General features: G+C 40.4%; 2 protein-coding genes across 7 annotated transcripts; both read left to right on the forward strand.

Moving 5' to 3' along the window:
* The first annotated feature begins 6722 nt into the window (after positions 1 to 6722).
* HBS1L (HBS1 like translational GTPase) lies at positions 6723 to 69266 on the forward strand. Of its 4 annotated transcripts, none has more exons than XM_074580669.1 (18): positions 6723 to 6884; positions 11020 to 11085; positions 13042 to 13179; positions 15474 to 15668; positions 16294 to 16470; positions 43134 to 43242; positions 50550 to 50806; positions 51284 to 51449; positions 53701 to 53818; positions 56502 to 56648; positions 57321 to 57395; positions 58163 to 58280; positions 58468 to 58536; positions 61773 to 61877; positions 63935 to 64025; positions 65629 to 65737; positions 66347 to 66447; positions 67357 to 67507. In XM_074580669.1, exons 1-18 carry the CDS (start codon positions 6842 to 6844, stop codon positions 67505 to 67507), a joined length of 2235 nt encoding a protein of 744 aa, XP_074436770.1. In that variant the 5' UTR covers positions 6723 to 6841. The 4 variants fall into 4 exon arrangements, with proteins under 4 accessions (XP_074436770.1, XP_074436767.1, XP_074436768.1 ...); XM_074580666.1 differs by lacking the exon at positions 16294 to 16470 and adding an exon at positions 68608 to 69266 and having other exon boundaries at positions 6725 to 6884; positions 67357 to 67501; XM_074580667.1 differs by lacking the exon at positions 16294 to 16470 and having other exon boundaries at positions 6725 to 6884.
* A 2716-nt stretch (positions 69267 to 71982) lies between these two features.
* ALDH8A1 (aldehyde dehydrogenase 8 family member A1) lies at positions 71983 to 89759 on the forward strand. Of its 3 annotated transcripts, none has more exons than XR_012586222.1 (10): positions 71983 to 72315; positions 76759 to 76906; positions 77295 to 77450; positions 79088 to 79237; positions 79898 to 80154; positions 80946 to 81107; positions 82546 to 83225; positions 84741 to 85618; positions 86138 to 86354; positions 89434 to 89759. XR_012586222.1 is itself a non-coding variant. In XM_074580670.1 (7 exons), exons 1-7 carry the CDS (start codon positions 72178 to 72180, stop codon positions 82996 to 82998), a joined length of 1464 nt encoding a protein of 487 aa, XP_074436771.1. In that variant the 5' UTR covers positions 71983 to 72177; the 3' UTR covers positions 82999 to 83592. The 3 variants fall into 3 exon arrangements, 1 of the variants encoding a protein (XP_074436771.1); XR_012586221.1 differs by having other exon boundaries at positions 84744 to 85618; XM_074580670.1 differs by lacking the exons at positions 84741 to 85618; positions 86138 to 86354; positions 89434 to 89759 and having other exon boundaries at positions 82546 to 83592.
* The last annotated feature ends 54420 nt before the right edge of the window (positions 89760 to 144179 follow it).

The raw sequence follows: 144179 nt of genomic DNA on the forward strand, positions 1-144179 counted from the left end.
CTCAGTAGCCCTGCCATCCTAGCCATCAGGATGCCTGTAGTTCGCCCCTTCTGCATCACACAAAAGGAGACCGAACCTCAGGCTGCCTGCAGACTGCAGGTGGCCTTGCAACGCGGATGCATGGCAATGCTCCACGCTCCCCGGTACGGAGGGGCAGCAGACTGTGTGCACCACCGCTAAGGCTGTACTCAAAATGAGCCCAGCGAACACCACCTAGCTGAGATTTCCCTTTCAGGATATCCCACGACTTGTGCAGACCCCATGTGTGAGTCTGCACTTCAAATAACATGGATACATAGTCACCGAGTTTGCCACAGCCTCAGCCCCAAGGGATATCAAACAGTAATTCTTCTGGATGTCTTCTGGAACTCGCAATTTATTCTTCTGCTGGAAATCTTTGTTGTCTTTTCCAAGTGTTCAGCAATTCCTCCCCCCACCCCCTACCCTGGACAGTTGGTTTTTTTAAGGTCAGTAACCAGAAAAGGCAAAAAATAAGTCTCTGAAAGACCAGCATACGGAGTTTTCTTGACCACATATTCAGTCTGTTCTGCCCAGCATATATAGTGGGGTTTGCCAAAGGCAGGTCCCAAAAATTTAAAAGTGTAGGATGCAGAAAACAAAATCAGAGTAATTGTAAGATAATGGTTAGAGTTTAACAAGCTGCCTTCCCAACAAACCAACTCTAATTATGCCTTCCACAAGCTTACACGTGTCAGCATTTGTTTTTAATTTAAGGTCTATATGAAGGGCTCAGTAGTGGAATGCCCCACTCGAATTTGTATCACGAATGACTTTATCCAGAAAAGTGAGGGACTTCTCAAACTGTATTTGCCTGGCTTTGATTTGCACTTCTGGATGCTTGTGGAATGTTTCTTAAAAATATTTTTCAGAATCTGTGGTGTTTTCTTTTCTACTGAGGCAATAGAACATGATCCCGCTGTTACTGGAAGCTTAACTGCATCCCTGTGTTCAATAAATATACCTCACCGCAGACATATTGGTGAAGACACAGTTTATGGTAGCAGCCAGGAACCATGACAGACTTTTTAAAGTGCCTGCTTCATTGATGTGTACGATCATATACAACAGAATGCTGCCACTATGTATGTATGTGAGTCATTATAACATGCTGTAGCACAGACACGTGCATCACATTCAACTGAGTCATAATGACAGCCTTCTGTTTTGTCTCTTCCTTATGTCTGTAGCTCCCATTAATTTCTCCTGTCAGTCACCTGTAACAATTAAAAGTAGACTGAATCACTAACTTGAAGATTTCCATACCTTGCAGAACTTTTATATAGATTTTAAATATTTACTGTGATCATGTTTAAGTATTCTTTCTTGTCATCTACGCAGGTATCTAAACGGTTTGAATCCTACTAAGTTTTTGGCCTCAATCATTTCTTCTGGCAGTGAATTTTGAAGTCTAATTCTGTGCTAAATGAAAATTGTTTACTTTTATCAGTTTAAAATTTGCCTTCTTTCAATCTCAAGGAATTTCCTCTTTTACTATGAGGGGAAAAACAATGGCTATTTATGAGCCATTCCCTAGTATACACTTTCGTCACGTCCCATTTTATACATCTCCTCTGTAAGACAAACTCTTAATCCTTTAAATCTTTCTTTGTGTAAGAAATTTCACATGCCCCTGCGGATTCTCATGACTTATCCCACTCTGTATCAACAGTATACTTCAGAGACCTGCAAGAAGTGAATGCCGATCTCTGCTGTAATCATCTCTTATTTTTTAAAATTTGCATTCAGTAGTAAAAACAATTGATCAGGGCTTTTCAGTCTGTGCTTAACAGCAGGTATAGCTACCATGCTCTCGGCAACCGTGCTTGAATTCAAACTCCTGCTCTCGCAGCCCCTGTGGTTCAAGGCGGTTCCCCTCCTTGCCGAGGCTGTTGGGTCACTGCAGACGAGAAGCAGTCTGAGATCCAGCAGGAAGGCTGTAGGATGACAGGGGAAATTGGGATTACACCCAAAGTGTTTCAGGAAGTACAGACATAGCTAAAGTCACTGAAATATTTTATTCCTTATTGTAATAGTAACTTTACATATGTGTGAGGAATACAAATGGCTCATGTTAAACCATCCAAATAGGCAACTTTTCCAGATCAGATTGCCATTACATTACCTATTCAACTAACTTAGCTAGATCCTGTTGAAATTGTATAAGGTCTTGACTAACATAAATCACTAACTCATATGCGAAACTTGTTGTTCTGCAGACTGATCCATTCTCAAAGAAATAATAAATATATTTAACAAGCTCATTCATACTGTGGAAAATTGGAGACACTTGCTATTTACCATATGTACAAAATGATCATTTATTAATACTCTTCACTTTCTGACTCCTAAATCAGCTTCTGATCTAGATGGTGTCACTTTAAACAAAACCAGACATGTATTTATTGGCTGCAGTTCTTTTGATCCAGTCAGATCATTTATCAGCTGGAAAAGTGCTTAGTGACATTGATAATATCTGTATTTTAAAACATAACACCCACACTGCATAGTGTGGTATAACATCTGGAATTATGCTGTTTTTTCCCCACACCATATCTTACTTAACTTTGGTTTAAAAGGAAACAGTATCAAAATAGACTGGAAGTTTTTTAACTAAGAACTTTAAAACTACCAAAAAGCTGGGTAACTTCAAGAAGAAATAACACCATTCAAAAGACATTCTGCTTAGCTAAAAGAAGTTACTGAATATTTTATTGTTTCACACTGTTGCAAAAAGCCCTAGTAGTGCTGGGGCTGGGAGTGCCCAGGTGACTGCTGAAAAAAACAGGATTACCAGTGATGCTGTCAACTGGTTAAGACCGGTGGTTTTAGTTCACTTCTTAATGAATACACCTTGAAGTAATATACAATCTCATCGGGCAGGAAGGAAATGAACGCTCATAGTGTTTACCAGAAGTGACCTGGTTAGTCATTCCTCAGTCCGAGCTGCTGGAGCCAGACTGATGACGTTCTCTGATGGTGCCTTAATCACTGATGAAGGATTAATGTTTAGTTATAGACTGCTTTGCTGTCAGATGAACACCTTTCATGAAACTTGCATTCACTTACAAATAACACTACTTGAGCTATAGCTAGGGCTTAAGGACTAAAGCTTATTATTTCTTGAACACCTTTCCCTAAAATATTTACATAGGTCTTAGAGTTAAGAAAAGCAATGATCACTGTGTATTTATGATTCTCTGAAGACACTGCTGTAATATGAAATAATTGCGCTTCTGTATTAAGTTGTTGTTCTTGGTTGTTTTTTTTTTTCCTCAGGTCTTCATATGATATAACCTACTACACTTGAAGAAAAATAGCAGCCTTCCAAGTCCACTGTTAATGCCATGGAAAGACTACATAGTGTATCATCTCCTATGCTGGGCTTAGATCATCTTTATATTTTTACAACTATTATTTATTTTCCTTTTTTAAACGCTATTTTTGAAATCTTGAAAACAATGTTACATTTGAATATCAAGCAAATGAAATGGCTGATACTCCAGAGGGCCGTGCTGCCATCCAGCGTGACCTGGACAGGCTGGAGAGCTGGGCAGAGAAGAACCTAATGAGGTTCAACAAAAGCAAGTGCAAGGTCCTGCACCTGGGGAGGAAGAATGCTAAGCACCAGTATAGGTTAGGGGTGGACCTGCCGGGAAGTAGTTCTGAGGAGAAGGACCTGGGGGTCCTGGTATACAGTAAATTATCCATGAGCCAGCAGTGTGCCCTTGTTGCCATAAAGGCCAATGGAATCCTGGGCTGCATAGGGAAGAGTGTGGCCAGTAGGTCGAAGGAGGTCATTCTCCCCCTCTACTCTGCACTGGTGAGGCCACAACTGGAATACTGTGTCCAGTTTTGGGCTCCCCAGTTCAAGAGGGACAGGGAAATGCTGGAACGAGTCCAGTGAAGGGCAACTAAGATGATTGAGGGGCTGGAGCACCTCCCTTATGAGGAAAGGCTGAGAGAGCTGGGACTCTTTAGCCTGGAGAAGGAGGGGAGACCTTATTATGGCATACAAGTATCTAAAGGGTGGGTTGAAGGAGGATGGTGCCAGACTCTTTTCAGTGGTTCCCAGTGACAGGACGAGGGGCAATGGGCACAAGTTGGAACATAGGAAGTTCCGTTCAAATACACGGAAAAACTTCTTTACAGTGAGGGTGACAGAGCACTGGAACAGGCTGCCCAGGGAGGTTGTGGAGTCCCCTTCTCTGGAGATTTTCAAGACTTGCCTGGATGCAGCCCTGAGGGATGTGCTCTAGGCAATCCTGCTTTAGCAGGGGAGTTGGACTAGATGATCTCTAGAGGTCCCTTCCAACTCTGAAGATTCTGTGATTCTGTGTGAAATGTGGGTCCTATCCGTGGAGGCCACAGTCACTGAAAATCAAGAGTGATAACATAAGAAACGTGAATGTAAAATTCAACCATGAAAAAATGATTATTTGATAAACAACTGGTGATTTGTGTAAAAAGCACGAATAGGAAGGATAAAAGAAACATCTTTGCAATAGGATGGTCAGGCGTGAAATGAGAAATGTCACTACTTGAAAGAAAAAAATGCTAAATTTACATGATTAAGATTTACTGGAGTTTTTAACATTTTCAAAATGGGATCTAAGTAATTTTGGAGGCTGGAAAGAGTGACATTTCCAAGGTAAAGCTGTTGAAGGCAGACTGGCAGGACACTGTGAGGGTTGTAGTGCTACAGTGTTTTAAGTTACTTCAATAAAGGCTCAGCACATGCTGGAATCAGGTTTTGAATTTAGAAGTGTGTCGGCCTGGCTTTGTAATATTAAATCATAATGTATGATAGCAATTCTTCACTTTTGTGTCTTTCACCCATATCAAGAGATTGGGACAGATAAGGATCAACACAACTTCTGTCAAACCTCTGCTGTAGAGAACATTTGGGTCACTAAAGGTCAACAGGACACCAGTATGAATTAGAAATCTTTGTTTCCAATTCTATTTTAATCTTAGCACCATATGAAAGACTTTATACAGATCCTAAGTTTGTACAGCTGCATGTGCTATTCTGTACAAATTAGTTAGAAGTATGCAAATAACATAAGGAAACAATCTGCACATTTGCATACAATTTGTATACGAACACAAACTTTGGTTTATGTTTAACACACCCTGCCTCCAGTGGTGACCAGGAAGGATGTGGAGTCACCGATAGTGTTAGTTTCAGCATGTGGGCCAGGATGAGACAATAGTTAGGTGGCAGTTACAAAACCAAGGGTATGTGTGTTTGTAGGGATGTGTGGCTATGTGGTGGGATATCAGAGGACACCTGGGCCATGCAGGTGGCTGGAAGAGGCTTGATTTCTGCTGTTGTCAAGACCAGATAAAGATGGTAAATAAAGTCTTAAAGGTCTTGAAAATGGAGACATCTGACTTGAAACATATTGATGGGGTCACCAGCCTAGCAGCTCCTGAGCATGTAGATGAATGCAGGTACCTGAGGAACTGCTGGGCTGGAGAATGTAGAAGCAGACGAGTCTGGAAGAGCTGGAGCTCAGCAGGGAGCACTGGTAGGGCCTGTGAACAGGAGTGTCTCTCCCACCTCCCTCTGACACCAAAGCTTATGGTCTTCTCTGCTTCCCCTTCTCTCTCTGACCCAGCAAGAGAAGCAGCTGTAGGGACATTCTTTGATTACCTGATCCCTTGGCACTGCAATAGTACTTGCAGGCTGACACTCTTTTAGATGGTGCCTCCAGTGCCAACAATGGGCCAACAAAGTCAAATCAAGACCTCCATGGAGCCTAACACTTCGACATTTTACGCTTAGCGCTGCCAATAAGAATGCTAATTAATACAGTTCACATTTACCTACACGCAGTTCATTTAATCCCAGCCCCTAGTCAGTCATTTGATTGTAACGGCTAATGGTTACCAACAAGCCAGGTCAATTTGAGCTGTTTCAGATCCAGAATTGAAAAAAACCTTTTAGTTCATGTCAAAGCCTTTCAAACTCTGTGCCTGTGGTTGTACACAAATACAGAAATGGTATCTTAAGATGAGTGTTTCAATGAGTGTACCCTTCAGTGAACTTATGCCAACCCAGAACACTACATTGTCATTGATTACATTGTAATTTTAAATATGCTTGCTTACACCTGTGTAGTTATGGCTGCAGGAGTTTCGCATATTTTAAGTCTGGGGGGTCAATAATGATATAAAAATGCGGGTTACGCCTCAAATGCCAAGACTGCACTCGATGGCAGCATGGGACCCGTGCCAGGCTTGGTAGCAGGGTGGTTGGACGCCAGCACTCAAATGTCGGCCGCAGCACGGCGAGGACGGGGGTGTTTCCCTGCCTGGGGCGGGTGAGGTGTAAAGGCGTTGCCCCAGGTGGGCCTGCCCTGCTCCCCACGGGGCTGAGCACGACGACTCCGCAGACCCCCCCAGAGCGCGGCGCCCCAGCGGCTGTTCCCTCACCGTCTCTGAGGCGGCCGAGGGCGCGGTGAGGGGCGCAGGCCCCGCAGCGGCCGACCCCCTCAGCCGGGTCGGGCGGACCGGCCGGCGCGAAACCAGCGCCCGCCGCTGACGTGGCCAACGGCCCAGCGCCGGGGCGGAGCGCGAGCGGCCTCGGCAGCCCGCCCCCCTTCGCCCCGCGCCACCTGGCCGAGCAGGAAGCTGCCGGGCGGAGGCGGGAGAGGCCGCGCATGCGCGGGAGCGCGAGGCGGGCGGAAGGGCCCCCGGCGCGCCTGCGCGGAGGGGGAATTCCGTCAGGCCCTGCCGGACACCAACATGGCGCCCTAGGTCCGCCGCGCCAGAACCACCGCGGGCCAGCAAGGCGGCAGCCGCCGCCGCTGCCATCATGTCCCGGCACAGGAACGTCCGAGGGTATAACTACGACGAAGGTAGTGGCGAGCAGGAGCCGGCGGCAGAGCTGTGGGGGCCGCCCTGGGGGCCGGCCCCTTCGCGCCTTCCTCCCTCCCCCCAGGCCCGCACACCTTCCCCCGGCAGGCCCTTCCGCCCGGCGGAGGGGGGGGGGGGGGGTGATCAGCGGCGTCTGCGGGAAGGAGCGGCGGGGCCGGGGCGGGTGGCGGGCAGGGAGGGCGGGAGGGCGCGGGGGGCTGTCAAGGCTCTGGGCGGGGAGAAGCAGCCGCCGGCCCCGCCTCTTCGCTGGGGGTTGGACGAGGCGCCGTGCGAGGCCTCGCCTCTCCCTCCTTCCCTCCTTCCCTCCCTCCCCCTCCCCGCGTTTCCCGCCCGAGCGGCGGGAGGGGCCCGCGTGGCCGCGCTGCCGCTGACCATCATGGCCGCCGCCTGCGCTACCGGGGGAGCCCCGCCGGGGGAGCGCGGCCCCGGCAGGCTTTGCCTGCCTTGCCTTAAGCTGCCGGAGTTGACTGCTTCTCCGGCGGGTGGGAGTGGCTTGAAAAACCAGCCTCAGTACAGCCCACCCCGCCCATCTCTGCTCTTGTGAAAGTTAAACGTTTGTGTTCCCGGCCTCACTCTTGCAAATTGTTGCTGATGTTCAGCCTTAATGATAAAGAGGCAACAGTCTTTTCTTGGAGTTGAGCATCTTAAGGAAGAACCTGTTTTTCAGACACCTTGCTGTAGTATTTTACTTAAGCTTGCATGAAACCCAATGCTTCCGTTAGGAACGTAATGAAAGTTCAACAAGGGCAAATATAGGGTGCTGCACCTAGGGAGGAATAACCCCATATACTGGTATAGGTTAGGGGCAAACCTGTTGGGAAGCAGCTCTGCAGAAAGAGACCTGGGAGTCCTGATGGACAACAAGTTGGCCATGAGGCAGCAATGTGCCCTTGTGGCCAAGAAGGCCAATGGTCTCCTGTGCTGGCCAGCAGGTCGAGGGAGGCCATCCTCCCCCTATACTCTGGCCTGGTGAGGCTGCATTTGGCGTACTGTGTCCAGTTCTGAATGTCTCAGTTCAAGAAGGACAGGGAACTACTGGAGAAAGTCCAGCGGAGGGCTACAAAGATGGTGAAGGGAATGGAGCACCTCTCTTATGAGGAAAGGCCGAGAGACCTGAGTCTGTTTAGCCTGGAGAAGAGAAGACTGAGAGGGGATCTTATTAACGTTTATAAATATCTAAAGGGTGGGTGTCAAGAGGGGTGCCAGGCTCTTTTCAGTGGTGCCCAGCAACAGGACAGGGGCCGATGGGCACAAACTGGAACACCGGAAATTCCATCTCAACATGAGGAGGAACTTCTTTACTTTGAGAGTGACAGAGCACAGGAACAGGCTTCCCAGAGAGCTGGTGGAGTCTCCAACTCTGGAGATATTCAAAACCCACCTGGATGCATTCCTGTGCAACCTGCTGTAGGTGAACCTTGGCAGGAGGGTTGGACTAGATGATCTCCAAAGGTCCTTCCAACCCCTACCATCCTGGGATTCTGTGAATGAAGGAGCTCTTGTGTAAGAGCTTGGCTCGCAGTGCTGCAGCTTTTTTTGTGCCCTGTCCCATTAATTTAGGCAAACTGCAATTCGCAACCTTTATTCTCAGTGGTTTTGTTTGTGTTGGCCTGGGCTGTGGAAATATGGACACACTTCCAATTGATACTAGTATTTCAAAGAACCCTTTGGTATGGGAGCAGCTATTTCATTGCCTCACTTTGTCAGATTATATACAAAAATTGCACAAAATACTTCTGCCTGCCTCTGGGCTTTTGCTGTTGAGTGGACGGATGCAATGTGTGTATGTATTATAGTAGCAAATTGGGGTTTGCACTGTGAGCTTGCAATTTTTGGGGAAGTCATGTAAATCCATGTGAGCCATGACATCCATGTGGCCTACCTTGCAGGTTTTACTAGTGCAAATTTACCTAATATAGGCAAAATCTTAGATTGGATTGGGGATTTTACTGCTTGATTCTTTCATCCTCTAGAGATTTCCTTCATCACAGATTGGTTGAAATGTTGATTTCAGCTGAAACTGTGTCATCTGTGAAGTCGGGTGCCCAATCTGTAGAATTCCTTTCACTGTTTGTACACTCTTAATGAAGTTGCTGAGATACTTAGTAATTTGCTGTAGCCATATGAGGCTTAAGTTGCTATTGCTATTTGAAACTTCACTGTTGCATTACACATCAGGTTTCATGACAAGTGTGTATATGTGTGGTCTTTATGCTTACACTGTATACTACTTTTGTAGTGGCATACAATCATTTCTGTCCCAAATGAAGTACACTTTTGCGTCTTCTTTTTTTTATGTAACCTAATGCCATGTGTTCTTTTTATGCCACTTACTATTCTGTAATGCTTTGTCTGTCCCCATTATTTGTCTCCTTTCTAAAGTAAATATTTGCAGGTTTTTTTGTCTCCTTTTGTAGGAAGGCTTCTGAGGCCTTAGGTCCGTTATTGAGGCCTTTATTTGACCATATTCTTTTTCTGCTCTCTCCTTTTTGAGGTATTGTAATCAGAACTCAATGTGATACTCCAGCTGAGATTGTGTTGGTGATACAGCTGTTGGTACTGCGGAATGCTTCTGTGGCTTCTACTCTGTTCTCTGTAACTTCTGTCATTTTTAAATAATTATTTTTATGGTCAATACAAGCTGAGCCATTATCACTGAGGTGTCTTTACTTAGTCTAGAAATTAAACCAGTATGGGATATACAAGCCATTCAAGTAACACACCTTGATTTCACTCACTATGAACTGTGAATGTTAACCATTCACAGAAGTTATCTCGGAGTTCTCCTTGACATTGTCCAAATATTGGCCAAACTACAAAAATGTTCTTACCTTAAAAAAAAAAAAAATGTATAGCTCTTCTCTAGACTTTTTACAGATGAATTGGTCCTAGCATGGAACCAGGAGACAGTGTGTCCTTTTCATCGTGGTCAAAAAGTAGATAACTATATGCTCTGTTTTTTAAGACAAACAATCAAAATGAGCCTATAATATGATTTCTTTGTCCCATGATACTTAATTTCAAAAATAGCTTCCTGGGTCTTTCACTGAACTTTTCATACACTTATGCCAGCCCTTTTAGCTACTGCTTTTGGTTGGCTTTTTTTTTTTTTTAATTACAGTGGATTATAGAATTAAGTTTATTTTGATTTTCTTGTTCCATGTTGAGAGATAAATGAACCTTTCATCCCCCAAATTCTGAGGCTTTTATAGATGGATACAGTGTTTGTAATGTCCCAGGTCTGTAGGTTGATATCAGAGTGCAAATTCTTTTTAGCTGTTAGCTACTCTTTTCTCTCATTCTTTTGAAACAACAAACAATACATGTAATTTGTGAAACTGATAAGTGTATGCTTAACATCTTTAAAAATATTTAATTACTTTTTTCATATATTTCATTGTTACTTAGTGAAAATTACAAATTTATTTTCAAGATTTATATAATACTAGGATTTTTTTCTGAGGGAGGGGTAATTTACTTTCTCTCTGTGTTCCCCAGTAACTGATTCCTGATACCTTTTTTTAATGGGGAAAATATATGGCTGTGTTTAAGTAACTGTGTAAGATTCTTCCTTTTTGGCTGAAATAATTTTGCATATTCAAAAGGAATTGTGAATTGTGGTTTTGCCTTCCTGAACTTGAGCTGAAAGTTACATGGCCATGAGGATAGACCAGAGAAAAAAGCCGAGAAGTTGATAGGTGTGGAGTAGAAATGCTGATGCTGAGTTGTTGGAGTGGAGATTGTAATTCAACTGCCTGTGATTAAGACCTGAGAGGTCAAGCAGAAATATGAAGCGAAGTGCCATGGGTAAAGATTTGTGGAACTATATAAAGTTGGGTTTTGACTATGAGGGCAATCTTCCAAGGAAGATGCTGAAGGAGGACATGTGATGCGTGGCAGCTCCTGAAAATTTTTGGCTTTCCTAATGAATAGAATATTAAATGTTAAAATTCTATTATTGTAGCTTAGATTTTCTTACCTGGTTAAATAACAGTACTTAACTGCACTTCTGCAATGCTAGAGATGTGTAATTTCTTAAAATCTTGTGTAAAAACTACTCTTTGAATTATAATGTCAAGTATTGTACAGACTGATTTTACTGTTTCTGCTTCATAGATTTTGAAGATGATGATGTGTATGGCCAATCAGTAGAAGATGATTATTGCATTTCTCCTTCAACAGGTTAGTTCAAATGATTACATGTAAGCATTATCCAGTGATTCCTACTCTGATATTTATTTCTAGAATAAAACAATATTTAAAAGCTAGTGAAACTTTTGAAAAGTGCCTAGTGTCCATAATCCTGTTAAAGTCAGTTAGGTAGTGTTAGGCATTATTGTACTGTTGGAAGTCACTTTAGACAACTGTGCACATCTTCAGTCCTACAAGTATATTATCTTGGATGGTCGGAATGTACTTGATAATGTAAAAATCTGGGAAAGTGTTGATAGTCTTGAAACATTTGCTGTCTTTGAAAAGTGTTAGTAGGATCTAGCTGGGCTGAACAGTTGTGATTCTGCACCTGATAGTTGATGACTTTTACAGAACTTTGAGTAAATGTGGGGTAGGCAGTCTTATTGTGGGATGCAGCGCTGGTCCTCGCTGGCTTCTGTTCTCATGCAAGATCACGCGGAGATAATAAGGCTTCCAGCATCATAGTGTTGCAAAGTAGGTGTGAAATAGTGATGCTGTGTGCTCAGGTAAGACATAATTGGAGTGGCTCAGCCCATCTGAATTCAACCCCTCTGTAGAACCATTAGGTTGTGTTCTCCAGTCAAATCTCTGGCAAGACTATCAGTTTAGGGTTTCCCCAGATTTGGTGGCAGTGTTTCTAGAGCTGAGTAGGCCCTGAAAACAGTAGGGATGATGTTGATGTGAAGCTGTGCTACTGCTACTAGGCTGGGTCTAAATCCACCATGACTGTGATGTAGTCTGTGAGCTCTGGCCACAGGTACCTGAGTTAATTAGGTCTTTAAAAATCTGTTCCTCTGTCATCCTGTTGATTTTAGATAAGTGAACCTAGGTGTGTATTTTTATTATTTGTAGTCACATTCCCTGATTTAAATTCAGATTGTCTTGCATTCAATTTCTGAGTTTAATAGTGAGAATTTATCAGACCTTTTCTAAGAATTAAGGTAGCCTTGTATTTTGTGATGAAAATGTGCAGTGTTTACTTTTTAATTAAATGTAAATTGCTACATTGCAAAACTAATTCTTGTTTGTGCACAGTAATTTTCCTAAGAATTCTTTTTATGTAAGCTTCATTTATAAAATAATCTGGTCTGGATTGGATAGCAATCTTTTAACAGTTGCTTCAGTTATGGTGTTTGAATATGAAATGGTATGCATTTGGGAAGCAGTTGCTAAGGCTATACTACTTCTGGATATACATATGCTTTCAGTATGTATTTCAGAGCTGTGGAGAATATTACATAACACAAGGAAATTTGTTTATATTATACTTTGTACATTTCTAAGAGTATGTAATAACTGGGGCTCATGTTCAGCAAGAAGTTTTATCTATGTATGACTTAACATGTTGCTAAATCAGAGTGGAATTATGCACTTGTTTAAAGTTTTGTGTGAATGTACATTTTAACTTATGGGCTGTATTTCTAATGAAATTCCAAGAAGAGAAGAATGTGTTTGATTCCATTAAACTGTTATCAGTAGTTTGACAGTGCCATATTGTAAAAGCAATGTTATTTTCATTATTTTTTTTTTTACTTGTAACTGAGGTAAAAAAAATAATTGTGGAGTAAGGTTCTGAAGACATTAGGTGATAGATGGTAATTTGATATAGAAAATACTGTTTTTCAAACCTGGCATATATTCTTTTGTTTGAATACTGAACTATTGAATTATTGAATTACATGAATACAAGGATATTACCCAGCCTGTTGTTTCACTGTGATGATGACTTATTTATATTCTAGCATGAATTGGTGTATGCTCTGTATAGTCTTCAGCTAGTAGTCATTATACAGTAGTGTCCCATACCTGCACCCCTTACCTCCCCTTGGAAACCACTGCAACAGGTCAGTGTCCTAACATTTTTTCCCTTTAGAGGTTTTGTACTTAAAGGAGGAAAAAAAATTGACTTTTTTTTTTTAATACTTTGTTTTTTACCTAATGCAGCAGCTCAGTTTATCTACTCCAGACGAGACAAACCAGCAACATTTGCTGAGCCACTAGAAGAAGAATATGGCTATGAAAGTACAGATGATACTGCTGATTGTTTTACATCCAACCATCAGTTGACTGAAGTTGACAGAGGTAATTATAGAAAATAAATAATTCTCAAAACAGGCTCTTTTATGAATTAAGGACTTAATAAAATAGTCTTGAATTAATGTTTGTTACTTGACTGACACTGCTGACAGTTTTGTAATATTCTTGTAGAAAATACTCTTCATGAGCTTAGCTTCAGTGGTGATTCTTCAAGTTAGTAGCTACCTTTTGTACACTACTTGTAACTTTGTTGCATACATTGAAATATGTTCTTAGTTTCTTGGGAGAAATAATGAGATTTGATACGAAATTCAGGCATAAGAACAGCTTTACTGGCTCAGGCCAAGCATCCATGTAGCTCAAGGTCTTGACTCCGCAAATGGATGCTGAGGGAAGAGTATTAGAAACAAAGTACTTGTAGAATGATCTTTTGCTTGTATTCCATTCCAAATTATGGCAATTAGCAGTATTTGAGAGGTTTTCAAAGCCACGCATTTCCTTGAAACAGTGGCCAATATCTTTAGATACCTGTATCTTCTACAGTCTTTTCTTACTCTGTTTTGAATTCATTAGAGTTTGGTTTCCATTCAGTCCTGCAGCTCCGAATTCCACATTACGAGCCAAGTTCTGAGCTGAGTGGCTGGAGAAAAAAATACTTGCTTTTGTTTTTTTAAACTTGCTGCCTGATAGCTTAATGACATGCTTTTTGAAAAGGATTCACAAGTCTCTTTCCTAAGTGTTAATAGTTAGCTTAGTTTTGGAAATAATCAGTGTTATTTTTAAAAGGTTCATAAGCTCAGAGTAAAGTGTGCTGATGAATGAATAGACAATAAAATGTATGAATGAAATTTGCTATTTAAATCAAGTTGCAGAAAGTTCAGTAACAATAGATAAAATAGAAACAATCTAGATTCCATGTCAGGTAAATTGGTGGAAGCTATACTAATGCCTAGACATATGAGTAAATATGATAAATTGGGGTGTAATGTGCATATTTTTATATCAGGAAATAATGCTGTAGAGGGCAATTTGAAAGAATCAGCCTCTATGTGGATACGGGTGATCTAGACAATATGGTACCCTGGGTTTTCAGAATGCTTTTGACAGCCTCAATCAGTTAAGAACTGATTTTGGAACAAGAACAAAAGTAATATTCTGGATTAAAAAAGATGGAAAAGAAACCTAGAAAGAACCATTTCTACTGTGATAACAGCAGCAGTCCCACAAGACCTGTTACGTTTGGTGTAGTGTGCAGCGTTGGCCATGAATACAAAATTATTGATTGCAGTCAATCTGGCTACAGCGAGTTTGGCAAGATTGTCCTTGCTGAGTGCCGGATAATAAAGTAGCCAACCAGCACACTGTGCAGGGCTCTAACAGTACTTGTTTTGCAGAGCAAATGTCTAGGAAACGTCGACTTGCTATTTGGATTACAGGTCAAGGGTGCTGATTTAAGTAACCTCGAGGAAGTTGGTGTTCTGTGGTGTTGGGTTCCCTTAGCGAAGTTCTTTAAACATCACCATCTTTGAGGAGGCGTTCAAATAAAGAATCTGAGAGTTGTCTTCCTGTTGTTCAGTTCCTGTTTTCTAAAGTCTGAACTGGCAGAAACTGTGATACTCAGGAAGATTTTCTTCTGTTCTCTTGTGTTTGTGTGTCTCATCAGCACACTACTTCCAGTGAGTGGCACCCTGGTGAATTTTCAGTCTCTTGTGCGGCAAGTCAAGACTTAAGAAACTTATCTTCGTTAAGGCTTCCACTACTTGGAGAAATATGCTCCAAAGAAAATTGTTTTTATCTGTCAAAAAATGTATTATGGTTTTAGGAAAGGTAAAGACTGCAGGTATTTTCAAACCTGGCGTGTTGATCCAGAGTTTTCAATTTTTAAGGCCTGAGGCCTCCAAAAATGCTGTTTTACTTTGGGTTTTAAGTATAGCATCTATAAACACTTAAAATGTGGTGTGCAATGGGATTCCACGTTGACTTACTAAATTACTTTGGATAATTTTAAGGTGATTATTTGTATTTCTTCTCTGCAGTGAAGATAGTTAATTTTACAACATCAGAGTATTTCAATACTGAGACTTTATAGTCTCTAAATAGTATTTAGTGATATGTTCCTTATAGCAATATATGAAATTAGTCAAATATTCTGCAGGGTTTGGGGGGAAAAGTTTATCATGACAGTAAGTGAGATCGAAATTAATTTCTAATGGTTTTATCTCTTACTGAGATATTTTTCTCCTGTTTTTGTTAATCAGATGTGTGGTGCTAGTGAGTAGGCCACTTAACACTTTTTTTTTTTTTTGGTGCAGTTTATAACAGTAATATGTCTCTTTTAGCCCGTCTTAATTCATGCCTTGATCAAATGAGAGAAGTTTTGGCAGAGTCTGTACCAGAGCAAACAATGGTGCAAGCAGTACTGGATAGTAAATTTGATGTACAGAAGGCTTTGGATCTTGTGCTTTCACAAGGCAGTAAGCAAAATGTGAAGACCAAGAATGAGGATGCTGTGATTGTAGGAAAGACGACAAAAGGTATATTTCTATTTAATTGTTTACATTCATTTTAATTGTTTACATTCAAGATGATTCATTTCTATGTACAGTTTAATTTTGGCTTTACAAGCTGTGAAAATGCTTGTTATTGCATTAGTCATTTATTAGAAAATTAAAAAAGGACAACTTACTCTTCTATTTCTGTGTTCTAAAAACATTTAAAGGAAACAGTATCTTTTCCTGAGCTAGAAGTCAAAATAAAACCTTAGTGTCAGCTTAAATTCAAACTGCAACCATCTACAGTTCACCGTACATTTCTGATTTATTGTATATGACTTAACTGAATGAATACATGTCCTGAAAGTTGGACATCTTTAAGTTTTATGCACTTCCATTATTTGTTTGGTGAACTGACATCTCCCATCCCCAATACCTCCCTTTCGTGGGTAGGCATTCTTTGCTGATTCTTAAAATTGCTTAGGTATTTCAGTAGATACCTGTAATTTATTGTAGAACATTGCATATCTTTGGATAACACTTAGTAATTAAATGCCTTTTCATGTTTCTTCTTGATTTTTTTTGTTGCTGCTGTCAACTTTAAAAAAATTGGATATTTCGTTGTGACTGCACTTCATCTGAAAATTACTGGCTATTGTAAGGTAAGGAGACTTACTTTGTTGTCCAGAAATGTGTATTGACACAGACAGTTTCTCTTGTGCAGTAGAAAATGTTGCTGACAACACCAGCAAACCTCAGTTTGGAAACTTGACAGCCAAAAGTGGTTCAGCTTGTTACTCTTTAATTACAAATGACAAAATGCTCCTTAATGCTGAAAAATCCAGTATACCTTCATCTGAAAGGAAAGGATTGAAATCCTCTTCACTTGTTCTGTCATCTTTCAGTGATGATTTGTGTAAAGGATCGTTTTGTGAACCTGTAAATAAACAGGCAGAGAATCAACTACCAGAAAGTGCTAATGCAGTAAGTTTGATTCCTGACAGTGAAGATGTTTACTCTAGCATAGGAAGTAACCCATCTGGAAATTCTTCCTTTAAGAGGTTGGAATGCAAGGAAACACAGGACTTGAAATCCCTGCTGATGCAGAATGTGGTTTGTGATTCTCTGAGTCCTGAAGACAGCATTCCTCTTGTTTCCTCGAATACTTCTGATTGTAATAGTAATGCAAATTTTTACAATCCTCCATGTTTAACAAGTGCTTTAGGAAAATTGGCTCTTGATAATGAAGTCAGTCACACTGTAAATAGAAAGAATGAACTTCTTGAGAATTTTTCTTCATTTGTGCAAAGTAGAAAACAAGAAAGTCCTTCTTCAGGCTTGGCTGCTTTACCAGTATTAAGGTCTGGAAGTACATCATTGGCTGACTTACTTCAGGAGCACCAGGCAAGCAGTGCTAGCCCCTGTTATTCTTTGGCTGATCTTTGTACCCAGTCAACAACAAGTCTCACTGATATGAAGTTGGGAACCACACCGTTATCACAACTAGTAAGTCAGCCCCAAACTTCAGGTGGGATGCCAGAGCTAACAGGATCTTTGTCTTCTCTAGCTCTCTCTAACGTTTCTCCACTAAAGGAGGTTGAGAATTTATCACTCTCGGATTTAATAGCAGAGACTATTGAAATAGATGATAAAACTCAACAAAGGACGGACTTCCCCATGCTCAATGTAACTGAATCGAGGCCCTCTAAAAGAACCAACATTGATTTAAGTGTCCTTGTAAAAAATGCAGATGTATCTGCAGAACAAAATGTGGTAGGACAGTCAAATATCTTAAGCCCTGAAACAAAACTTTTAAAAGAAAAACAAGGAAAATGTTCTGGTTTTGCCAAAACAAATAAAAAACCCAAAAGAGGGCTTACTCCTAAAAGGCAGGATTTGTCCCTTTCGTGGATGAAGGCACTGCATGCAAGACCTTCAGCTTTTGCTTTAACCTTGTGTCTCCGTTATCCTCCAAAAGGTTATAAGCGGCGCACAGTTGGTATACATAAAGCTTTCTTATACAGTAGACAAGTACAAGACGTAACACCCAAGGAAACTGATCCTATAATAGCCATAACACCATTTGACTTCAAATCAGCATCTCCTGATGATATTGTGAAAGCTAACCAAAAAAAAGCTTTTACAAGAGAGTAGCGGGGGGAAAAAAAAAAAGAAATCAGCGTTTGTATCTTGGTATATTAAAAACAATTTTAATTACATAGGACCTATTTATAATCCAGAATTGCATTTTTCTATTTTTTTTAATTTACATATTACAGTTCTTACGGTTTGGTAGCAAATTTGTACGTGAACTTTTAAGCTGTTGCACTGAATATCTTTATTTTTGCCTAATTTTCACTGACGATTTAACATTTTTAACTTTTGCAAAGTCTTGAACTTTAGTATATAGATATTGCATGTCCAGAATTCTATAAACACCATTAGACTTCTTGAAACATCTCTCTGGGTGTTGAAGCTACAGTTCATTGGGAAGAACAGTGGATTATTATTTTGTAAAGTAATTTAGTTTTGCTATATGGTGTATAGTTTGGGAGCAGGAACCTCCGTTTACATTATGACTGTTTAATTAATAATGTTCTTAAAGTTAGATTTTCTGATAAGGTATGTTATTAAACTGCCAGTCTTGTAACTGATATTTCCAGTCAATGTCATTATTTTCTTCTATCTTTGTACTGATTGCAATATTACAACAGAAATACACTTAGTTTTTAAAAGCCGCACTAATCTCAGGTTTTGACAGTTTTAGTTGTGGTAGGACATGTATAGTTTTTGATAGGACCAAATTTGTAGGGGAGCAAGCAATTAAAATTGTGCGGCCCCCCTGCTCCCCTCCAGTCAGCTGTCAAAATGTGATGTTCAGAGTTTTAAACCAGCTATTTTGTAGGTGTGGACATGATGTATGTATTTCACGAGAAGTTTCACTAGGATTCTATGGCTTATTCTCAAGTTCTTCAGAGAAGTATTGGAATAACAATTCTTTCAACTTTAGCATGAAAGTCTTTGCTCAATGGAAAAAAAAAAAATCAGGCAAAGCGTAAGTGCTGTTTGTGTCTGCCTCTTGTCTGTTTTGAAGAAAGCTTCCTTTAGTAATGGAAATATATTCTCTGCAGCCATTGATGTTACTTTGAATCGTTAGATGGAAGATCAGAATCAGGACATTCTGGACTTATTTTTTTAGCACCAGATTCTGGTGCCTCTGTTAGTCAAATTAGTAACTGCACGTGTATTTCAGCTTTCCTTTTAGTACACATTACTACTTTTAATGTATTTGCAGTGTCAATGTTAGTATTTTAGATTCTGAACAGCAATAAGTGCAATAAAGGTGCTGCTGCAACTAGAAAAATATATTTGTACATATACTGCCATACACTTACTCATGCTAAACTTGGCAGCTAACATGGAATAGTAGATATAATTTTCATCTAATTTTAATGGAATTTTTGTTGAGCATGTTACATCAAAAAGGAGACAGAAACTTTAGATTTATTCCTGACTTCAGGTTGCACTACAATTTTGTTTCTAAATAAAGATAAAACATGTTCCAGTGCTCTCAGGTACAAATCTCACGTTCTGTATATTTTGCTTGTTTGTCTAGTTGATGGTGTTGTCATTTAGGACTATGAGCAGTGTGACCTCTGACCTTTTGAATGAAAGTAATGTTTCTTACCCTTACTAATAAAAGTTTTGTATAATGACAGTGCTGTAGTGTTTATGTTCTAGTTGACATCTTAATCTAGCCACCTGTATCCTTACCTATTTTGAGTGCCTTAAAGCATTGAAGTGTAAATAATACCATCCAGCGTACATACTATGATCTGATAAGTTCATGAGCAGGGGTATACTTGATTTATTTCCTCAGAAGATTTCCTGTAAAAGTCTGGCTGATGCTGATTATATACTGGTTATGTTATTAATCAGTCTTAATAGCAAATTCTGCTTTTTGAACAATATGAAATGCTTTTTAGTGATCAGTTTCTCTGTAGTTTGTCCAACTGTTAACTGCCAGCTGCTTAAAAGTCCAAGTCTGTTTTTCCCACCGAGGCAAAATGTCTTATTTGGAGAGTTTAAAGTTCACTTTTTCCAAAACCGTGTGTACTCTTAAAGTAGAGAAATTCTGATGTTTAAAAGTGAAATATTAGTGCAAAGCTTGGCATCGTTGTGCCTGGTTTATTGTTAGGTGGTTTTACATTCTTATTTTCCAAATACTCTTGAGGCCCTAACAAAGGCCTCAATGTAGGTAGAGACTTCTAATACATGCATGTTCTTTAAATTTTCATTTAATAGCTTTGTTTTTCCCTCTAAATCTTTTCTCTTATTCTTGTTGAACCTCTCTGGTCTGTTTTCTTATTGCCCTGGCTGCTCTTCTTTGCATAAAACTTCTTAGCATTTTTAATAATTTTAGAGCCTGAACTGAATGTACACCTAAATGTATGTCCTATGGATTCCATTGGAAAGTACGTACAAGTAGTAGGTGGCAGTGTGTAGTACTTGGAGCTTGGTTTTCCCGTGGGTTTCATGCAGATTAAAGTTTGAACAAGTGACTGAAGCCAAAGGACATCAGCATTATACATTTATTGCGGATCTCACTGGGGGATTGATACCTTAGTAAACAATTTTGGTTCTTGTTGGGTAGCTATATTTTCATATATAAATACTTTTTCATTTGCATTTGTCTCAGTGTTGTTAGTGATCCGGAAGAAGCAATACATGCTGTTCAGTGTATAAGGAGTAGGGGAGGGATTTTTCTTCATTTTGCAATCCTGAATCCTGAAGTGAGCCTTGAATTAATACAAACCTGCAGGCTGAACACTGCAGAGGTGCCTAAGAGGTGGATAAACCTGAATTACAATTAATTTTCAGTAGAGATTATTTATTTCTATGCTTGGAAATTTTTACAGTTTTATTTTTATAAACAAAAGATAATGTGTTACTATATTTGCTTTTTAAATGAAACAGATATTTTAATAGCTTCCTTAACTAGTCATTAATTTCCTTATTGAGAACTGGGTTTGTGTCATTAGTGAAAGGTTTAATTGTCTTAGAATATGATATTATGGTATATGGCATTTTTGTATAAGAAGTCTGTGTTTGGACTTTGCATTGAGGTATTTCTGCCTAATGAATGTTAGAATTCTTGTTAACAAAACTGTCTATTTTATGCTCAACACAGTGAGCTTATTTTATTGATGTATGTATAAAACTCTCTCCCTCCACCCCCCCACCCGTTTTGCAGCGAGTGTGTATCTTTGTCTAATGCAGGTAATTGTTATTTCTTTTGGAATTCACGCATTAACATTGCAAAGTACTTGTGTCTGTGTTTGCATATGGACATAAAAAAGATAATATTAAACCACATAGACATACTACTTTTTTGGTATTCAGACTGTATACTCCTAAGGTATTTTGACATAATTTTTAAGTAGCTGCTGAATAATTTCATATAAAATTGCCTTGTGGACATTGCTTTATCTACCTAAATAAAATGCATATTCTTAAAGGACTGACTTAATTACAATTTCTTATTAACTTACGTGATAGAAACAGAGTTGTGATTGAATGTTCTGTAATGATTCTACCTATTGTGGAAACAGGCTCCAGTTCTTGTCTAGATTTGCATGGGCATACTTCTTTCCATGGAATATTCCTTTGGAGAAAGTAAGGCAAAAACTGGCATCTGCTAGTCTGTCTTCAGATACCATATTGAGGCTCCAGTTTGTTTTTGGTTAGAAATGGGTTTATAAAGTTTTGGGGGTTTTAGATAATTTTGATAGCATTTATAAACCTTATTTGGATCTTAAATAGGAAAGGATATCAGTGAAATAAGAAAAAAGCAACTGTCTGAAGTTAGCTTTCAAGCTCATTCTTATAGTAGAAATTAGAGCTACTACAGTCGATTTCTTAAAAATCAACATTCTTAACGTGTCTCTAAATACCTCTTCCATTTTTCTCTTTTAGGTTTCCTTTTTCTAGCTGACTTCTATCTGAATTTGTTTTGGGAAACCAGGGCAAATTGAAAGTCAAAGTATAAGAAGGGCAGGAAAATAACAACACCCATTGGGATATAAAAAATGATTGATGCTTTGTACTCTTTGGGATGTGGTTTAACATAATTATATTTAGCTGTATTTTAATTACAACAGAAAATGCTTTTGTTTTGAGAAAAATATAGAATGTTAGGAAGATAAGCTTCAGATTTAAAAAACCCAATGTGATTAAAATGTCACATACCTGGTTTTTACTTTTCATTCAGATATAACTATATGAGTAATTTCTCATTGACAATTCTCAGGATCTTAAGCTTCAGAGGCAGCAAGCTACTTGATTTTCTGGAACTGTTGCACAATAATATTTCAAAATCTCATTTCTAAGAGACTAAGTGGTGGTGCAGTGAGGTAGTTCTTACAATTTTGTGTTTTGCCCTATTTCCTCTAATCACATTGTTCAAATACATTTTTCAGTAATCAACAATTTTGAAAATCCATACTCATGCAAAAAGTTATAGAGCAACTACTACAGAAATGAAGAGGTATACAAAGTATTTGTATGAAGGTAGGATATAGGTTGTCTTTATGAAACGCATATAGTTTATTGCAGTACCTTTGTACAAGGGCAGTATTTTAGGGTTATAGATATAATTATTCACATCTCTTTCAACTCTGAGGTGCTCAGCTTTTCAAAGTTCTTAAAGCGTTTTTGTATTAAATGTTGATTATGAATTGTGGTTGGTAGGAAAAAAAAACAAAACAAAAATCCCATTGTAATTTATGCAGTAAAAATAAACTTCTTGAAGTTCTCAAAGGGGATGCTTCTCTGCTTTTTTGTTTCTTTGGAAACTGAGTTGAATTTTTATGGGTAACTTAAAGCTTTTCTTTTGGTTTGTGTGAAGTGTAGACAGCTGATAAACTCTTAAGTAGATTTAATGTTCAATTCACTATGTCCAAACTGCTATTCAGTTGATGAGGAAATGTCGTGAGTCCAAGTTATCTATACTTCTGTGTGTGCCAATGGTTTTGACCTTGGAGGATTTTTTGTGGGGAAGTAAGAGAAACTTCTTTTGTGAAACCATTGTGTTGCATTTGCACTAGAAAACAATGCGAAGGAACAAAAATCAAAGCCAATGATGATTTATTTATTTATTTTTTGAAGCTAGGTGTTTTGGTCTTCCCAAATTGCTGTCTTAAAGCAGTTCAGTGGGAACAGGTCTCTCGTTTAGTATTGCTGTACTATATAGCCAGTTGCTCCTTTATGCAGACTGTTTGTTGAAGTATACGTTTTTACCAAAAGAAAAAGCTAATTGCAGGTTGTGATTTTGGATGATTGCTGAGATGAATGATTCTTATGAAATGGTTCCCGGGTTTCTGGTGCCTGTGTCTTCATGGAAGTTTTCTTTATCTGGTTTGTGGACACGTTCTGTTGCATACTTTGAAAGGCCCATTAAAAACAATTGTCAGTGACTCCTAAGGTATGTCAGTGGTTTGTTGGTCAAGTAATTGATTTGGATGCTTAGTGTTGGTAGGATTCCTTTAGAAAATAACCCATTGCCCTTCTCTACAACTTTCTGGAAATAAAATGACTAGATGACTAGAACCCGTAAAATGGTTGTAGACTGCAGAGATTAAAATGATACATTTTCAAAAAACTCACGAACAATTTGTTAAGGATTACAGACTTATGAAGACATAATGAAAATTGTCTTACTCTTTTTGTAATGAGAATATGGAGATTTTAGGGAAAAGTTGCTTGTGAAGTATTTATTCATCATCATGTCAACATATGGAGGTAATAACTGATGGAGATGGATATTATTTTAGTATTTCTATTGGCTATTTTGAGTCTTTTTGTCCATAAAATCAAAGAATGAAATCTTAATATAAATTTCTTTTTAACTGGTGACATAGTTTCTTGACATGTGCAGCATTTCTCAGGCATCCTCCGCTTGATCTCAGCTGTGGGTATTAGTGATGTTAGGAGACTGCAATTTGAAATGCACTAATGTAGTAAGTTTGCTCTCACTATAGTCAAGAGAAGCAAATAATTTTGTTTGACATTGATATTTATGGGTTCTCTGAGAAACCTTTCTTAAAATTCAAATTTCTAAAAGATGTTTATGTAAAAATGGTACCCTCTTAGTCAAAAGGATCTGCATTCTGTGCATATTCATTTCATTTCTGCTTGCTTTTTTCTAGCTAAACTGCATTTTCATTTCTTTTTGCCTGTGTTAGTATTGCAGAACAAATACAGATACTGGTGAGTGAGCTACATTCTATTCCATTTCAGGCACCATTAACGGAATTGTTAACCGCTTTATGACACGTAAGATTTTTGGTTTTAGTGATGTACCAGCAAGAAGGAGGTCAGATGTCTGTAAATGTGCAGTCCTTGCAGGAAATTAAAACTACTGTGAACTGAGCATGTTTAGTTTGACTGTTGTTGGGGTAGCAAGGAATCTAGTCTTTTTTTAATGAAGTCATTCTTGTAGTTGAGCTGTCTTTGTAGGGCCACTGGCTATTCTCAGGAACAGCACTAAGAACAGGGCCTTTATAAGGCTATGTGTATAAATATTTAATAAGAAACAAGCTTCACAGTAATGAGTCAAAATTGAAAGTAAGGCACAGGAAGTTGAAAAGCCTTACTCATGATATGCCAGATAATCTAGGAATAAAGCGCAGGTCTCAAGCTCAAGTCTAGTTTTCTAAATGTTGGACTATACTGCTTTGCTTGCAGCTGTTAATAAAGTGGGTATTTCTTCACTGGCATTTATTTTTGATTTATGATTTTTTTTTAATACTGCATGTATTTAGGTTTTTGACGTAGTTATTAAGGCGGTGTGGGTAGTTTCAAGAATACAAGCCACAAGTAAAATTAGTAGGTGCTTAGCTTGCACTTTTTTAATGTTTATCTTTCAATTTTCTAGAATTCTTTTTTTGCATCTCCAGTATAAATAGCTTCCTTCATTTTTGCTTTATACCAGTAACAAATAAACAGAAGTCCCACAAATGTTACCACAACGTGACTTAATGTAATTAGCTTTTTATTTTCTCTTGTTGAATGCAGCAAGGTTTGGTTTTGCTTCAGAATGATGGGCGTTTCTCAGTCCCTGGACAGACACTTATTCATCTTCTGTCTTTTTATGCTACAGATGGACACTGTGATAGCAGTTGCTTCCTAATGCAAAGTGTCAGAATGCAGATTATTATGCTTTAACAGATAACTTTTATCACTTCTGCTTTGTGGTTAATGGACTAGTGAAGTTGGGAGTCTTAAATGATGAAAACCCCCAAACTGATACTTTGGATTTTATTTATAGGGAGAATTCCAAAGAAATCTTGGAGGAGCAAACATTCTGAAGTTTAATGGTGACATACTGTATATTTTCATTAGCTTAGACTCCCTCAAGTTTTACTTCCATTTATCATACTGGGCTCTAATGCTTTGATTTCACACATTTGAAAATCAAGTATTTATACCCGGGTAGCTCAGAAGAAATTTTTGTCCCCAACTTCCCAGAACGGTTCTCAAAACGCCCGCTATAGTGATGAGAGCCCATTGTACTCGATGATACTCCGTTACAGCATGTATTCAGTCTGTGACAATGTGTTCTTTACTGAATGGAAATATTTGAAATCTGACATGACTGATGGTATAGTTATATCTTAAATCATGGAAAGTAATGAGAATTTAAGACTTCCGTGTTTTGTGTAAGAAAAATATATACACAGACTTTGAGAAGTTACTGAATCTTGACACTGAGGTACTGTGTGGGTTTTAGAAAGGAAGTGGCTTATTTCAGGGAAAAATGTGTCACCAGCATTGAAAAGCTTTTAAAAATCCTTTGAGATACCTTTTTGAGATTCTCCTCATACATACTGTACACCTACACTGGAAAAAGTGACACTCCAGGCTTTTTCTGAGTTTTCTTTTATGGTCCTTTAACACTAGTTTGGTTTACTTTTTTTCGGACAAAGTGTAAATCAATACAAAGTCAATCATTTTCATAGTTGACTATATCATGTATGAAAGTTGGGTGTTTTGCTTGGAAGCTAAGAGAGCTTAGATAAAACTAAAAATGATTGTGTCCTTCTTAGAACTTTGGGATTCCGAAAGAACCGGAGATCCTGGGGAAACAATAGCTCCACTTGTTCTTACAGTGGCCTTCTTTCTCAGTCCCTTCAGGTCATGGTAAAGATGAACCATCAGTTGGTTTTGTCTGTGTCTGTAGAAGGTAAAGTGAAGAATTTAATAGGTTTGCAGATGTGATTGCTGGAGTGCCAGGAAGATATGGTTGGAGTAACATTTTTTTTAAAAATTCTGTAAAGTTTTAAGGATGAATGATTGCTGCTGTAGTGCTCTTTTGTGTATGAATTCAAATGTTTTAAGTCCTGCCTGAAGTTTACCCTTGAGTACTCAGAGATGGTAGTATTTCGCAGTTGTAAAGCAATGCATTTGAGCTCTAGAAACTAGGAAGACATCTAAACATTAGAAGTATAGGCATATCAAATCCAAAATTGTGGGAACAAAAGAAACCATTTCAAATATATGAGTTACTGATGAAAAGGAGCTTGAACACTAATAGGAAACACATGTAAAAAATAAAAAATGAAGTTCAAAGGTAAAAGCCAGGAAGACGTAAACATGCAAGCTTAAAACACAAAATTACTTTACAATGTCTGTTTATGCTAGTTGTCTTTCACTATAAATACTATTGTTCCTTCCCTGTAAAATTTGCATTATCAATACCTACCTTATCTCTGTATTGTCTTCTGTATGTGTTTTTGCAGTATCATACTTTTTTTTTTTTATTCTATGTGATTCAATATGGTTATAAAACATATTAGTTGCATAGTCTAGTCCACTGTGCCACATACATACCAACAGAAATGCCACCCACCCACTACTTGCGTGTCTCTGTTTGCACCTGAATGAGTTTGTTTTTGGGTAACAAAATATTATCTGTTTTTCATTATCTCAGCCTCTGTATTCTTTCATAAAACTGGCATTTTGGTCTTCAGAGTGGACAGATACAAATGCTTAATGTACCAGGTTCCTCCCTGGTATTATACTTGTGACACTTGAAATGGCCATTAAACTTAAAACTCATGAGTTTACTGTCAGAATCCCTGGTAGATTCATGCTTAAAATGCCAAAAGCTTGGAAATTAGGTAACTTTAATATGGAAAATACCTGTGTCTGCAGAAGCTGTGATGCCAGTTGGCAGAGACATGGAAGAGCTTTGAGTGGTTGTTGCTTCAGTTCTTCTTCCGTATTTTTACTGCATATAAAAGCTCAGCCTAAACGGAAATTTTATATCTAATGAATTCCAAAATATGAGCTGCAGTTGTTTTTGGTACTCCTTGTTTGAATCCTTGTTACACTTTTTGTGGTTTTAGAATCACATTTTCCTATTTTTAAGGTTTTCCTCTTCCCTATTGCTGACCCACATAAACAGGAAAATGACTAACTTTGCTTGTCAACTAGGCAAGATGGTGAAACTGCATTATACACCAAGTGCTACTGAATGCTTAAGTTGAAAAAAGGAGGAAAAGTGCCACTTGAAAAATGTTTACTTAAAATCTTTAAGGCACAACTGTGATTTGAGTTGTATGCTTTTAACGCTATTTTTCTGATAACGTATGTATATGAACAAACTATTGTGAGGTTGTGGACGCTATCTGCGTGCGTGCAGGTACTGCTGTAAATGTGAATGTCTAACTACTCTTTCACTGCATCAAGGAAGAGGAAAACATTAAGCAATGAACTTGATTCCATGCAAGTTCCTCTCTAAAGTCACGATAGAGTGAAATGCACTGCTTCAGACTGGCAAATGAACGTTTCCTGGCATTCATCTGCATCTGATAAATCTTGCAAAGCTTATTTAAAACTGTAGGTTATATTTTACTATAGTCAGTTTTTCTTCTAAACACAGCTACGCAGCTTTTTATAAACCAGTTCTTGTCTCTGAATGATTCTGGCAATGAAGAATAGAGCCTCCAGTGCTGTTTCACATCACGTCTATATATAGGTTGCTATTTTCCAAATATAGGTCTCCCTATTCAGATTGTGGCGATGTTCGGTCTCTGTTTTTTTTGGTTTTTTTTGGACTTAAACAAGTTCATCTTTGATAACTCTGGAATTCAGATATATGGTGCCACACTTTGGGTGGTGCCAGAGGAGTTCATAAGAAAATGTGGAGTAAAGAAATTTTCAGAGCAATAATATACATAAACAATGCAAGTGTAGATAAATAATGCAGATAATGTAAAATATGCTCCAATTAAAAAGGGAAAACTTAACTATGTTGGTGAATAAATTTCTTATGCTGAATGGTGGGGCAATTTTATAAACTTTTCCTAATTTTTTTTTCCTAGGTTTTATTTTTTTAAATATATTTTCTGCTTCTGAAGCGTATGTTGCTATGTATCTCAAACAACCTTTCTTACTTCGGCTTAGCCAGTATCTGCACTTCTTGCAATGGTTCCCCTGATAAATCCAATTAGGACTTTTTTGTCTGAGTTTCTGAAAGCCCTTCTGTCAGCTTAATCATCTAATTAATGTTGGATTCTCTATATCCCTAATAACGTCCATTGTTACTAGTAGCATCCATAATGCGTTTCTTATGGAATTATGTCTTTCTGGTGTATAATCTGGTGTAGCTAAGTGTTTGTACAAACAGTGTGGTGTACGCTGGTGGTCCAGGAAAACTGTCTTCGTGTCTTTTCAGATAGCTTAAGATTTGTGTTTAAAATAGTAGTAATAGATGTGTGAACTCGTTGGCCTTTTTTTTTCTGCTAATCCGTTGTTTTTAATACTGCAAAGTTCTGGACTGTGGATAAATTCAGTACGCTTGATCAGCCTACTGCATTGATGCAGCTTGAGTTTTGTTTTGCAAGTTAGATTGAGAGATCTTTAGCAGTTTCACACATAGGTTTCAAAGATTCTTTGTAAATGTGTTGCCACTAACACATTTAAATAACAAAGAATGCTAAAGCTTTTCTTTCTCCCTATTCTTTGTATTTTTTAATAGCCGTTGCTTCCTCTGCATTTTGCCCTACCTCAAATGTACTCTGTTATATGAACAGGGCAAGATAGCAGTGTGGCAAAGTAATTCTGTTAGTTTAGGAAATGAGCAGGGTGCCTTCAATTAGGCAGCAAAAGTAGATGTTGAGGCCTGTTGATCTTACAGAGAAGACAAACAGACAATTTGACAGAAACAAACTAGGGAATTATGTGGCAGTAAAGCATGCCTTAGTAGTTTCAAACTGCTTTATGTAACAGCTTGCATCTCAAACTGTGCTTTGAGAATGTGGTTATCCTCTCCTGTGGATGTATTTAGTTATTATTTGCCTTTTGTTAAAGACAGCTGCTGTTGAATAGGTTTGTTTGTGATCTGTTGAACTTTCATCTGTGTAGCGTTGAGGACAAAACTGAAATTGTACTCTTTTTTTTCCAAATGGCAGGAGTTGCTCAAGTTTAGGAGGCACATACAGAAAAAAGTCCTTTACAGCACAGGAATACCTGGAAGGTGTACCAGCAAGAGCTTCTAGTGGTAATGTAGCTAGCTATATCAGAAAAGCTGAGTTTTGAATCCCAGTAGTAATGTAGAATAAAATTCTGGTTCTCTAGAATAATTATGACCCGTCAAGGTGTCTTCCAGTAGAGAGCAGTCACATCTGGAATAACGCATCTTCTTATACCCCACTGCTATGGACATGCTACCAAAAACCAGTAGATGAGAACGTGACCAGACTTTAAGCCTCATTTCCCTTTGTTTCTCTTCTGATGTTCCACCATGAGTGGAAAATTGCATTAAGGAGAGGAGTAAGACTCTGGATTATGGTGGGAAGATATCTGATTTTAAATGGTACCTTATATAAAAAGTAGGGAGAGGACACTGGTAAATAGCATATTGTAAAATGTAATCTTTAGTATTGAATTGGTAGGTTGTGAGCATATTGTAGAAACGTCTTGTTTGATGATGCACCTACAGCCTTTGGTGTCATGATGTAAGAACACACTGAAAACAAAATTCAGCTAAAAGGAATCTTATGTGTTTTCTCCTGGTGTTATTTTTTTAAATTGATGATGAATGTCTACAGAATACTTAAACTGTCCCATCTAATCAGAAATAATTTAGAAATCTCATTTCTTTTTAATTATCTTAGGTTGAATTGGCTGTAAGAAAAAGTGTTAAAACTTTAAGTGGCACTTCTGAAATTTCTATTGAAGAATTGTGATCCTGCAGTTACATTTTTTTAAAAAGCTACTTAATATTTTGTAGTTGAGGAATAATGGAAAATTGAACTAATGACATAAAACATCACCCCTTAATCTGAAACATTGGAAGGGTTAAGGAGGGGAAGAGCAGGTACTCGATCAACATTAGTCTCTAATTTGGAGGAAAATAAACAAAGGAAAAACAACACCTTGTTAATTATTTGGCTTGGGTTTGATAAGCGTATGTGTTTTGCTTCATTATTTTACATTTAGTCCTAGTAAAACAAGTACTATAAAAGGTGTATGTTCACTCAGCAAATTTCCTTTGAACAGATTGTGTGAAATGTTTAACTTTTACCTCATTTACATGTGCAAAGGAGAACAATGCATTATAATGCCTTTTGTTTCCAATTTGTCCTTTCTTAACATTTATTCTTTCTGATACATTACAAACGGTAAAAATCTAAACATGTTTAACAGTTTTCTCTTCAAAGTAATTGTTCCGGTGACGTTTACATGTATGTATTAAATTGTTTTAAGATTCACAGCTTTTTAAAATAAACTCAGTTAATGTATCATTTAACTTTTTACAAGGTTATGCATTGCCAGTAGCTTCATAAGTTTTGGGTATTAAGAGGCTTGTTGGAATAGCAAAAGAGGTAGGATTTTGAAGTTACAGTATTTTTGAGCTATACTGTTTTGTAAAACTGTAAAATATACTCCATCTTTTAATACAGCTCTTTTGTAATCAGGGGCTTATGAGCTGCTAGGTCTGGAAATTTTATGTATTTTGGGCTTGTCAGCTATCAGAGGTACCTTTTGCATCATTCCATCAGTTGTATTCTTAGTTCGTGTGAGCAGACATCTTGGTTTTTTTCTTCAAGTATTTTATTTATAATAGTCAACTACTTATCTTAAGTAAAGGCATCCACGTCCACAGCTGCAAATACTTGCTCTGAAAAAAATTCCCATTGTCTTGGGGGTACACAGGCAGACGCTGTTCTGCTAGACTGCCACTCTTAAAAAGTGAGAGCACCTATTATGTGTATCATGTTAGTTCCTATTTCACTGCTTATTCTTGTTCCTTCAGAATTTTTTTTTCCACTCAGAGTAAAAGGCGTTGCTTATTCACTGAGACCTCCCATAGAACGCAGTTGTTTCTGCAAAGCAGGCAAGCTTGTAGAATGTTAGTCTTGTGTTTTGCTGGTTTCATCTTCATCGCAGCCTGCCTTCCAGCATCATTATTTCCATTCTGATGAATACAGACAGCTTTTTCCTTGTCACTTTCCTCAATTTATTAAAATCACTTATAGTCAAGAAACTCAAGCACTAAACATCATTCTGTGACAATTCGGAAAACGACTGTGTCTACTTTCTTTGATCAAAATAATATCTTTTAATGATTTTTATTTTGGGATTTGTAGTGGCACAACAGTTTTCACCACGTTACAGGGGTTTTTTGTCGACAATGAATTTTTGTTTGTGTACTTGCACCTAATACAGAGTTGCTGTACTTTTTGGCACATTTTTTTTTATAAGATTATTTATGGTTCATGTAGAAGAAGTTATGTAAGTTTATTCATCTTTGTACCTTAGTATCTTTTTCTTCAATGGGAGCACAGCAATGTCCTGAAGCAGTTGTTGTTGAGTTCCAGTCTCCACTATGGTTATGGACTGTAGAATCTAACTAGCATTTAAGTATTTGTACCAAAAATGCAAGATAGGTCTGCTTTGAGTTCCGTATATGAACAAATACTGAACATACCACACAAAGATGGTTGTTTCTCAACTGAGGCTCACACCCAAAGTAGATTAGTAGTCTATAGTGAAAGATTTTTTAATTGAAAGATTTTAGCTTGCCAAACTGTAAAGAAAAAAAAACCACCAAAACCCAAAAAAACGTCAAGAGTCTGAACATTTACTGTGCTGTAAATGATATGTATATCATTTATAGTTTCTGTTGGTTATAGTAAGGACTTTGTGCCTAGTTTTACCAGATACCAGAGAAGTGTCCTTACTACTAGCTTGGGAAGAGGTCTCCATCTCTATTGAGTAGGAGGTGGTGAGCATGGCGAGCATGATCAAGAAATCAGTTTGTCACGATGCAAAGTAAAAACCCTTGAAATGTGAGCTGTTCCACATAATGTGCTTCCATCTTTTCAGTCCCATTCCTGTTGGCAATCCCATACCACCATTCCTACTGTTCTTTACCTTTAATGAAATTCTAACGCATACCATTATTTCCTTTCATCTTCATTTATAGTTTTCAAAATCAGAGTCTTTGGCTGACTTTTTGTAAAATATGTAAATAGTGTATGTCTCTCTTTTGTCTTTTTAAGGAAAAAAAAAATCACGAATAAAAGGGGACATCTCTGAGGATTTGCTATTTAATGACCATAACCTTGCACACAGAAATGCAAAAGTCAATGTCAGTCAGTGAGTCTGTCTCCCTTGTACTCATGAACAATTTCAATTTTTTGTTATTAAATGCATTTGTGTTTCAATTTACAGTAAGGAGAGTGTGTGTGTATACATAGTGTTTTCAATAATTGCTGTACTGCTGGACCTTGATTATGTTTTTTTTCTTTTAAACTGTACTCAATCTGTTGAACATTTTTGATTCTTTGAAATCATGTCTTATGTAAGTCCCTAAACTGTTTTTTTCAATAGCTGATAAATTCTTGATATAATACTAGGTGGTTATTTTGGTCCTCTGAGGCCACAAATCTTCCACTCTGAAATGTGCCCTATGCACACTGCAATTTGCACTGCCATCCCTGAAATCATGGAGGGCCATCAAGTAATTGTATTTTTCTTATACAGGGCTAACTTTGTAGAGAAATAAAAAAGTGAATGCGTGGACAAGTAAAAACTTGCAAATTTGACTGACTTTCAAGAAAAAAAATCTATTAATTCACCCATAGATATGTGAGCTCTCTGGCCCAGTCAGTGTCTAGTGTGGTTGTATTGTCACCATCAGAGTGGGAGAGCTGAAAATTCAGAGAACCTAAATTAAATTAAATAGGGCTTTAGCTAAGCTTACCTTGAAGTTCTCATGACACTAAGAGTTTGCAAAATACAATTTTCTAGAACTTATAAATACTGAGATACTTGCAGCTTCAACATACTTAATTGTGCACAACTAGTAAATGTATTTTTCCTTCTGCAACTTTAAAAGGCTGTCTCATTAAGTTTTTGGAGAAAATGTGCAGAATGGTCATGAAAGAGTTGAACAGATATAAGGTGATTTTACTTTTAATGTACTATCAACTTGCTAGTATGCTTTTTTTGTTCACTATTCTTCTTACATTTAAACTTCTGTTTCATACTGGAGTAATTTTGGTGCATAAATAGATGTTGTGGATCAGGAAAGCTTTCTTTTGTAGAATGCTTGCACTCCTGCAATGCAGTCAAAAGGAATGTACTTGCATAGGTAACGTTGATGTATAAAAGGCGTAACGTCGATGTATAAAAGGCGTGATGTTGTTTCTGAATTACCTGGATGATGTGCAGGCAAATAGCACCATCCTCTGGCATTATAATACTAGTTAAGAACTAAACCTGAAATTGCTGTCTGTTATTTTTGGAAATTCAATATAATTGTAATAGAATGTACATATTGTACTTTCAGTTTTACGTACTCATTTTGGGCCAGGGTTTTAACAGAAATTCTGGTAATTTGCATGGACTCTGTGTATTCTGTTCAATTAAGTTACTGGCTAAAGGGGGTATCTTTTTAGGGTTATCCTGCCCATAGTGCTGACTCTGCTTTTTACATGACCATTTATGGTAGGAAGTTGCACTTCAGAAATATCCGACTGAGCTTTTTCTAAATCTCAGTGAAAGACAATTCACAGTCATTTAAGAAAAATTCGTTGAATTAGAAAACACCACCAACGACTTACGGTTGTGCATGTGTGGGGGAGTAAAGGTGCTGTTACAGAACAACTGCAAATGTCTAATAAATTATTTTTACAGCAGATCGTAACTTCAGTTACGGATTGAGAAGGGGCATTGTTGGCATTGCTAGAGTGCAAAGCAATACACCTCCCCCAAATAAGGTTTCGGTAGTTACAGGATGAGTTGTACTGAGTTACGATGATGTGAAGGACTGGATTTTAGTCCATTTAACTGTAAGCAGTAGGCATGAGAAATACCACAGGGACATTCTTTTCAAAAACTTGACGGATGAGAAAGTCGCTGTTTTGATTGTTGCGAATTCCTATTGGACCTCTGCAATTTTACGTATCAGAAACATCAAACGGAGGCAGCTGATGTTTGTGTAATCTCTAGAAGAAAACAGACACACACACACACACATATACCAGTCTGCCTTTCTGTACAGCAGATCTCCGTTCTTTTACACGGGGCTTAGTATTGGCTTAGTGAAACTGGAAATCTTGAGTTTTACTCCAGTACCTTTCTTTCCCCTAATATATTAATTGTGAACGTAAACCAGACCAATTACCTGTGTTTCTGGAAAGACCATACCAATGGTCTACATATAAAGCTTAACTATGCCTTCCTTTGTTGACATGTGTTGCTTAAACATAACTTCTTACAGATAAATGCTGATTAGAATGTTGTGTTGAGCATCCAGGTACTGAGACATACAAGTTTAATTTGCTAAAACACTGAATGCTCCCAGTTGTAACAGAGGTCAGTAAAAAGTTTTATATAAAAACATATTTTACCATTCTCTGAGACATTAGGTTTCTGTGGGACATCAGATTCTTTTAATTCTAAATTAAATGAACACCATTCAATGGAATGGTTGCAATAGAGAATCACAGAGAAAAAATAGCTTATTTTTTATTATAGCTTATTTATATAGGCTATAATATAGCTATTAAAAGGTAACATTAATTTTATGCTGTTTGAGTATTTGAATACATGTGATTTGAATAAGTTCTGATGGCCAGAAGAGTTCAATGGGAAGGTATTTGTTTTTGGTAAGAAGAGCAAAAGTTTGCAGCAGTAGCGGACTGCTGTATTCCGTATCATTTGGCTTCAGTTGACGAAGAAGTGTTGATGGCAAGAGAGATGGTGAGACTCCAGAAATTTTGGCTAAGTTCCAGGCAGGAAAGAAAATGTGTTATTGCCTTGTTACAACACATTCCACCCCATCCACTTCAACCTGATCTAATGTCAATGTCTCTGTCCTTGTCATGCTCTAATTTATTTAGTCATGTTGAGATTTTTTTTATTTCCATTTGTGCCCTAAACACATTTCCTCCTGTCGTTCCAAGTTTTTCACTGCAATACCATTTTTCCACTTTATCATTCCCAATTCCTTATCTAGCCATTCCTAGTTTCCTACCTATTTTCCAGTCATTGGCCATGATTATTTTCCACGTTCACTTTTTTCCATCCATAGCTGTGTTCATTTTCAGTTCTGATCCTCTTCTGCTTTCTTGGTTCATGTTTAGCTCTGCGTGTAACTTGTCACTGAGTATGTGGCCTCTTACTTTCTCACTCTCCTTACACACAGTTTTTCCCCAAGTTAGGTTGTTAACTAATGTTGTCAATCTTTTTGTGGTCACTGTAGTTTTCATTTCATCATCTCTGCTTTATTGATTTTCATTCTTGTAGTCCTTGTCTATCCTTGATAATCTGCTTGCTTGAGAGTCTTGCAGCTTGCCAGTGCTCACTGTTGGTTTTCTCTCTTGCCCCCAAGTTTTGTTTACTTTATGATTATCTGAGGCAGATTCACGCCTCCGGTTTACTGATGTGGTAGGAAACTACGGAGACCACAGGAGACGTAGGATTTGCTTTCAGGTGACACAACCAAGTCCAGCCTGGTCAAATACAGCCACAGCAGCTACATATTGAATGTTGATGAAGTATTTTGGGGGTTTAGTTGTTGAAACTTAAGCCATAAGAGCTTGTGCAAACTGTTTTCCAAGGCCAAATTGAGTGGATTTTCAGGTGAAAAGATCACTGGAAGGATTTCATTTATGCAGGTAATTTTTTCTTCAGGTGCCGTTTTTGAAAATAAACCATTCTGTCTGATCTTTTCTCTTCCAGTTTCCCTGTTCTCTCTGTCTGGAAGGAAAAAAAATGTCAGCCCCAGGCAGGTACCTCACTTGAACAAATTAATTTTTGGACTAAAGAGTTCAACTTGCTGAAAGTCACAAGCATTGAAATTAAGCCCGAGCAATGAGAAGTGCCAGCTGACTATAACAGGCGAGGCTGCCAGCCCTTCTCACTGTGCCTGCTGCACATCCAGTTGTTCCCGCTGCATGTAGTGAAGCAAACTGTTTCTGGAACTTCAGTTTTGGGGTAACAAGTTGTGCTATTTGTTTGTTGTGGGCCACAGGGGACTGGCCCATCTTGGACATACTCAGAAATACCACTCAATAGCCTGCTGTATCCCTCCTCTCTCCTGCTGTATCAAACCTTAAAAACAAAACAAAAAAGTTCTTGTAGTTAGGTGCAAGTAGACATTTTTATTTTCAGCATTTTTCAGTGAAAATGCCTACTCCCGGTTTCATGAAAAAAAGAAAAAAGTCATGTTCACCATCTGAAACTTTGCAGAGAAGGTAATAGTTATAACAACAAGACGAAGCTACCTGGAAAACCCCTGACTGTGGTTTCTATTAGGAAATAACCTCTCTTTTAAAAAGAAAAATTCTGTGTTCTTGTTTGGAGAATTGTTTTCAGTAGTGTCTTTAGAATGGCTGTGTCTCAGCACTGGTGCTGTGGATGTTCAGTAGCATCCATTTGTATATTGTGGTTCGTAGTAGTATAATGTCGTGCATTTTCCTGAAAGCGAGCACTTTGAGCTGGTATAATTTAAATACTAAAGTAACATTTTATTTAGAATTTTTTTCACATGTCATTTTTATTAGAGCTAGGTGGTGTTTCTTTGCTATCGGAGGTGTTCCTTGGAGGGCTGCTGATGCTTCTGGGATCATAGAAGTGGGAGAGACTTTCCTAAATAATTTTTCCTTTCCCAGTTATCCTATATTGCTTTATACATTTGCATAAGAGAGGATTTCTGTATGTTGAACCTCTGACATGTGCAGCAGACTTTGTCACTGCTGTTACATCCAAAGAAATGTAAATGATGGGCTACGGTGATGAGTGCGCAGCAAATTATATGCAGGCACAATGTTTTAAAGGTTTAAATTTAGGAAATCTGGGATGTTCTAAGTTCAGTAGTCGTGTTATGTACCGGTAGGACATGGTTGAGAATCCCGGACTTCTGATACTATTCCCAGCACTATGATGTGTTGATAATGCTAATACTCAGTAGCACTGCCACTGAACATCCCAGGGTGCTCTGTGGCAAACTTAACTGTGCTGCAAGTTGCTGCCATGTCCTACAGCATTTTGTAGATTTTATGACTGTCAAATAAGTCAGTTGAATTATTTAAAAAAAATAAGTATTTTCAGTAGTGTATCTCTTTAATTTGACAAATGTTTATATCTCCTTGTGTTATTGTTTTTCCTATTTGCTGTGAAATTTGAAGGCAGAAAAATACAGTTCTACTATTTTTAAGGCAAATTAAAGTTTTTAATGAAAGGCTAGAAGTTGGTGAGGTTTATGGCACAAATAGAACGATTATAAACAGTTTGAAATTTGTTAACCGGGATACGTTACAGTCAAAATTTTGAAATAGCTGATTACAATGATGGATGGATGTATGTATTAGATGTTAATATGAACCCACATATGTGTGGGCAAACAGGTGATACATGCTTCTCAGCACAAAATTGTATGTAATCAGACTGGCATCTCTGCACCTGGTTGTCTCATGTAGTCTATATTTGTAATATTTTCACAATTGTAGGGCCTTAAAATTAGTTTTAAATCATAGCACAGCATATAGGAAGGGAATTATCTTTATTGAGGCCTCAGTTATTAAATCTGCTTTTCAGGCTGAAGTGTGTCTTGCCTGTGCTTCTGTTGTTACTAATACACTCAATAGTTGCACTGCCAGTAGTCTATGCAAAAATATTTTTATTTTTTTAATAAGTGAGTCACAAAATGTACTTGGAACAAGCTCATGATTTGGTGCACAAAACCAGTGCACTGTCTTTTTTTTTTTTTTTCTTTCTTTTATGCAGTTGGTAGCTGTTGCTGTATAATTAGTAGACAAAGGTTAAGTGGCTTGCTTGTGGTTATATAGAAAGTCTGCAGCAGAGTAAGGGATGCAAACTGTATCTTCTAGATCAGAAGGCATGGTGTTAGATGTGTATTTTTCCATGGTAGTGTTGGTTTAGACAGCGCTAGGAGGACCTGCTTAAGTAAATAAATTCTGTTTATTAAGTGTCAATAGCTTTTAGGTTTCCCAGCTGCATTCAAAATTGAAATAATGCGCAGCCTTCTTCTTTAAGTGCTCATACCACTTCTGAAAATAAAAGAATAAATATAAACCAAGTAACAATTTCAAGAGCATGTAAATGACTTGAAGCTTTAAAGAAAAAGAAACTGCAATCTGGCTACAGTTAATTAGCACATAATTCCCTTGGAGGTGCATTCCTTTGCCAGTGCTTATACACTGCTAGTAGTTGTTCTGTGTGTAGACATGGATTTATTTAAATGGGATTGCCATCTGAAAAAGCACAGACTAAAGACATGCCTCACATACTGACATTCTGCCTTTATTGTTTTTCAAGCTGAATTCAGGCATATTGAATATTCTGGTTCATCATATCAGAAGCCGGATCTCTGTGCCATGGTGTAGTTGAGCTTAAAGTTTCAGTGCAATTATACAACTTGATGAGGGGAAGACAGATTGAGAGGAGAAGCCTCTGTGTATAGGAATTGAAAACAGTGGCATTTTGTTTCTGTTGTTGAAAAGGTACGGCTGTTTGAACAAAGCCAGTGTGGATTTAAATACCCAGTGCTAGTATACTTTTCTCCAAATAAGCCGATATCCCTGCTTCCCTGGGTATCAACATGTCTTTCTTGAGATGGTGGTTGTTTAACAGACTCCTGTTGTTTTTGTGCACCTCTAAACTGCCTGGGAACAGAGACAGTCAACTCTTCCAAGTACTGAAAAATAACTTCCATACCTCCGACAGAATTAGAGAAAAGACCAATTTTTATCTTCCTGTTACTTTCAAAGTAAGTATATAAACAAACAAAAACTGAAAAAATAACTTCTCACGCCTGTTATGTATGATAAAGAATCCAAAATAATCTTTTGATTTGTTTGTCTAAATCTTTCACAGGTACTCCTTACAACCATTTTTACAAAGGAAATCCAAAATCTAGGGAGTTGCTTACAGTAAAGGAAGATGGTTGACTATATCCGTACACTTCTGCTATTCCAGCTTGAACAGGCAGAGAGACCGTTTTCATTTTTAAAGACTGTCCCTATATTTTACTTGCTTCCTGCGTATATATGTGCCTATGTCGTCTTCATCAGTCTGCAAACACTTTATTGTGCCATCAGATTTTGGGGTTGTACTTTTAATAATTTTGAAGTTACAGCAGGTGTCATTAGTAATACTTTTTGACTAAATCAAAAGGGTTTTAAGGCAGAAGACCAAGTGTCAGTCACAGGAAGGGTAAGAGCAAAGAGAAGAATAATAAAGGAAAGAGAACTTTCACTGTCAAGTTGTCACGCATTGCCATAGTTGTACTGGAGTAATGTCAGTGCAGGTGTGTCTGTTCCCTTTGGTATCGGGCTCGTCCTAATTTAATACTAAGACAAGATGCATGAGTGCATGTCTTGTTTTGTAATAGTGTTTGACTCGTAGCTACAGTCTAGGTAACCTGATGTCAGTGCAGTCTAAATACCAAAGATCCGTCTGAAAACTACTTTGCTTAAAATAGGTTGGAAGTTTTGGTTTTTAAACATTCTGAATTGTGAGACGTCTCATGCTGACAAGCCTTTACGTTTTTATAATTTATGAATTTATACTTTGTATTTTCGTGGAAGGAAAATTTCTTTTAATTTTCCTAGTGTTAAGTTACTGAATTGCCAAAATTTTTGTGGAGTGTCCTCTTCAGTAAAATCTCTTGCTCTGCAATTTGACACCATTGGCCAATCGATGCATTTCCTTACATGTGATCGACCCTTACTTTTGCTTTTTGCAATGCTGGACTAAGTGAAATGTAGCAAGGAGGTACTGGGGTTTCCTTAAGAGTTTATGAAAGGTGTATCTGTGTTTGGTTTTATTTTTATGTATATGCTTGATTTAGGAAATGTATTGTCATCACATTGCTTAGGTATGTGTTTAAGAATGCCCAAATGGCAGTAGGCCTGAAGAACTTGATGAAGCCTTTCTCGGCAAAAGATTACATATTCTATACATCCTTCCCTTCAGAGGTTAATTTTCCTCATAGCTGCTCTTGTCCTAATCAGATTTGGATTACTGCTCCTACACTTTTCCAGGTTTGTAGTGCACGTCAGTTGCCATAGGATACTCTGCTTGTTGATTAAGAAGTGTTTTAAGAATTATATCAGCATTGTGCCTTGACTTCCTTTTAGTTCTAAGGTGCAGTTTAAGGATTTGCATACGATCTGTTAAGTGCTGAATAGCTGTTGCTTTGCCTGCTAAAGCAGATAAGAATTTATCATGCAGTTTTCTTCTGTGCCCTATAGATTAGATAGTAAAGTATACTCCTTTCCCGGCCTTGTGTCCTTCGTAATGAAGCCCATAATTATTAATCTTTAATGGTACCTGCAGTGCACAAAAGACAGACTTGTTCCTTATCTCAAATGCGCTGCTTGATTTTATTGTACTTGATTATAAAACATTGAGGTCAGAAAATTATATTTGACGCTTCTATCAGTAGTGTTACTAATAATTCTTGCATTGTCTTTGCATCTGTTTGAATGCTACCATTCCAGGATTATCTTCTGTGGTTTGGTTTGCCTTTATATGATCCTGGTCTGCTTCCTTGCTTCACCTATGCTGAAATATTAATGCTTTACAAAAATAAATAAACAAAATAAACACCCAAACTGTCAATGCTGTGGATGGACAATAACTTTACTTTCTCTTGCTCTTTGTAATTTTATTTCTGTATCTTCTTTCAACTTCTAGTGTTTCCTAATTTCTAGCTTTAAATTTCTGTGTTTTCTGTGTCAAATACTTGATTCGTTAAATGTATTTTGTCTGCTTGTACATTTAACTTTGGATCGGTGTCAAACACCCCAACAGTATTTGTACAGAGTGAAGCTTAATTTCTAAATTGATGGGAGAAGATGTATTTTTTAAAACCTTTGGCTTTTGATTTTGGATCAAACGTAGCAAATGTTGCTAGTAGGTTGCAAGTTATTTTCAAGTTCTATGATATGAATTGTTATCTTGGTTTCTTTCAACTAAGCTCATTTCAATTTCATTGTGTTTTTTGTAATTATTAGTTCCTAGCAGCCAGATTTCAAACATGGTGTTTTCTGAGAATTAACTGCAATTCAGCTTTCAAATGACAGGTAAAGCATTCATGTTTAACTGGCAGTTGAAAGTGATGGCTACTTGAAACTTATTAGAATTGACGTGGAAAAAAACATACCAAGTTTGCAACAAAAGTAATGTAATTTTTACTGTAACTCAAGATATTGACTACTTACTAAAAAAATGCTGTAGGTGACCTATGTAGGAGCTTGAAGATGAAGCAAAATCTTTGTGCTTAATTAGTAGTCCTTGTCCAGTGATCTGAGAATTTTATATTCTGAATCTTTACTATTTGTTTGTCAGTTACATAATTTGTGCATTTGGCAATCCATGATTTCTGCTGTTGCCTTTATTTCTCTTACTGTTTTTCATGATTTACAGTGTACTTGGTATGCAACTATTAATAATACATATACAGACTACCTCTTCCAGAGACTTCCAGGTGACACATAAATAAAATGAGTATCAACAGATAAGGCAGATGAGGGAGATGAAGACCAAGTCATCAGTTAAATAAGATTGTCTCAATCTATAGTGTGATTGTTTAGAAAAAGTTGTGCAAAAGCGTTTTTGGTATGCCGTCTATGATAGACACATCTGTGGCATTCTGTTTCCTTAACTGAAATCTTCATCAGCCTTGATTGCAACTTATGTATAACCTGCAAAGCATTATGAGTCTGTGATCTTAAAGGTATAGCCATCATACTTTAGAACGCAATAAAGAGTTAACCTTAATGAGTAGGACCAAGTGACTCCAACAGTTCATCTTACAGTAGTAACCTAAAATACTTAAAAGATTAACCTGTGATTCAATATAAGTATTCACTTGACTCTATCTGAATTGTTCTATTACTGGAAGAGTAGAGGCATTTTTCTAGTTTTCAGATGTATCTGTATGTCAAGATTGTTTAAAACTTGCAGCTTAATTCTGAATTCAGGCTATTGTCTTGCTTTCCTGTGTGTATAACACAGAATCATAGAATGGTTTGGGTTGGAAGGGACATTAAAGATCATCTTGTTCCAACCCCACTTCAGAACACAAGGTATGGCTGCTGTCACTCACACTGTAAAGCTGGAAGTCTTTTTTTTCTTGAAGGGAGAAGGGATCCTAACATACTAAAGATGAAGCTGTGGAAAGAAAAGAGCTAATTTACTACTTTTATTCAAATTCCCCCTCCCCAGAGTAAATAATTTTTTTTTTTTTACAGCTTGACAAGAAACTAATAGCACTGTAGTGCTACTAGTTATGAAACTGTAGTTTCACAAAATTAAGAATGAACCTTACTGTAACTGTGTTTTCATTTAAGTTATGGTAAAAATTGATACCTTTAAAGTAATTAAGTTACTCAGTTCTGGTAATTATTTCTAAATAACCTTTATATTAGCTAGCTTTTGGGTATTGCTTGGCTGCTTCGCTGTAATTCAACACGAGACAGCTGTTTCCAGGTTTCAGGGAAGACCTGGTAGCCCACACATAGTTTGTGCTGCTGCTAGCAGTACCTGAAGTAGACATATTTTTTTACCTTACATTAGCCTTGAGGCTCAACAATGTTAAGGCAAAAAAAAACCCACCCTCTAAATAAGAATTAACCTAATCAGCTCATGAGCAGCTGCAAAGTGTTTCTTCATCCTTATATTGCATTAAATGCTTCTGGCATCCTGCATCAAAGTTCTTGAATGGTGTAGGTGTCATGAATGCTTGGAGATACAGATGAGATTTTCACAATAAATATAACTGTTTGTAGATTATTTTGAATAAATATGTAACATATGCATGTAAGATACTGATATTTGAGAATTCATCATCACAGCCTGGTATCTTTGGATTGAAGAGAAGTAATGTAATTTGTTAAATTATATATATAACACCTGTTAGTCACAACGTTAAATTCAGACTTACTTTTTGTCTATTACTAGGAAAAACAAGGGATTCCCAGTCAGCCAGAATGGAATCTGAAATTGTGCCAAAGGTTACCAAAATGACAGTGTCTGGAAAGAAACAATCTATGGGATTTGAAGTTCCATGGTAAGCCAAGCCCTCATACATCAAGGTACATCAGCAGCTCTTCTTTCAGACTGATGCACCTGTAGCGAGTTTTCTTCTTCTTTTTTTCTATTTTTTACAGCAGTTTTAGTGTCACTCTCCAGAACTAACCATCTCAGCTTCTTATTTGACTCAGAATTACTTTCAGAAGATTGTACCTCACGTTTTGAGTTTAACAAATCCTTTCACTATGAATAGTGCAGAGATATCAGCTAGTCAGATTATTTAAACATCCGCTTCATAGAATACTGAACTTTCTTGGGGTTCGTTTATTTTAAATTTAGTTCTCTAAGTGGAATTATGAAATCAATAAATCTTAACTGTAATTGCGTGTTCTTCAAAGGAAGTAATACACTTAAGAATAATTTGAAAACAATCACTTATGGCTAAAGTTTTGCCTTCCTCTGCAGCTTTTATTAACTTTAACAGGTGTCCAGGGTACAACTGTTGTAGAGAAGAAATCGGTCCTCCTTATGCTTAGGGTGGTTAAGCAGTAGTTCTAATTTTATCCTGACTTGGAACTGTTGGGGGGATGTCTCATGAGAGCATGAAAACAGACATCTGGATCAGAGTCTACATACAACAGTAGCCAGCAGTGAACACTTAAAGAAATATATAAGGACACAGGGTATCTGTGTTGGGAATACTGTCTGTGAGATGTCATTACATGTAGCATTCTGTGGCTCCCCACCATATTTTTTTTTTATTAATTAGGCTATTTCTATTAAGAATGATTAATGGATTTTTCTTACTTGGATGTGCTTATTGTTTTTGAACCCAATCTTTTAATAGCTACCTAGTCTGTGTCAAGAAATTCCATAGTTCATCCTCAGGAAAAAAAAATTTCAAGTTTGAACGGTGCCAGCGTGGCCACCGTATCCCACAGTGTTTCTAGTTCTGATGTTGGAAGCGTTTTTGGGAGTAAGAGGGCAGCATGGTCTTTATTTTACAGTATCTCGTGCATGTTTGATAACTGAGTGGAAAACAAGCAGTTGCATCTACTTCGTCTCTTAAGCACATTTACTATAAGGTGTGAAGCTGATGTTGTTATTCCCTTTCTGCTGCTAAATGCCATTGCTAAGAGACATCGCTTTCATTCAGCTACTTAGATGCAATAAGCTCCAAATGAAAAATTTCTGGGCCTTTCAAAAGCCTCTTTCTGTGGTGTTTGGGATTTGCAACATATAAAAGGGAATATAATTTTTTCTTCCCCTTGCCTCTACTTATCTGTGACTCTGGGTGTGACAACTGGACTCGATCATGAAATTCCTGTCAACGTCATGGCAGCTTCATCGCTGGTGTTTCTACTATACCTCTTAAAAGTTGGAGTTTTTTGTGGGGACTTTTATGGATTAAATTAACTTGGATAAAATTTTATAAAAAGAAAGGCATCTTAAGTGAGTGAAAAAGATCTGCCAACTAGTCCTGGATAGTAGTGATTGAATTTTTTAGCTGTGATAATGACTTTTTAAAAATCTTTGTTTATAAAAGAGAGAAAATAGAATTTTGTATCTCTGATACTTATTTAGCAACTGCCACACTTTGTGTATGTGTGCCTATTCCATAGGGAAGGAGGAGATAAGAAGAATGCTTCTTCATCTGTAGATGGGAGTAATTCCTGGATAGGCTAGTGATGACTTGGTCTCTGAGGAAAGATGGTTGGTTCTAACATGGTTCTCAGCCACTCTGCTTCTCCTCAGGGACCCTGAAATAGTTTGTATCATGCTTGCTTCCAGTTTAGTGACATACTATTTTTTTGTGATAGAAAAAAATTAGCCTTCAGGACCTGTGTGGTAATCCCTTTAGATAAATCCTCAATATTGTGAAGATGCTTTTTAATTCCCCTCACTTATTTAGTGGTACTGCTGAAATACTAATTGAGAACAAGCCTCTTTTGCTGTAGAAATTGAATGCACATTAGGCATTTAGCTTTAAGTGGGAGAAATAGGTAAGAAGTGGAGTGGTTTTTAAAAGAGCATGAGATGTGGAGTACAGCCAATCAATGAATATGGAAGAAAGCATAATTTAAATTATAAAGTTATCTGCATGTCTAAAGACCCCTGTGTCAAGGGGTCTGTGATGGCCTCCTTTCTTCTTTCCTCTACAGGCCGCTGTGGAGGCACTGCCAAGGCAATAGGACCTTGACATGAAGAACGGGGGAGGAGGTATATTTCTCCCTCTCTGCTGTAGGACAGAGGCATTTGCTCTCCTCATTCTTTTCCTAACAGTTGGAGCTTGACTGGCTCCTTTCCACAGTCTCTCCACAGTCTGTGCTATGGAGACCATAGTCTCCATATTGTGGTGAGCTGAAGCACCAGCATTGTCTTGCCAGCTTGTAATGTCTTTGTGCACATCTGTTTCTAAACTTGAAAAGCAAAGCAAAACATGAACCCCTGCCTCAACTCCATGAGTATCAGAGTTGTTTTTTTCTTCTACAGTTATCTTCTGGATTATTGACAGCATAAGGATGAGTTGTCAGGGAACAGATTGAATCTGTGTTTATTAACGCCTAAGAAAGGCTTGTTCTTTTGACTCTTTTCACACCCTTTTTATGTTACATTTTAATGTTGCATTGATAAATGTACTGGAGAGGGTTTATAATAATACAGGTTTCTAAATACATAGTTTATATCACTGACCAAAAGCACAGTGTTCTAAATTATTCATAGCAGTTTGGATTCCACTACCCCGTAATTGTGCCCCCTACTCTCACTCCCAAATATTTTTATAGCGTTGGTGCAGACACCATTAGAAGATGATTGTATAGTATGTATAGTACTGATTGTATAATATGAACTAGTTTTTGTTCTCACCTTTTATGGGATCTTAAAGGTAATTTATGGACCATGTTTTTAAAACCAGTGGCCTAGCATTAGCAAAAATAATCATTCTTTGACTAGCTATTCAGTCTTTATGATTTAATCTTATTATGAGGTATGACCTCATAATAATAAATGAATCTTATTTAAGATGGATGGATTATTAGAAGTCATGAATTGCTTTGAGCATTGATTTTTGCTGTGTATTCTTAGTGGGATTGTCTACAGAAAATGGAGTTTGCTCACTTCTGACAAACTGTTTTTCTGATGCTCTAGCAAAACTATTTACCAGGCTTTTTCTTCCTGTTAAGTCTTGAAGGAAGGCAGAAGAAGTTGTGAGCAAAAAAGGGTGATTATTTTAACCAGCCTGACCAATATTGCATAATTAATAATTTTGAAAGGGGAAATAAATGTAGACGTTCCTGTAATGACTGTAAGTACTCCGAAAGAGTCGGTTGTATAAAAATAATTCACTAAGCATCCAGACTAGAAGACTGAAAATAATGTTTAAAAGATAAATTATGCAGAGTTAATCTTCAACAGATAAGCTTTCGGGTTCTTCTTTGAATGCATGGTAGTGTGAGCCTTTCAACATTTCTGTGAGATTGAGTGTCTTCTAACATGTCTTATAACAACATATGTTGTATTTCTTCATTTTCCCCAGAAAACAGTGATGTAACCATAACATTTTACTCTGTTAGCTCTTACGGTCCTTGTTGGCAAAACAACATAGGAAGTTTCTGGCCTGTCAGTTTTAGTTTTGACTAAATGTTGGTCCTTGCCAGGCTTTTGTCTGCTGATTTCCTAACAAAAAACTGCGGTAAGCTTTTCTGACATTTGTGCCTGAATTGCTGGCGGTCGAGCTTCCTTGAGCACATGACCTCAGTGCACGTACAAGGTGCTTAATGGTTCTGTCCTTTAAAAGAAGTCAAGAGTTGCTTAATCAATGGCTCCATGTTAGTGGCTAGCAGTGATGTGTCAGGCAGGCACAAATGTTGGCAAACTGAGACAGCTATTGGTAGTTCCATCAAGTTCTCATACAAAGATGCAAGCAATTGGTTAGGAAGACACTTTCTCCAAATGCAAGTTTTTCTTGATATGGTGGTTCAACATAACTCAGACAAAGTTGGAAGTTTGCTATTGAAGAGGCTTGCTAATGCAATTGACTCGTTTATACCCTCAACTGCCTGCACTGGAAACATACTAGGTACTAGTATGCTATCCTGTGTGCTCTGTCTTCTGGCAGAAATTTTCAATTCAATAATTTTGAAAAATCTCAGTGGGAAAGGCTTACTGAAAAGCACTTTCAATGTCATCAATTTTTTTCATTGACTGTTAGAGATGAAGCTCCTTAGCATTTTTCTGAGCTGTAATCAAACTTCTAGTAAACTACTCATCTGGTTGCCATGAGGGTTGACTAATTGTGCCAGGGTCTTATTGCTGCATCTCTCTCCATCTGCTTCCATGAGACTGGAATTTTACGCTTCATCTGCCCATCTTCCTGTTTAGGTACCTAGCAATAAACTCACTCTCCCTTCCCTTGACATTGGTCAGCAAAAAGCTGAATTACCTCATCAGAGGTGCTCTGTAAGTAGATCATTTGCTCTATCCATTCTGATGTTTCTCCTCTGAAATTACAAGTCATGGTTTATCATGCCACAGGTTGTTTTCAGGTTTCCAAAACATGGTAATACCTGAAACCTGTAAAACTCTAAATGGAGCAGTGTACTGACTGTCCAAATATTGCACCTTTGAAAAAGTAGCAAGGTCTAATGTTTTGATGGCTGAGTCATGCTTTAGTCGTTATTTCACTTGTATCTAGCACCACTTCTTTGCACCATCCAAATAAAAACTATTTGGCACCCCTAAGCAGTGGCAGTCACAATACAAGCTACTTAGAGTTGAGAGAGTAGTTACTTTATCTGGCAATAACCATGATTCTTTCAGGTGCTGTAATTCTACACTCAGCATCCATCCTGTTTTTTGGAATCTTTACTGACATAGACTTTGGCCTGCAAGAAGATCTGAGCACCTGGGTTTAGAAAAAAAAATCATTACCTACCTAAAAAAAGTAGAATTTAGAAGCTTACAAATAACCTGTCTTTGAAAATACATTTTTGTCTTTTAATAGACTTCATGTGACAGTCTTTGAATTTATTTTGGAAAGCTTTCCAAAAACATGATAATTATGTTTTTGGGTCACATTACTTGCAGCTTCATCTAAATATCTTCCTTTTAATTTTTTTTATTTTTAAGAATTTAATTTGGGAAGAAACGCAGACGTTGGAAAGGAGAGAAAGCTATTGCCAACTGAAAAGGCTGTTTTGATATGGCTTCTTATACAAATATGTTTCTCCAGAACTTCAAATATTAGAATTTCAAAGAAGAACACTTGATACCAATGTAAAATACCATATTTGCATTACAGTGTGACCTTTGCATATTGGCACTAGTCATAATACTACAGTGTGAAATTACTAGATGTTACGCTGACACTGAACTGAAATTTATCTGAAAAAAGGGAGACTCTTAATCTTGATGAAAGATGTCTAATGCAAATTAATTGTAAATATATGAGGCTCTCTTAATACGATTCAGGCAAAAACGAACTCATGTATTTGATACCATGCAGATGATATGAAATACGTTACTAAAATATCACGGAATCACGGAATCTTCAGAGTTGGAAGGGACCTCTAGAGATCATCTAGTCCAACTCCCCTGCTAGAGCAGGATTGCCTAAAGCAATACGTAGAAAGCTTTGTCACCACAGTTCTCTGCATAATTGCCTTCTATCAACTTGATTGTTTTCAGTCAACTTTTGTGAAGTAAAATGTCCCTGAAGAGACATTGGAGAGAATAATTGTTGTGGCATTCCAAAGTAGATTTTCAGCTTGAACTTAATGTACTATTTAGGGAATTTTAAAAAATAGAGCCTTCTGTTCATCTTTTTACAAATGTACTTATATTTCCCAGTAAAAGAAAGCACAAATAACTCTAGTGACTATTTTTTCTGTGGAATAGTTCATGTGTAATCACCTTTCTTCATAGCTACATCTAAAGCAATGATGACCCACTAATTTTTGGAATTTAGGGGATCAAGTGTATTTTCTTATACAGGGTATTCAGCTTGTCAAGATACGATGTTATATACTGGAGTTTGTCTAAAACTGTACTTGGTGATACAGTACAGCTGGTTTCGTAGTGTCAAATCTAAAATGCCATGATGTGTTACCTAAGGCAGTAGTTTGATATAAACTTGTCCTTCACCTTCAAGTGGTTTAGAATATTTTGATAGGATAAGTTCTTGTGAGTAGACTTTATACAGAATTGTATATTCATTATGCAGAAGCGCAGGTACCATCTGTTCCCCTGCCACCAGCATGGCTGGCATAAACTAAGTTCTTTGCTTAACTAATTTGAGAAATGTGCTTGTGTATCCAGCCTTGGTGCAAGACCCTGGCCTTGGGTTGGGGATCTGTAGCCAAAAAAATTGAGCGGTCGCATTTCTGCTTTGGGGTTTCACAGTCAAGAGGAAAACTTGGCTTTGGGCCCTATGAAAAAGGTGTGAAAATCAATGTCTGCTGCAGTACTGATTGCATAGGTGGGTTCTGAAATGAGGGGAAAAAGGGAGATCTATAAAATGTCCCATATTGCTTAGTGCTATAATGAGAGGCTAATTTTGCATTCAGTCCGACCATTTTCTAGGTTTAATTTTTTAGATCGTAACTCTTGAACTGCCTTGTTCAGTAGACTAACATGCTTGGACTATATTGTTTCCCAAGATATATGCAACGGAAAGGGACTAATACAATGCAAATACTCCTACGCAGACAGAAAATGAGAAGTAATGTCAAATAAAAGCAGAGATGTCATGATGTGGGATTCTGAAGTACCAAAATAAGTAGTTTTGTATAGAAGGTGAAAAGAGGAAAACTGGGAAGTTAATTGTGGTATGTAAACAGAAAGTGGAGAGTGAAAAATTAACACTGGATGTGGAGGCACTTGAGTGTCTGCCCTTCATGCTGAATTGCTGTTCTCAAGATAGAACATTGCGATGTTGAGCTGTAATACTTGTAGCGTATGTGGAAGCTGTTTTAGAATCGATGCTTCAAAGTTGACGTGGGCTCTTACTTCAGAGACGACCAGATCTCTGTAGTTGTTCTGCAAAACTGCCCTTTCCCTCCCTGTTAAAAGAAGTGGCTGTGGGAAGCTTTTGTTTATCTGTTTCATGTATTTTAAAAGATTATTTCTTATCTTGCTTTTGTACACAGTGCTTTTCAGACAAGATGTTCAGAGCCGGTATCTGTGCAGTTTGTATCCAGCCGCTTATCATTTCCACCTTAATGGCCTTATCACATACTCTTTGTCTGGGGCTTGCATGATAGCGAAGGGAAAACGCAATTGCTTTCCTATGTTTCTATGGCTTCTTTGTCATTTGCATTCCTTGTGTTTTCTTTTTTCCCCTAGTGTGATTGCTGAAGAAAATGGCCATGCTAACACACCTCAGAAGGGACCGTTAACTGAAGATGCCAGTGTAGCTTCTGGGGTACTTGAGGCAGTCTCAAAATCTACTCTTTCATCCCAAGTGGCACAGGTTTCAGAAGAGCAGAATATGGTGCCTACTCCAGTAAAAAAGTCAAGCAAGGCAAAACCACAAATAGATGTGAAAGCAGAGTTGGAGAAGAGACAAGGAGGAAAGCAACTGCTTAATTTGGTGGTAATAGGTAATAGTGTTAAATGACATTTTTGACAAACATAGAAATTAAAAACTGTGTTGATTGAATCTGTCTGTGATCCAGAAGCAAAACCTGTCCTCTCACCAGGGAAGGGAAATCTCATACTGTTTCCAGTCGCATCTGCTTGACCATTATTCTTTGGAGGGAGTACATTCAGATGTCCTTGACTAGGACAGTGAGGTTGACTTAGCTTCCTTTTGACAGCAGAGTAAAATGCACTTTGGTTTGGTTTCGTTCTTGCAGTGTGTTCTTTTTAGTATGAGTTTGGAGGTGCTATATGGCTGTCATGCTAACTGACTGCTTCAATAAACCGTCTCTCTGTACCTCTGTCTTACAGGACTGTGAAATTCTGTGGATTGCATAAGCATTATCAGTGCATGTGATTTTCATATGTTTTAGTATATTTCTTCTTGTACTATATTTAAAAAGCGTAAATTAATAACATTGATATATTTCTTTCCATAGGACATGTTGATGCAGGTAAAAGTACTTTAATGGGTCATCTACTCTACCTTCTGGGAAATGTGAACAAAAGAACTATGCACAAATATGAACAGGAATCTAAGAAGGCTGGCAAAGCTTCGTTTGCCTATGCATGGGTCTTGGATGAAACTGGTGAAGAAAGAGAAAGGTAGAAATATCTTTTAAAGAGAATTACCTTTTTGTCCTGAAAGAGCAGTATTTGTTAGGAAATATCAATCTACTAATAACACTTTCCTAGAAATATTCTAAATGTTCAAAGATACTCAGTACTTACTAGCAAATACTTTTCGTTGGCTGTATGAGTACATGTTATCCAAAGAAAAATAAATAATATCCTTGTTTGGTTATAAGAAATGTGAAAGAAAAGTGGAGTATTTCTTCACATATTTCCATGCTGTGGAGTGCAGGGTAGGACTACATACAATGCGGAATGCTTCTAATAGCCAAATTAGTTCATTTAAAGCTGCCTTAACTGGTTTATGGCTGCCAAATTTCTCTCAGTTTGGTTATCACTGTATGGGAAAGGTCTAGGTTAAATTTTTCTACAAGGTGTTTTTCTACAATTTTTCTGAAAGGGTGTCACAGTTATAAACTAAGCACTGAAATGCCAGTTCATCACATGTGACTTACATTACATTGAATATAGAATCTATAAATTGATTACATTAATAAATTATATTTGTATTCTTTATAAACTGCCTTTACTTTATTAACTTGAAATACAAAATTTAAAATTAAATTTTATCATATTGAAAAAGTGTGTAATAGGGAAGCAGTGAAGCTAATTTAAAAAAAGTAATCTAAGAACACTAAATGGGATACTAAAGACATGATAGTCTGTTCACAAAATAATAAAAAAAAAGCATTTTCTTCTGTGTTTATATTTTTACAATCACTTGTCACCCATGGTTTCATAGCATATAAGCTCTTCTGGTTGGAAAGATAACCTTCACAATGTAAACTGATGCTGAAGAACATACAGTAAGGGAGTCCCTATCGAGTGTATAGCTCTTGTTGTTTTTAAAGGTGGATACGCTTTTGCAGTGTCCCTGTATATAGCTAAACTTTTGCCTTTGTGAGTCCTTTCATTTGCAAAGTGCAGACACAAACCTGAGTGGGGGTATGTGTGTTGGGGGGTGCAGGTTCAGGGAAGAGGGGGAACAGTCTTGACGTGACCAAACACAAATTTTAAAGGTAACTTTACGTCAGTTAGGGCTGATGATACTGTAGTGGTTGTGTTGTCATGGATATATAGTCTAAGGATGTAAAAGAGGAAAAGCTGGTGGGGGAAAGGTCTTTTTCTTAATCCACGTAGATGTTGCTGGGTGTAAAACAGACAAACTTTGAAGATCAGTTCCTTTCACAGATCTGTAATAGAACGATTAAACACCATATTAAGTATGTTATTTAATTATACAAGCTACCTTTGTTAGGTTGTAATTTACATGTAAAACCAGAAATAGAGACAAGTATTTATTGCCTGTGAAGAGTAAAATGTTAACAGAAAGTAAAGTTTGTGGAATAATTGTCATGAGCCTTAAAAGTGATATCCCGTGGTCTAGGATTTTTTTTAGTATCAAACAGTTGTGCATTTAGGTACCAGACTTCTCTTCAGAAGATAAATTGTAATTATAAAGGGAAAAGTTGTCTGAATTGGTATTTTTAATTGATTCTGTTTTCTCTTTACTTTGAGTTTTGTGTTTTTAAAGAAAAACTTTCTGGAGCCATCTGTAAATGTTAAGAGTTTTGGCGGGGGGTGTGTTATTTTATTGTTGGGTTTTTTTTTTTGTCACTGGAGGTAGCTGTGCTAATGTGAGAAGTTTTGTCCCTTGAAAGTACCTGTCTGTCTTCATCATCTATAAAGGGAGATGCAGATGACTAACCCAGATACAGACGTGTGCATGATAGGCTTTTGCATGTGATCAGATGCATCCTATCCTATGCGCTGTGCAGAACGTGTGGTTTAGTGAGGTGTGGTACCCGAGTCAAAGCACTGTGGTTCCTCCTTCATACTCAGTAGTTCTGCATGTGGATCTTTGCAAATGTATACCTGTATTCCTGTAGTCCACTACCTTCCATTTTTTTATTCGTGGCTATGTTTCTGTTACTCTATGATGCCCTTTTCTGAAGAGCAAAGTATTAAAAGTAGAACCAGTAATGATTTAAATATGCAGCACAATTTTCATGTTCTCACTGTGCTTGTTGGTTCATAGTCTATGGGTGCATGGAGTTAGAACTGGGAATTCTGGCTGTTTCTTTCTATTTTTTTGTGCAGGCTAAATCAAATGAAAGGTATGAAGTGTATGATTTCATGATTGTGTTTTTAATAGCTTACTTTATTTCTCTATGAAGCTTTCAAAGCAGTTCTAATGGTGTGCTGCATGTATGCTTTGCTTAAGGGGAGTGACGATGGATGTGGGTATGACCAAATTTGAGACAAAGACTAAAGTAATTACACTGATGGATGCTCCAGGCCACAAAGACTTCATTCCAAATATGATCACAGGAGCTGCACAGGTAGAGATGGTCTAAAACTCTTTTTTCAATAGCATTATTATTTATAACTTTTTCTTAAATTGGTTTTCTTCTGCTTTTAAAATCTAAGATGAAATGGAATCATTGATGGTGCGAAGATATCTTTGAGGTTTTTGTGAGTCTTCTAAACTTAAAAAAGAATGTGTTTGTTTAACGGCAGTTGCTTTTATTTTTTTTTTTTGGACGTTAACTTTTTGGAGGAGAGTTTTATTAGGGAAGTAATTTGAATACTGAGTTGCAGTTTGATAAAATCAGAGGCGAGCTTTGAAAGCTATTCAAATGTGGCGTATGTCTACTCAACAACAAGTTCTGTGAAAGTGGTCTCGGAGGTAAAGATTTTAAGTGGTTTTAAGCTTAAAGAAAAAAGATCTGGAGAGGTCAGACAAATGCCATTCTTCTGTTTAACAGTGTATTTTATATGAGATGAGAAAACATAACATAGATAGCCAAGTTTATGCAGAATGCATATGTGTTGTCAAGAGGATGCTTGCAGAGACTACGTGCCACTTGCTTTAGGAAGAGTGAGTAAAGTCAAAAGTATTGGGCACTTCCCATCGAATTCAGTATGGCACTTGCCATTCTCATAGACATTAGTTATTTAATTTATGGAAATAATAAACCAGAGGAGGAGAAGAATAACATGTGGTTGCATGAAAATAAAACACGTGAAATTTTTTCACTTAAAGGCACCCTTTTTAAACAGTAGAATTAACTCTCCAAAGTTGAGGTGTAATCAAACATATATTTTTTTCCGAAGCTAAACTACTGTGTAGAGGTTTTTTGCTTTGTGTCTGTCATTATGGTCTGAAATGTTTTATCTTAAGATATCAGTAAGGATGCGTATTGTTAGTATGATTTTACAGATAGAGAGCTATACTGTAGGAAGACTGGTTTGCCCAAATTCTGCTTTAGCTCTGAAGCAGAGTCTGGGTAAGAATTCAGACTGTGTGACCCAGTGGTTAGGCTGAAGAAGAGTCAGAAGTTGGCAAAGTATTGTGTAGAGCTTGTACAGTCATCTATATTGTGGAGCATATGTTGTAGGTAGTTCAGGAGTTTTAAAATTAGAAATGGATCTTTTGTTTCATAACAGTGGAAAATGTTGACTCAGCCGTGCCATTTTCTTTACAACCTTAATTTAAATTGGTTTGTCTTTTGGGGGAAAAGTAATACAGGCAGAAGTGTTAAGAGAAGACTTGCAGATCCACCAGCAGTTGTATTGTTTCAGCAGAAGATGGGGCTGGCCAAATAAGACTTGGTATCTCTGTGTTCCCTCAGCTCTCAGGATGGTGAGGGGCTAGTCTATTCTGAAGCCTGTTAAGGAATCACCGAAACTTTGCAAGTTTCTGTTGCCTACTAGAGTGGGCTCAGCGCTGATGCAATGGGTGGAAGAAAGCAAACATGGAAAGGGCTCTGATGCCTTTTTATCATGGAGAATTCTGTTAGGAGGTGAATCCCCAACTGCTGTTATGCAAAATGCAAATTAGCCTTATCAGGGCCAGGATCTAGCCTTTGATACATATGGTTAATTCACGTAAGTCCCGAGGTATGGGTTTTATAATTTAGAAAATACAGGAGGTCCTTTTTTTTTGAGGGAGAAATTCACCGCAATACACTTCTGAGGCTGAGAGCTGTGGGGAAATTCATCCCTCAGCCTTTTCCCGTTCTCACACTTGCATTGTCTCTGTATGAGCTGTGGGGATTTCACGCCTAGGACAAGGCGAGGGGAATTCAGAGCCAGGACAACGTGCTGTCACTGATCCTTCCCCTGGCATCCTAAAGCATAAGCATGCACAGAAAGGGAGAAAAGTACATTTTTTTTTTTTTTTCTCCTCTTTCCATGATGTCCATCTTATCAGTCCTATAAAATCATCTTACACCTGCCTCTTGACAGCAGCACCTTTATTCTTCATGTCCATTGCCGTTGCTTGGTAAATGATGACAGTCTAACTGGCTGTTACTTACCAAAGCAGGAGAAGTGGAAGAAATATTAGCAGCATTTAAGGCTAACAGCAAAATCTGTTTTTTTTTTTTCCCTGTACTTAGATGCTGACTTTTATGCAGTGCTGTAGACTGTGTAATACCTGTTTGCTCCTAATGCTCTGGCAGAGAATTTGCCTAGATGATAAAATAGGCTACTTCGTCTTTTTCACCTTGTGATTTTGGCATGCTCCAGTATGTTGGGTGGACTGTGAAGCAACAAGATCCAACATGCAGTCACCCGGTTGTCCCAGTTGTAGAGTGAGGCGATTGATCTGTAAGTTTTGCAGCTTCTCACTATGAAGGTGTCCAGACTGAGGCAGGGAGAACTGGACATTGTGCTTGTACCCGTTCTTAGGCTTCTGGAGCACAGGCCTCTTTTGTTTAGCTGAGGTCTGTGTGGCACATCCATAGTGGGTAGTTTGAAGAGGATGGGTTTCCTAAAACCAAGAGTTGGCATGTGTTTTACAGGAAATGGTGGTTTATGGCATGAGATGACATGATGCTGTAATATCACCCCGAAGTGGGCATGACACAGAGAGGACTGAGAAGTTTCAATTATATTTGAAGCACATCAGGATTCCTCCTGTGTAAAGTACATTTTGTGTGAAGTGTTGCTGATTGACATATTCACTGAGATTATTTCCACTTCTTAACCACTTTTCATTGTATTTTTTTTTTAATCTAGGCTGATGTGGCTATTCTGGTTGTGGATGCTAGCAGAGGAGAGTTTGAAGCAGGGTTTGAGACGGGTGGACAAACTCGAGAACATGGATTATTAGTGCGCTCTCTTGGAGTGACACAGCTAGCTGTTGCAGTCAATAAAATGGACCAGGTACATCCTTACTTTTTTTTCATTTAATTGAAGGGCTTCCATCTAGGATTGTGGACCCTAAGTTTAAGGATCAATGTTGTGAAACTAATAACGAAGTATTGTTTGTTTCTTTGATTCTCAGCTCTGTCTCTTGTGTTTGGACTTTACAATACTTTATTATTTTTTTAATGAGTGTATTTTCAAAGCACACAGAAGGATAGTTTTAGTGCTAAAATTAGTAGGGATCCCTCTTGTACTTGTGAAAAATCTCACATAAGCAGTTAACCCAGTGGCATGTGCAAGGGTATCTTGGTGGTCATTCAGGTCAAGACCCCAGAAGCTTTATTTAAACCTGTAGGGTGTGTTAAATATTAGTAGTTGTATTTTAGATTATTACCATGTTGTATATATTCTTGCTGAATCTGAATTTTATGTAAACTTAGAAAAAAGGTGCTGTTCAAGGACAAATCAAACTAAAGGGGCTTGGAAGTTAAGTGGTGTGTTATTTGCTGTCAGTAATGTGTATACTCTTATGTATTTAACTATGAATCCACCTGGAAATCTCATAAATTCCTTAGGGGCTGTGTGTGAAGAACACCTACTGGTACTACAGAGTTGATGACACGCAGCTGCATGTTCGAGTCATGGTTAAAAATCTACAATTTTATTATCATAATCTGTTTTCTATTTTAGGTCAATTGGCAACAGGAAAGATTTCAGGAAATTACGAGTAAGCTCGGCCAGTTTCTTAAACAAGCTGGCTTTAAGGTAATGTCAATTTTGGAGACCTTTGTTGCTTTGTTCTGGCATTTGGGTAGGATGAGCTTTTCTTACAGTCAGGTTGTTTTGTGTCACTTTCCTGCTAATACTATGTGCACACAGTATATAGCAGGTTCCTTTTCTTACTGGTAGGGGGTACATTGAACCCTGGATAAGGTTAGTCAGTTCTTTGATACTCTTTCTGCCATCATCTTTGTTTAGGTCTGTTGCATCTTTGGGCCACGCACCTCATTTGTAGTTTCCAAAGCAGAACAGACCAAGGACCGTCTGTCTTAATGTTCAGGATTACATAAATGACAATAGAGTTTTATACTAGAGCACGTGTCAGTGTGGATTATGAACTTATAAGAGCACACTCCATTTGCCATTCTCAACTGTTCTTCTCGCCTTTCCTTGCTTCTGACTACTATCCATTCGGACTCACTGTGGCCTTCCTGAAGTCCCTACGCGTAAACCAGCAATTCAAACTGGAGTTCTGCCTGTCAGAGATGGAATTGGAGTCTGTTAACTGAACTCAGTTTCTAGTTGTTAGTGTTGCTGTGGTAATGTTTAAATATCTCCAACTCTATCAGGCAAGAGGTAAACAGAAAGGAAATGGATCCATTGACTAATCTTGCCTTCTCCAGGGGAAATACGAATATGCCAACTGTTCTTTTTTAGCTTAGATGCGTAACATTGAAAAAATGCACCTCTTGCTTCTTCTAGAAGATCCTGTTATTAATGTATGCTTAATTTCTGTTTGTTTTCTTAATTAGGAATCAGATGTGGCTTATATTCCAACAAGTGGCCTTGGTGGTGAAAATTTGGTCACAAGGGGTCAGTCAAGTGACCTCACGCAGTGGTATAAAGGAAAGTGTTTGTTAGAACAAATTGGTGAGTGCAGTTTTCCTCGTTTAAAAACTGATGTATCTTAGTCCTGTGTATGTCAAAACTTATATTTTGGGGGAAATGTGGACAAAGTCTTTGGAATGCAATATAATTGATTTATCCCTAAGTGAGAAGTTGTTGAGATAGTTATTGAATACAGAAATTCTAAAAGGTCTTACCAATTTATTTGCAGATTCCTTCAAGCCACCACAGAGATCAGTGGATAAACCATTTAGGTTGTGTGTTGCTGATGTTTTTAAAGGTTGGTTGTTTTTATAATATTTTCACCATCATTTCATGGATATTTAACACAAGTGTTGAAAAATGATGTAAAAATAACACTTAAAGTAGGAGCTTTATGTCTATCAGTAGCCTATCAGGAATAGTAAGTTTTCAAGCACTGTTTTTTGTCAACTTTTAGATAGTACCGCTGAGGAGAAACACACTGGAAGAGAAACTGAGGACAAAAATCTGCATGACCAGCTAATTAGTGATGTAATGAGTTGATGGTTCCGTGGGACAGAATTTGGGAGTTTCTCTTTCCCAAACTGGTTCTTGTTGCTTCAGTGAATGTTTCTCAGACTTTTTTACGAGTGTGACTTTTCAGCTCTTTTACCTTCCACTCCCAGATTTTTAAAAAGTGTGCCTCGTTCCTTTAACGTTCTTTGTTGTAGTTGTAAATAATGATAAAATCCTTCACTTTGATATAAAAATTTGAAGGGGGGGAGGTAGAAGAAAAGGGCGGTGATGGCGAGACTGTTGTAACCAGCCAAGGATTTAATGAAAGGCAGCTAGCTCTTCCCTAGCACTAATAGAGATATGGACAGCAAGTAACTATAACCAGTTCTTATTCCCATTGTATGGAGAAAATAGACTGCCTTGAGCCCTTACGGTTTTCATGGTAAACATGATTTTTTAGGGTTTTTTTTCAGTTAAATGTACTTGCAGTTTACAAGTAATTTAGAAGAAATAAGGTTTGTAACACTCATCTCCTTTCAAACGTTCCATAAGTCCCTTGAGAAATGTTGCAAACTAAATGACAGCATGATTTGAAATGTTGTAAATATTTGTAATCAAATATTATTATTGAAATTCATATTTTAAAAGAAATTTTACTTTATATGTAGGGTCTTTATAGGGGAAGTACAAACAAACCAGATCAAAATACTGATTGTAATTTGAAAAATCAGTTTTGTGCAATTTTCATGTGGGTCTTTGAGAAAACATGAGATGCTGTACGTGCCCTGGTTTAGCTGACTTAAGGCTCTGAAGCCATTATGTTCAATACTGAAACCTTGCATGAGAATTTACCACTAGTTTTGTTATCTAGGCTGTCACTGTTTTTTTTTTTTTTTTTTTAATTTTGTGAGCTGTGGGAAAGTGTGTTGGGATTATTGATTGAGATCTTTCAAAATATTATCACAGCTTTTTTTGTCACAATAATCATTTTTGCATTGAGCTAGGTTTCACAAAATTAACAATTTTGACTAAACCTGTTCTGTGGAAAAGTCTGATTTTTTGCCAAAGCATGCAAAAAGATAATGACTTTGGAAAGGACTCAATTTACATATACAGGGCTTTTCACTAAATGTGGCCTTTTAGGTGTTTTTTAGGCTATTTTTTTCTTACCTTGTGATCTCAAAACTTAATTAACTTGGATGCCACCAGAGGAAGTAGCTGCAGGTACAAGTACGTGAAGCAACAGTTGTTCTCGGCTCTATTCCAGTGCCTGTGCATGCTCAGGAGGAGCAGTCCATAGAAGTGTGTAAAAAGTGAGAGTGATGAGTGTACTCCTACGTAGTTTGGAAAACCCCTTTCTTTATTAAGGTTACCCACACGTATGATTCATCTACCTCAGCCTGATTTTAGCTGTTGTCCTCCATGGCCCTCCTGATGTTCTCTCCAGGCAAACTATCTCCTGATCAAAGAGGTCCCTGTAAATTCCTTCACCACTGCATCAGTCCCCACTTATCATATTATAATTCTAATTCTGTCTAGGGTATGACATGACCTGACTTTAGAAAAGCCTCGTCCAGCAGCCAAGTCCTGAGGACAAAGAACATGTCCTGGCAGAACCTGAGTACCGTGATACACAGAAATCAGGCCATTTTTTATGCCCTCATTCTGTCCCCCACTATCCATTTTGTACTCGCATTCATTTCATGGGGAGCTGAAGAAGCTTGACACTTTACAGGAAGCAATCGGCATGGGAGAGGGCGAAGCTTCAACCACCACGCTGGTTTACCAAACCAGAGCTGGTGATAATGTGAAAAAGAGAAATGGTTCTTGATTGTGCTTTGGGGGTGGTTGGGAACCTTGAACCAGTTCACATTTATGGTTGCCTACAAGTGCTTGCTGAGCCAGCTTCAGGTTCTTTTGTGTGCCCCATTGAGGTGGTGTTTGTACCATGACTTGGGGATTCTTTTTCTAGCAAGTATCTGCTGCTTCAGTTTTCTGTTCTTTTGACATCTGATGTCATCTGTTAATTGACTGCATTCATCTCATTTGCTGGAATGATAGAGGAAAATTAGCTTGCAGGCATACTGGTAATGCTTTTCCAGCTAGAGAGATGGAAACATTCATCAATAATGGTGATGAACGCAAAAGAGCAAGTTGGTAGTATGTGACCTCAAGATTTGGGGTCAACTTGCTCTTTTGAATTCAGCTTTTAATCTAATGTTACGCACAAAATACTAAGATGCTTGCTTATCACTGAATTCTAGGCGAAAGGTATATTTATTGTTTGTATGGTTACTGAAAATGTCATTGTGGAATCATTTCAGAGGATTCTTTTTAAACATGCCTGCAAGCACATACTAAGGAGATGAGGCATTTCTTAAGGTGTATGTGCATAAATGTGCATGCGTAGCACATCTATTGAAACTAACTGACATATCGTTCAAATAATGAACAGAGTATTAGGACACTGAAGAAGAAAAACTTTGCAGATCATTTATTCAGAAACACTGAACTCATCCAGAATTATAATAGCTCCTCATATTAAATAGGACTGAATCAATCTTTGACTTTCCAGGAGTAAAAGTAGCATGCAGACGGAGCATGTAGGATTCTGACTCAGTTAAAAGGCATAGGAATTTGCACCTGTATGCATGAGAATTCTTATGAGAGGTCTGTGGTATGTTTTTTTATCTGTAACTGTAGTGAGAAAGTGCTGAATTAAATAAAATTGCTAGAAATTAAGGGGCTTAATATAATATTGAAAAACTAAAAAATATTTCTTCATGTACCTACATTTGTTTAAAGACTGATATTTCTCCCTTAGTTCTGAAAAACATAAGATCTAGAGGTTTTGAATTTAATGTTTCATTTTCATTATGATGCACAGCTGGCTGACTTGCAAGTACTGAATGCTACCAGGGGGGAAAAAAAAGTCTTCATTATATTAAAAACTTATCTATGCATTGCTAAAGGGCTAACTTGTGTGAGAGGTTGATCTTATTATGAAGTTTTTTCTAATTTTTGCTGTGTTTATTACAGACCAAGGATCAGGATTTTGCGTGACTGGTAAAATAGAAGCAGGCTATATTCAAGTTGGAGATCGACTTCTGGCGATGCCTCCCAATGAAACTTGCACTGCAAAAGGTACAGTCTTCAGAAGCGTGTTTACTTTCAGGTCAATACTGGGCTAGAAGCAGTTACTGAAATGGTAACAGACTGTCAAACTGATACTAACTGTCAAACATAAAATGTGAAAGCATAAAACGAATTTCTTTAGATGTGACTGTGTCTGTATAAATATGTCTATGAAGAGTATGTGAAATCTTGCATGGTTTTTTTTTTTTTAACCTCTTTTTTTTTTTTTTTTTTTTTTACTATATCAGATATTCCAAATGTGATAGCCTCATGGCTTTTGCCATTGCTTTATGAAAAAGTTATAAAAACATCTGAGTTCCAGCAATGTCTATGAAAACATGCAGTACAGGAATCATTAATATTCAGCTTTGTTGTGGAGTGTTACTGCTGTTAGGAAGTGCGAGGATGTTGAACAACCTTTAGAAATTAATCTTATGGATTAGATGTGAAAAAGCTTGAGAATCAAGCCTCTGCTGCTTGATGTTCATGGGATTTGTTACTGATCCTTTCATAATATACAAACATTCAGGATATAGTTGTCCTGAGCAACAACAAAAGAGAAGAAAATTGGATTTAAATTTCAATAGGTTTGATTTCTGAAAAGAGGAATAGCTAAGTCAAGACATTAAATGTTTAGGTGTTTCCTGATTAAGCTTGCTGCCTTTGCACTGCAGAGCTGCTTTTGTTTCATATGCAAACAGAAAGATAAAATGATTATTTTTCCTACATTGACCAATGAATAAAAAATTAAGCCCTGAAAACAAATTAATAGGGGTTTCCTTGTATAGCTATTTCGTCTGAATTCAGCACTGTGCTGGTTCAACTGTCCTGTTCGCTTCCAGAACCAGGTCGTTCAGTGCTAATTTGGGCAGCTCTTCAGTGTGCCTGTTTATATGGTTGTATGCACATTGTTTGCATGCCCAGGGCTGTTACAGTAAGGTCGATGAATATGGGTATGAGACCACTGTAGTAACTCCTCTGTTTTGCGAGTGGAGGAAATAGCATGGTAAAAAGATGGATTTTGTCTGAGTATCCCCAGTGGTACGATTCTATGATTTTTCTTTTGTACTGCCTCTCATATGGCTGAAATGCAGGTGAAGGTTAAGGGTATTAGTTCATTAAGCGTGTATTATTTATATTTAATGTAAAGAAGAGATAATTTATCATACAATATTCACTAAAGGTGGCATGCACATTAGGATTCCAGTTTTTCCGTTTCAAGAGGCTGAGTTTCACTTATTCTGTGAGAATGACACATATATGTGAAATTATCAGCACTGCTTAATAAACAGTACTTAACATGCTTGTAGTTGAATGGATGCTTTTTGGCATGTTTTTGACAAGTGGTTTTGGGAACAGATTTGCAAATCAATAAATACAATCTGTAGTGAAATAGAACTAGATCCTAAAAATGTATGCAGTATTCATAAAAAAAGTGGGGTTTTTTCTTTCCTTCTTGGTGTCTACCAGAAACCTCAGAATATTAAGTCAGGAGCAATTAGTTTTATCCTCACCCACCAGCCAGGTTGTCTTTTAAAACGATTGAAATACATCAAAATCGGAATAAAATTACTGTTAAAGATGCTTTCTAAGAGACGCAGTGTCGTGAACGAAAGGCATCAGTTACGCTTTTTCATGAAAGAGTCAGCAAACCCACTTAAGGTAAATGAAAGTTGACATAGTACCATTAAAGTATATGAAAGATGCGGTCTAGGGTGTGCATGTGCCTCAAAGGATGGGTGGGGCAGATACGGAGATATTAGTACTACGGCATTTTCAGGACTGCGTCATCTGCGCTGTGTGACAAGTGCCAGGTCCCCTCCTCTGGCTTAAATAAAGCCATGTTATTGTGCAGGGTGGGGTGAGAGAATAGTGAGTCCTCACCGAGGAGTGGGGGGGGAAGCTTCCTCAGACTTCTCAGTTAAAAAGCTTTTACTCTCAACCCATTCATACTGAAAATTGATGAGTAATGGTTGATGAAGCACAAATGGCCCAAACAGAGCTGTTTGTTTGTAGCTCAGAACCTAGGTACTTCACTGTGAGGTTCTGTTCTTACTCATTTCCAGGAATCACACTGCACGATGAACCAGTTGATTGGGCTGCAGCAGGAGATCACGTTAGTCTCACTTTGACCGGCATGGATATCATCAAAATCAAGTGAGCAAAACTGGGTTTCAGTCTAAGTAACGGTTTGTTTTTAATGAAAAGCTTTATAACTATTACACTTAACAATCAGCGGTTTACTTGAAGAATGATGTGGCTACCAGGATATTTAAAACCGAAGTGATGCCTATCACCTGGCTTACATGTACAAACGTTGGAAACATCTGCTACACGTACAACGGCAACCTCAGAAGAACACTGTTAGTTTTCATACTTTGCCCTAGTGCTGACACTGGTACCTTCAACTCCTTTTTCCTTAAGACTTGCCCTTGGACATCTTAATTGCTGAATTAAGTAAATCCTACTTGCTAAAGAAAACAAAAGATTTTTGAAGAGCTTACCGAGTCATAAATCATTCTAACAAAACACATCCAAACAACTGCCATTTCGTACCAGTAAGTAAATCTGGACAAGTGGAATTGATGGAAACTGTTTATTCAACACATTTAGCTGCTTGTAACATTTGTTTTGGTAAATGTTTTGCTGACCCTTTTCTGGAGGGGGTTTGATACATTCAATGAGACACAGCAAATCTCTGTGTCTATTTCAGTATAGGTTTCATGCTAAGCGTTAGCCTCAGGCTTTTAGGTAAGTGTCAGTTGATGTTCAGGCTAGAAAATTGGATCCATAATTTGTTCAGCTTTTTTACGTACTATGGACTTCAGACAGCGGACTTTCAAACTCCTGTTTGAAAACTCCTTGCATTGACAGTTTTGCAAAGGTATGCCCTTGCTTTTAAGGGAAAAGTACAGGCTTTTCTGTTTTGCCATTTCATAATGGGGTGTGATTCTCTGTGGTAAATGGGGGGGGAAAAACGTTGTCTTCTACTTGTTGAATGAAGGCTTGAGTCAATTCGTTACCTTGGTGTCATTCATCTTTTGGAGATACGTCAAGAAAAGGTACCAAGTTGCAAGTCCTCTTCATACTGATGAAATTTAAATGTTTACACCAGATGTAATCAATCATGCTGTTCTCTTTGGTCATGTTTTTCTGGGTGGGCTTAATCTTCCTTTTATTTTAGATGGCTAAAAACAACCACTGTGAAAAAACTGTGTCTAGTCTACCGTATTGACTCGTAACGAGCAGCAGCTTTCTTGTGACTCCATGTAGAGTTTTTTTGGAAATGAGCACTGCTGAGAGCTTAAGTTTTGAAAGTCCTGATCATGATGCTATATCCACAAAATAGTTGAGTTGCAGGCAGCAGCACTGCAGTTTTGGGCACCCTGCGGTATTTTATGCTATTGATCTGGAACAATTAATCTCTGAATGAAAGTCTAATTCTTCAAAGTACCTACGCACAGGAAACAGTGACATTTTTAGAAACTGATTAGCAATGGACGTAATTGTTCACTGAACTAGACAGACCTCTTCATGCATACCAACAAAATACCATAGACATTGTCTAGGAATTAATTTCATTACAGGTTTTAATATGGTGTTCCTGATTTCCACCCTCCCCACCGCTCCTCCCCGAGATGATATTAAAATGGTGCTGTCTTTGCTTTGCTTGGCTTAAATATTTATCTTTTTCCAGTGCAATGATTAATACTTGTATGTCAAGATATGTATCAGTTTCTTTTGTTCTCCTCTCTTGTAGTGTTGGCTGTGTATTTTGTGATCCCAAGGAACCGATTAAAGTTTGCACTCGTTTCAGAGCTCGGGTTCTCATCTTTAACATTGAGGTTCCAATCACCAAAGGATTTCCTGTAAGTCTCTGTGAAAGTTCCTGTGTTCATTACAGGTTGCTCAGGGCTTTTCCTCTCCATGTTTGCCCCCCCCAATATGAGAAGGCATTTAGTGTCCAGAAGTGGTTCTGTCCTTCCAGAGGAGACAGATTCCTCTGTAATTTGAAGAGGATGTAAGGGGCTATATGCATGTTCTTACTGGCTTTTGATACACAGCCGAGCCATTTCAGAGAACATGAGTTCCACCACAGTCAGGCTGGGCTGTCCTTTAGAAAGCTCATACCTTGTAAGAGTATATTGATGAGCTTAGTTGTAAGATACCTTTTAAAATAAATAAAATACTGGTTCATGCTACAGAACTGCATTGAAGTGGTGAAAAAAAACCACTTAAGAATAGAAAATGTATTTGTGATTAATTAATACATGACCTTTGTGTCATATCTGTAGAGGTCACAAAGTTTAGGAACTAGGAACAGTTCCTGTGTGTGAGGCAGAGACTTCTGTGAGAGAAGTTTTATAAGCATTTGTTTAAAAAAATTCAGTCTGAAAAGAATTTGATGTTTTCAGGTATTAACACTTGGTATTTCTGATTGTTGTAGAATGTTTAATAACTGAAAAAAATATTTTTAGGTGCTTTTACACTATCAAACCGTAAGTGAACCTGCTACTATTAGAAGACTGTTGAGTGTCCTGCACAAAAGCACTGGTGAAGTGACAAAGAAAAAACCTAAGTAAGTGTTTTGAATAGTTAATAATTACTCAAGAAATGGGCTGACTTTTGATTAATACGCGGTATGTCAGGCAGGTTCTGTTATGAAGCAATAATGTGTTTATAAGAGTATGTTTTCATTGTTGGTTTCATGTTTAGATTTCAGAGTGCTTTACAAAATGAACCCCCCCCGCCCACTTGATTAAATGCTGAGCACCTGAGAAGTAAAATGACTTGCCGGAGGTCACTTGCGGAATTGGGAATGAATCCTAGATCACTGGCCCTGCTCTTAAAGGCTTTTTAAATTTATTATTTTATTTTTTTTTTTACATTATCTCTTTTCTTCCTGTAGTAGCATGGGATCCTTGGTATAATTCTGGAGGTGGGTTACTGTCTAAAACAAACTCAACTAGACAGTGGGTCAGAGAAAAAGAGATTTAGGGAGTCTTCCCATGCAAGTTAACTGTGGGAACATCTCTCTAGTTATTCAAAGCTGTATTTGGGTAGAAATGCTATTTGACACATACAACACTACCAGAATAATCCTTTTCCAGAAATTGCATGGCTGAAACTGTTGCTGAAAGGTAATGGGAAGAAAAATCATGACTTCTGCAGAGCAATGGATTGGCTCTTTAGTCGTTGGGTTTGAAACAAGACTTGACTTCTATTAGACATGAAAAAGCAGATATTAATGAGATACTAAACTTCAGAACAATTTGCTAAATGTTGTTAAAGACAACTCAGATGCCTTTTTAAATGGTATGCTCCGGGCAAATGAGTTTTCAGTCTGGTGGCTTGGGTTATGCTTTAAATCAAGCCTGATCATTTTCTTTTTGGCTTTTAAATTTATTTTTTCCATTTATTCACTGTTCCCTTTTTCATTTATGCATGCATATGTTTACAATGGAGTTTTCTGCTTATTTACCTGCAGGTTCTTGACTAAAGGACAGAATGCTCTAATAGAACTACAAACTCAAAGACCTGTTGCTCTAGAGTTGTATAAAGATTTTAAAGAGCTTGGGAGGTTTATGTTACGCTACAGTGGTTCTACTATTGCTGCAGGAGTTGTCACAGAGGTATGACAATTTTGTGACAGACTTTCTATACCGTAAAGGAATGGTGTTAACTTTCATGTAGCATTTCATTTTTATGGGTTTTGCCTGTTTTGCACCCTTTGGCCTAAAAAGTGAATTTATTTTGCTGAAAAAGAGACAGTGCTTCAGAAAGATGTGAGGAAAACTTGCCATAATTCTGTTCAATTTATTAGGATCAAAAATTACTCTGTTTAGAATTTTTGAATTTTGTGCATTTCCCCCCCTCTCTTGAGTTAAAAAATAACCCTTCACTATTTTAACATACATCAGTGTTTCTGAAACCTAATTGCCTGTATAAATATACTGGAAGTAGTTTGTAAATAAGAGGTGTTGGCCATTCTTACTGTGGCTGGTTTGGGTCCCAGATCTTTTTCTGTTAGCATTACAGACAATTGTACATTTGATTTTCACCGATGACTATAGATGTTTTCTGATCCTGTGTAAATGAGAGGAAGCAAAGGCTTTGGGGCTTAAATATAAATGTTTTGCCTTCTATTAGAAGCAAAAAATATGAATGTTCCTCTAGCTGTCGCTTCCAAAATCATAGCAAGATTTTTTAATTAGAATTTAAGTTCTAATTCTAGGCCTGAGGGAGAGCAATTTAGTCACATTAACTAAGTTCTGGTACCGCAACTTTAAAGGTGAGTCATTTAATATCAAAACTTGGAACTAGAGCGTGAGAATTTCTGGCTTCTCCCTGCACGTGTAGGAATGATGCACCTGGACTGTCAGAGGCTCTGGGCCTTATGGAGCTTTAATGCTCTTAACAATCTGTCTCGTCTTAAATAGGATCCAGAATGAGAGCTTTAGTCTTGTACCCACTTTTCATTAAATTTAACTTAAAGTGAATGGGGACCTATTCAGATCTATGATGCCCAATGTTTGTAGAACTGGGGATTAAATAACTCTTTGATTGTTATTTGGAAATTACGATTTTACTACTTGTGATCTCGTTCCAGAGAATTTCAGAGCAAAAGGAATTTTTTTTCCACAGCTAACTATATCATGTTGAAAAAAGCTGTGATCATTTTATATTTAGTACTTCATTTTTCACCATAGGGTTTTCTTCCATTTGCTTATATTTTTAGATTAAGGAATGACAGTGGTGCTAGAATTTCCACCGTCCAACCAAAATGCAATCGGATATCCAAACTTCTGTTTAAGAATCCAGTTACTTCAGTTGAAGGAACAAGTGCAATTAATAGGGGAGAAGGTGATGATGACAAAATTTAAATCGTGTGAGATGTCTGGGGAGCCCTTCATCAGTCTCTCCCGCTGCAGAACAAGATGCCAACTGACAAGGAACTGCTAATGTTGCACTTCTCGATATCAAGAATCTCGTGTGTTTCTCCATGTGGGATTTACCCCTTAGAAAGCTTGATGGAAAAATCTTAGGAAGTCGAATTAGAGAAAAAGATGATGAATCATCATGAAACAAACTCCTTACTTCCAGACATAAATTGTTTACATATTTTCTTTGATTTGCTTCTTTGCTGCACATTAATTCAGTAAAGTAACTTTATTGGTCTAATATATTTTGAGGTTTGAGTTGAATGCATATTCAGGGAAAAAAGAACTTTGGTTTCAAGAGAATGGCATGTAGTATTATCCCAGGATTGTTTTCCCTGTCCCAAAATTTATTTAAAAAAAGAAGTTTTCTTTTGCTGTGTAGTGGAAGCTGTGCCAACATTGGCTAATTTTATTTTTTAAACTGTAAGAATAATAAAATAACTTTGTCTGAGCATAACTTTTGTCTCCTTGGTCTTTTGTTATTTAATCACTTCTAAATTGTGTTAAATCATTCTTTACTTTCCATAACTCAGAAGTTTCAGAGTAAACTTATGACTTAAAATGAGAAACTGGCATGCGACTTATCTTTCTGTGGAAATAATTTCAGTTTTTCTCACATGTTACTCAGTGCAGCTGCTGCGCGTACACATCTCTTTCATCCAGATTTAGTGCTCTTTTGAACAAAAGCTGGCAGTTTAATCTCGGGATGTATGCTAAAACGCTATTGTGCTTCCTCGAGACTGTCCTTCCCACTTTTCAGTAATTGGGCAGGCGAAACCTCCCAGCTGAAAAGAGGGTCCTTCTGCCACCTCCAGCACAAACTCAGGACAGATACGATTTGCTACAACCTCTCCTATGAGGACAGACTGAGAGAGTTGGGGTTGTTCAGCCTGGAGAAAAGAAGGCTCTGAGGAGACCTTATAGTGGCCTACCAGTATCTTAAGGGGGCCTACAGGAAAGCTGGTGAGGGACTTTTTAGGATGTCGGGTGATGGTAGGACTAGAGGGAATGGATTAAAACTAGAGATGGGTCGATTCAGATTGGACGTTAGGAGGACGTTCTTCACCATGAGGGTGGTGAGGCACTGGAACAGGTTGCCCAGAGATGTGGTGGAAGCCCCATCCCTGGAAGTGTTCAAGGCCAGGCTGGAGGGAGCTCTGAGCAACCTGCTCTAGTGGGAGGCGTCCCTGCCCATGGCAGGGGCATTGGAACTAGATGATGTTTAAGGTCCCTTCCAACCCTAACAATTCTATGATTCTAATTTGGAAGGTTGTGGGTTTTTTTCAATAGGAAGCCTGAGAGGGCCTCAGGTATCTCAGGACCTGTATGTGAGCGCAGGGTGGAGACAGCTCTACTTGGGCCATAGTTAGTAGCGTGGGGAAGGAACTGCAGTCTTTGCTCCAGAGCGTCAGTCACTGGGGTTAACCAAAGTAAAGCTGTACCCTGTGTAGGGAAGAACACAAAAAGCCTATGATTGTTATTTAGTTCCAAGTCATGTATGGTCCATACCTGCTCTTCCCATGTGCTTTTTTTGGTAGGTAAATTTTTTTTTTGCACTTATATGCTTTATCCCCAGTTCAGCAGATACTTGCATCTGACTGCATAGATAAATTGTACTGTTGACTGCATGCACGTCTGCAGAAGTATCAGCAGTGCTTTATGTGGAAATGACTTTTATAAAATCTTACGAATCTCAAAACTGTTATTGCCAAAACTGAAGCTTATGAATGATCACTATTTATTATGTCTTCTTATAGTCCAGAAATTGCACTTAAGTATGTAGCAGTTTCAACATGCCAGCCATGAAGGTTTCAGTGCCCTTGCTGGATTCCAGAGATTTGTCCTGCCAAGCTCCTGTGTTGAACCTGTCCCACTTGAACTTGCCTTCAAACCTTGGCAATGTTTAGGTGGCTTTTAAGTCAGGGGACAGCTGAAGTGCTGCAGTTAGGAGAATGTGTCTTCAGTTTTAAGATTTCGGTAAATTCCTTGCTGTTTGTGGACAAGGAAGTGTGGTGCAGGATGAACCTCTGTTAACCCTTTTCACACATGGCTGCACTAAATTTTGAGACTCTGTATTCTGTGGCGACAGAAAAGCTACTGCGTGCTTTCCCACTTTGTAGCTTGGGAGAGCCAGAGGTATTACCTAATCCAATTTCGACATGACTGCGCTACCTTTCAGCACTGATTTGAACTCTGCCCAGAGGCGCCACTTGGTTGATGCATAAAGGATCTGTTGTTGTGCAACAAAAACATATCACCTTTATTAGATCAAAATGTATTTACGGGTTGATCTACAAGAAATTTGATGGCTTGGCAGGGGTCTAGGGTGCAAAAACTTTCTAAACTGCTTATTGAGATATTCACAGTCTCCTGGTGATGACATCCTGCTCTCCAATACAGATGTAGTCTTTTGAATGTCTCTGGAGTGCAAGGAGGTGGTATGCAATGTTAGAGAAATTTGATAAACTAAGCATTCTCTCTTGGAGAAAAATGTCTTTTAGACAGCTGTTACTGGACAGTACAGGTTCTTGGGAAGTTAGAGAAAAACCTAATTATATGTAAGAGGCTTCTCTATAGCAAGGTGGCTTCCACCGGCATGTCTATGGAAGGGAAAGCATGAAAGCCGGTGTCTTGCTTCTTTTTTGAAAACTGGATTTCTGACAACATACCACAGAGGGTAGTAGGTAGGATCGTGCTTCTCAGCTGTTTTGAATTGAAGGGCCACTCGGCTGCTTGTATTGTTTGATGTTTGGGGATGTTGGTGGGAAAAAAAGATAGTTTCTTATGTTTAAAATATTTTGCTTTGGCAGAACCGTTGTTTTTGGGGTTACAAGGAAAAGTACTGACAATGACAAAGCAGTAAACACGAGCTGCAGACATGCTAGTCCGAGTGTTTGTTCTCTATGTCTGCTGATGGTAAGGAGCAGGTCCCTGGCTAGGTATTTGGGTCTTGAATTATTTTGTGTAGTTGTTTCAAAATGTCTTTCTTTGGACTTGAGCTTGAAAAACTGGTATAAGGAGAAATTCCCCTGCCAAACCATTCTTTTTTTCCCCCTCCTTCAGTATTTTATTTCCTATGGGCAGAGAGGAGCTGTTTTCTAACACCTTTGCTGACCCTGCCTCCTTGCTCCAACTGCTAAAAAAGACCGGAGTGTCACAGAAATAGTAATTCCCTCCTCACCCCCTGCCTTTCCTCTCTTCTGCTGTTGTTGCCAGGGTTCGTTCCCACTCGTGAGCGAGCGGTGCAGGGAAGACGGAGAGAGAGGGGGAGGAGTTCAGACTCGCTGTGCAAATACATACAGAACTACTAATCTAAATTGGTACCTTGCAGGAAAAAAAAAAATCACAGATGAAGCAAGCGGCTAACGATGGCTCACTCAGAGGCTCTCTTAGTGCTGGAAAACTTCATAGCTGGCAAATTTGTTCCTTGTTCCTCCTACATAGACTCCTATAATCCATCCACCGGAGATGTGTATTGCAGGGTGCCAGACAGTGGCAAAGAAGAGGTGAGTACTATCCAAATGTACAAAGAAGGTGAAAATGTTAAATGCACATAACATCAATATTTTGAGTGGGAGAGGCTGAAGGTGAGAGAACAGAAAAACCCTGAAGGCTTTAATGCTTAAATGAGTAAGTCTTGATTGCATTGTAGTGCTGTGTAATCTATAGCTGCAGCAGCAAATAGTGTTAAGTTTTTTACATTTTACTGTTAGAAAGTTACAGACTGGATCCTAGGCTGGGCTAAATCAAGAAAGCTTCAGGAACTTCAGTGGAGCTCCTTCAGCTCGCATGGGAGATGTCTTGTATGTAAGTTAACGATAAAGCTCAGACTGGCAGTAAGTATAAACAATCTGGAAGAGAGAAGAGAGTTTATTGATCTCTTCTGTAAATAAACTTAGAGGCACTGTATGCGACTGAATGTGTCTTGACGATTTGCAGTTGTCATTTAAAAGGATTTTTGGCTGCTGGCTCTTCCCTGAAGCATGGTAAAAAGCTTCCAGATCTCTCTGGTTTTGATATTAGCAGTTGGATATGAAGTGGAGGTGATGAAGTGGCTGCGATGAGTGTACATTTCCTTATAATGTAGCCTGTCCTCTGCATCAATGTAATGTTTCCTAGTGCTGTGCTCTCTAGTGGGATGGATGTCTCCTGGTACCTTATATGTGTTCAGGCGTGGATGGGCAGTGTGACATTCATCTGGGCAGCTGCAGTTTCATTGATGCTACTTTATAAGGGACCTAAAAGTGTGTGTCTGATTGATAGTGTTTCAGATTTACTGAGGAGAGAAATGACTGGAAAATCTTGGGTAACGTGAAGGGCTTGGAAAATGTTGACAAGTAGTATGGAGTATTTTCATTTTCAAAACGTTTTTTTTTTTTTAAAACTAACCGCTACTGTGTGTAGCTGTTCCCTTCACTTGCATTTTAGTCCTGTTGACATCTTTTATCTTTGCTTGTCTCAGCAGAAACCTTTGCACTGTAATTTCAACTGGGTAAATATTTGCTAAATGCCGATGACCAAGGGTTAAAGTGTAACAGGTTGGGTTTGCTAGAATACATCTGTGTAAGTTCATTCCAACCCTAATGATGCCTGAAAAGACTTCTCTTTGATGTGCAGGTGCAAATCTTCCTGTTTATTCATTTGCAAAATAATTAAAACCAGAGAGATGTGAGAATGCCAAAGCAGCCTAACAAAAATAGGCTGCTGGCCATTCTGGAGCTATAGTTCAAATATATGTTAAGAGCAATGGCTTTTCTCTTTCAGATTGCTGAGTTAGTGGTTGCGTGTAGCAGTGGGAGCCCAGTTAGAACACCTGTAAAGTCAGCAAGTGCTTTACTCCTGCCTTTAAACAACTATACAAGAAGTTCAGGCTCTGCAGAGCTGGCATCCACTGGTGACTGGTGGAATATGCTGCAGGAGAAAGTGCAATCACATACTACTTAGAGGGTATCTGCAGATTTCAAAATAAGCATCTAGACCCAGGTTTAACAAAGAACTCAGGAGGCTGGTTTCTAGCAAGGCTCAGTGTCCTGTTGGATTTTTTTTCTTGGTTAATTTTATTGGAGAGTTAGAAGGCAGAACAGAGAGGGACACCGAATCTGTTACTGATCCTGGAATTTAACACTCGGTCAGATGAAGGGGCCATTTCAGACAGTTTCTGCCAAAAACATTGAATGGTTTTTTAGGGGTTAATTTGTCCCCTAGCTAGATGTCTTAAATTCCAAATAGCAGCACCAAAGCAGGCTGAACAGGTATCCTGTATCTCCAAAAGAGACAGGCTGATGAGGGCTAATTAGTCCTGGCAAATGTCTCCTTGGTACCATCCTTGGTACCATCCTTGGTCCTGCGTATCACCCACCGGGAAAGCAAATGTGGAATCGTAGAGTAGTTTGGGTTGGAAGGGACCTTTAAAGGTCATCTATTCCAATCCCCCTGCAGTGAGGAGGGACATCTTCAATTAGATCAGGTTGCTCAGAGCCCCGTGCAACCTGACCTGGAATGTTTCCAGGCATGGAGCCTCTGCCACCTCTCTGGGCAGCCTGTTCCAGCATCTCACCACCCTCATTGTAAAAAATGTCTTACTTGTATCTAGTCTAAATTTATCCTGTTTTAGTTTAAAGCCATTACCCCTTGTCCTATCATCACAAGCCCTGATAAAAAGTTTGTTGCCATCTTTCCTGTAGGCTCCTTTTAGGTACTGAAAGGCCACAATGTCTTGTCTTTTAGTAACTGAAATGCTGCAACCCCTTGTCTTTTAGTAACTGAAATGCTGCAACCCCTTGTCTTTTAGTAACTGAAATGCTGCAACCCCTTGTCTTTTAGTAACTGAAATGCTGCAACACCATCTCCTGAGGACAGTTTGGGGTATTTTAGTTTCGTGTGTTCGTTCTCTGTCTTGTGCAGAAGAGGAAAGCAGAAGGAAGTGTTTCAGACACACGAGTTCATAGTTGAATTCTTATGCGTGTTTTCTTTATGGCTTGACTTCTTTGCTGCTTTTTGCTAGTCAGACTAAGTTAGCTGTTTAACTTTTGTAGGCTCTCTTACTTCTTCTGGACAAATCTCTCTCCTTTTTTTCCTCTTGCTTTTTTTAGATCAATCTACTGCCACTTCGTTCCTTCCTTTGCTGATTGTCTTTTCTGCTGCCTGTGAAAATGTGACATCTTCCTTATTCTAAACCCACTGGAGGGTTAAAAATACAGATGGCCTTAACTGCACACCAGCCCTCTCTTGATGCACTACAGGCCACAGAGGAGAAGGCAGAGGAGAAGCAGCACCACAATGGCACCTAATGACGGGAGGGTGGAAGAACAAGTTAATTAGTAAGGGCAGTATGGTTTCACAGAGGGTGAACCTTTTCAGGGTAGCGTGCCACCCGCACCTGAGTCACTCAAGAAGCTGCAGTTCCCCTTTCCCAGGCCTGCTTTGGCCCTGCTCCAGCTGCTGGGTGGCTGCCAGCCTGCCACCATCGGCACCTGAGCAGTAGATTGTCGAACTACAGTCAAAAGAGTCTGAGCTTGGCCAGTGATCCGTGTGACCTTGTGCGAGTTGGTTTATTCCCACCCTGGCCTCTGTACCAGTACCGTTCTGGCCCTCAAACCCTGGCCCTTATTTTTAGGGAGACTATAAATTTTGAGATGGTTTTAATAACACCCATCACCATCTGAAGGAACAAATTTGGAACTCGGTTTTGTGGAGTTGATGGAAAGGAGTCTTCAGTGACCGCAATGTGGCAACAGTAGGAGAGGTCAGAATTGTCTGGTTAATCTTACATCAGCATCCTCCTAGTTCTTGACTTGGGCAGATTTCCAAAAGCTGAAGAAGTTTATGAGCAAAAACGATGGGAAACCAACTAAGACAGCTTTGGCTAAAAGCCCACCTGGATGCATATGCTAGATGTTGGAAGCCATTAAGAAGTGATACATAGGAAGCAAAAGCTGGGAAATAGGTCAGTAAATTAAAATATGGAAGGATGTTGGTAAACGTCTTTAGACTGTTGAACAACATCGAGAAGGGATGTTGTTATGCAGATAACTAATTTAAGAGCCTGGAGGAAATGGCTGATGGAAGAGAGCACTTTTTGGTGAATTTTAATCCTTTGAAGCCTAGTCTGCTTCAGAAAAGTGCTGGTATTCTGCTACTATTCAGAAGTGTCAGGCTGAAGGACTATGCAGTAGTTATGTACATCTCAAGTAAAATACTGCCAAGACTGGTATGCATCTGTATGAAACGCATATAACGATCTTTCAGATCTGTGGACTTGGTTAGGTATCTGTTGAGGGAACTGACTAAACTCCAAGAGTTTTAGAAATGAGCTATTTTTTTTTTTTTGACGTGAGGCTGTTGAAGATTTCCTAGCTGTGATCAGGTAAGATTAGAAATTTTCTCATAGTGTCTATTCTGTAAATATATTCTTGGTCCTTGCTTGAACCAGCTGGGGGAAAGGGAGGAGGGAATAAAAGGCTGGCAGGGTATACAGTCTCTTCCTTCCCCAACCCCTTACTTTCATCATTGACCACTGTGGCTGAAGTCCTGTGTTACAAGGACTGTGGATGTTTACTGAGGCTGGATTTGCTCTGGGAGATTCTTGCACTTTCCCCCATGAGAAACAAGATTCTGCAGGGGTTCAGCCAGTGGCTCTTGCTGGTCCCAGTTGACCGGTCTGTCATTTCCTCCAGGCCTGGAGAGTTGCCCACAAGTTGCTGAAATGTAGAGAAAAGCAAGAGTTACTGTGAAATAGAGTATCAGGAAAAGAAACTGTCTTGAGTTATGAGATAGTGTCTTGAGAAGGTGCAAATGGAGAAGCTATCAATAGCCACAACTCTGAAGAGATGTGGTAATCCCAACAACGTGATCTGGATTATTAGCCTCTCAAATATGAGTTCATCTGCTGATTGTTTGATATTCTTTCTAAGGCCTACATTAATAGTCACCGTCTCTTGCATTTTTAGGTGGAAGCTGCTGTCAAAGCTGCCAAAGCTGCCTTCCCAATTTGGTCCTCAAAAAGTCCATTGGAAAGATCTGAGATCCTGAACAAATTGGCAGACCTGATTGAACATGACCTGGAAGCATTTGCACAAGCAGAGTCAAAGGATCAGGGTAAAAATTGGAACTGTTGATCTCAAATGTACAGCGTCTTGCTGAAAGGAGGATATGGAGCAAATTTTTAGTATGGTATGAGCTGTTGGTGCAAACTGGAGTTGATGTGAATGAACTTTGCAGAAGTTGCTGATTTTGGATTCCTGGGGCATCATTGCTTTTCAGAATTGCTGAGTATGACTTTAGTTGTTAGGTATTTGGAATGCAATTGATATTTGGAGATATTTGGAGAGCTGTTGTTATTGACTATGGTCGCACTGTGCTGCGGATTACTTGGGAGCAGGGCAAAAGACATTTCCCAAAAAACATGCAAATCAGCTTTCAGAGCAGAGTTTGAAGCACCGTTTCTGCCCATGATAAAACAGCAGTGTGCTTGGTTTTGTTTCAGGAAAAACTATTACGTTTGCTAGAACAGTGGACATCCCTCGGGCCGTGTACAACTTCCGATTCTTTGCCTCTTCCATCCTTCATCACACGACAGAGTGCACCGAGATGACATCCGTGGGCTGCGTGCATTACACCTCGAGGGCGCCTGTGGGAGTTGGTATGGGGGGCCTGAAACACTGAAAAGCTTGGTAGAGTGTCTGCCTCAGCAGTGGCTCGGCAAAGAAAGAGGAATTTTCAAACGCATTTAGTGTCTCTGGACTATGTGCTAAACACGACCAGTCTGCTAAAGCATGAGCAACTTTATGTAAAATCAGTTATGCTGCTTCACAGTAAAAAGAGTGCCTTACATGCCTTAAAAGAAGGCTAAAAAGAAGGCTTATATGCCTGGTGAGACGCTGGCCCAGGTTGCCCAGAGAAGCTGTGGATGCCCCATCCCTTGAGGTGTTCAAGGCCAGGCTGGATGGGGCTTTGAGCAGCCTGGTCTAGTGGGAGGTGTCCCTGCCCAGGGCAGGGGAGTTGGAACGGGATGATCTTTAAGGTCCCTTCCAACCCGAACCATTCTGTGATTCTATGAAAAAGCATTTGTTTTAACTGGGTAGCTCTCACCCTCAATATTTCTTGTGCGTTGTACGAGCGTGTCTCTATGGGTAAGCGTGTGTTGCTGCTGTGGGATGAGTGGGGCGTCCAGAAGCTCTGAGCTGCTGCTCCTGCGGGGACACCTGGATCCCTTCTAGGGGGGCGGTAGTGGTAGGCAACCTGACATTTCAGCCTAGTACTGGGGTGCACACGGGTGCCTACACCGCTTTTTTTTGGGGAATTGCTGAACTCGGCCGCTAGATGCTGCTAATGCTTCAGAAATAAAGCGGCTGTGCTGCGCTGACAAGTAGTTGAGTCGTAATTATTCCAATATTAGATATTTTATCTAAATATATATGAATGTTCCACATGCACACTTGAATTATTTGAAAAATAAAATTTTCTAACCTAGAGGGCCCATTTAAAAGTTGGGGTTTTTTTGAGCGGTGGAGAACATGAGTACTTCTGGTAAAACTACTCTCACAAGGAAAAGTCCCTCAGTGCGTCTGCTCCATCAAACAGCAAGAAATCCTGTGGCTTTTGTGAGCAGCCAACCTAACAATTACAGCTGTTTTTTCACAGTTTCCTATAAATATGTAAGGTGAAAGTATTCTCAAAGGCAATTACTGAAAAAAATTCTGGCAATTCAGCATTTTGTGGAAACTGCAGTTTGTACGCTGATAAACTTTGTCACTCATAATCTAGGCTAAAATATTTCAGGAAAATATGCCCTGTATGTTATGCATGTTCTTTTTATGTTAAAATTGCAGGGGGAGGGGTTGGAAGCTCTAAAGAGCAACAGAAAGCAAGTCTGATCTGAGCTAGCAAGTTACCTTAACTTGCTGTTTGCCAGCACGGAGTACTACCCCAGACCAGTTGATGTAAATAATTGTTATGGCTAACCTTGCATAAATGTTCAATTAATGCAGAAAACACTGAAAAGCTTGCTGTGAATATAAGAGTCTGCCCCGAAGGAGCAGCAAAACTTATTCAGAGAATTTGGCCGCTCACCTTTAGAATCATTAGCACAAATCTTTTAAAATTATCTGGCTGTGAGAAATGTTCCTATCTGCAAATTTATTGTATGATTGTCTGGAAATAAAAGCCATAGCCAAATTCTCTTCATAAATCAGAATTGGTATAACTGCACGTGGTTAGAGAAATGAGTTTTGTATCCCAGCAGACTGAAATCCTGCCTTTTGTGTTTTTGCGTTGTAGCTGGTTTAATCAGCCCTTGGAATTTGCCGCTATATTTGTTGACCTGGAAAATAGCTCCTGCCATTGCATGTGGAAATACTGTGGTGGCCAAGCCAAGTGAGATGACATCCGTCACAGCTTGGATGATGTGCAAACTCTTGGAGAAAGCAGGTAAGTCCTGTAGCGGGCTAGGGAGGGGGAATGGGGTGGAACTGCTTGTCTGTGCACCCTTTTTGTTGCAGAAATCAGAAAGTGCTCAAAGAATTTGGGAAAGACGGTTGACTGCAGCTGAATGTTGCATTGGAGAATGAAAAGCTCTCCCTGTCCTCCTACTATCTCATCTCTTCTCCCCAGCTATTCCCAGTTTTTTTCCACTATCTTCTCATGAAAAGTCTTTTTGGGTCCCCTTCCCCCCTCCTGCACTCCACTTACAGATGTCCTACATCCATGGTGCCATTAGAGGAACCGTGAGGGTGTAAGAGAGTGAGAATCAGCTCTTAGTGGCTGTGTCATGGCTGTATTTGGTGCACTATAAAAAAAAAAAACCAACTGGGAGGAACACTGCTTCTTCCCTGAATGACTGAAAACTGGGTCTCTGGTGATGGATGTCTGGCAAGCTTGATCAAGCAGTGGAATTGGTTTTATCTTTTAATCCATGATCCCCCAGAGGTATTAAACATCATACGTTTCAGCCACTACACAAGTTAAGGGTCAATCTTTGTCACCCTAGAACTATTGGTAATTTTCTAACTTCAGGGACAAACCACGGTGAGGTGAAACCCACAGAGCAAGGGAGAGGGTAAGATGACTGTGTGCCGTTCTTCCCGTCAGGGGTACCCCACGGGGTGGTGAATGTGGTGTTTGGAACGGGTGCCAAGGCGGGAGAAGCCCTTGTCTGCCACCCCGACGTGCCTCTGATCTCCTTCACGGGAAGCACGCTGACGGCCCAGCGCATCACGGAGAAAAGTGCCCCGCACTGCAAACGGCTTTCGCTGGAACTGGGAGGCAAAAACCCCGCGATCGTCTTTGATGATGCCGACTTGAGCCAATGCATCCCCACCACCCTGAGGTCCAGCTTTGCCAACCAGGTGCCTCCTGCCTCTGTAGTGTATAACCCCTGTTTGCAGCAGGTGCACATACCTTGGGATCCAAATCCTACATTGACAGGGTCTGTTTCAAGATTCTGTGTTGTGAGCAAACCCTAAGTAGGAAAATATGAAAACGGTTTCATTATTCCGCAAGGAGGGAAACAAAATCGTAAAGGGCTCTTCTTTGTGCTTTCCATCAGAAGATAACAAGGTGTCATTATCCCTCTCAAAATACATGTATCACTTATCCCTGCAGGAAGCAGCTGCTTTAAATCCCACCCTGCAAGAAAGTGGGAAGCTTGCTGATTTGCTAGAATTAAATTAGGAGGCTTCCCCCAAAATTCTACCAATGTTCCTGTCCCCTCATCATCACTCTCAGGAGAGACCACCAAAGCCAAGAAACTGTATCAGGGCAAATGTGAAGAAAAATCGCTTGGTATGAGAAAGGGATTTTCAGGAAATGAAGACAGAGATAATTCAGAATTGGAAATCACATATCCTATGAAAAATGGTGGAGGAGCCAACATATAATCAATGAAAAATCGAATTTACTTGCATTAGTAAGTGACTGCACAATCCTGTTATTGTGGTTTTGTCTTTTCCTTCTCTGTTCCTTTTTTATCTGAGAAAAATCCTACTTTGCAGTGTTGCTGAATGTAGCTTGCTCTCCTGAGGACGTCGCGACACAAATCTTTTTCTGGCATGTGACTGCTGGTACTTGTCAATAGTACAATGTAATATGAACTGATACTGTGGTTTTTTTTTTCTTTCCCCCCCTCCACCCCCGGTAGGGTGAGATCTGTCTCTGCACCTCCAGGATCTTTGTCCAAAGGGGCATATACAGTGAGTTTTTGAAGAGATTTGTGGCAGAAGCTAAGAAGTGGAAGGTTGGGAACCCCTCAGATCCTACAGTCGACGTGGGAGCACTAATAAGTAAAGAGCATCTAGAAAAGGTAATGTTACATGGAGTTTACATGATCTCATCTCATCTTTTTAGAGGGCTATGAAAGGTGATTTCAGGGTTGTATGGAAAGGACCGTGTCCTCTCCAAGATTAGGTCAGAGTGGTGATGATTCAAAGCTATTATAAGGTATCTTTTTGATAAGGTTTCTGTGGCCTGGGATCACATGGTTACTGTGGAAAAATCAACTCCACGGGGAAAATAATTTAAATTGGCAGACAATATTTCTTCCTGATGGAAGTGAAATATGTCAAAATGGTTAATTATGAATCCTGAATTTATACATATCAATCTTAGAGCTCAGCAACATTTTCATGGATTTTAATATTGCATTTGCTAAGCCCACTTATTTGCCTACGAAAGTAGTTAACAAGGTAAAAGTCTTATTTGTATGTCACTCTGGCAAATTCTGAGGAATACAAACACACAGTTACCTAGGACTGCTTGCAGTAATTTGGAATTGCGTATGTGTAGAGGACAGCTGAGATGATGCACAGTTAAACATAGTCTGCTTTAGAAGCTTATATGAAATGAATTTTTATGCTGTCAGAAAGAGTTCAGGAGAGCAGATACTCACAACCCAGAACTATCTAACACAATCAGTGTAAGCAAGAAAACCGCAGAGTGAGAGAGAAAACCAGACCTTTGTCATGCTTCCTGACACTGCAGCAGGTTCTCCAGACCTGTTCTGAAATAGAGTGATAGAAACACCCACTTCCCGAGGTCCTCGGTCTGCGGCACCACAGAGCACTTCCGAGTCTAATCTACCAAGGTGGTTAAAAGAAGAGAAAGAAGCCCGGTGGTATCTCTGTGGTGTTTCTAGAGGGAGAGAAACCAGGCAATGATTTCAGAACAGCAGAAGCAGATCAATAGCATGTCCTGTGTGTTCAAGGTAGCATATGATAGCAGCAGGGTGGAAACAGCTTTAATTATTTATCGATGGGATTTTCTATAGCATTCATGGCTTCATCATCCTAGTGGCATGTAAACATTTAACAAGCCTGCCTGAGAGGTAGGAAAATATTACTGATCCCTTGAAGTAAATGAGTGAACTGTGGCATGGAATACAAGGCAAACTGCCTGAGCTCCTGGAAGAAGGGAGGGAGGCTCTGGGACCACTTGTGTTTTCACCAGAGACCCGATTCTTTTGAGGATACTTAGCAAGAAGGGCCAGTGGTGTTTACCTGCTAGGCTAGTAAGTGTTTGGAGAGAGAGAACAATTGTCTTACAGCAAGCAATACCCAGCCTTACTCTTAGAGAAACATAACAACAAAAGCTAGAGAACGGCCCTCTCTTGTTTGGAGGGAAGTAAAGGCAGCGTGATCCAGTTGGAGGTATGCAGGGGCTCCTGTTGGTGTGCCCAGATTGGAGAGGTGAACGCTCAGGATTTGGTGTCCTTTAGCAGTGATGTTTTCCTGCTGCTTCCCCAGGTAAGGAGCTATGTGAAGAAAGCCCAAGCTGAAGGAGCCAGAGTCCTCTGCGGAGAGGGAGTGGATTCATTGGCTCTCCCAACCGGCAACCAGAAAGGCTATTTCATGTTGCCCACAGTTATTGCCGAAGTCAAGGATGAATCTTGTTGCATGCAAGAAGAGATCTTTGGTCCTGTGACATGTGTGGTAGCATTTGATACAGAAGACGAAGTGATTGGAAGAGCCAACGGTGTGAAATACGGTTTGGCAGCCACTGTGTGGTCCAGCAATGTGGGACGTGTTCATCGGGTGGCGCGAAGACTACAGTCTGGATTGGTGTGGACCAACTGCTGGCTCATTAGAGATCTGAACTTGCCATTTGGTGGGATGAAAGCCTCAGGCATAGGAAGGGAAGGAGCAAAGGATTCCTATGAGTTTTTCACTGAGGTCAAAACCATCACAATAAAGCACTAACGTATGTCAACGGAAGTATTTTAGGGTAAAATAGAGGACAGTAATTTGCATTACCATAAGTGGCTTTCTGGAACACTGACTGTGATTGTGGCCATCTTTTTCTTGAACTTTGGCCAAGTAATATCAATGACAGCTGAAAATAGTCATCCCAAATGCAAACGTTGAATGCATCCTTTCACGTTAAATGCGATCAGTACGGACTCCACAATCAACCCATCCCAAGACAGGTGACTTGTTTATTATATGTCTCCTAAAGCTTTTTGAGTGTTCCTGTCTCAAAAATCTCTCCCTCTAAGGAAGTTTTGAGAAAGGATGATATGTGACAGTACCTGTGGTTGGTGAATTACCTTGAGGGACAAAGTGGTAAGCACGTTGTGAAGCTGATATTGTAATGGGAATCAGCCCATTTCCACTATAAACGGTATGGTCCACGTACCAATCCATATTGCACTTCACTGATGTCCGACAATGCCTAATGCTACAGCACACTAAATGCCTATGGCAGTACCTTTAATCTATTAAGTGGTATTAAACTGTGGGTTCCTGAAATTCTCATGATGTGCAGAGACAATAAACGTTTTAATTATAACCTGCTTTATGGTGTGCAGCTGAATCATCCTAAGACTTGTTCTCTAACTATTTTGAAATTACAGCCTTTTGTCACCTCTAAGCCTCAGTGATGGTGTTTTTTACATCCCTGAGCAAAGATTTGGCTACATCATGGACAGTGTCATTCTTCATTAATAAAGACTTGAAGTGACTTCCAAGACAACTAACTGTTGGAAATGTTTATCACCAAAATCTAAAACCTGTGGCAACTTTCCCTCATTCATTTACAGAGCTTTTATTTTAATCAGGTGTCTCACAAACTTGTTCACATTACACGAAGAGAGACATAAAGTTGGATGCACATTTTCTCCCCCCCGAGATGGCTACATCGCTATTGAATTTTTACAGCAGCCCTCCATGATTTGTTTTTCAAATTTTGAGCTGAATTTCACAGTAAACATAGCTGCATGGACTTTCATAAAAGCCTGTATTCTGAGAAGAGCTGAGTCACTGGGATATTTTTTTGGGGCTGTTGGGGAAAAAAGGCACTCTAAAATAAATAAATAAAAAAGATGAAAAATTATTAGTGACGAGACATGAAAGGATGGAGTAGCAAATTGCTCTGCTGCTCCTCTGCACACCAAAAAGAAAATACAGAGAGAGATTTGGGCTTAATAGAAAATGCAATTTTATTTTTTGTACAATTTATGACATTTTTAGAGGTGTGGAGCTGTGATATGCAGGGCTGTATTACCTTCTAAAACGGATGTAGCCAGTCTAGAGAAGGCTTGATTGAACACTAACCCATGCCTTTATTTCGATATTTCTAACTAAGATAGGGGTTTTTGCACAATATACCTTTCAAGAGCATATTTTCCAGAGAGGTTGTATTTTTTCTTTCCGGAGTTTGGCCAAGCTAATGCTGGATTTGCACCTTTCTTAGTCAAAACAAAGACAGCAACAGGGTGTTTCAAATTATGGCTGCAGAAAGGCAGTCGTTTCTGTCTCTTTAAGTGCTTTTTGGTGAGAGGAGTCACTGGAATAAATAGTCACCTTGTTGTCCTCCCTTTGCACAAGTCATGCCAGAGACTGCTCTGACGGTCCTAGAGTAGGGGATGGATCCCACCACCCTTTTCAGGAACGTTTGCTGCGTGTGTCCTGAGTTGGCTGAAAAGCTGATTTTTCTCTTTCAGCAGGCTTTTTGAAAATAACTTGTACCCCAGAGCTGAGGCCCAAGTGTGTGAAGAACCTTGACATCTCTGGATCCAACCCGGTTGCAGGGCAGGCCTACCAGGCAGGCTGGGACCTTGATCATCTGATGGATTTGGAACAAGTATCCCCAACTGGAGATGAGTTAAGGAAATACATAAAAATGACAGGCTCGGGGAATCGATGTGTTCTGAAGAAGCACAAATATTTTGTTTTAATATAAAACTCTGCCTAGGTCTACTCATGACCATGTGGTGGCAGCAGAACACCTGCGCTGGTCTTTGTTATCCCTCAGTCACTCATTTTGCTGTAAGGGGAATGAAGAGCTATATCAGTGCATGTTTCATTCTGTCAATTATTTGTGGGTTGGTTGGGGTTTTTTTGGGTTGGCTTTATTTTTTTTTTTAAACAAATCCTGTTTGGAAGAGCAAAAGAACCCAAAAGCTGTGAAACGCTTCATTAGTTTGTGGGGCACGCATTTTCAGCAACAGCAGATGGGATATTACACAATTAGTAGGCTTGGACGGATTCCTTCCCCCACCTGGATCCGGTCTAGGTTCAGTTTTAATGAGATGAATTTTCTTTCAGGTGTTGATTTTGGCCTGGTGTTAGATGTGATGGGAGATTTCTGTATATATTTCATATGTAGGACACAAAGGCCTGTGTGTCATCTATTTTACAGAGAGGTGGAGAAGTAGGTGGGGAGGGGACAGAGCTCTGCAGGACCCCCACATGAGAGGCATGGAGATGGTGGCTTCGTGTCCAGCATGGCTCTGAGTGTTTCTCGGGAGTGAACTCCGGGGGTGCCCCATTTGGTCATCCCTGTGTCCAGCACCTCAGAGATAAGGGAGGTCTGCTAATGGTGAGGCTTACTTTTGGTCAGGAGGGAAAGCCCATATGAAGACAAAAAGTGCTGTACCTCTTTGTATTTTCCATCTTCGATGGACTCCTTCCTTCTCCTGTTAAGGTGCAGTTTAAGTACTTCCTTATTGTCCCACTTCTTGCCCTTTTAGATGACCAGAGTTTCACACATGTATATGTACACGTGTGTGTGTGTGTGTGTGTGTGTGTGTTACCTGGTGGGGAGATTTCTTTTCCTGCCTGTCGTACTGGGTAACTCTTGCATTTCACATGCCCACCTCCAGCCTCTCTAGCCCAGAAGAGAGCTGCTGGTGCCCGTGGCTGTGAAGAAGGTGACATGAGAGAGGTAACCTGCTGGTACCAGGGGGCTCTCTGTGGGGACACTGAATTCTTCTACGTACCATACCATATGAACTCTCCCATATTTCCTTTAGTCAGACTGACTTCTAGTCTAGCGAGGTGTGTGGATAACTGTCTCCCATCTCACAGATGAAGTAGTCAAAGAACTTTTTTCCTACAGATGATGGAGGTGCCTGGTGCAGCTGCTTTGTTTCTGGATTTTCTGCTCCCGGTCCCAGTGTGCAGCGAAGAGGATATCCTGGAGGATGAGGCAGACTGATCCAAGGCTTCAGGCTGACAGCTCTCGCGGAGCTTTCTGGGCTTGGAATTTTCCAACTTGACAGCAAAGCTTTTTTTTGTAGACTGCCCTGGCTTGTGGATGAAATCATGTGGCCATTGTGAGGATTTGTTTAATTACTGTTACGTAAAACCCCAAGAGTTGCTCCATCTGTTAGTTCTTACAGATGGAGCGAGTACAGTTCTGTTTAACACCAGAAGATTATCTCTCTGGTGTGAGATGATTACTTCACATGGGAAGGTAGTAATATATTTGCCATACTTTCCAGCTCTCAATTAGGATAGGGTTATTTTTGTTCTATTTCAGAAATTTTCTTAGCATGTTTGTGTCTGTATCTAGCTATTGTATAATGCTTGCTTTGCTTAGAGAGACTCTGGGTGTACTTCGGAGAAGAGACACATCAGCTCTAATGTTTATATTCAAATCAAGCTACGTCCCTATTCCCACTGAGTTTGTAACTTAGGCAAAACAAGAAGTATTTGTAAAACTCCCAAGGATGAAAACAGACTTGACATCCTGGGTCAAAGAAAGTTTCATGCCTGACTTAACTTAAATGTGCAGAATTTGAATGTAAGTTAAGCTAGTTTTAAAACCTTGGCTTTGAATTTTTAAACTTCAGAAAGCTATACCTTAAGATTCAGCTTCACAGGTAGAGTCAGATCTCCTATCCCTAAGACTTTCCTCTTACAACAACAACAAACCAAGAAGAAAAAAATAAGGGCAATGGGATCCTGAGGGAACTGTGCGGACTTCCCTGTCGGGCTTGTCCTCAGGGCTGAGCTATAATTTTTTGCTCAGTCTGGAAGGATGTTTGCTCCACGCCTGTCTCAGCTCTAGAAGGGATTCCATCTGAAGCGTCCAAGTACTTGACCTCAAGGTTCTTATTAAGCCTATGGATTTTCTGTGTGGTGAGAGAGTGAAAAATTAAAATTGAATGAAATTTTCCTAGGCTGGAAGAAGATCTGGGTCCCACTCTCCACCCTAGTTAGTAAAGTATGATGTAGAAAGCGAAATATAATGAATAGGAGAGACCCAGAACAGTTGCAGGAAATCCTGGTGAATGGGCCATTTTCTTCATTGAATTCTGTTCCCCTCCTTTCCAAGTATTTGTTTTTGCACCTGGAGGGTGATGCTTGTACTTAGGGGGCCTCAGTGCACTAGTTTTGTTGTTCTAGAATATGTAAAACACTTGTACTCTAGGTGCAGAGTGGTGTATATCAAGAAAAAGAGGGAAGTCCTGCAGCATTACAACTGGGTAAACTGGATGCATTTTAATGCTGCTCAAAGATAGTTACGCATCCAGAAACTGTATGTTTATGGCGCTGCCTCCTGAAAAAGAGCAGTTGAAAAGGATTTGGAGATCATGAGGGAAAGCACAGTCAGTATGAGAACACAAGCTCAGCCCAACCAGCCTAACAGAGTAGAACTCGGCATGATCTCTGCTACACCATTGCGATTAACGGGGGAGCCAACATGATCCCGGAGAGGATAAGCAGAAGTGTGCTCAAAATGCAAATAATCTTTGTATGTAGTATTACTGTCATGTTGTACATCTATTTCTGATTTCTTTCAAAGGATGTGGAGGGAGGAAAATGATTCCCAATTTTGAAAAAAGCCCTTCTAGCGTGGGACTTAGACCTTGGACCATGTGTTGTGACGTCCTTTGGCTTCAGAAACGCTTTACTAAGACAACTGGTGTGTGCGCGTGCACGTGTGTGAGTTCAGATGCAGGGAAGCAATTACAGGGGTCAGTGATGAGTCCAGAAGGGCAAATGCATGCCACCGGGCTGGTATTTGGAAAAGCAAGTTTTGTCTTCTAAAACACAGGAGGTGGTGGAGCACAGCTGACAGGTGTCCTCTCTGTTGTCCATGCCACAGCCTGGCTTATGGTGTTTCCCTCTGGGATAGGGTACCTTTAATCATTTCCTAGAAAATGCAAATGCTCCTACAGCAGGGAGCACAAGTGTCCTGAACAGGCTACAGCCTGTGGTTTAAAGCATGCAGTTTATGGATAGGGGGAGATTCGGAGTCGTGACCCGTCAGGTGAATCAGGCCAAGTTTCTCACATGGCTGTGATCACCCAGTCTTTGTCCTGGGCTTTGGGAAGATATGCTGGACCTCGCAGCTCGGCTCAGGTGAGGGCAGGGATGCCTGGTCCAAGGAGCCCATTGGGGCATGAGTAGGCGAGAGACAGATGCTAAACCACGGTTGAGACTGAGGCATAAGTACTTCTGCAACTTCATCGCGTGCAAGATGAAATAAGAACATTCCTCTGTGTATGAGAGGCCTTGTGGAGTGCTCAGATATGATAACGATGGGGCCTATATAAATCCCCAAAAGAGCAAAAGGCTTCTTTCAGAGTAATGCTAATGAGAGCTATCTCCTGGTTTCAGAGAAGTGGAAGTAATTATAGACCATTTATTGTGGGGAAGTAAGGGCACACATTCATTCACAGGGTGCTAAACTTGTCCAATTAACTCTGAGCTCCTGAAGTAATAATGAAAAGATTATGCTACCATTTTAGTAATTGAATTTTCTTCTACTTTGGGAACAGTGCATATTAAAGAGAGTGTTGCAGAGAGATTTCATGTTTTTCTTCAAGTTTGGCTGACCCAACACAAAAGTCAGGCAAAAGTCATATTTTCTGCAGCTGTAAAATAACATTTTCAAGGGCTGATTAAAAAAAAAAAAAAGAAAAGAAAAAAGGAAATAAAAGGAACATTTCCTAATCTTGCCTTAATTTTTTTAACATGGATTTGTTTACATTTACTTGGCTTGAGTGAATTAACTGTGTTTACCTGATGAAAATGCAAGCTTTTGTCCTCAGGAGGAACGCCAAAATACTTCTTGGTAGAAATAGCAGAATGTCAGTCTGGGATTCTGTTTGAGATTCTTGTGCTAAAATATCCATGTTTTCACATGCGTACTTGTTAGTTGCAAATAGATAATTTCAGCCCTTCTCAACGGCTGTATTTCAGTCGCCCTTTTCCCAGGAGACACTGGAGCCAGTTTTCCATGTAGAGTATCCATATGATAAGATAGTCTTAGAAGTTTGATTAGGAAATTGCCTCCTTCCTGTGCTGTTTTGCTCCCAGAACTACACTAAGCTTTTTGAGGAATGGAAATTATACTTTCGTAGCCCATAATTATATTCTTACAGTTAATAATTTTTTTTTCAGAGCTGTCAGTTTTGTCTCTTCAAACGCACAGTGTGGAGGGTTTTTTTGATCATCAAATGCGTCTCTGGACTTTGTGGCTTTGAGTCACAGGGGACAGGGGTGAAAACTGGCATCGTGCAACAGCCACATGTAGGAGAGTTTGCTGGCAATTCGAAGAGAAATTTGCTGTTACAGCACTGTGAGATTCCTCTAAATCAGTTGACCCCTGCAAGGAGCTTCAGGCTGCTTCCTCTGTTGGTGATATGTTTGGAAACCTTTGCTTTGTGTTTAAAAAATAAACCTGTGTATGTGCATAACTATTCAGATATGTAGCTTCCATGATGTGGTGCTCCAGTAAGAAGGGCAAGCTGAGCTATTGATCCGTGTGCCTCCAAAGAAAGTCTCACTCTGGTCTCAGACCTTACATTCCTGTTCAGTTTCTTTCCATGAGCAGCCTAAGAGAAAAACAGTTTTTCAGATTCCTGAGCTCTTTATAGCACAACCTGCTATTTATTTGAAGGGCTTAACACCATAGAATCGTCTAAATAATATAATTCCCTTATTTTAAGAACAAGGGTCCAGGGGAGGTCACGTTCCTCTCAGCTTATACAAACCAATGTCTAATTTTAGTCATCAGCTGGTGGTTTGGTCCTGGTTTTGCTGTCCTCCTGCCTAGGACTCGCTTTGCTTTTGCTCCCAGGGTCTGGTCAATACCACTTTTCCCCAGTGGGGTTAGAACATTGTTTACCAAAGCACATCAGGCTTCTTCGCTGGAGATATGTGGCTTTTCAACACCGGGGGAGGAAAGTCATTCCTCCGGTCATTCTTCCTGAGGTTTGGCTGTGGTATTGCAGTTTATGGAGTTTGGACACGAAGACGATAGTGTTCTGTCCAAGGACAAAATTCAGCGAGAGCTGCTGAGAGGCCTGATTTCTAAATATGCTTAATCTTTCTTTCCTTCCTAATTAGTATTTGGAAATGAGATTTCATGCGCTCGGATTCGCTTGTTGTTGTTTTGCTCCCAGATACCGTTTCTCGCTAATGTTAGTGATATGAATTATTTAAAGGACATACTGTGCTTCAGAAACAGTATTTTCAGCTGGGCTATGTTACTTGGACAGGCACAAAAAAAGATCACTTTTTTGAGGAAGCTGTCAGAAATCTGGATTTTAAACATCGAAACTGTGAGCCCTGAATGTTGAAGGAAATGTCATAGTGTTCTAGCAATATTTACTCTAATTTCCCATTTGAGTTGCCTGTCGAAAATAGGTAGTGAAATCACATCTCTGACTGAGACGCAACTTGGAAATAGAAGTATCTAAACAATCCCTGAGGCCCCAAGTAAAACTTTGATGAATAATGCTATGATTGGACAATTTTTCTGGCATATATTTTTTTTGTGCAACATCAATCTGCTTTTTATGGGTTTTATACCAGAAAAGACGGATTCTGCTTATCTGTTCTTAGCACTTCATTCAGAGGTCTTCCCATCTTCAAAGCAGTATATGAACTTTAGCTAATTAAGCCTCTTCGCACATCTTACATCTGGAAGTGTGAAGCATTTTTCATTTTGCTGCTGAGGCAATTTACGGACAGAATATACTCTAATACCCGCAAGATATTTTCTTCAAAGGGAGTTGAAGGTGTTTTTTTCCTCGTGCAGTCGTACCCCGAGGGGTTTGAATAACCTTGCCAGAGAAGAAAGTTGCTTTGGAGGGGGGAAGCAGAAGCTTCCTTGCTGAAATGTTCTTGTGTATTCCTTTCTTTGGTTGTAATGTGGTTTATGTGGTCTCCAAGCTCCCTGGAAAATTGTCACTGCTGTAACTCCAGGAAAAACGTGTTGGCTGGTGTGTAGTCTGGCTGCTGCGTATCTGGTAGGGAAGAGATGGAGGAGAGCTGAGGTAGGAAAAGTAAGAATAAAAGCTTAGAAAAGTAAAAATGAAAGATGGGAGGTCAGACTGCTTTAATTCAGGCAGTATGTCTGGGTAGTTCTTATTTCATTGTAGGTGACTCTTGGAAATCCATTTATATACCTCTAAATCATAAAGAAACCTCAGAGTAACAGCAGATGGTATTTATACCACAAAAGCATCCAAAATCATAAAGAACCTGGAATATAAGTGAGAACTAGATTCAGGTGAAGCCAAGAGAAAAAAAAAATTAAAAAAAAGAAAGAAAAAATAATAAAAAAAATTTACAGCTGGTGTTGGCTTTTGCCTTTGAGAGCACTCAAATCATCTACACAAAGAAAAAGCAACTGCTGACTCTCATACATGCACAGGACAGGAAAATCACAAGTTTACAGCAATATTCTGAGCAATACTATATTTTCATTTGGATTTCACTGCCATAAAGTAGTGTAGGAGCTTAACTTATTTTGGTTTAAGGGAACAGCCATTGAAGGCTGGACTTGAACTTCATGGAGCTGCCATTGGGATGCTGTCAGATTTTGATAGCTCTTGAAAGAGCTCTGTTCCTTGAAGCTAAGTCCGATCATTTTTGTGATTAATTCATGGCATTATTTCTTTTTCCATGTGCAGACTGCTTAGCTATTCTCTGAGTTAAATTTAAGAAAGGTGATCATTCAAAGCAGTGATCCTGCCTGGAGAAAGCCCTGCACGGTCAGAGCAGCAGGAGCATTAGGCATGCCAAATCAGGGTTGTGCTGTCTTAACTAAACTGGAAGCTGCCCAGGGTTTCACAAACCTCATTTGAAATCTGTTTTCTTTTTCTGTGTGGCCCTGAACAATTTGCCATGCTTTTAATAGCTACGGATCGAATTTTCTGCAGATCTCCACACAAAACACTTGACATCTGAAACAGCACGAATGGGAGTAGTTCTTATTTCTCTGTAGGGGAGACTGGTCCATACTTTGTTAATGGAAAAGTGTGAATGAGGAAAGTGCTTTCTAGTCCTAGGGATAATGCTGGATGCAGCATTTCATTCCAATATAAATGGATGTCCCTCTACTATCAGGGGCATTTCTGCTCTGGATGTGGGTGAGCATGGCTGTGGAGCTCAGAGAAGCCCTGCAAAGCTGGGAGGACTTAACTTTTTCTCATTACTTTGCTTCAGGTCATCGCAATAGGAAGTCTGGCCAAGCACAGTTTAAATCCGCAGCTCCCGCTCTCAACGTTCCACTTAGAGCTACAGTTCTCCCCTGGAGTGGGCTGGGGGCAGAGGTAAAGCGACAGTCATTAGGCTGTGTGACCAAAGTATTGTTTAAAGGTGACCGAATATCCCGGATCAGCAGCTGTCTCATTTTCCCCTTTTCCCTCCACAATCCCCCCAGAAGGTTAATACGGTTCACGTTCTTAGGCAGCGGTCAGGCAGAGCGCCACTGCACCCTTTCCTCAGGATGTGTCCTCTGCAGTCTAATCTTTACAAAGACCGCGTCCTGAACTGGGAGGTGAGGGTCACATTGCCACACATGGAAACCAGAAACCTCTCCCTACGCTTCTTGTAAGTAAGTGATGAGCCCAGTGAAAAGGTGAGGGGAATCTCCCTACTCTGTCCACGGACCTTTTGGCACCACATTGTGCGGTGTGAAACACGCTCCGCCTCGGGCGATAACAGGAGCGCTGCTATTTCTGCTTTTTGGCACTGCTGGCTCCCTGCCGCAGGCTCACGGTGACAAGCGGGCTGTGAGCTGCTCGTATGGAGTGGTCAGAGTGGCGGCTGCACTTTGCCCCTTGGTGGCAAGGCAGAGGATGCCGTGCGGGAATGAGGAGTGGCTCCGGTTGGTAACAAGTATTCGTGGCACAACCCCAACTATTCTGAAGAAGAAATATGGGCAGGGTCACGCACTCTTTCCTCCACAAACACCCTCATTACCTTGAAATTACCGTTTCCAAAGGGGCATTGCTCTTGCTCTGTGTAATTTAAAACGATGGCTCTGCACTATTTTTAGGGTGGTGCTTTATTTCTACAGTAAAATGTTTGCATTATAGTTATTTAGACTTGTTTCCTCCACCACCCCTAATTCTGAGGAAACTGTAGGGAGGTTATGAAGAAACGCTGCTAGATTTAATAGTCCAAAAGACCTAAATTTGCTCCTCCACGAGTGGAGGCAGATCAGGCAATAACTTCTGCAGTAGGACCTCATCTCTGCCCTGCTAGGACTGAAAAGAAGAAACTCATTCTCAGCGCGCACAGAAACTGCCAGCAAAGGTGCCGGCTGCCATGTTATTGCCAAAGGTTGGATCCGACTCGTTGACTTTGTGACGCTCATCAAAAAGGCATCGGGCAGCAACAGCTTTCAAGCTACGGCACTAACTTGATCCAGGACTGAGCCAATAGCCCGGCTAACAAAAGGTCCTGCAGTTTATGGCTGGCTCTGAGGTATCTGGGAAGGTGCAACGAAAACGTTGCTGCTGCCAGAAGCAGCAGCTGTGTGTACACACTCACATACACACAAACCCCTCCTGCACTAGTGACTTCGTAGTCTCCCTTCTGACCATGAATCTCTTTTAACCTCTGAAGTGGCAACGTATCTTTTGCTTCATACAGTGGTTAACTGCTGAGGTGTGTATATAGACATGTGTATTCTTCCTTAAATCTCATTATCTATCTGGCTTTTCTCCACAGTAGCCTGGACCTCATTTCATGCTGCTTTTGCTCCTATTAGAAGTCAGAGAGAGCAACTGAGCATGTAAATAAACTCCCCAGTTTTTTTCCACCCCACTGAGGAGCTCCCAGAGAGCACAGGCCTGCCATACGAGCACTCTTTTCTTGTAAACAAGCTGGAAAGCAGTAAATATCACAGTTCCCTCCCAATAAACCTGTCATATTTTTGTCCTGTTCTGTCCCTGTACATCTCCAGTCACATTTGGGGTGATAGGGGTTTGATCCGCAGCTGCTGTGTTTGGGCAGATCTTCACTGGTTTACGCTGGTTACCAGTTTGACCCTGTTCCTTAGGGTATGTCAGAAGGGATTCTACCAGGGCAAAAATACACTGCAGTCTGTTTTAATGCCCTCGCACAGTCACTTGTGTCTGCAGGCACTTGCGAAGCTGAGCAGACTTATACAGCCAGGTTCACCAAAGGCTTTAGATGGACAAGGCAAGACTTTAGGGCTATTTAGGCAGTGACTTTTCATGTTGCAGTTTCCCAAGCCCCTGCTTAGTCACCACATAAACCTGCCGTCCTCCCTGCATTTGGCATCAAAATGTTCCAGGTTTCTCAATCCTTTCACATGTGTGCGTTGAGTTATTATTTGTTTAGCTTAAATAAGTTAGTTTTAATTAGAATAAATTACTTAGGGTTATAACATGGTATGATTTCTGCTGTTGGCCTAGCTTTACTTAGCATGAGTCGCATGAGTAGCTAGATTTGCTGAAGCCTTTAGGCTGCAATAGAGTTAATTTTCTTAGTAGTTTTCCAGGCAGCTGGTACAGTGCTGTGTTTAGTTTTTTAATATTAGAAAAATGTTGATAACACACTGATGTTTTGGTAGTGTTTTCCCTAAGTCTGGGACTTTTCAGTTCCCCACATTCTGCCAGCAAGCACAGGTGCACCAGAAGCGTAAACCAGAAGATAAGGAGGCTCCAACCCTCAGCAGAGACCGCAAATCAACAAGATAAGAGCAGTCAACGCCCTGCCTGCCTGGACACAGAGAAAGAATCGAATAACGTGTTAGAAGACCCCAGACCAAACATCACCACTGGACTAAAAGATGTGTGAAGAGCCCATGAGGGGCTGGTGTGTAGATCACGAGAGTGTAATTGCTCAGGGATTTCTTTGTTTGAGGTCCTTCCCTTTTCGGAGGCACCCATCCCGGGCTGACCTTGCTGCTACATTTTTCGATTAAATTACTTATTTTTATAAAATCTGACACCTGAGACACTGCTGCGGGAAACCTAGGGTCAAGCCAGAAGAAGGAGGGTCTGAGAATAAGTCTGTGTGAGGAGTCGAAAGGGGCACCTGTCGGCCCACTGGAGTCGCCCTCTGCGATGGGACCCTGGTCTGAGCAGTGAAAGACTCGGGTGGTGTGTGGGTGGGTGGGTGTGTGACTCCCTGAATGGTGTATGAATGCTCAGGCAGCAGCTTCTCCTTTAACACGTGTCTAGAAGCATCACTACTTCTGCCTCTGCCGACCTCAGTAGCGGCCGGGTGGCAATGGAGCATGAAAGTCCCTGATAAAGCTTTATTTTTCATACATTCCGTAAAGGTAAATTGTGACAGAGCGGGAGAGCTGGGTACACAAAACTCTAATTTTCTTGCTTCCAGGACAGCCTGTTCAATTTACCTAATGGAACATAAAAGCAATTTTTAATAGAAATGCCTGCGGTTGTTGGAGTAGGAACCCAGACTGGCTCTTCCCCAGAGCCGAGTGGTCACATGCACTTTCTCTGGCCTATATATCCATGCCCAGCGCCACGGGTTCTTCTTTGCATCTAAAAATTTGGAGCTACTATGCCTGGATTGCATGGGACTGTGGGTTTTTGCATGGCTTCTTGAATGTTTTCGAAAGGTTAAAGCTGAGGGGAGAAAATGGTGTCGTTATCGAGGGAAAGGAAGATCACACTTTTCCTATCACTCCGTATCTGATTGCCTGCTCTCTCCTTCCTCCGCCCTGCCCAGACTATGAATAGGGAGTTCGGAGGTGTTTCCTGCAGGCCAACCACAGTATCGTTGCTGGAAAGTCTCAGTTACAAGTGAAGAACACGGGCTGGATCAGAAGTGATGAGTTACTGGTGACTGATCTCAGCTGATGAGGGGGGAAAAATGACTCCTCGGTGAACTGGGCTAGTTCCCAAAAAAAGAATTCATCACTTTGGAAAAGAGATTAATGGAGTACATCCAGCAGCTCTGCTGGCCGGTGGACAGCAGTTTGCACTGCAGCCTCCGGATGAGGCGTTTCGTTGTGTCATCATGTGATTATTTATATCTTCCGTTGACTAGCACATTTGTTTCCCCAAAGCAGAGTGGGTGTATGATTTGCTATTTTTTATTCTTTATTAAGTTCTAAATATAAACCAGCCCTGAAGGGTGTGTAGAGCTGTAGTGCTGATTGATTTGGATGGGATGGGAGGAGGCTGAGGAACTCCCCTTGCCCGCAGAGGTCTCCTCTCCTTCTCGGTGCTCACAAACTTCTGAGCCAAGCAACGAATTTTCCTTTCTGCCTGGTTGCTGTTTATTTGAGGAACAGTTTGCCTTAGCCTGCATAATTGAGACGATTTGATAGCTCTTCTGTCAGGCACCACAAAGAATTTTACCAATAATTTGCAGTGGGGGATGTGTGTGATTTTTGCTAGAGCAAGCATATATTCTGATAGTTATAAGGTCCTTTGGCAGCACATGGCAAGGATGACTAAGTTCATGGAGTGTTTTAGTAGTGTTGAACTGCAAAGTGAAATCTTCTTGCACCAAAGCTGTTGATAGCTACAGAAAACTTATCTGACTGATCATTTACGCTAGGAGAGAAAGTTCTCTCAGTTCTTTCCCTTCTTCTCTCAAGAAGGTGGGGTTTTTTTCAGTCTTGTATGAAGTTAAATTTTAGTCTTGTTCTAATTTAAGTTTGAGAAGTACAAAATGATCGGTTACGTGTGTATAAATCTAATGTTTATATAAATTAAAAACAGAATGCATGAAACAGTTCTACTACTTCTGCAAAAGCTGATTAATGTTGAACCAAAAGGAACATCAAGTTCTCATACTGGGTCTCTTACAACCATTTAAAAGTGTGGAAGATGTATGGCTTGGAGGAGCATCCCTAGTTTTGAGCAGGAGACACAGGGTTTGTGACAAATAATTTCCTGAGGCTTTCCTATGTGCCTGGCAAAGATGGTTTCCCAGCAAGTAGCTCTCTAGTGTTCCTCTGGACAAGGAGGAAGTACTGGTTTCCACCTCATAGCCCACTGATCTTTATCACAGGCATCTGTGTCCAGTGTTAAAGACAGAGAAAGACTACAAATGTTTTAAAAACGTGAATAAAAGAATTTAAAAAGAATTTAAAAGAAGTAGTTACCTGAAGCTCACCAACTTCTTGAACCAGATTTTGGTTCTGATATTCAAAACCTTTGTTCTTGGCTTTTTACCACGATGCTATTCCTGTCTACTTTACCTTTGCCTCTGCAAGTTTGAAATACTGAATAGTGAAAAGACAAAGGACTGAAAAGCTAGCAGGAAAGTTGCTCCTGTGAAAGGCCCTTGCCCCTAAGGTCTTAGACTGGTTTTAGACAAGATCCAGATGTGATATACTTTGAAACATCAAATCTTTGGAAATTTGCCTGAAATTGATGTGAACCTGTGCCCGTTGAAATGTTCAGACATCTCTACTGGCAGATTATAATTCTGTTATGTCCTTTTTTTCAGCTTCCCCTGGCTAGGCTGAGAGTTAAACTAGTGTCTTTTAAGTGTATGGGTAAATGATAGTCACGGTTTTATAAGACCTGACTCTAACATTATGAATCGGGCCGTAGACATCAGGCTTTACAAAACACAGTTTGCCTGAAGTACGGCAAGCTCAGTTACTGTGCGTGAAGCAGCACAGCAGTATGAAAGAAGTATGTGGGGAAAAGCAATAAAGGTTTTATCAGCTGAGAACAGGAGAAAACTAGGTGATGTGATTGATTTTATGAGAAACTGTTTTTGACGAGTCCAAAAATAGGTAGCAGAGCCAAAAGAATTTTCCACCCATGTGTTCCCACTTTGGAGTTAGCTTAGTTAGGCAGAGTTAAAGCGGATCCACTGTGAGGTAGCACTTATGAACACTGTTCAGTCTTTTTACTTATTTATTTTCTTTTCTTAACAAGTGACCATTCTTTTACATGAAAAATGTCAGAGTAAATGCAGATTCCTTTAGGAATATGCTGTGGAAAGTACCTACTTTTTTTTTTTCAGCTATACTCTTGGAAACTTAGTGTATGCCTCTTGCTATCAGACATGTATTTGAATTGAATTCCAGGGATGTTGTCTGTGCTTTACTTTTGAAGTAGAACATCAGAGCATGATGAATCCCAAGACACCCTCAGGACCTCACTGTTTCTGTTGATGTTGTCTTCTGTAGCAGTGTATGTTCAGATTGCATATAAATCCTGTTCGCTTTTGTGGCAGGTGATAGCAAGATGCTGTGTAGAAATGATTCTAGAGTGACATCAAGGAAAGACATCTGACATTTTTCTACCAGGCATGGTCTCCAAAAGGGCAGAGGGAATAGCTGGAAACCACAAAAGTGCAACCATGCTTCAGCTGAGTCATGGGGACACGGTTGGGGAACTGCATTTTCGTCCTAAAATTACCAAAAGGTAGTTTGGGACCAGCCTTGAGAGCATCTCCTTGAGATCTCCTTGAGAGCAGGCAATTTAGGTCTGATATTTTTCTGCACAGAAAATAGTTTCAGAAATTTGTACAAACTTGCCTGTGACCTTCAGGCCAAACAGTAACTTCTCCTTTCTTATTCTGTCTTCATTGATATTTTTTATTTATTCTTTCCCACTTATCTATTTTTTCTTCTGCTTAGTTGGGGCTATTTCTCTGCTTTCGGTCGACAAGTTGATACTATATTTGTCCTTTGCTCTATAAGGTTCTGGTAGAAATCAAATGCATATTTTGCACACACAATAAAACTATAGACTTATGATCATGGATTGGATATCTCTTATACCTGCTTTGATGTGATTAGCATTTGCATAATAGAGTCTATTAGGTGCTAAGCTTTGAGGAGGGGAATGAAAAGTTTTCCTTACCAAAACAAAGATAGTTTCCTTGTAGATTAAATATCAGTTCTATAGTGTCATCTTTGGGCTGTTGTACAGGGAGTCTGCGCCTTGTTTATTCTGCAATACTAAGTGGTCTTTTAGAGCGTGCCGTATGATTGTTGTCATGGTGCTGCTTATCAGAGCTAATAAAAACTCGTTGCGGTCTGTGGAGCCAGCAGGAGGGACATTAGCAGCTAGTAAAAAAAATTAATTCTGAAGGTTTGGATCTTCATTTAATAGTCAAAACACACTGCCTTTCACCACAGGTGCTATGCTACTGTGGTGAACTGTACTATAGTATAGTGTACTATAGTATCTATATGTACCATAGTAGCTATGTTGTATTGGGAAAAAAAGTCTGTTACTGAGCTAACCACAGATTTATTTTTAAACAAAATTCTGACTGACCTCAGAGGACAACTTGCATGCTTAAATGTAAGTATATGCTTAAATATCTTACTAGAGTCGAACAACTCTTAGAGATATTATTATGCCTGAAGACAAAATTTTAAATTTAACTGAGCAGAGGTGCCTCTTTAATATTCTGTTGTGGCAATAAACAATGGAACCCATAATCTGGCATTCGAAGTTAATAACGTGAGGTTAATGCTTGCTTATTTCAGAATTATAGTGTATCTAGAAAGGGTGGAAAATAAGGAGCTTTGCTAGAGTAGAAATATAGGACGCAATTGACAAATAATGTGAGATATAGTGAAGTTACTGCACCACTCAAGCAAGAGCATTACTGTAGTATTCAGTGGAAGCTGTCCTTGCTTGGTACCCTGTCAGCTGTGGACATATGAATAGCTTCACCCACGATAAGCCAAGCTGTGCTGAGTCAAAGACATTGACAGCTGAAAGGGATTAAACCGTCCCAGATACCGTTGGTGGCCATTGCCTCACACTTCCAAATGCTTGTTTCCTAGTAAGCAGGCTACTCATGTGCAGTCAAATGTTCTAAGGTGATTCGTTCCTGCCTTGAGCCTGGGCTTTTGATATCCATATCTTCAGGTGTGTCTTTCCCTTCACTTTCCCTTCACTGCGTCCTTCCCTTTTTGATCTCCTGGCATATGAGCCTCTTCTTCCTTCTTAGTTTACTCACATTCAACAGTCACCTTCAGAAGTGGGTTAAACAGGAAAATGCCCTTGTTACTTCTAAGATAAGAGTGTCCACACATTGAGAGTTAAATATAATCACTACTACATGTGATGCTCTGTGGCATTTGTGCAACTAGGCATCCCCTTTACCTCTGAGGAGAGTTGATTTCTACCCAGCAAGTGTAGGCTGGTTCTTGCCAATAAGTAAATTGCCAAAACCAACGCAGTACTGACAACCTTGCCCTTCCACGCTAAATAGAAGGGACATTTAAATGCTCCTGTGTGCAATGAAAGCTGCCTACAGATGTACAAAGGGGCAGCCTGGCTTTTTGGGAGGTAATGGGTAAGGGATTTCCCCCCGGACAGGATGCAAATGCAGAAGTAAAGGTGCCCGCTGGAGGGTGCTGGTTGTGGCAGTAGGAATCAGGCATCCTGGAAACAAAGTTGAGAAAGTATGAAGTGATCCCGTTCCCACTGAAGCTGCTGGGAGACTTGTTAGCTGGGTGACAGCGTGTATCTAGGAAGAAAAACCAGATCTCCCAGCCATTTTCTGAATTCTGTCGAAAGTCCAACAAATGGGAATTAATTTCTGAAATAGTGGTTGGAATATCTGCTATGATCTAATTTAGTTATTTGGGGATATGCGAAGTAGCCTACAAATCATGAACTAATTTCCAGCAGACGTCTGGGGTGAGAAAAATACGATCTCTGTGTTACAGGCAGGGGAAACTGGGGCACACAGAAGATCAAAGATTTAGCTAGGCCCTTTGGTTCCATTTTTAATTAATACACTTACCATGTACAAAATTACCCAGTTAAAAAAAGAAAGTTGTATGGAACTGTTAGCTACAGAAGTCAGAGAAACTGATTTATTAATCAGAGTTATATAAAGGATGTACTGATCTCCAAACCTTCCGTCAGAGGGTTTCAAATATGGTGGAGGGGCATCAAATCAGCCTATTTTTCTCCTGGCTAATATTTTTTTCTGCCCTGTAACATTACTTGGGTGCCAGGGTAACAAGGTAACGATACCGTTATCGCTACAAAACCCAGAATAGAAGAGAACAAAGAAACAAGTATGGGTACAAAAAAAATACCTTGACATTGCCATGTGTTACATTAAAATCCATTAGCTTAATGATCTTGAATGCCATCTTTTTGGGCTTAATTCCACCGCCTTTAGCTTAGTACCTCCTGATTTACACTACTGTGTGTGAAATTGGGCTGTACTTGTAATTTGAGTCTGTGTTTGCAGTTGGAAAGAAGATCATCTATTGTTGTAGGCTAGAATTTTAATATCAGAGGCTCATAGAGCAATAGGGCTTGAAGAACTTCATCAACTTGTCTAGGCTTTGCTTCTGCTTCAGGCCAGAGTAATTATACCTGTATGTTTATTAAATTTGTCCTTAAAAACCTCTGATTGTGGAGAGTCCATAGCCTTTCAGGCACCCTATTCCAGTATCGCTATCTATACTGCTAAAATGCTTATTGCTAGCATCCAACCTGAGTTCTTTTAACTGCAAATGAAGGGTGTTAAATCTTCCTCCGATCCGTGATGGACAGGGAGATCTTATATCTCTCCTCTTTCCACTGGCTTTTTATATATTGCTAGATTATTTTACCCCATGCAAGTCTTCCTCGTATGTCATACTTTCTGGATCTCTCTTGTTAATTGTTTTCACTGTATATGTCACTTTGAGAAGTGACACTCAATCCTGGCTATGGTGTCCAAGTGGGAGCTTACCAGGACAGAACAGGGCAAAGGACTGATTCCTGTGCCTCATGGAGTTTGAGAATTACATGTTAGTGCTGAACAAAGATCAGCTTTGAGATATTACAGCCTTCAGGATCTGTTCCTCTTCCACTTGAGAAGCATTTTGCCCATTGTTTTCAACAGACCCTCTCAGACTGTGTATGACCATGATGTTATTATGGCCCGGTATACAAACTATAGTTTTCAGGAAAGTATTTCCAGTTGAAAGAAAAAAAAATGTTAGCAATGGGAAAAGGTGTATCAGTGCACCTCACTGCATCAGTGGGGAAAAACTAGCTCAGACACAAATGTGCACAAGTTCTTATTTGGTTCTGCATCAGGAATTTGACTTCTGCTAGGATATATTGCTGTTTATCACTGAAAGAATATGGGAGAACCGTTACTGGTAATCCTTTCACAAGTATGTTCCTTCTTCACCAGCACTCTATTTACAGTGATGAGAGAGAAAAATCATGTCCCTGTAGGAGACTCCCCTCCCCAGTATTGGGTTAATCCTGAAGTCCTCACATGGACAGTAAAAATGCATCAACCTTGCTGGAACATTTTCCTGAGATGCAGGCTTTCCGTTTGTGAGGAGTCCTTCTTCCTCCATGTACTCTGGTGCTGTATTAGCAAGACTTAGCAATGCATGAATTCAGTGCTTTGGCTTTCAACATGAAACATGGCTATGAAAGTGATAATGAATGGTACCACTAGTGTTCTTGAATATTCTTAATGGTTTTAAAGGTAATATATTGCTCAATGGTCAGTACTTTATTGCTCTACAATTAATTTTTATCTCTCAACATAAAAATAGTCTTTTTTCTGTGTGAATCGTGAAATTGTTGACACGGATGTTATTTGGTCCCCAAAACATGAATTTTCAGTCTGTGTTGAGTTGTCAGGAAATTTCTGTTACTCATTTTTTGGTTTTCTAGTGCTATTAGACAATCCATGATTGAGACAGTGCTGTTTGGAAGAGTGCATTCAACACAACTGAGCAAAAATAAAACAAACAATCCTGTGCTGATCCTGATCACTTCCAACCCTGTTGCAGCCTCTGATTACTGAAGAATGGCAGTGCCTCCCTTCTCATACTGGTTGCATGCTGAGCACATCTTTGCCGTGGGATGCAGTGACTGGCAGAACCTGTTCTCCTCAACATCTTCTGTTATTTACAGCTGGAAACCCATAGGGAAGGCCTAGTTTGCTATTTCTGGAATTCCAAGTAGATAGGAATACCCTGATTAAAGCTACATACTTTACGTTAAGCTATTATTTTATATATATTAGATGTATCTAGTATGTTTGGTTATATATGTATTATACATACCAGGTAACTACTCTGGATTTGCCAGTGGAACCACTCATTTGCCATAGGAGGCACAGCTGTCTGCCAGCCTTTGAACTGGCTTCGGACCTGGAGGTCCTGAGTGCTGTTTGGTTATCTCATTCCCTTGGGAGACTGCCTTTTAATCCTAGTCCTTATTTTCCCATCTGCAAATTAAGACAATATCCTTAAATTCCTTCATCTCAAAGGCAGAGGCTTGTGCCCTCTGCTCCCTTTCTTTGGTCCTTCCTAGGTGCCTTGGGCTTTCTTTGTGGGTGAATGGGGAACAGGGGAAGAAGACAGGCAAGGGAAACAGAAGGGAATGATTTACTTCTGGGTCATACCTCAGAGCAAGGACTGGATGTGGCCAGAGAGTACACTTGGATGTGGGAGCCAAGCAACAAACCTTTGCCTCATGTGCCAGAGAAACACAGGGGCACCACGGTCTACGGTGGGCAAGGAGCTGTATTTGGCACTCCTAAATCCCAGGCTAATTGGCTAGTCTTCCTCTCACTCATCATCCTCTCAGTTAGTAATAAAGAAGATGAAACATAGATTTGCTGTTGAGGGAAAGGCAGTAGTCCCATATCAGCACCTGCTGACACAGTGGACACATACGGTGGTCATGTGCTGATGTAGAGACCATGCAACTGCACCCCAGTCCCCGCCTGTGTGTGCCGCCAGCAGTGGTCTCCTGGCCTGGGGCAACTACGCAGCAATACAAAGGGATGGGTTTCTTCAGGCCAGATGGAAGCAGAAACAGAAATACATGGGATTCCCTGGCACCCAGGCTTAGCTCCTGGGAATGTGTGGCTTCTGGAAGGCACCCACACCATCACCTGAACCTCAGTTCACAAGGACAGGGACAAATCAGAGATCACTGAATGCTTGTGAAGTCTCCTGTGTTGAGAAATTCTATTTTTACTTTTCTTAAAAAACACAAAAATGTTCCTTCCCATTTTTGTAGTTTTCCACACCTGTGAAATAAATCTTTTGGATTTAGCTATTTAGCTATATGTAGTTGAGACAGGTAAGCTCCAGTGTTGCAAAGCTTATGGTAAAAATCAGGATAGTTGGCAATACCTGATGTTTTTCTCCAGGACTTTGGGATCACACATTAATGTCTTAGTCACTGGTTTTATTAAAAACCCAACCAAACAAACCCCCAAACAAACATGATCTCATGACTGGTCAGAAAAAAAAGGGAGAATGTGAACAAATTGAACGCCAAGGGACCAGGAGTCCAGAAAGCTGTGCAAGAACTTCAACATCACTTGCTGAGAAAGTCTGTATTTTCAACCCCAGCTGACAGCGTGAGGAGCAGAAGGTGGGAAGCAGGAGGGGTGGAAAGAAGGTCCTTTCTGCTTTGGGATGCTTCGGTCCCGACTGCTTCAGGGTGGCCATGCTGCTTCTGACACCGAACTGCTGCTTTTCTTTAGGCTCACTCAGGCACCAGCTTGTAATAGCGTTGACATGTCGCTGCCTCCCGGGAGCTGTTATTTAGTGCAGCAGCAGCTAATTAAGCCCTGGGAAGCAAAGTGCTGGTTAAGTGAACCTCAGCTACATCTGCCGAGGCTGTGCTGCCTGTCACAGGGGCCTTCGGAACCTTAAAACCGGGGTGTCATTGCGCGCTGGCTTGCCTGAAGCTGGGGAGCTGGTGGGGAGAGCCCAGGGCCAGCCGCCGAGGTGGCACCTTCGGTCCCTGTCCCCGCAGAGGGTGGTGGAGGTGGCGATGGCTTTCAATCCAGACCTCCCCGGCAGCTATTGCCTGCGAGGGGGCAGCCTGTTCACACCCGCACCCTGTTGTGGGATCAGGATGCCTGCCAGACTCCCTCCCCTACTCCGAGGTGTAATTTAGGGCGGTTTTTATTTTTCAACCTGTTGTGATTTGGTGGGTTTTTCTTTTTTTCCTTGAAGGAAGGAGTCACTAGATGGCACTGCATCACCGCTGGACAAGCCACCTCCCTCTCTCTAGGATAGATGAAAGACGTTGCCTACCTCTATTTTCAGCTGTCTGCTTTCAATCTTTAACGGGGGGAAAAAAAAGGGGGGAGGGACGGAAGGGGAAAAAAAGAAGCAGCTGGGTCTGTGCTAATAAAATGTGCTTTAGCAGAGTTTTTCTCTCTAGCTTCAGCAGTGCTAGCTCCAAATCATTTGCCCATGCGACTTTCTGGTTAGAACAAAACACTTTACACGACTTGGTTTCTACACATTTTTCTTTTAGCCTGTTTCACTCTACCTGCTATCACCAATGCAACAGACTCAGATGGCTCAGTGGAAAAAAAGTGGGATTGAATGTTTAGTTTAAGACTGAACTCCCCCAAATATGGGTGGCGTTTGGGAATGCTTGTCCTCAGCTAGGCTTCTAAGTTCTTGAAACAAATGAAAATAATAATAAATGGGTGTGCTAAGCTACATGCACATAAACAGCTAATTGAGAGCCATCCACTGACACATGAGGATAGATAGCATTGTTCACTGAGCCGTAGTTTCAATAAATTATTGCTATTATGTGCTGCAAATATCCCTAATCAGTGGCTTGACCAAAATTACCTTCCGCCACCAAGCTTGCAAAATTGGGCTGTCTCATGACTACAGAGTTGATTGCAAGAGTTCAACATTTCTATACGTAGTTGAGATCCATAAATTCACATTTTGGCAGAAAAAGAGCATTAAAATGCATAAAATGTTTACTTTGGTCTGAAGCCCAAATGAAAAGGTTTCGGTCATTTCCTATTGGCCCAATGGACCTTAATATACTGGTGTTTCTTTCTTCAAGAAAGTAGTACCACTTGGAAGGAGTGGGTGTTTGAGCTCTTCTTCGCAGTCTCAGAGAATCAGTTTTATCATTGTGCTGTTCTCATTAGTAGCGGCTGTAGCTGCAGCACAATTACAGAGGGCAGAAATCTCATTGTCGGGAGGGAGACTAACCTATTTAGAAAATTTGCGAGAAATTGCACTGCACGCAAAAATGTGATCTTGGCTGAATGCTGCTTTAATCCATTTTTGTGTTGCAAGACCATTAAGATGAAAAGTATTTGAGTTTTAAAAGTGAAAGTCTTAAAAGGAGAGGTGCCACCGCTGTGCCCAATTTCCTCTCTTTCCTTATTAATGGGGTTGGTTAGGCTAGAGCTGAAGCCTACTGATAGTAAAGGATGATAGATTAGAAGGACATGGACCTGTTGGAACAGATCCAGCGGAGGGCCACGAAGATGATGAGAGGGCTGGAGCATCTATGTATGAGGACAGGCTGAGAGAGTTGGGGTTGTTCAGCCTGGAGAAGAGAAGGCTCCGAGGAGACCTTATAGCAGCCTTCCAGTACCTAAAAGGGGCTACAGGAAGGATGGGGAGGGACTCTTCATCAGGGAGTGTAATGACAGGACATGGGGTAACGGCCTCAAACTGAAAGAGGGTAGATTTAGATTGGATAACAGGAAGAAATTCTTTCCTGTGAGGCACTGGCACAGATTGCCCAGGGAAGTTGTGGATGCCCCATCCCTGGAGATGTTCAAGGCCAGGGTGGATGGGGCTTTGAGCAACCTGGTCTAGTGGGAGGTGTCCCTGCCCATGGCAGGGGGGTTGGAACTGGGTGATCTTTAAGGTCCTGTCCAACCTGAATAATTCTATGATTCTGTGATTAGCTTTGTCAAATAATTCATGTTTGCCAGCTGTCATTGGACATAGATTTTCATAATTATTTTATTGTATTTCCCCTTTAAATTCACAAACAGATATTTATTTCTGTGAGATCTCATTGCAATTGGGGGATGTGATACTTCTGTATGCTTCAGTCTCTCCATGGCAACTGTAAATGGGTCAAGCACTGGTGCAGCCTGGTACACAGCAGCTATGGGAAGGCAGTTGCAGGAGTCTGCCCTCGCAGTGCCCTACGTTATCCTCACTTGGAGCTCCCATGGATGATGCTTCCTCGGGCAGTACTGAGTGCTGCAGCCAAGAGGTATCGTGGAAAAGTTCTTTTGGTGGCCACTAAACCTTGAGCATCCCCTGGATTTGCTATAGGTTCCATTAGAGGCTACGTGTTCAGGCACCTGGTGTTGCACAGACCCATGCGTCAGGTCCATGTGATTATTGCAGGTACGTTATGGTGCTTTCCCATACTGGTGCAGAGCTTGTTTCAAGCTGTGTTCCAAACCCATGATGAAGAGAGCCTGGGCTAAGGCAGTCTGAGGGAAGTGTTTGGCGGAGACTGTCATGTGTGCAAGAGTGGGAGGAGAGCTACGGGCACAATGAATGCAGGCTCTGCTTAGTTGCAAGGTAAACTCATTTTCAGCACACTGGGATGCAGGGAGGACTCACTGAGGATAGAGACACACAGAGAATCAGCAGCAAGGAGGGGTGTCCTGGTACCTCAGTGCAAGGGTACCTTGGCATTAGGCAACCCCATTTGGATCCCACATTATATGGCTTGTGAGGTTACTTACCTTCCATGTGGATAAGCAATTATATGGTCTGAAGTTAACATGATTCAGTGCTGTAACTAAAATGGACAAGATGAAACAAGAAGCGGAAACGACCCGACTTTGCAATACTGCAAGAGTAATTCTAGACTGATTGTTGAGGGAGAAAACCCAGACATGTTTAGCCATAAAATTATAGTTCTGCTAGGGAGGTGAAATGAAGGTATGCATTAGGGTTTTGTAACAGGGGCACTGAGGGCTATTCCCCTGACCAAAATGCAATTTATATTTTCAAACACCTGCCTGTAGAAACTGGGGTGGGGAATTCTAAACCTTATCTCCGGTGCCTCTAAGTCTTGTTACAGGATCTTCTCATTCCCACAGCAGTCTTGATCATTCAGTGGTGGGAATCTTTCTTCTCTGCTGATCTGTGACACGAGGTGTTATATTTTCTGACTAGTATCTATCGTGCAATAGGATCATAAAGTGCAAAGAAATTCTTCTGAACAACTATTTCAGTTGCTGGAGTAAGAAGCAGCCTTATCATTATGCTCTGTTATAACTGGAGTCTGCTAGGGAAACTGACGGCCAGTCGATAGTCCACATTATTGAATCTTGGTCAGGTGTACATCTGCTAGGCAGAAGAGACATTGATTATCACTTTGTTGAAGTACAAGTGAGCTTCTATTCACTATGGGGAAAAAATCCCCAAACCAATGCCAATCACAGACCTGATGGAGCTATTAACACACAACCTTCACTTGGAGAAATAATGTTTTTGTCTCTGTGGTTGTGTTTACATAAGAAAGTAATCCTGTGCAAAAGAAGCAGATCGGTATACTGGGGCAGATGGATCACCATATCAAAATTGTTAATGGTTTGGGTATTTTACTCTGAACTAGATTTAATCTGGTCCTCTGATATCATGATCTCAAACGTGGTTTGAGGCTGTCTGAAGGACAAGTCACTGATTTAGCCACTAGCAGTCTTCATCGTGGACTGGGGGGAGTTTGGTGCATAGGTGGAGGAAGGAGAGCTTTTGGATGAGTTTCCTCCTCAGAGAATCTAGTTTGAATGTCCTAAAACCACTCTGCAAACCCAACTAGCAGGTGGTAAATTGGGACAGTCAGGGTTTCACTTCAACACTGTCCCCCCAGAAGGGCAGTGTGGGCACAACCTGGTGAATCCAGCAAGAGCGGGTTGTTGGGGTCAAATGCTTCTGGTGTCTAAGTGGAGACTGTTTTGTTCTCAAGTCATTAAAAACTCATCAGGGAACTAGTTCCTTTGTCTGCAATATTGTCTAAATGATCACTTAGCTCACCATGGTAGTTAATCTTTTTTTCTTTTTAAAATGCATGTCATGACAACAATTGTTAGATCATTTGCCCTCGGGATGTTCTTCATACCATTTTTCTAACCTGTTAGCACAAAAACCCTTCTCTTTTGAGTCTCTAAACACATAGGTGAACTTATCTGAGTCATACATGCTCTCTTTTCTTCAGCATCATGCAGTGATTAGAGTTATTCTTTAATTTAAGGACAGCTAATGACCATTATTTCAAATACTTATATTCCCTTCAGGAAGCTGATTTTGGAGGGGTGTGGAGCAGTAGCAAAGCCTTTCAAATCACTGGGGCTGTACTGCTGTAGCCCTTCTGAATATTATTGACTACTCTAAATTGAGGACCTTTATTTTTTAAAAAAATTTAGATCTACAAATGAAGAAGTATCTCTTGATTTTATTCAGCAAATCTCACCATCACACAGTCTGTGTCTGTCTAATTAAATTAACTTGTGCCATTGTTAGTGGCAGAAAAGAAGAAAAAAAAAAGAACAGCTGGTAGAGAAGTCAATATTAGTATTTTAAGTTCAGGGTGGTCACCTTAGCCTTAGAGCTTCTCAGATCACTTCCTGTCCACATATATAGCTATATATAGTTGAGAGTTACCTTAAGATTGTAATCACTTCACTACTTCCTCTCCCAGTGTAGGATCAAACAACCTGAAACTTGGCGGTTTTTATCCTTTATATACTTGGTCTTGTCTCTGGTATAATTCAGAGCATCTCAGAGGTGGCATCTGTGCTGTAGTCCAGGGCAGCAAGTAAAGTAGAAACTTGACAGACATGACCATGTTGTGGTCTTTTTCAGAGACTGTTCAACCTTCGTCTTAAACCTAGCTAAATTTCCTCTCCCTAATTTCTACTGAGTTACTTGAATTTTACAGGACCTCACTGGTCTGCTGGTTAGATACCTTCTGTTTTCCAGATTCAAAGCTCCTTGTTCTTTGGCAACACAATTCATTAGTTTAATTTTTTTTCCCCTCGCCTTTATTTTGCTATGCTAAAATAAACTAAGTTCTCCTTGTCTCCTTTTGTGAAGAAGGTTTTTCCATTCACCTGATTAATTTAGTGCCTATTGCCCCTGAAATCCCTTTTGATGCATATTGGATTTTGTTGAGTGTTTTGTTGAATGTTGAATGGAATTTCCTGTGTTTCAGTTTGTGCCCATTGCCTCTTGTCCTGTCACTGGGCACCACTGAAATGCATCTGGCTCCTTCTTCTTTACTTTCCCCATCAGGTATTTATAGACATTGATGAGATCCCCCTGAGCCTTCTCTTCTCCAGGCTGAACAGTCCCAGCTCTCCCAGCCTCTCTTTGTATGAACAATGCTCCAGTACCTTAATTATCGTTGTGGCCCTGGACTTTCTCCAGTATGCCCATGTCTCCCATGTACTGGGGAGCCCAGAACTAGACCCAACACTCCAGGTGTGTCTCACCAGGGCTGAGCAGAGGGGAAGGAACACCTGCCTCCACCTGCTAGCAAGGCTTCCTAAGGCATGTTTGCTGCAAGGGCACGCTGCTGGCTCACGATCAACGTACAATCACCCCCCTGTTTGCCCCCTTGCCCTTTTTTCTTTTCTGCCAAGCTGCTTTTCAGCTAGCCAGTCCCCAGCCTGTGCTGGTGCCTGGGGTTGCTCCTCCCCAGGTGCAGGGCTTTGCATTTCTCTGTTGGCCCATTTCTCTAGCCATTTGAAGTCCCTCTGAATGACTCTCTGGTGTATCAGCTACTCTTCCCAGTTTGGTGCAACCAGCAAACTTGCTATGACTGCACTCAGTCCCATCATCCAGGTCATTAATGAAGATGGAACTAGATGATCTTTAAGGTCCCTTCCAACCCTAACAATTCTATGATTCTATGTTAAACAGTGCTGAACCCTGTATTGAACCCTGGGGTGCACCCCTAGCAAATGGCCTCCAACTAGACTTTGTGCTGCTTATTGCCACTCTTAATTATGATAATTTTTTAGATAGTCAGAGAAAAAATCAGGTTAGTCTAGTTTGATGTGTGCTTGCCAAATGCAAGTTGCACTTCATCCAGGTTTGGTTTCACCTCTCCATCTTTAAGAGGTTTCTGATTGGAAGTAGATTACGATACCTGTACTTTGATAAGGCAAATGTTCATAGGTGTGTTAGAGGAAGAAATATGTGGGTAGGAAGGAACTCTAGGATGCTACTGTTGCATCAGATCTATGGAATATGATTCAGCTGATAATCTGTAGTGCCTTTCTGGAAAGATATTTTGGCCAGTATTATCAGCAATAATAAAATTTCAAACAAAAAGCTTTCCTGAGCCTGCAGTTTAGCTTGCTAATCCTTACCTTTGGAATCAGGATTGCTTCTGAGAAGGAGTGCAGTTTTCATTTAGAAGGAATTTGTAGTGTAGAATATATAGAGTTGGAATGCATGAGGATACGAACCCTTCCTCTAGCTTTTCTACACTTATTTTCATTCCGCATAAAAAACTTTGCAATAGGTATCAAATAAACATAATATCTCTTGTCTGCTTGGGGAAATTTAACATAGAAGCATCTGTAAGAAGGAAATTACATAAAACCGAGATGACAGAAGTAATGGAGATTTAGATGAGGAGAAATCAGCTCTCATTATGAGGTAATAAGATTGCTTATCTGGCTGTGTATTAGAATGGAGTTCAGCAATGAGATTTCTGTTGGTGAAGCTAGATAATGGAATGAACATCATCTTCTTGCCTTTGGAGCTAGTAATTTCTATCCTTAGCGAGTGTATTGCTCATGTGTTTCCAAACATTACGTGTATCACAAATAATACACATACGGAATTCAGCAAAGCAAGCATGATTGATGTGAACATTAAGAAAATCAAAGTTGCTTCAGTTTAGTGAATCACATCTTGACCAAAAAAGAAAGCAGATGATCATGACAACTGGGGATTAGGAAAGCAAATCCCCAGCAATATTTTGTGGCAATTATATATCCCCAGATGCAGGAATTACCAGCTAAATAGATTGGATATACTGCAATACAGTCTTAAACATCATTCTCTGGTAGTGTTGTGACCTGTATTGGAAAAAGCTAACTATGGGGACACAGTATCTGATCCTGCAGATGCTTATGGGTGAGTTTAAGCATTGATTTCTACTGAAGACAGGGTAAAGAGCTGCCTGCTTAACTAGGCCAAAATACATCTAAGTATTTGTGGGATGGGGAGCCAGCTTTTCTTCAATGATACCAAGCCCTCATATTGTCCATTAGTGGTTAATGGAAAATAGTATACATATTTTTGATGACTGCTGTTCCCTGGCATCATTTCCAATATATACGTCTGTTGTTTTTTCAATTTCCTTTTTACTGCAAATGATAGCTCTGCATTTACAGACCTGGAAGCTACCCCACAATACTCTGTCAGCAGTCCAGTCTCAATGTAAAAGCATCATGTCAGTAAGCAACATACCTGAGAGAGAGCATGGGTTAGATACCCTGTCCTCGGACCTGCTCTGGCTCCTGCTGGTCCCATGGGTGCACTTTAGGGTGTTGGTTCTGACACTAAATGGGTTGGGAGTGGGGCCCTGTTTCCAAAGCTGAGCCCTTCTCTTGATTCCTCTTCCTACAAAAGAAAAGGGAGGGGAGAGTGGGCAGGGAGTTGTCTGCTTTGTTCTAATTCCTTTGTTCTGAAATTCACTTTCTACTCTCTTTGACCCAGGCTGAACTTGATGGAAAAGGGGTTTCCAGGCTTGTTTTTTTGGGAACCACTACTCAAGGCAGCAGTTACTAGCTTTCAGGGCAGGTTACACGTCCCTGCTTGCTTCCCAAACCAGGACTCCACTCCCACCCATCTTCCCTTCCCAACCTTAAGCTCCTTGCTTCTTTCTACACACCCTTAAGCAACAGTTCACTCCCTGGCTCCTATTTCCTCCCCTTCCTTTCCTATCTGCCAAAATGAGGACTCCAATTCTACCCCTCTTCCTTAATTGCTCTTCTCCTTTCACCTCAGGGGTAAACATGATCTATCCTTTCTTCCATCCTGATCCAATGCTCTCTACCTCATTCTGTCAAGTTCCTGCCGTTTGCATTGGAATTACAGGCATGGTTGTGTTGGGTGCTAATCGTACCAACTCCTGATTGCCCCTTGGGAACCGTAAGGGATTTATCCAGCAGCTCCTGTGGAAACCTCCATGCTGCCATTGTCAAGAGCTGCTGCTGCCACTTGCCCCACACATTCACCTGGCAGAGTTTTCCATACCCCTCGTGGCATGCAGACCATGGATCGGAAACCTCAGATCTTGACATCTATTATGTGGGACTGCTAAGAAAACTGAAGGACTGGGGTTTTAGGTGCAACAGGCAAATGTTGTGGAGCAACTGCATATGCTAAGAAAGAATATACACTTGGTGAGAGAGAAGGGAAGAAGGGTTTGTATATATTTTGCAGGAATGGGAACTGGGCGTCCATAATATTTTTCTTTGTCCCATGATTTCCAACATTATATCCATTTTATCTGTGAAGTATGAACTTTCACTTAAAACTAACTGTCTGGGAGCACAAAAGAACTTGTAACTAAAGCAAATTTAATCTTTTACAGGTGTATGAATCAGTAGCTTGAAGCGATCACTTTCTGTCGGCATCAACCTTTACTACAGCTACGCACAAATTTTCACAATATAGTTTTTTATTTTCCATTCTGAAATATTTGAAGAATAACGGTGTTTCTAAAAGATACCAGGTAGCTGGCACCTAATTTCAGTGGCAATTGCACATCTAACTTACTTAGACTGGTTTGAGAAAGTCAACCCTGTTGAAGAAAAAAATCCCCAAGAACAAAGTATCTAGATGTTCAGTATTGTCTCACCCACCTTTGAAAAACTCTACACGCTTTGTATTTAGGCTATGCTTAGAATGGGTCAATTAAGCCATCAGTGGACATTTAAATAAGCAGTTAATCAATTGTGAGATCCCTGTTGATTCTGTTATGTTAGTATGCTCTTTATAGCCACTGCCTATGCCCACATGTAATGTTTACAGGTAATGTGCTTCTGTCGCTCAGGAGGCACACTTCTCTGATCAGTCAAACTTTTATAAACAAAGCAGTCTGTGTCACGCAGAAAACTGATTGAAACCTGTGGCCCGCTGTGGCGTAAGATTCAGTGCAAAAGCTTTCAGACACACTAGTAAAGCGTGCCCAAATGGCAGGGAACCATGATTTTTCGGATCAATCTTTGTAAAAGCTCCATCAGTATGTGTTCACAGAACTCTTCATAAAGAGGTGTTGTCCGTGTGCTTATTTATAGCCTTGAATGCTTATCTATAGCCGTATTTGAGAGGTAAGCAGCATCATTTTTAACAGCTTTGAAAGAAAGAAGCTTTGGGAGAGGCCAGGCACCTGGGGTCATTTACAAGGCATTGGACTAGGAGCAAATTACTTGAAGCTCACCTATTCTGTGTGCCATTGTCTCCTGAAAGATGGGAGAGACATTTCTTCATGCTTTTGGCTTTCCTTTTTTATCTTCTTTAGCTTTGTCTTTTTACACTGTAGCATCTTGGGACATAGAGGTTCAGGTCCAATCCATCAAGATTACCTAAGATCTCAGGTGACTTTCAGAGGGGCCGGTCTTCTTTTCATCAACTCTATCATCTTTCTAGAATGAATATAAATGGAATCTAACTTAGATGGCAGTCAATAATAGCTAATATTCAACTTTGCTTGAACTGGATAGTCGTTTGCGGTGTACAGAGTACACCACAGCTGGACTCTCCAAGGACATCTGTAACTTAAATGATCATTACGCCTAGAAGTGTTACTGTTTTACCTCTTAGCAAATATGCTGACTTTATTTTAGACTTTACCACTGATTAAAGGTCTTAAACAATATAAATATATGTATTCCAAAGCCATCTGGACATAGTCTCGGGCAACTGGCTCTTGATGACACTGCTTGAGTGGGGTGCTTGGACAAAATGACCTCCAGAGGTCCCATCCAACCTCAGCCATCCTGTGATTCTGCGAAATATAACAGGAAATTAGAGAAGAGCACACAGAAGGGGAAAAGAAGACCTCTAACAGTGTGGTGGGATAAATAGAAGCACTTGATGCTAGCTCATGAAGATCTTTCCTTCAATGGGAATGCAAAAACCTTTGGGGTCTGCACAGACTGAGCTGTGATGTAGCTCTGTGAAATGTGGCGAAGTGGCAATGGGGATGAAAGCAGTCCATTTTGCCTTTGGGTGGAAAAGACGTGGGCAGCAGCTTGGGCCTTTAATAATTCAGTATATTGACCCAGAAGTGGAATCCCTCCCTCCCTCTCTGCCGTACACTTGCCCATTATTTATGTCCTTTGCGAGCCTGACACTGAAACTCAGAAAACATTATCTTACTCTAATAATGCCTTAATGGTAGCCGTAAGTGAAAACAGCCCTTTTTTCCATTTTTAATTTCTATATTAGTCTAATATAAAAATAGATGGTACTTAACCACCATATGGGACAATTTCCACTCCTTTGTATTAACATAACCAGTTAATTTCCTTACTCAATTTTTATGCCTTCCAAATTATTTAATGCGTACAGCCACCTCCCATTTTAGAAGTTGTGTGTCCAAGCTAAACACATTAAATGATTTTAATCTTTCTGCATAAATCAGACTCTCATACTGTATACTCTGAGGTTTTATCAGTTGGAGGATGTGAAGGAAGCTAATGTCATGGATTAACATTCCCACCCCATGTGTGCTCATCTTGTTGCCAGATGGTCGAGAGAAGAGATTTTGAATATATTCCCGGATAAAAACAGTCCTGGTTGGTCAGGACAGGAATGCTTCTTATCTCCTTTCAAATATCTATATGGTCCAGCAGTGAGTATAGTCCAGGGGCTGGAACACCAGAATTTATAAGAAAATTCAGGAACGCCTGAATTTATGTCCCTGCTTCACCTCCAAACACCTTTTTCCTATTACTGTTGGCAAACCGCTCAGGGCTGGACCCTCAGAGGTGCTTGCACTCAGGTTTTCTCCTCAGCATGGCAAGAGCTGACTCCTTCATGGCTGCTCCGAGCACCGAGTGGAAAGTGCAGGTTTCCTACGCTGTGTGCAGGGAGAAGCAGCCACCTGCGGAGAGGCGACCATGAGCAAAATGTACAGGAAAGTTTTAGGCACCAGCTTAATGGGCCTCATCAGAGGTGGATACTTACTTCACAGGATTCCTATCTGTTGACGCTTTTTCCTGAAGTGGATTAATCGCTCAAATGCAGAGGTGTGGTATCAAACCATATGCACGAGTAGCTGCTGAGCTGCACTGAAAATGGCCAAGATGAATGAGATGATAGGAATTCAGTTCTTTCCTTTGCTTGATTTGGAGCAAAGACTCAAGGTTTTCCTCATCCTGAGGAGGTACTGCAGCCGTGGATAATGTCTCCCTGCCCCTTTTCTGGGGGGATAGCACTCTACCATTGGACTTCTGGTTGCTCAGGGCTTAGCTCTTGTGTAATGGCTGGGAACAGCCAGGGCAAGAATTGTGCCTTAGGAGCATTCCCAGAGATCCACGGCCCCAGTGGTTTGGTGAAAGCTTGAATGAGCACCAGTGATACCCAGGGCACGTGTGGGGCTTGGTGGTTGCTGAGCAGCAATCTCCAGCCTTTCCCTCTTGCCTGTGCTGGGAGCTCGGGTCCACAACTTGTCAAAGGGCGCGAGCGGGCAAGGGACCGTCTTCCCTGCATCAGCTCACCTGGCAGATGGGGATAACAGTGCTTTGCTGTCTCTCAGGGGTACTGTGAGGATAAATAGATTAAAAAATTGGGCGGTGCTCAGAGTTGTGTGATGGGGGCTTTAGAAGTAGTTACGATCAATAAACTGGCAGCAGTATAACAAAAGGTCTCCTCCAGTTTAAGAATTGCAATATTAATGCTGTATTGAAAATAGCATCTGTCTCTTCCTAATGGAAATGATCAAAATAATAATTTTGCAGTTTTTGGAAAGGAAGCATTTCTGTCTAGCTAAAACTGCCATTTTTCTTTTTTTATTTTTAATAGCAAACATGGGTTCAAATGCTGGGATATTAAAACTTTAATTTCCCTCTTTTTTTGGGGGGGGGAGGTGGGGTAGGGAATGGCAAAGAGAAGTCAGAGTTGGCCACTTTTAGAAAAAAAATTCCAATGGGTTTTTTTTTCTCCACACTGATATTGCTTCCTAATATAGGCAATTCACTTGAAGCCTTCATTGTTTGTTTGGTACCACCTGACAAATCAGTAAGAACCAGCTTAAGAACTTTGGTTTGTGTCTTTCAGCCTACCATCTTAACAACTGATGTGAGGATAACTAATACAATCCTCAGGAGACTTACCAAGAGGCTCGTGGTCACTGTTTTGTACAGTGATGCTGTTATTAAGCAAATTATTTTTATTGTGTCATAGATGTATGTGTAGTAAAGTGTAGTAACAGTTAAAATCCTTTCTTGATTCCAGGATGGTAACTTTTCTTTCGCATTCTTCTCTTTCAGTTTTATATCAACACCTGAGAATAGGAATTAATAATAATAATAGTCATGATAGCACAAAGTGCGTAGTTGGGTAAAGTTGCCAGTTTTTGATAAAGATCAAAATCTGGACTTCTCTTTTTCCCTGATATAATCTAAAAGCAATTAAGAATGCTGAAGCCCTCCTTGTGTTTCCCCTTGTGACATTTATTTATTCTAATTCTCAGGGCCTCAAAGACTTATGTTTGTTCTCTGTCACTCATTAGCATGTGTGGGATTGGAATCTGTGGGATTTCTCTGTTTAAAAACACAATGTTTTCTTCTCCAAAGATGTCAAGCTCATGAAAGTGTTGATTTATTTTAATGACATACCTTGAAGTAGATGAATGATGAATGTTACTCCTCTCTTTTCAGATTAATGATCAATTACATGGACGTCATTCATGTGCTCTACATTTACTCTGTTTCATCTGTGGTGCCAAAGCATAGTACGGCTTTCGTTTACTGGCTCTTTACTGGTAGGGCACTAGGTAGTGTACTTTTCATGGCACAAGTCAAATTAAGTCTAACTCGTTCTTTCTAACCCCGAGGGGACGTCTTCCAACACTTCTAATTGTCATTCCGGTTCTTTCAACAGCAAGTCTAACAAACAGAGCTTGTTTGCCTGAAGAGTGCATAACGTGACTGTGAGGCTTTATTTTGCCTAGCATATTGCCCATCACATTTTAATTTTCATCTAGAGAAGCAGAAATTGCCTCCTCAGATATTTGCAACCAAGATTACACTGGCGTAAGGCAAAATGAGAGGTGTGCTCAATTTTTGTCCTGCGCTGTCTCGGGAAGTAACTTGCTCCCAAATAGAAAGCTTCTTGCTTTATACATATTGTAGCATCTCTGTTATTTTTAGCAACATAGGTTGTTCTTAAAACTAAAATGCAGACGTGAAAAAGTGAGATGTAATGTAAAATAAGTTGAGCTGATCATCTGGGCTACCTTTGCATAGGACTATACGAGGAAAACGTACAGAGAAGGAAAAAATTATAGAGAACTGGTAGCTGAGGCTCCCCCTTAGGCTCCAAAATCAATGGTGAGGAGCCTGAAAGCTTGAGATCTGGTGGGTGAGTTATAGAGAACTGGTAGCTGAGGCTCCCCCTTAGGCTCCAAAATCAATGGTGAGGAGCCTGAAAGCTTGAGATCTGGTGGGTGAGTTAGTGTTGGTTATGGTAAAATGCCCCAGAAGCCGAGATGCTGGAATCTTTGACACCTTTAGATGTCCCAGAGGAAAAGTGGCAGAATGAGTTCTGGACAAACTCCTGCCTCTCACTAATATTTGGCCAAAACTTCTTGGTTTTGACCAGTCAATAGTTTCCAATGAAAATCTGTTTTGTTGGGCAATTCCCCAGCAAGTGTAATAAGATCCATATTGAATTGTTGACATGATAACATATGAACGAGTAATAGCTCATTGCTCAAGTGGATAAAAGGACTGAGAACATCTACAAAAGGCTACGTTGAACTCTGTCATTCATTTGATGTACGGCCTGAAGAATGCCAATATTGTTATTAAAGACTTGCTGGCTCCATCGACTGCAGTCCTCTTGAGTGATTCTGCCCAAATGTCTCCAGAGTCCTTCCTGTTGCTTTCTGTTTGTGTTTAATTCCACAGACTTTTACATGAAGACAGAATGGGTTTTGCCCATGAGTTCATCTGCTGCTCCATTTGGTTGCTGGATGAACTATTCCCCCGTGACATCATTGTATTCCTCATTTCAACTGTCACCCACTGGGATTGGAGCCTCTTTTATTTGTCCTCTCTGGATCGGACAGGTGGAAGAGCTCTACAGCAGAGCCTGCTCTCTGGCTGAAGTGACATCCAAAGTGAAGCTCCTAGTTCCGGAGCCCCTGGAAATAAATGCCAGCTGGGGTGCCAGTCACAGCAGTAGCCATAATTGCTGTCAATTAATAACATGAGGGGCTAAATAAGTCTCATCTGTCTTTGCGTAAATATCCTTCACAGTATAGTGGGCCAGGTGAGGAGACACCACACGATAGAAGGCAGGATTAACTCAGAAATTAATGTCCTGAAAATTAGGGCAGTGGGGGTACAATGCCAGTGAGGAATCCTCAGGAACAGGAATGAAAGGACAGGATATGCTTTTTCTTACAAAGCTGAAACTAATTTCACATACATGAAAGAACCTCGACTTACATACCCCTACATATGTAATGTATGTATATTTTTTATATATATAATATGGGTATGTATGTATCAGAGGTTCACGCTCAAATATTACAGGTACTAACTGTTAAAAAGAAGGACATTCAAAGGATTTAATAATCAGATTATTTCTTTCTAGATTCTTCCTACCCTGACCAGGCAGGAAGTAAGAAGTGACAGTTTAAGGACTATTAAAAAGATGATATAAACTGTCTTTCTCATAATATCTTAATTTTTGTAGTAAAGAACCAGGGACTTGCAGAGTCCTGTAAGACACACTAAGAAGCTCGTTCCTGGATGGCAGAGACACAGAGCTGCTAAGGAACTCTCCAGTAAACTGGCTGCATAAAAACCTCAGAGAAGAATCTAATGCAGGGTAAGTTGGCTTATTGTAGCTTTCCCCCCGCCCCCCACTCCTGGTGACTCCCCTGGGTGCTAAAGAGATTGAGAAAAAGCATGAACTTAAACCCTGACTAGATCTATATCTTTCCCAGGAGCAGATGGCCACAGCTTTGCCTCCTCTTTCCTCTATGGAGTTTGGCACCTGGGCAACGTTTGGGGATGCTGCAGTTTAGCGCACGAGGCCTCTAATGTGATTTTCAGCTGTGTAACCCTGAAAGAAAAGAGGTTTTAGGGTATCACGGATGCCAAATGAAATTTCCGAGAGACATATAACAAGGCAGGAGCTGCATTACCACAACTACAGAACAAATGGTGACTTGGAAGACACTGGTATGAAAAAACCTGGAGGTTTTAAAAATCACCTCCTGAGTCACGCGACATATGGTGCTCAGAAGAGCTTAAGAGTTTAAGAGCTACCTAAATAAAATATTCACTGTCCAGTAGCCCTGGAGTTCATTAGCCGTAAATATTACAGGGTTTATAGGTATGCCAAGGAGACAAAGGAGATGAAATGTACTTCTGCCTTCAAAAGGGGAATTAATGCAATAGTATTCATTCCTTTTATAGATAATACTGCTATTTAGGAAGTCCTAAAGTACACGATGTCTTTGCTGATTAAATTTCCTGTGTAAGCAAAACGTTCATAAAGTTACATAACTGCATTTTTCTCCCTACCTCATTGCTGGCAGCAGCAGTACGGGTTTCTGGAGCGCTGCAAGCCCTGCTTCGCCTCCACTTCAAGGTGGCCTAAGAGTGAGGAGAAAAGAATGGAGGGACAGCAGGGGAACAGAGAGAAAAAGAGCGATGCTGTTGCGATAAATCTTTCATTCAGCCTGTGTATCTCATATGCACTTCCTGCCTTCCCTGTGCATTCCCCAACAGACCTAGGCTCCCTGCGGCCTGATGCTTCCCACCTGAGGTCATTAACACAATCCTGATGCAATAAAGTGGCCAAAGTCATTTCCCTTTTTATCTCTGGTGCATTGAGCTGAGAAACCAAGAGCACCTCTCCCACTGGGCTCCAGCCTGCTAGGCAGCCCTTTCCCTCCTGCTTATGCCCCGCAGTCTCCTTTCCCATGATGTGGGGCCGCTTTCCCATAATGTAACTGTGGTTGGGTTGGTGAGTAAAGAGTGTCAAATTGCAAGACAGATGTTTCGCCAGACGATGTCAGACAGGCATCCTCTGCATCGTCTTCTGCGAGCAGTTCAACAGAAACAATTGAGGTGGGGAGCGTTTTGGGCATGTCCTCTAAGGGAAAAATTATAGGGGGTAATTTTGCTGGCTCTGGGCTGGCTTATCTGACTTTTGTATCCCTTTGTGGTAGAGCAGGCCCTTGCCCTGTTTTTTTAGTCAATTTAAAGGGTGATTCAGGGCAAGAGGAACCTATTTCAAAGTTTCCATATTAATTATTATGAGTCAAAGTAAAAATGAATATAAGATTAGTTGTTTTGCTTAAGTAGCACTGTCCAATCTGATTAATAAGTACCCTTCTGCTGACCTCAAAATATGTTGTAAAACTTCTTCAAGATAAGGACCAAAAAATGTACTGAGACACTTCTGCTGTTCTTGTATTTGTTTATTGTACTTCTGCTCCAGTTTCCTCTACTGCCAATGGCTTTTAAATACAAATGAGCAAACTGTGGGCCAAATTAAAGCAAAGAACAAAGATTTTTAAAGAAAATGGTGGGAGATCAGCAGTGGAGTATATATGAAATCAAAGTTTTATTGTGTACAGTTTTGTAATACAGAGATTCCCTCTCAACAGATGGATCATTGCCCTGCTGTGTACAGAGAGGCGACGTCCTTGTGGCTGAACCCCTTGGTCCAGTGGACTTGGATAGGAGAGCTTAAAACATCCTGTGCAGGGTTTAAAAAGTCAAGCCCAAAAGCTGTTAGCACCAGGGAACGTTCAATCTGGAAACTGAGAAAGGGAAAAGAAGTCACGTGAGGATAGGAGACACTTCTTAAAAAGACTCTAAAACCATCTTTGGTTTTCATCCATGTTCTGTTAACTGTTAAAATGCTGCATTTTTGAGTCACTTGGTACGGGGTGTTACAAATCTGCTGCATGGCTCTGGAAGCAGTGCGTGAGCAGCTCAGCACACTCTGGCTGTTCATTTTGAGTGAAAACTAGAGATACAAACTGTGCTGCAAGCCCTTTGCCCCAATAATCAGGAAAAGCTGCTCTTTTGTCCCATTCTGCCTCTTCAGGAATCGGCAGCAGCCCTCTTTCAGACAATGCTTGATGGAAGAGTCAATGTCCTCCTCTTCAGTCTAAGCCTTTCTCTGTAGTGCCATTTGTCTCATTTTTGGCAGCGATCAGCAGTTTTGCTCAGTGTATGTGGGACACTTGCTGCAGACAATTTACAAACATCAGGGGAAAGAAGGGAGTTGGCGGTGGTTTTGAGTTCCCATAAGTTCTTCTTTTTTTGTTGTTTCTAATGAGTAGCTGAAAAACAAAATGAGTGTTTTATTTCCCAATGAACACAAATATTTGTCCAAAATAACTTAAATTGTTTATTAACGTGGTTCCATTTGAACATTTCTTTTTTAGGCACCATGCGAAAGCTCTTATTTCTTCCATGATGGATATTTGTCATCAGCTCATGTGAATGTTTTGGTGAGCCAAAGGATGGATTGTTCTGTTTTGCTTGCTTGGATTGTGAAATAGGAATATCCGTAACATGACAGGGCATGAAAGAGCCTGAAATGAATTAAGGCTGTACTTTAATGAATGGGCTTTTCATTTAGTGGATTCTTTATAAACAACTGTGGTAAATCCGCTCTCAGTAAATCCAAAGGATGGTTGACACATGCATTTCATATGGGTGGGTACTGGCAGACTAGAACTGATGATGCATTTTTCGGCAGATGACTGTGCTAGCTATCGCATTTCAACTGGAAGAACTGCTCTGGTGTAGCGCCAATACAGTATGTGCTATGTTTAATCCGATTATCTCAGCTCAAAACCTGGACAGATGAGAACATTCTCAAGCTGGATACTCCAGGAATCATCCAGCCGATGTGGATCCCTCAGCCTTCCCTGTAAAGGGGGCAGGTTTCTACCTGCTGAATTATCTGCTAAGTTGGGCTGAAGGTAACTGAGCCAATGGATATCCCATGCTGAAGGTGGAAAAACTGGGCAGGCATATACAAGTAAAGCATGCGATAATGCCCAGTGCTTCATTCAAAGCTGTGTATTTATTCAGATGAGGAGTCCCTCTAGGCAAACGTTGCACCTGACTGGTTTTCAAGTTTTGAACCATAAATGAAGGTAACACCTAAAATCCATCCTTAGGAGAAGATTAGAGAGATCTGTATCCAAACGTGAGTATGATGGAAAATGTTGTGACTGTGCATCTGTTGTAAGTATTTGAAAACGTTGAATTTTGCCAAGAGAATTGTGCCAAAAAATGTGGGTCATTAGAAATCAAGAGCTGTAAGGAAGCACAGGCAGTAAGTTGGATCATTTTTCTTTGCTGATCTTTTCAGGAAGTACAGCAGTTGAGGGTAAATGTACTATTTGTTCCTTAAGGGCTTACTAACCCACTTGAAACAGAACCTCATGTACATCTTGCCATCTAATTTCTCATGATGATGTGGGCTTATGTCACTTTTTGCTTTCAGATACATCTCAAATAGTATGTCAGTTTGCATGGGAAGAGTTCAAGGGGACTGACGCTCGCTGTGTGCTCCTGTTCCCATCAGAGAACACTGGAGCTGAGCCCTATAATCACAACCCCAAATAAACATCTGGGATTCCTGATTGCCAACGGGTTCCTTGGAAAGTCACGTACATCCAGTGCTAGTCTGGAGAAATGTTTTTGTGGGATATGTGGCAAGAACACTCTTAATGATATCTGCGCCCCTTGCCTATGTCCATTTTTTATTGTTGAAACTAGCTTGATTTTCAGTCCTTGGTGATCCCTTTGTGTTAGATTTTGTATTAACCTGCTATTAGCATCCAGTTCCAGCTACAGACACTGACTCACACTCGTAGAAACACTTCCTACAGCTTGATGAGGCAATGGACTGCGAACAAACTTACCGTCATCAATCAAAATGATTTCACAAACTTGTTCCTGACTTTTGTTGACCCTGCGTTTTCAGAGCTGAGAATGCAAAATGCAACCTTGGTAGCTCAGGGCTGAAAGTTTGGATCAGATAAGAGATACTGTTCCTTTGCACTCAAGTATAAGAGTACAATTACCACCAGATTGCTGGTGTGACTACTTCAAGGGGTAAAATGTAAAATCCTTGCATGTGTAAGCATAAACTCCATCTTTGCAGATATTTTAACCTAGTTAAATAGGTGGTTGAATGTTTCCAGGAAGAGTGCATGGGGAGATGTGAACACAGCAGAAGACAACTTCTCTTGTCTTTCTTAAAAGAAGCTCAGATTTTTTAGCCTAGCATTTGCGCAGTTCTTGCTGGGTATAATAGCAGATATACCTGATGTGACTGTAGGTTTACCATGCATTGAAAGACACCAGCCAGTACATTACATACATTAGAGTCTGTTAGTGCATCAGTGACCCAATTAGTGTGCAGTAAACAGATGCATACCCTGGAAACATTCCCATTTCCTTAACTATGTTAAGTCTGACTCTTTCCATATTTAATAACAAGTCATTATGATAGATAAGGCATGGAGGATACAGAATTCAGTCAAATTAGTATTTCAGGACTACTTTAACTATGGTAAGCAAGGGGTTAACGTGGAAATTAGATGCCACAGTAGACATGATAAAGCAATTTATCAAATTTAGCAAGACTGTCCATTCTAGTCTGACCATGATGTAGACTGACACTGAACTGAAAGTTATTGACCTGACCTGGTTTGCATCTGACGGTGTTGATTTTGAGAGCAAATGAGTTCTGGTGCCTACGAGCTCATAGGGCTTCCAGTTTCTCAGCAGATAAGCATTGGCTGGCCTTCTCTTTTGGACTGGCTTGTGCAAACACACCCCTAATGATTCCCACAGATCACGTAACTGGAGTGAATGGGCTGCTGGAAGTAGCAGTTGCTGAAATCTGGCCCTGTTCCTCCCTGGTCGTGCAGGACGCGATGGGTACTTGCACGTGCATTAGTTATGCACGTGTCTGCCCCCACCCAGCCTGTGCGAGCAGAAGGCTCACGCAGCAGTGCTGTATGGCACAGGGCCTTGAAAGGCCAGTGCATGCATCTAACTCCCTCCGACTTCAAATTTTAGATGCCTAGAAATTACCAAGGAGTCTTTCCCCTTAATTAGTGGCCTGTACTGATGCTAAGAGCCATGTAAAGTCAATCTGATACGTAACCCTCCGTGCGTAACTTCCAGTTCTCCTCCTGACGTGTGTCTGGGACTGCAGCAGCCAAGCGGTGGGTGAGGAGGATGAAAACGTGCCTCCTTTCCACAGCTGCCGTATACCCATTGCATGCTGAGCTGAGCTGCCTTGGATGGCTGAACTGCAACCATCTCAAGATATAGGCTTTCTGCTTAGAAATAGAGCCAGCTGAGCTTTGGTTTTTCTAAGCCCTTGATCTGCTTTACACCTGATGCAATCAGGGTAACCTGATATAACCAAGGTAACGTTGATAGTAATTGGAAGGCAAACAATCGTGTTGAAAATAGCCCCTTGCAATGTTGCAACAATCTGTGGTAGTTTACTGGGGTTCGCTATGGACTAGCTGCTTTGGCTAAAATGACAGGTGATCCTAATTGAAACCAAAACTCCCTGAAGTACTATAATTCTTCTTAATCTATGCTTTTTTTTTTGGAAGTGGAATTGAAAACTTGTCTTCATAGCATTTCAGCTACTTTTTTTGCAAATACATGACAGATTTAGATTTTTTTTTTAGGGTACTTCTATCACGTTCAGAAAAAAAAATCCCTTTTTTAAACCAATATTCTGAATTTTTTAAGGTTTCCAGTGCATCTTAAACAATGGGAGTAAAATCATAGAATCATAGAATCTTCATGGTTGGAAAGGACCTTTGAGATCATCGAGTCCAACCAAAACAAATGTTCTGCAAAATAAGAGTTTTGAGACAAACATATATATGTGATGCTGCAAAATTATTATTTTTTTTTTAATTAAAGTAGAGATTGATATCAGCCAGGTATCATTCACACTGGCTTGTTGTGTGGGTTGTAAACTACAAGTAAATCTGCAGGGATAGACGGCATGCTCTGCTCCATTCGGTTTTGTGAAGAACGTACTTGATGATTAAGGTCTCAGGCCCCTGCTCTTGCTGCGCCAGTATCAGTCTCAAGGGCAGGCAGACAAGTGAAGAAAACTGTTCTTGAAAGGTATGGACCAGCATCATTGAGAAGGAAAATGATCCATTGCTCCCAGAGAGTACCAGGACCAATCGCCTGGGCCGTCAGAAGACTGAGACCACTTTTGCTGGTGGGAAGCTTCTTTCTGACTGTTTCTATGGACTGAGAACTGGGTTGTCTGTTTGCTTGTCTCTCTCCCACCTAAGCTTAGTGAGCTTCTGTTGCTTGTGCTGTTTGGTGCTTTTCAGGAACCCAAAGTGGTGAGTTACTACAGTGCCTGTAAACAGCAGTTTCAAGAGACAACTAAGAAAATTGTTTTATTTGCAACCAGGTGGCTGCCCACGAAGGTGCAGGTCAATATGTTGTCCATGAGCTCTCAGTGAGTAGCATAACATAATGGCTTAGGGTTTTGCATGGAATAAACCAGGGTATAAATTTTGTGTCTGCCAGCTTACTCATTCCGGCCCTGCCTGGTATACACTGGAGCAAATCTAGTTGGATCTTCTTGGGCAGCAGCTATCCCATTTTGGGATGTCTATTGAGGTCTTGATACATCCTTTGCTTCCATACAGAAACAAAACCAAGGTCTTTCAAACATGTTCGCCAATCCGAGTGGCATCAAAATGTTACTTTCCATCATAATCCGAACCCTTTGGGAAGCGCTACATGTGTCTGTTCTCATGTGCTCTGTCTTCCTCTCTCTTTTACTTTTTTCCCTACCCCACCCTCTTCCCTCCTTCCTGTCAAAACAGTGACAGCCTATGTTTTGCAATATGGGCAAGTTTTGATTTTAGCAACATTTAAAATAGTAAAAAATTTTAGCTATCTCTAAATGTGTTCTTTCCTGTGTTGCACAGGGGTAAAAAGTACCTCCACCTCGCCTGCCTCCCACGGATAAGATATTAATACAAGACAATATAATGCAAGACAGTATATTCCTGTTAGTTAAAACACCTCTTTATATTTCAGGCGTACAAGCAGAGTCCTTTCCTCGCCCTCCATCCTCCCCCCATACCAAAACAAAGCACAGGCCAGCGGGACCGGAGCGTGCAAATTCCACTGCCTCCCTCCTCAGCCGCGCACCCCCTCCCCTCCCGCAGGGAGGTGAACATCGTCCACACATCATTCGAGACAGGAACAATATAACACAATCTGTTTTCAAATTTTCTAAATATTTCCCAACTTCCATTGCAGGCTGTTGTCTTCACAGTGCAAATTCGTGCCAAGAACTCCCCAGCAGCATTCTTCTCTGCCTTCCCAAATGACTCGGACGACAAACAAACCTTTCCTTGAGTCACTGATTTCTGAAAAAAAAAAGTGTTTGTGTTTATTACATATGAACGAAGAACGGCTAGACTGCAGATTTTACAGCTCGCAGCTCTCCAGTGAAAACCATAAATAAGAAGATCTTTGACAGCACAGAGCTGCTTTCTCCTCTGTGTCTTTTGGTCTGTGAACAGGACTTCTCCCTTCCCAGAGCAGCCAGGGTGCTGCTGCGCTGGGTAGGAAACAACTGCCTGGCAATTTTCTATCCCCTCCGAGCCCATAAAGCTCTGGGACATGTTGTGCCATCCATAGTTCGCTTTACTGCCTGAACGAAAAGCTTTTGATGTAATAAACACTGTGTGCAGAGTGCAGTTTCACAGGATAATATGATCATCTGTATTGCAGTGAGCTATACTGAACGGCGCAGTCTAGACATGAATGTGTTAAATTAGTACTGGAACAATTTAGCAGGCACTAGGATTAATTAGGAGAGGATTTTAATTTTTTTTTACTTTAAAAAATGTGAGCTATCTAGCACCTGATAATTAAGACGGACTATAGAAATTTTCAGTATTCATCATCAGAAGTAAAGCGATCACAGTATGTGCTAATACTTGTCTGTGAGGTCCTGTACACATGACAGTCACAAAAGTTTGCCCTGCCCTGTCAGAGTGCATTTATGCCTGGCCATGACTGTGCTTTGAGCAGGTATAATCCTTGATCGTCTCCATTATTTTCCTCACTGCTCTAACAACATCACACTTGTAATTCTCTGTATTTTTTCCTCTCGGTCAACTCACCCTCACTTTCTACTTTTGTAAAGTGCTATTGGAGCAAGTGTCTGCCATTTGGTGTTTGAGTTTCAGCTCTCCCACTTTTCGCAGAGCTGTTCCAATACAGAAAGCACGATTCGGTGATTAAAGCGAAGAAAGGAGGTTAATAGACTGTGGTTCTGTTTCTCGATAGGGCATCAGTAGGTGTCACGTAAAACCCGCAAACACCTTTTTAAGTTCCTTGAGCCTGGCTGTAAAACTCTGCACGGGGATGTGACTCAGTCTGCCGGTGCTCAGCACCAGGCAAACACAAGTGAGTTTCCTTTCCATTCAAAAAGCTTGCGTACCTGAAAGATTGTTTGATCTTTTTTCCCTAACTGTATCGTCTGGTTTAGAACACATGCTACCTCTCCTTATAGCCTTGTATTTTCGTGCTAGTTCATAGTCCAAGTCAACATAAAGAGGACAGTGTACTTTCTGATGTGCAGAAAGCTCATATCATCCGCAGGTCTGAAACCGCACTGCCCCAGCCTGGTGGCTGAAGTCTGAATATCTGAGTGAATATATCCCGATTTTGGCACCCAGATTCTGAGGCACCCATGTTAAATGCCATCTAATAATTATGTCAATTGGTCCAATTGCCTAATACAAATGGAGTATCACAAAGCTTGATTTTTCATCCTTACAAAATGTGTCAGGGTACCTGTGTATACCTGATGTATTGATATGAAACATCATCCCTGTTGTTGTGGAATAGTTGTTTTGCAAAATCATCTTTTCCAGAATGAGATGGCTGAACTTTGCTTAATGTCTGTTTGCTTGATCCAGATGGAAGCAGAAGAATACTATTTCTGCCTGCTTTTCACTGAGCTTGGGGGAATGATTGACAGATTCTGCATTTTGGTCTGTATTGACATGATCCAGTTTGAGCTGGGGATACTCCCATACCAGTGGTTCTGAAGTTCCCAGTCACTGTTCATGGCACATGTTTCAATGAGACCAGTCACTCCAAAAAAGCCTATTTCTAATGTCCATTAACAAGAATACTTTGCTGTCACTATCTGCAAACGTGTGCTAAGAGTGATGGAAAATGCTGTTGATTTACTTCAGGGGACCCTGAAGGCCACCAAGCAGGCAAGCAAGGCAAGACATGGCAAGGCAAGCAGAATATGTTTTGCTAACTTCTGGGCGTGTGACCAAGGACAGGTTCCAGTCACTGTCTGTGCACAACTCCACATGTATCTCAGGCTCTGGAGATCCAGAGCATCAAGTATGTTGAAGATATACTGCAGACCTGAGTCTGTTCATTTGGGCAGTCTGAGTGGATGAGAGGTGGGTCCGGGTCTCAGCATAGGTCTCCCAGAAGGCACACCAATCATTTCCAGAAGCAACTTTTCTTGGAGGGACGGAATATGGACATCTCTTATGTGTTTGAACTCAGGTTGTGAATGGTAGGTGCCTGACCTGGGCAGATTTGGGCCAGGCAAAGCCTGTAATGTGGTCAAAAATCTCAGAGTCATGAGGAGCAGAAAGTTTATGTCTGCACTTGAGTCTGCTCCCATCTCTGCTTACCAGTGTCTTATGGCCTTTTAACAGAGCGCACTTCAGGTTTCTCCACCAGTATGAGCTGATACCAAGCTGTGGTCAGTGTTGGCCATGCAGGCATTCCTTTTGAGGCACTCTACTGCTAAACCTGCTCAATAACTCTCCAGAGGAGGGTGAAGACTGTTTTTACAGCTGAATATGGTGCAAGGATTGAACTATGGGCCTTTCATCTTAGAGGTGGCTCCCTACCGTATGTTTTTGTTATGAAGAACAAGGTCAAATCTTCCAAAGTTTGGTGTTACATAGCTAAAAGTTTGCATAGGGCTTTAGAAAAACAAAAGCATCTACATTATTATAAAAACAGGGCTCTTACTTATATATAATGAGGTAAAGTGAATATATTACAGTTCAGCAGTTGATTTGGAAAGTCCTTGTCACTGTCACCATAGTTTTAAAGCCCAGGAGTATGAAGAAATTTTGAAGAAACTAAGGAACTGTAACCGCAATGGACAATTGCATGCAGGAGGTGAACTGGCTGTTGGGGAGAACAGTTCCCGTGTTGCGGGAGAACTTGCTTCTCTGCTTTCTGCCTCTTTCGAGCAAACTGCCAGTGCAGAGCCAAGGCAGTCCTGTTGGGGAGCGATCAACATGCTGCCACATACCATCCGTGATTTTGGAATTTGCTTCTCTCACCCACACCACGGTGGTTTCACAATGTGCTTTCTTATGCTGTAGCAGGGTCAGCCTCCTCGGGACGCGTTTTTCTTAGTCATGTGGATTTGTCAGATACAGTCTTTTTTTCCTATTCAAATGAGCTTTTCAGTGTGTACTCATTGGATATGCACAAAGGCTCACTTAATCAGTCCAGATAACTCCTTAAGGAGACTTTTAATGTCTGTAATTTACTGACCGGTGTTTTCTTTTCTTTGAAGCATACCTTACTCCCCACTTGGACTGTGTCACCCATTCTGAGTAAAAATGACAGTGTGGTCCTTTATTAGCAGTGAGTAACATTTCCTTTGAATATTTACGCTGCGAAGCGGCACCGACAAAGGACTGTGCAGGGGTGGATAGATTGGGAAAACCTGTGGGACAGCCCCACAATGAACGTGTGGGCAGTGTGGCTCACTGGTTAGGCATGGAGACCCTATGGATCTGGCCCCGGCAGACAGAGCCTGAGCTGATGTGGCCCGGTAGAGCTCTGCTACGTTCGGTGGCACTTGCAACGGTTTATGAAGTGTTAGTTGCTGTTCGTTTTTAATATCCTGCACTCTGGTGACCACCCTGACTGGCCAAATTCCTTTTTTTGTGGGTGCTTTTCCTAGCTGTTAAATGTCAAGTTATCCAGATTAAAAAATCTGCCAGTAAGGCTTTGGTTTGCTGTCGGTAGTTAATGAGCAATGGTACGCGGCTGCGCCGTCCTCTGGGGCTTAATCTCCCCGTCATGTTAGCAGTTAGTCATATCACAGAGGCCCACTGAATGCAGACTATTCCTTCTTGAAAAATTGCTTTCTCCTCTAAAGTAGAGGATCTGTGTAGTAAGAGAGGCATCTTGTAACGCTGGTTTAATTCTTCAGAAGATCTTGAGTTTTGAAAGGACTATAACACAGTTTGTCCACTTCGTTAGTGTCGCGCAGGGACAGGACCTGCGTCCTGTGGACTCTGCCAGACACGGAGCGTCGCTGTGGACAGATTCAGTCTTGTGTCAGGGAGTCCTGTGAGCAACCATCTTGCGGCTGGTGTTGTCACCCCTTGCTGGCGAGGCTGACCTCTCCAGTGCGGGGGCATGGTGCCCCGCACAGCGCGCTGCCTGGGGAAGCCTTTTCAAAGTTCCTCTGGAGGCATTCGCTGCTAGACTGTGCTCTGTAGTCTGGCTATGCATTAAATATAGGAACAGCAGCTGGAAGAATAGAGGCAGAAGAGGGAACCTGAGGTAACAAGAAGACAATACTGGTCAGATACACTGTTTTTTACTGGTTTCAGTCAGTTTTCCCCACTTCTCCACTAAAATTCTGTTTGGAAAACAACCCCCCCTTTTTTTCTTCTCCTGCTGGGCTTGTGATTACAAATAAAAATGTGAGCATGTATGTGGCCCTCTTGAATCACATTTTCTACATAGCTGTATTGAATTAGGATCTTCCAAACATGGCAAGGTCTTTTCAGGTACCTCTTTTTCCCCTAATGTTTCCCATCAGGCTGCTGCAGGCATTGAAAGAGTAAGTGTTTAAATAATGGAGAGAAATGCCAATGACAATTCCTGGAGGCCACAGGTTAAAAAGAGAAGGTTTCTGGCAGATAATTGAAATCTTAATGTGATTTTTCCGGTGTGCTGTTTTCCCATTTGTTCTTTCTTCACTAATATTTAACAGGCCTTTATTGATTAGTGGCAGATTTGTACTGTAAATGGAAATGGAAGGTTACTTTTTTGTGTCATAATCAATGTCTATATATATTTCTCATATATATATATATGTATATCGTACATATTTCACAAATCAGTGCTTGGAGAAATCACATCCTGGCCCAGTTGTAAAGGCAAAATGGTATTAGTCATTTTTTAAATAACAAATCTCAATATCTGAGTAAATTCTCCACCGAGATATGCAGAAAGTCTCCACTACTGCTGCATCACCAGCATGTCTGAATCTGGCGATGAACTCAGCTCCACAAGTGGTGTAAGTTCCCCCTGAATCAGCAGTCAGGTCAGCCATCTCTTCCCTGCTAAAGTGGGAGTACTTCAAGTCTTATCTGTGGTTGTCTTTTTTCTGATTTAGCTGGCAGCTGCAGATCTCTTTTGGCTTGGGTTTTTCAGATTCCCGTCTGCAGAGAGCACCGTAAGGTCCCACGTGTCCGCCGGCTGCCCTGTCCCAGTCCCACGTGGGGCTGGTCCCTTTTGGGATTTGACCCCTCTGTGCGTTGAAAAGCTCATTTCCCAGCTGTGTGTGCATGTCCTCGTTTCAGGTAAAACAGAACCAATTTTCTGTTTTGTAATTTTACTTTTTACCTGGGCCTCTTCTAACTGACTAAACTCTTATTTTTGCTTGTGAGCCAAGATTTTTAGTCAAGGGGGAGGATTTATGAAGCTGATATAAATTTGTCAATGTGTAAAACTTCTCCACACTTCACTTCTTATCATCCAACTCATTCCCATAAATAACTGTTAATTTGCAATTTTCAACATATTTCCCTCCTCCTTTTTTTTCCCTGCTGTTGCCAGAGCTTCTCGTGTCCATCTGAACTTTGGCAGCAAAGCCCATTTCCATACTCTGTGATACTCTTAATCCTATAACTATGTGAAAGCATGTCACATCCATTCCGCAAAGGGTGACAGACACTGCCGCTCTGGTCCTTAGTGCCTGACTGAGTTTGCAAACCAATTCTACAGTGCGTTTAGAACCACAGCTGTGTCATTCTCTCTGTGACCGGGATACTGTTACCAGTGGCATTGGAGGGCTATAGGTGCACTATCTTCAGCACAAATTTGTACCGCTACTTCTCTTGGTTTTGGCAGAATTTTATACACTAATGCTGGTAACTTGGTCAAACAAATGTGAAATCTCACTGAAATGTGGGGTCAGGTTTGTCTGGCAAAACTTGTTTTCCCTTTGCACTCCAGTCTTGTTAGTCATAACCTCCTGCTCCAGCTTTCCCATAACTGCCTGAAACTGATTTCAGCTATAGTTAAACAGATTACCTCACTTATTAATTTAGTCCTTATACAACACTGACATGCTTCTGAAAATTTCACCTGTAACTGAAAATTTATTGACAGCTAACACCTCGCCCATCGCTTTTGGTGTTCCTTGGTATGAATTTTCTCGATCTACTGATCCAAAAATATTTGTCTCCATTTAAAATTGTTTAATATTGTTTCTGCTTGGTTGCAAATTGACTGGGAGTATTTCATCATTAACAGTCAGCTTGTTCTTGATTTTCCTTGATTCTGGGAAATTAGCTCATTGGCAACAGAAGTGTAAGCACTATTGATCAGGACTTTCTCCGATTTCCTATAATTCAGCCATGACTCCTGCTTAGGACGCAATGACAAGTGGTACAGGGGGAAATGAACCGTTCCCCCATGTGGTATACCTGGGAAATCTCTAGATTCAGTACTGCTTATACCCATATCACTATAATAAGGTCAATAACAGGCTATGCTCAGGTTGTGTTAGAAAGCTGCCATCTAAATTTTAGAAAAATACACTCATATTTCACTAATGTCTGTCTTTGAATTCTCTGATTCATTTCATTATAGGCAGGCACCTATGGTACCCTGCTTGGACCATGTACATCAGCGTTATTCAACATTAATAATTCATCTTTTGAGGCCCACTTGAAATGGTTCTGGGGTGTTTGTGCTTTAGAGCAACACCACTACTACTAGGAACAACTGGTAACGCTAAAAATAAGCAATATGGTACCACAGGAGGTGACGTTTCCCAGCTGATACTATTCGGCTCTTCATTTTGCCCATCATCTCACAATGTCTTTTTCCCAGACTCTCCCTCAGCCTTCCTCATGCACACTCCCTCTGTTTTTACTAATCCTCCAGGATTTCTAATCCTCCAGTTAGGTCGGTGCTGGGCACTGTGCGATGGGCTGACAGTGCTCACCTCTGCCAGGAGCACTTGCTGCCTGGGTCCGTGTGGGCCACCTAAACTCTTGGGAAATTCCACACTGCACTTCCCAGCAGCCCAGGGCAGCAGGTGGGCCGCAGTGGGCAACATGGACACTTAACGCAGGGCATCAAGTGACATTTGCAAGCGGGAAATGTAAAACATGTTGATGTTCATTCCTTAGCTATAAATAATAATGAATTCCTTCAAAAACTGTCTATATCCTCTCTTTCATTGTTCTTTATTTCCGCTGCAAATAACTTGCAACAATAAAAATGAAGGGATGCCAAATTTGCGTGGCTCTTCAAAGTAAATTCTTTCCTTGAAATGAAGTTCAGTTGAAAAGCCTGACTCTCCTCCCCAGCGTTCGCGCAGGCCAGATGGGCTAGTGCTGTCCTTCGGTGTGAAGCCGTCCTTAGGGTACTTTGTTCCTCTTCCTCCTGAGGCTGAAAGAGAGAGATCAGAAACATTATGTCTCCCTCCTGTCTTGCAGAAATTTTCTCTGATATCTCCTCTGGGTGGAGTCACTTAAGGCCATATGCATAATGATCTATTCGCTGGCGTTGGCTAATATCTTACTCTCCAGAGCCATTCAGTGAGTGCTGACTTTCGTTACAGTTCTGTCCTCACGTTCCTCAGGGTTTTCTTTCTTTCTCACTAACAACCGTTCATTATTTCTCCCTTAAACTCCACAGTATCCCATGGTGGATTTTTGCATCTTTTAATTTCCCAGGAGGGATATGAAGGGTCTACAAGTAAAATGCTTTGCTTGCTCTTATCCGGGAGATTACAGAGGGGAATCGGATAAAAGCAAGGGCTGAATACTCAATGCTTTGCCATTGTCAGCAGCAATGCACTTTTTGTAGAAAATAGCATTATCCTTATGCAGTAGGGTTTTAAAAACTTTTCCCAGGCATAAAAAATGGAGGAATCAAATTCTTTGGACACTACTCTCTGCTGCCCTGAAGTTCGTTTTCATTGCACTGGAGACGGAAAAAGGAAATGGAGTGCCTGGATACCCCAACTCCCATAAAATATTCAACAAAGAGAGGCTGTGCTTACCACATACCTGTTTCCCCAACATTGTTCAGACTTTATGTGGATGCTGGGTATCCTAGAGCCCACCAGCAGAAGCTTCAGGGCTGTTGACATTTGTACAGAAGATTGAGCTTTGTCATCAATATGTAGAGTCTAAAAATTTCTGCAAGTCCTTTGGTATCTGAACTTCTATGCTTGAGCTGTGTCCCTTGCCTGCCATGATGAGAAAAAACCTGATGTCCTTGTAAGAGTGAGACAGAACTGCAGGTCAGGCCCTTCATTAACCTGTAGCGGACGTGCCAGAAGTATGGTACTGAGGAGAGATTTCCGGGCAGACCAAGGGTCTCATGAGGTGCTGTGAACCTCTCAGCCCCCTGGCAGATTGCAGCCAAACTCTAAGTGAGTGTTTAAACTTCAAGCAGCCACTTGAGCTCTGCCTGAAAGGAGCTGAACAGAAAGCAGCATCAGCAGCAGTGGGGTGGGCAGGTACCTTGCAGGGGGCTCACGCTGTTCGGCCGCAGCACCGGCTGCAGGCTGTGAGCCAGGAGGGGGATGCAGAGGACTCGGCTGCCCAACAGCTGCATGACGAACAGGCGGGAGCAGCATCCTGCCCGGTGATGGGGCTGGTTTGGTCCGCTGTGCCGCTCAGATGCTGCATGGTAGGAACCTGTGATTCACGCTGGCATCTCAGTTCCTTTGGCCTTTTAAAAATTGATCATTGTGAACATCCACCGTGCTAATTGTTTTTGAGAAGTTGCAGCGAGCAGCCTTATAAGACCGTTGGACTGTGTTTACAATTAAGAAGGACTGCCTAAAGGATAAAAACGTCTTTTTCTTTTTCCACAACACTGATTGAACTCTGATAAAACACATTTTTCCTTGTTTCTCTCGATGTACCCTTATGCTGCAAGATGAATAAATTACACAGTGAGAAGTAAATGAGAAGATTTCATACTGATAACCATGCGCGTGCTTTAATTTTCCCTGTTGTTTTGCTTCGCCATATTCCCTGCTCTAAAATGAATGTGTACAGTTGTACACCTCTGCTCTCTCACAGTATAAAACAGCCCTTCTTTTCCACATGAAGTTTTCTTGCCACATAAAGTTGATCTTCACTCTTCTTTTTGGAAATGCCTTGAGAAATGCAGAATTGTGCTAAAAAAATCTACAGGTGGTAAATGAAATAATGTTAAATGTCTATCTCTGCTTGTCTTAAGTCCCTATACTTGTACCTGTAGCTGGAAAAGTTGCAGCTTAACTTCAGAATTTCACTGCCAGCCCTTCTACTTATTTTAACACTTTCTCTTGTTAAATGTTATTGATTTCAGGTTGCATCTCACAATGACCATTATGCCAGGGGCTGAACTGGGTGACTAGAAACCAACTCTGTGCTCCTGCTGGTAACAAGAATGTGCAGGTCAGATGATTGCTTAAATTGCCGGTGGGATTTTGCACGTAGTCCTCATGAGCCATGGGGCAGCCAGATCGTCCACAGTAATGGACTTACTCCTGCTGCCACCATATCGCCACAGCTGAGCTTTGCCATTTGTTTCCAGTTGGGGAGGGAAGGAGGAAGGAGGGCTCCCCGGTTCAAGAAGGATGGGGAACTGCTGGAGAGGGTGCAGCAGAGAGCTACCAAGATGATGAGGGGACTGGAACACCTCTCTTATGAAGAAAGGCTGAGGGATTTGGGTCTCTTCAGTCTGGAAAAAAGACGGCTGAGGGGGGATCTTATCAACACTTATAAATACTTAAAGGGTGGGTGTCAGGAGGATGGGGCCAGGCTCTCTTCAGTGGTGCCCAGGGACAGGACAAGAGGTAATGGGCACAAACTTGAGCATAGGAAGTTCCACCTAAACATGAGGAGGAACTTCTTTCCTTTGAGGGTGGCAGAGCACTGGAACAGGCTGCCCAGAGAGGTGGTGGAGTCTCCAACTCTGGAGACATTCAAAACCCGCCTGGACGCCTTCCTGTGCAACCTGCTCTGGGTGACCCTGCTCTGGCAGGGGGGTTGGACTAGACGATCTCCAGAGGTCCCTTCCAACCCTATGATTCTATGATTCTATGAAAAACCAGACCAGCTTTGAAGATCCAAAAAGAGGTAAGTATTGCCATTTGAGAGACAAGCGTATTAGTATAGGACATAGTTTTAAGCTCCATGGCATTTTCATTCTATTTCTGCTCATGTTAGGTAGGGAGGGAAGACTCAGATTCAACCTCTGCACCTAACACTCATGCCAATGAGTCTGGTGATCCTGGTCCTGTTTCCAGCCTGACGATAAGTTTCTCTGCCGCTGTTGTAAAGTCCTGTTATCCCTCTGTGCTGGTGTACAGAGCACAACCTTGTGTCTTCGTCAGTAAAGTGGGAATAATGACTACAGGAGTATGGCAAGGCTTCAATCACTCATTTTTGCAAATGGCTTTGATTATTTCTCAAGGAAAACAATGACATAAAGCCATGCACTAATAATAGTTTAAACATGCACTCACCTTATAACCCAATTAATAAACAAGTGTTTTAGCTTAATTACTCTATACTGCATGTTAGAGGAGTAAATGCCTTACTGATAGTTTAATCAGGATTCCCCCACAGCAACGCTCTGTGAGCATAGTTAATTGCATAAAAATTTAAAATTTGCAAAAATCTGGAATTAAAAGGCAGAACTGTCAGTCATGTCTCTGAGGACTGCCTTATTTCTGTAAACCTGGCTTGAAGGATTTCAACAGCTTCTTTTCTTACTTAGCTTGACCAGTGAACATAATGATCGTTTTGATTTTTTTTTGTCTTATGCTTGATTTTCTAAACTCCCAGAGAGTTACAGGAAAGCAAGTTTCTTTAAAACAATGTGCCTCAATAACAACAATTTATAATTGGAAAGTGTAGAAAGCTTGTGGTTCTGAAGCAGAACCGGTTTTCTTTTCAGTACTCTCTCACAGTCAAACATGACACATAAAAAATGAATCCATACAGTTTCAGTTGTTCCTGTGGGACTGGGATTTTAACTAAAGGAAAAACGTTTCTGTAATACCTGCTCAATCATAACATGGTTCAATGACTCACTTATGATCAAGTTAACTACCCTTATGCTTCCTAATCGCTTTCAAGGATAGTCTTCTGTGAAAGTCAGCCCTGCACTGAAAGCTGGTGGCTTTCTCTCTCCTGGGAGGAGGAGCCAGACTCTGACAGCCACTACCTGCCAGCTGCCAGCCAGAGGCACAGCATCCCGTACAGTATCACCTGCAGAAACGTACATAGGTGTGCATGGGCACATACGTATGCATATGTGTATACAGCACAGGATTCTGTCTGTAAGGCTTCTTCTCTGAGGCTGTTGCCCTTTGAGAGAAATTCATGTGTCTTTGTTTGGTTGCAGGCATTTGAACTGGTGTGACCAGAGCAGAGTGATGCTGTGGGTGGCATCGCTGCGTGGGCACCGCTGCGTGAGCATCGCTTTGCTTTCTCCATCCCTCCAGCATGCCTCTGATACGAGATGCTTGTCAGGCAGTGAAGGTGCAATGGTCTGGAAGATCTCTGCATCACAAGTGTGATATGGATGTACGTTCCTTTTCATCAGTGTTTGGCATTAAATGGATAAGGCAGTGTGAGAATATAATAAAAAATCTTGTTGGTATACTAAATGGAATTTTCTCCTTGGAAGTGACCATCAGTTTTATTTATTTTCTCATTACAAAATAAATTTATTCTAAGTGATCTCTTTTTTATTGATGCAATATGAAAAGACAGGAGTATGTCTATAAGGTACCAGGTATTGGATATCATTGATTGATTCTCTGTCAGCAGTTTTGTGGTGTAAACGTACAGTAATTTTGAAAAAGTGTCTCAGGATTGCTGTGAGAGAAATTGTGGTCAGAATCAAAAAACTTTATCTAACTGTTTTGAAAAAGATGAAAGCATAGTTCCTCCTCTTCTGTGAGTCAGACACTTCAGGACTGAACATCATACATCTCAGCCACCATGGAGAGCTGGGGTGGGGTGGAAGTGTTTCTTTCACTGCGATATAGCTTTGTTAATTTTATTTATAACCTTGGTCATAAAACAATGATAAAGAAGGAATCCACCGAAATGTGGTTAAGGAAATGAATTCTGTTAGAAGCCAACTTTAGAATTGCAGCTGTAATGCGAGAAGCTGTTTCAGGCCTTTCCAAAAGGATTAGCAAAACATATTCAGAAAGCAAGATGACTTTGGAAGTCCATATTGAATGACAATCAGCAAATGGTGGACCAACAAAAATGATTCTCAGCAGAGTGTTTGGAGAGGCTCACCGTAGCCAAGGAAGGATAATCTCCTTGCTGTTTCTGATTGTCGTTGGGGAACGGGTAAGTCAGAGGGGCTGAGGATCGTGCTCTGAATTGTCCTCTGGATAATGCGTTTGTCTCTGGAGGCAACGAGGAGGGGAGCCTGGAGAAGGAGCTGGGTCCCAGCTCATCACAGCTAAGGCACATGGCCCGGGGACGCACAGACCCGTGGTGAGCACCATAACCGTATATTAACAATTACACTGACAGACAATCAGGTTCTGGTGGCTAGGAATTTCCACTGATTAATTTGCTAGCATAGGTTTAAAAAATATGTTTTAAAGAATTCAAGCAACCTCCTCATATTTGCCAAACCACAGCGTCATTAAAATGTTAAACTGGGAGGTTGGTGAGAATTTTCCAGTTCTCTGTGGAAATGTTTCATCCGGCAGACAGCTGTAAAAAGCTGGAGCTTTAAGGGCAGTGGTGTACTTCCACTAAAGAAATACTACCACTTCTGAACTGGTATTACTGGTAAAAGAGGAGGGGCCAAGGAAAAGGAAAGTCTTTGAATCTGGTTTGAGATGTTTCTGGTCTTTTAACCTGGGTCATTTAGCTCTCATCTTAAATACAGAAACAACACTGCAAGTATGTTTGATTTGCAAGAGAACGGTTTCATATATTCCAAAACAATTACTTGTGATGCCTCCCACAGAGGAACAACAATATCTCTGTTACCTCATTGCTGGGGATTGCACTTGGAATAATAACCTCAAAATGAGAATCAGAAGCAGCCCAGAGTCTGGGTTTCTCCTTGCAGGGAGTGCTCAGGAGGTGGCTTTTAAATGCATGGGTAGAGAAATGCTGCAGCGGTACACTTTATTGCCCACCTTTGTTTTACAAGCTCACTAAAAGTGTTGTTCCATGGCATATTTTTAAAGGCTTTCTGTTGTCTGCATTACTACGAATTTGCTGCTTACACCAGTATTGTGCTATGAAATTAAGAGAGGAAGATGTAAATCATCCACGAACCTGTACTGGGCTTTAACAATGCAGTAGAATCATAGAATCATAGGATCATTTAGGTTGGAAAAGACCCTTGGGATCATCGAGCCCAACCATAATCTCCACTCTACAAAGTTCTCCCTTACACCATATCCCTTAACACCACGTCTAAACGAGTCTTAAACACATCCAGGGATGGTGACTCCACCACCTCCCTGGGCAGCCTGTTCCAGTGTCTGACCACTCTTTCTGTGAAGGATTTTTTCCTAATGTCCAGCCTAAACCTAGAACTATGTACTAGGATAGTACACCTAGAACTAGGTACTAGGATAGTACCACTGAGAAATAAGTAAAAATATAAAGAGAAACCTTTGTGCAAAATTGGCTATGATGTTTCATGCAAGCCTAGACAACAGTAGCCCTCCTACCCATGTTTCTCATGGCAGCTGTAGGTTTCATATATCCCTAAGGCTGGCTGCACACAGTGGAACCGATGGATTTTCCCTTAGGCATACCTGTCTGCTTTGCATCATTAAAACCTCTTTTTAACAGAAGAGAGTAAAAGCTGTTCTGATTTTTCCTTGCAATTAGCACTCTTTCATGAAAGCTGCTTTATAGCAGCCTGGATAGCAAGCTAGAAGTGGATGCCTCTGTAAAGTGCTTATATAAAGCACTTATACCAGCGCGGTCCTCTGTTAAGAAGGCAGACTCACAAGGAGGATCGTAAGACAGGAGGATCAGAGCAGAGAACGGTGATGAAAATGTTTCTTAATTGAATTGAACTTCTCAGGTCACTGCAATCATTTGTCTGTTATTTATGTAAGTAGGAAATGTACTACCATACTATTTGCATATACATTTGGCCATCTTTTCTCCTAGTACAGGGAAGTCTTTCCATGCATCCCCCTCCTTTATTGAGGGCTGACATCTGCTAAGTAGTCATCTAGATCCACTGAGCAGTCTCAACGCTGGTATCAGGGAATGGCAGGGCTGGCAGGGGCTGCTGAGCATTAGGGTAAGAAGTGAAGCTGGCTCAGGAGGCAGAGGTTGTGATTTGTGAGTGGGTGTCACAGGACTCAAGCTAGGGAACATCTGGGCCTGGATTAAAGGAACATTATAATTACTCAGCACAGTCTAAAAGAGCCATTAAAAACCAGACAGCACCAAAATAAAAGGAAAAATTGCTCTGCAGAAAAATTGAGCTTTCATACCACTAGTTTGTCAGCCAGGGTTGTGCCAGCCAGGTTGTGTCAGTCATGTTAGTTAACTTGAGTGGCTGTTGGGATATGGGCAGACGAGGCAGCATGGAGCTCTCTATAATTTTCTCTTGAGAAGCAAGGTTAGTGACTGCAGTGTAGGCATGCCCTTGTTTGGATTCCCAGAAGTGGGTGATGTGCACAAACGCTCTGCAAAATCTGCAATCAACTTCAGTATAGAAAATGATTCCCCTTCACTAGGCACTTCAGTGAAAAGCTTGCCTCCAATTTAAGCTTTCCTGCAACAAATTGTGAGCTTGCTCTTCAACTCATGGACCAAAGTGGGTGTTTTCCACCTGTGATGTATGGACCAGTAGAAGTCAACAGATGAATTTTAAGGCAAGTGAATGTTTTGTTAGCTGAAAAAATTTTGCTTTTTTAACAGAGAGGGCTACATCTTAACAGAATGAATAATAGAATGAATCTCTTGGCTTGTTACTGATCAGAACAGTAATATTTCATAATCTTTACACTGTTTTGGGTGGTAAATGACAGCACCAGATGTACAATATTTGTGAGTCAGATTTTAGGAAAATAATTAATAATGTTAGTTGAACAATTTAAAACCTGGTGATAAGAGATGCTCAAAAGACAACAGCACGCTTCCTCACAATAGAGGCTCAAAGAACTGCAATAGCTGTTGACAGATGAGCTCTGATCCAGTGTCTTCTTGAACATCTCTTTAACAAATTGTGGGCCCAGCAGCAAAGATTTTAGGAAGTAAACGATTATGTCAGACAGATAACGTTGTCCAAGACTTTGGCTCAATTACAAGTACAGGAGCATTGCAAATAATACCCAGAGGTCAGATTCATTCATTTTTTCATGAAGTGCGTAGCTCAGGAAATTCAGCAATGTGTAACTCATCGCTTCTATTGATAGACCTGACTGAATAAAACTTATGGTTAGTGTGAACTTGTTTCTTCTTCAATGCAGTAAAACACATGTTAAGACTAGTTAAGACTGCTATGTATTTGCCCCTTAAAATTATCCTTTAGCTGCTTCTCTTAAATGTAACATGAATATCAATTTTGTAATGTCAGAAGAGAATTATTGGGCTATAGATTCAGAAGTGAAGAAAGCAGAAAACCAAGAAATGCTGCGTTTGTGGAGGAGCGGCATCTTTCTCACTGAGTAGGACCAACAGCTGAAAAACATGGTGTCCAGCTTCAGGAGGAGTGTCTATAAATCACTACATCAGCTAAAAGGTGAGTCTTAAAAGTCGGTGGCATTGACCGGCAAGGCTGGAGGATACACTTATTGAGCTGGTACTTCAGCTGAGACAAGTAACGCTGTTAATTTCAAAATGTAGGTACAATTTAAAGTCAGAAACCTTCCCATTGCAGACACCAGAGTCCAGATACCTCTGAAATGTTGTGAAATTAAAACTTCTGGCAACTTCTCAGCTTTGCATCTCTAGAAAAAAGAAGACAGCCTCAGTATTCGGGAGACGGTTATTTTAAAGGACCTTCAGTTGAGTGAAACCTTTACAGACTGGGCTAGCCTGCGTATCCAGGGGCAGAGCTGGGTATTCAGAGCTGTATCCCCAGAGCAGGGCTGAGCCTCAGCACAGATAAAGGATTGATGTAAGTCCTCGGATGAATGAAAGCACGCAGAGCTTTCTGAATTGAAAAAAAATAAAATAAAATTGGGTCAATGAAAAAAAAAAAGTTATCCAGGCTGGAAGAAGGGATAAACATGGGGAATTAGGCAGCCTGGGGAGGCTATGCATGTGTGACCCAGTCAGTCATGTGCGACAGCCCCTGCAGCTGCTATTACTGGAAACGAGCTATCAGTGGACCAAATGCCATGAGCAAGGAGAGGAAAAGAGGTTCCTGAAAGAATTTGCTCAGTGACAACTTGCATGGATTTTTTTTTTTTTTCTGGCTGTATTTTTTGATGTGCCCATTTGCCTTTTTTAAATTAATTGCTCCTTTGCATTTAGGAGTTCAGCAGGGGGCTGGAGGCTGAAGCCCTGGCACCGGCAGCCTGTCACCGGGCTGTTAAGCAGGTATTGAGAGGTGGTGGCATGTGCAGTATGCAATAC

This window comes from Larus michahellis, chromosome 3, assembly GCF_964199755.1.
Source record: "Larus michahellis chromosome 3, bLarMic1.1, whole genome shotgun sequence".
Lineage (NCBI taxonomy): Eukaryota > Metazoa > Chordata > Aves > Charadriiformes > Laridae > Larus > Larus michahellis.

What these genes read in the sequence shown, in the direction of transcription:
- HBS1L (XM_074580669.1), top strand. Translation starts at nt 6,842, where the DNA reads ATGTCCCGGCACAGGAACGTCCGAGGGTATAACTACGACGAAG. An exon ending in AGGGTATAACTACGACGAAG is followed by an intron (nt 6,885 to 11,019) that starts GTAGTGGCGAGC and finishes TCTGCTTCATAG; the next exon opens with ATTTTGAAGATGATGATGTG. An exon ending in ATGGATATCATCAAAATCAA is followed by an intron (nt 64,026 to 65,628) that starts GTGAGCAAAACT and finishes CCTCTCTTGTAG; the next exon opens with TGTTGGCTGTGTATTTTGTG.
- ALDH8A1 (XM_074580670.1), top strand. Translation starts at nt 72,178, where the DNA reads ATGGCTCACTCAGAGGCTCTCTTAGTGCTGGAAAACTTCATAGCTGGC. An exon ending in AGCAGAGTCAAAGGATCAGG is followed by an intron (nt 76,907 to 77,294) that starts GTAAAAATTGGA and finishes GTTTTGTTTCAG; the next exon opens with GAAAAACTATTACGTTTGCT. An exon ending in GAGGGCGCCTGTGGGAGTTG is followed by an intron (nt 77,451 to 79,087) that starts GTATGGGGGGCC and finishes TTTGCGTTGTAG; the next exon opens with CTGGTTTAATCAGCCCTTGG.